The sequence below is a fragment of the Equus asinus genome, chromosome X, assembly GCF_041296235.1.
Source record: "Equus asinus isolate D_3611 breed Donkey chromosome X, EquAss-T2T_v2, whole genome shotgun sequence".
In the NCBI taxonomy this organism is placed as follows: Eukaryota; Metazoa; Chordata; class Mammalia; order Perissodactyla; family Equidae; genus Equus; species Equus asinus.
Genome location: NC_091820.1, coordinates 39,485,146 through 39,629,324, shown reverse-complemented (window position 1 = coordinate 39,629,324; position 144,179 = coordinate 39,485,146). Strand labels below are relative to the sequence as shown.

The 144,179-nt window shown below is 43.2% G+C and overlaps 3 protein-coding genes, 1 long non-coding RNA gene and 1 pseudogene across 11 annotated transcripts; 2 read left to right on the top strand and 3 right to left on the bottom strand.

Moving 5' to 3' along the window:
* The first annotated feature begins 27,828 nt into the window (after positions 1 to 27,828).
* LOC106832760 (uncharacterized) lies at positions 27,829 to 30,635 on the top strand. Its single transcript, XR_006522700.2, has 3 exons — positions 27,829 to 27,963; positions 29,036 to 29,109; positions 30,500 to 30,635. It is a non-coding gene; the product is annotated as an uncharacterized lncRNA (long non-coding RNA).
* A 37,141-nt stretch (positions 30,636 to 67,776) lies between these two features.
* ZNF182 (zinc finger protein 182) lies at positions 67,777 to 89,724 on the bottom strand. Of its 8 annotated transcripts, none has more exons than XM_070502742.1 (6): positions 89,596 to 89,724; positions 89,185 to 89,371; positions 88,006 to 88,063; positions 75,794 to 75,936; positions 75,388 to 75,483; positions 67,777 to 70,456 (listed from the first exon to the last, which is right to left on the bottom strand). In XM_070502742.1, the coding sequence occupies exons 4-6, from the start codon at positions 75,825 to 75,827 to the stop codon at positions 68,823 to 68,825; spliced, it is 1,764 nt and encodes a 587-aa protein (XP_070358843.1). In that variant the 5' UTR covers positions 75,828 to 75,936; positions 88,006 to 88,063; positions 89,185 to 89,371; positions 89,596 to 89,724; the 3' UTR covers positions 67,777 to 68,822. The 8 variants fall into 8 exon arrangements, with proteins under 8 accessions (XP_070358843.1, XP_070358844.1, XP_014699076.1 ...); XM_070502743.1 differs by having other exon boundaries at positions 67,777 to 70,453; XM_014843590.3 differs by having other exon boundaries at positions 75,794 to 75,920.
* A 4,814-nt stretch (positions 89,725 to 94,538) lies between these two features.
* Positions 94,539 to 97,071, top strand: LOC106832752 (sperm acrosome-associated protein 5-like). Its single transcript, XM_014843626.3, has 4 exons — positions 94,539 to 94,683; positions 95,133 to 95,291; positions 96,748 to 96,826; positions 96,930 to 97,071. The coding sequence occupies exons 1-4, from the start codon at positions 94,539 to 94,541 to the stop codon at positions 97,039 to 97,041; spliced, it is 495 nt and encodes a 164-aa protein (XP_014699112.1). The 3' UTR covers positions 97,042 to 97,071.
* A 2,307-nt stretch (positions 97,072 to 99,378) lies between these two features.
* LOC139042601 (zinc finger protein 182-like) lies at positions 99,379 to 109,698 on the bottom strand (annotated as a pseudogene).
* A 220-nt stretch (positions 109,699 to 109,918) lies between these two features.
* Positions 109,919 to 110,074, bottom strand: LOC123282574 (large ribosomal subunit protein eL39-like). Its single transcript, XM_044763978.1, has one exon. The coding sequence runs from the start codon at positions 110,072 to 110,074 to the stop codon at positions 109,919 to 109,921; it is 156 nt and encodes a 51-aa protein (XP_044619913.1).
* Positions 110,075 to 144,179: the final 34,105 nt, after the last annotated feature.

Genomic DNA, 144,179 nt, shown 5'->3' with positions numbered 1-144,179 from the left:
TGCCACAGCATGGCGTGCCAAGTGGTGCCACGTCTGCACCCGGGATCCGAACTGGCGAACCCCGGACCGCCAAAGTGCAGCATGCAAACTTAACCGCTGCACCACTGGGCTGGCTGGCCCCTATTCTGGTAAAATTCTTGGCATAGCTGCTCCATTTTTTCTTTTGATCAGTTTTAGCAAGTGTATAATTTCTCATCACACACCACCAGAGGCTGAGCTGATACTGCATGGCTCAAAGCCCCTATCATAAATCATATTGTTAGTATAGACTGTCCAGCATGGCTCCAGGCCCCCAGGTAAAAAGACACTGTTATTGGGCAGGACACTCCAAGGGCTTAGAGTTACCTCCTAAGAGCCAGGGCAAAGGGCCAAACCTTTCTTTGGGCAAAGTTAATCCTTTACTGCAAGCTGACCTTTTTCTGCTCCAGGATCCAATCCAGGATATCACATTACTTTTAGTTATCATGTTTCCTTAGTCTCCAATCTGTGACAGTTTTTTGGTCTTTCTTTGTCTTTCATGACCTTGATACTTTTGAAGAGTAGGCATGTATCTTGTAGAATATCCCTCAATTTGTGTCTGATGTTTTATCATGAACAGATTGAGGTTATGGATTTTGGGGATGGATATCACAAAGATTATGTGCTCTTCTCATCACATTGTTTCAGGGGACTAATGATATCAACATGACTTATTTTTAGTGGTATTAACCTTGGTCACTTTGTTGTGATGGTGTCTCCCGAGTTTCTCTGTTTTAAAGTTACTATTTTCCCTCTTTCCACACTCTTCATTAGAAATGAGTCAAAGTCCTCACACTAAAGGAGGGGGGGCTTAATCTTCACTTTGTGGATGGAGGGGTATCAAAGAGTTTGTGGTCATATGTTAAAACTACCACAAGGGAATTACTTTGAGGTTATGCAAATATCCTCTTTCTCCTGAAAGTTTCACCCAGTAATTTTAGCATTCATCAATACATCTTGCCTTCAGCAACTACTGCTGTTTTTTTCTAATAGTGATTTTCTATTTTCCTCATTGCTTCTACATTTATTAATTGGGATTCTTCTGTAAGGAAGACTTGTCCTCCCCCACTCCTTTATTTATTTATTCAATCATTTGTTTATATCAATATGGATGAATGGACATTTTATTCTTTGTGTTACAATCCAGTACTATATTATTTATTATGTGGCGCAAATTGTTACAAGTTTAGCCATTGTTGTGTCTTTCAGGTTGGCTCATGAGTCCCTTTGACATGCCCCCATACTTTTATTGTGGAGGAGGGCACTTCCTTACTTACTGAAACTATAAGATGGTCCAGGCTTATCCTGTATTTTTCTTGCTAGAAAATTCTAGACCTAGAATCAGCTGTTAATTTCTCCAAGGAGACTTGGTTCCTTTTTCTGGAAAGTGGCATTTAGAAACCAAGCTCTTGGAATTAAGTGTATTCATTGCTACTGGTATGTCACTGCTAGCAGTCTCAAAGAACTAGGAAATACATGTATCTATTATAACCCATATAGTCACACATTTTTGTTTTTGTTTCTTTAGCCATCTATCTGTATATATTTTAAAATAAACACGAGTTCATACTGATATTTCTGACTTGAACCAAGTACCACAGGGTTCCATTAGCCTTCTCTCTGCCCTTGCTTATTTGTATTTTTTTCTCTGACAGGAAAGAAAAACAATTGGCTCCATTCATGTGGGCCAATTTTGGGTTCTCCGTTCTCTAGTCTTTTTCCTTGGTCTGTGTTTCTGGCATTTTGTCAATACCACACTGCCTTGATGACTATAGCTCTACAGTGAGTCTTGAAATTGGGTAGCACAAGTCCTCCCACTTGTTTTCTTTTTCAGAATTGTTTTGGATATTCTTGCTCCTTTATTTTACCATATTAATTTTAGAATTAACTTATCAGTAGCTAAAAAAGTCTTGTTGATAATTTGATTGGAATTACAGTGTATCTATAGATCAAACTGGGGAGAATTGTCATCTTAACTATATTGAGTCTTAGAATCCATGAGCATGGCCTATCTTTCCATTTATTTAGATGATGTTTGATTTCTTTCATTGATGTCTTTTACTTTCAGTATACAGATCCTGTACATATTTTGTTATATACCTAAGTAATTCATTTTTGTGGTGATACTATGTTATATTTTTAAATTTCAAATTCAAATTGTTCATAGGTGGCATATAGTATATAATTGACTTGTGTATGTTGACACTGTTTCCTGAAACCTTGCTAAACTCACTAATTCTAGGAGCTTTTTTATAGATTTAAAAAATTTTTTTACATAGACAATAATGTTGTCTGGAAATAGAGTTTTATTTCTTCCTTTCCAGTCTGAATGCCTTTTACTTCTTTTTCTTATCTAACAGCACTATTTAGGACTTCCAGCAGAATTTTGAATAAAGTGGTCCAAGAGGAAATCCTTGCCTTGTTTCTGATCTTAGGAAGAAAGCATGCAATTTCTCACTATTCAGTATGATGTGTCTTACAGGTTTTTTGTAGATGCCATTCATTAGGTTAAGGAATTTCCATTCTATTCCTAGTTTGCTTTGAGTTTTTATCATAAATGGATATTTAATTTCATCAAATGCTTTCTCTGCATCTGCTGAGATGATTACCTGGCTTGTCTTATTTAGTCTGTTAATGTGGTCAATTAAAATGATTGGTTTTCAAGTGTTGAAACAGCCTTGCACTCCTGGCATGAACCCCTCATTGTTGTGATGTGTGAGATACATACATATGTGTGTTCATGTGTGATATCTTTTATAAATCTCTTGTATATTTTCTATATCTTTTTATAAATATAAATATATTTACATATTTATATATAACTAATATTTTAATGAGGATTTCTCTGTCACATTCATGAGGACATTGGTCTTCAGTTTTCTTTTTCTGTCATGTCTTTTTCTGGTTTTAGTATTTGGGTAATACTGGCCTAATAAAATGTTGGGAAATATTCTCTCCCCTTTTTTCTGAAAGAAGTCATGTATTCTGAAATGTTGGCGAGGATATGGAGAAATTGGAACTTTCATACATTGCTTATGGGGATGTAAAAAGTACTGTCTCTGTGGAAAATAGTTTGGCATTTCCTCAATAAGTTAAACATAGTATGATCCATCAATTCTACTTCTAGGTATATACCCCAAATACAGTCATGTGCTGCATAATGACATTTCAGTCAATGATGGACCATAAATACAACAGTGGTCCCATAAGATTAGTACCATATAGCCTAGGTGTGTAGCAGGTTATACCATCTAGGTTTTTATAAGTACACTCTATAATGTTCACACAATGACATAATCACCTAACGACACATTTCTCAGAAAGTATCCCCATCGTTGAGTGACATGACTGTAGTTGAATACAGGTGTTCAAACAAAAGCTTGTATACACAGAATGTTTGTACACAAATGTTCATAGAAGCACTAGTCACAACAGCCAAAAAATGGAAACAACCTGTGTCCATCAGCTGATGAATGGATAAACAAAACATGGTATATCCATACAATGGAATATTTTTCAGTCATAAAAAGGAATAAAACATGGATGCATGCCACAACATGGATAAATTTGAAAATATTCTAAGTGAAATAAGCCAGACACAAAAGGCCACATATGGTATGATTCCATTTAAAGGAAATATCCAGAACAAGCAAATCTGTAGAGACAGAAAGCAGTAGTGGTTGCCAGGTGCTGGTGGGAAAGTGAGATGGGTGACTGGTTAATGGGTAGGAAGTTTCCTTTTGGGGTGATTAAGATATTCCAGAAGTTCTCAAAACTCTATAATAAGAAAACAACCCATCAAAATGGGCAGAAGACTTGAGCAGACACTTCACCAAAAAAAGGCAAATAAGTACATGAAAATACACTCAACATTATCTGTCATTAGGGAAATGCAAATTAAAACCACAATGAAATACCCCTACATATCTATTAAAATGGTTAAAATAAAAAAAGGCTGACAGCAAGTGCTTCAAAGGATGTGGACCAACTGGAACTCTCATACATTATACAGTTTCATATAAAATTAAACATACAACCCAGCAATCTCACTCTTAGGTATTCACCTGGGATAAATAAAAACTTATGTTTACACTAAAACCTATACATGAGTGTTTAAGCAGCTTTATTCATAATTACCAAAAACTGCAAACAACTCATATGTCCTTCAACTGGTATATCATGGCTGTGGGGGTGGATACATGACTCTGCATTTGTCAAAACTCATAGAAATGTACACCACAAGAAGTGAATTTTACTATATGTAAATTTTTTAAAACGGATGTGGGCGGGAGCCCAAAATGGAATACGAACTTTTAGAAATGAACATAACTATCTTACAAATTGATAACACTACACTGAAGGGGGTGGGGAAGAAAAGACATAACCTAGATAACTTGAAAAACAGTATTTTTCTAAGGATATAGATGAAAAGAACTGAACATAAATACTATAGTTAGTAAATTTGTTTCTCCCTGGGGTTTTGGTTAGCAATTCTGAAACTTCTTTATGTGAATACTATAGTTGAACAAATAAGTAAATATATTTCAGTTAATGAGAGCCAGATTTCTCACTGCCTGTGAAGTTATCATTAAGGAAGAGAGGAAGGCTAGAATGAACCCTGTGGAGTTGGGTTGGAATTAGAGGCTTTTAGTTAGTTAGTTATTTAGTTTAGTTAGCTAGTTGGATGGAAGGAAGGAAGAGAGAGGGAGAAAGAGAAAGAAAAAAAGAAAGAAAAGAAAGAAAGAAAGAAAATGTGTGTAGCATGGGTTAATATACATTCATATGTTTCCAAGACTCTAAGTTAGCTGAGGGCCTCGAAGTAATAATAACCCAATGAGTACCAGTGAGCATACATGGTAACAAGATCTAGGTTTCTAAATATTATTTTCTAGTAAAAGGAAGCAGAGTTCCTTGAAGAAGTAGTTGAACTGGGGTAGAGAAAATACAAGATGAGCTGGAGCATCCTGTAGTCCCAGAAAGTAAGGAAGTGCTCAAAGAAAAGATGTGGGCATATCAAAAGGGCACCACAGAGCTTGTAATGGCAAAAGGTGGACTAATTTGAGACAGAAAATAAATAATGATACTATTAGATTATAACCCATAGAATAGAATACATGTGAGTCCAAATTGATATAAATAAATAATTGAATAAATAAGTAAATGAGAGAAAAGGACAACTCTTACTTACAGAACAATTCTGAGTAGAAAAACACTATTAGAACACCACACATAGTTGCAGACAAGATCCATCCATAGGTGCTAAAATAAGTGGTGAAAATTTGATGAGAAACAATGTGCTTGCATAGTCTCAACGTATCTTCCCCAAGATATTTGTTAATTACAAAGGGAAAAATAGTAAATTTATGGTGGAGAAACCTGGAAGACACCACTGCGTTAACTAAATGATCAAGGTGAACATCACCAGTAAAATGACATGGATGTTCTGTGTCCCCTGATGTGCAGCACTAAGAAGGGCACATCACTTCTGTAGTATTTGTGTCAAAAATGTGTAGCCTCAATCTAATAATAAGAAAACATAAAACAAACTCAAATTGAGGAACATTCTGCAAAATAACTGACCAGTACTCTTTAAAAGTGTCAAGGTCATGAAAGACAAGGAAAGACTAAAGGACCCCTCCAGATTGGAGGAGATGAAAAAGACGAAAACTAAATACCATGTGATATTTTGGATTGGATCCTGGAACTGAAAAAGGACATTAGTGGAAGGACTAGTGAGATATGAATAAAGTCTGTAGGTCGGTTAATGGTATTAATTTCTAGTTTTGGTAATTATATCACAGTTATGCAACATGCTAACATGAGAAGAAACTGGGCAAAGGGAATATAAGAACTCTTTGTACTATTTTTTCAACTTTTATGTATCTAAAAGTATGTCAAAATAAATGGTTAAGTAAAAGTTTATGAATGATCATGATCAAAAATGTCTAGATGTGGAATTCTTGGTCACATGGTAAGTATATACTTAACTTTATAAGAAACTGTTGAACTGTTTTCCAAGGTGGTTACTCCATTTCACACTCCCATCAGTAACTTACGGAAGTTCCAGTTGCTCCACATCTTCACCAACACTAGGTAGATCAATGTGTATTGTGGTAGTCAGCTTCTAAGATGGCCCCAATGGTACCCACATTCTGATATTCACTCCCCTGTGTAATCCTCTCCCCCTAAGTGAGGCTAGACTTATTGATTCACTTCTAATGAAGAGAATACAGCAAAAGTGATGGGGTGTCACTTTTGAGATTAAGTTATAAAAAGACTGTGGTGGACATCAGCAACATGGTGGAGTGAGCTGTTCCCTTTGTCTCTCCCCCATCTAACTGCAACTAAATGGACATTCATTGATCAGTGGAGGGTACCCACACAGCACATCAGGATGCTTGAGAGACCCATGCAGCTATAAATCTGAAGGTGGATGGACTACCCCCGGGGAGGTGGTGGAGATAGGTGAGCACTCTCCAGCCCCTAGGCAGCCCAGTACATGTGTGCAACTGCTCTCCTGGCTGGAGCACTCATAGCACTGCCGTGGCCCTGAGGGTCAGAGTGCATCTCAGAGTGATTGCAGAAACAGGTGACGGCAGCCATGAGACCCTGCATGATCACTTCCCCATCAGGTGGGAGAGTCCACAGGGCCACGTGGTCCACAGGGAGCAGCTCAGGCTCGGATCCAGTGGGGAGGCCCCGCCCACCAAGCACAAAGGCTGGTGTGACCTAGGAGCAGACAGCAGCATATCTGGGGTCCCAGCAAACGAGCTCCCACCTGTTGCAAATGCCCAAAGTACTGCTGTAGCCCCAAACATGGGAATGTGATTCAGCAGGACTGTGGGAGCAGACTGCAGCAGCCCTGAGCCCCCTTGTGATCACTCTCTTGCCTGGTGGTAGAGTGCACAGTCCCACCACGGTCCCAGGGAGTGTCTCTGGCTCAGATGCAGTGGGGAGGCCCTGCCCACCAAGCACAACAGCTGGTGCCACCTAGGAGGAGATGGCAGCAGAGCTGTGAGTCCAGGTGAACAAGCTCCTGGCTGCCATGAACACCCATAGTACTGCTGCAGCCCTGAAGAGGGGAGCGCATCTCAGGATGTCTGTGGGAGCAGGTGGCAGCAGCCATGAGCCCCTGCATGATTTCTTTCCCATTCAGTGGGAGACCCCACAGGGCCACTGAAATCCCAGGCTTGGACAGGAACAGCTGACAGGAATTGTAGTGGGCTCAGTTTACACAGCTCCTGCCCCTGACCCAGTGGCGGCAGGTGGAACCTGCGACCAGATACTATCACTATGCAATGGCACAAATCCACTCCATCAAATTGTATGAAGAAATATATTAATACTCCAGACCAGAAGGAAAAGGACAAACACCCAGAAATGAATCCTGAAGGCACAGAAATCTAAATGACAGAGAAATCAAAACAGCCATCATAAAAAAATTCGGTAAGTTACAAGAGAATTCAGACAGACAGTTCAATGATATCGGGAACAAAATTAATGAACAGAGGGAATTCTTCACAAAAGAGATTGAAACTTTAAAGAAAACCCAATCAGAATTTTTGGAGATAAAAAGCACAATAGATGCGATAAAGAAAAATCTGGAGTACCTAAATAACAGAGCTGATATTATGGAGGATAGAATTAGCAACCTACAGGATAGGAACACAGAAATGCTTCAGATGGAGGAGGAGAGAGAACTAAGTCTAAAAAGAAACAAAGAAATTCTCTGAGAAATATCTGACTCAATTAGGAAATGCAAGATAAAGATTATAGGTATTCCAGAGGGAGAAGAGAGGAAGAAAGGAGCAGAGAGCTTGTTCAAAGAGATAATAGCTAAGAATTTCCCAAACCTGGAGAAGGAGCTGGAATTACATGTAAATGAAGCTAATAGAACTCCTAATTACATCAATGTAAAAAGACCTTCTCCAAGGCATATGTTAGTAAAGTTGGCAAAAGTCAATGACAAAGAAAAATTATTAAGGGCATCAAGGAAGAAGAAAATAACCTACAAAGGAACTCCTATCAGGCTTTCAGCAGATTTCTCAGCAGAAACCTTATAGGTTAGGAGAGAGTGGAATGATATATTCAAAATTCTGAAAGACAAAAACTTTCAGCCAAGAATAGTCTATCTAGCAGAAATATCCTTCAGATATGGCAGAGAAATAAAAGCTTTCCCAGATGAACAAGAGCTGAGGGAGTCCATTGCCACAAGACACCCCCACACATACAATTTGATCAAGAAGGCCCTCATACCTGGAAAAAAAAAGAAAAAAAGGTTTACAAAATCTTGAGCAAGGAGATAAATAGGCAGACAAAATCAGAAAATTGCAACTGTCTATCCACAGATTAGCAAACAATTATAACTCTAAAGATAAAGGGAAGGAAAACATCAAAAATAAATATAATTGCATTTTAACCACAAATTCACAACACATAATGGAATAAGTTGTGACAACAACTTAGAAGGGGAAGAGGAAAGGGCTGGAACCTGCTTATACTAAGGAAATAAGGGACTATCAGAGAATGGACTATCTCATCTATGAGATCTTTTATACAAACAGTACAGTAACCACTAAACAAAAAATCAGAACAGAGATGTAAATGGTAAATAAAGAGAAAACTGAGAAAACCATCATAGAGAGCCACCAAACTGAATTGGCAGCCCAAAATACACAGGATGAGAAACAAGGGAAATGTGAAACAACTGGAAAACAAGCAATAAAATGGCAGCATTAAGCCCTCATATATCATTAATCACTCTAAATGTAAATGGATTGAATTCCTCAATAAAAAGAAACAGAGGGGGCCAGCCTGGTGGTGCAGCGATTGAGCTCACATGTTCCGCTTCTCAGTGGCCTGGGGTTCGCTGGTTTGGATCCCAGGTGTGGACATGGCACTGTTTGGCAAAAGCCATGCTGTGGTAGGCGTCACACGTATAAGGTAGAGGAAGATGAGCATGGGATGTTAGCTCAGAGCCAGTCTTCCTCAGCAAAAACAGGAGGATTGGCAGTAGTTAGCTCAGCGCTAATCTTCCTGAAAAAAAAAAAAATTAAACTTAAAATAAACAGAGTGGCTAGACGGATTAAAAAACAAGATCCAAGGGCTGGCCCAGTGGCATAGTGGTTGGATTCGTGTGCTCTGCTTTGGCTGCCAGAGGTTCACAGGTTCAGATCCTGGGGGCAGACCTACGCATTGCTTATCAAGCCATGCTGTGGCAGGTGTCTCACATATAAAATAGAGGAAGATGGGCACAGATGTTAGCACAGATGTGGCTCACAGATGTTAGAGCCAATCTTCTTCAGCAAAAATAGGAGGATTGGAGGCAGATGATAGCTCAAGGCTAACCTTTCTCACCAAAAAAAAAGACCCAAGAAACCAAGACGCAACAATTTGCTGCCTCTAGGAAACACTTCTCAGCTCTAAAGACAAATACAAGCTTGGAGTGAAGGCATGGAAGATGATACTCCAAGCTAAAGGCAAACAAAAGAAAGCAGGTGTTGCCATACTTACATCAGACAAAGTAGACTTCAAGATAAAAAAGGCAATGAGAGGGGCTGGCCTGGTGGCATAGTGCTTAAGTTCTCATACTCCAGTGGCCTGGGGTTCACAGGTTCAGATCCCAGGTGCGGACCTACACACTGTTCATCAAGCCCTGTTGTGGTGGCATCCCACATACAAAATAGAGGAAGATTGGCACAGATGTTACCTCAGGGCCAATCTTCCTCAAGCAACAAGAGGAAGATTGGCAACAGACGTTAGCTCAGGGCTAATCTTCTACACACACAAAAAAAGGCAATGAGAGACAAAGAAGGGCAGTATATAATGATAAAAGGGACACTCCACCAAGAGGACATAACCCTTATATATACACCTAAAACAGGAGCACCAACGTATATAAAGCAACTATTAATTGACCTAAAAGAAGATATTAACAGCAACACAATAATAGTAGAGGACCTTAACACCCCACTATCATCAATGGATAGATCAACCAGGCAGAAAGTCAACAAGGAAATAGTTGAACTAAATGAAAAATTAGACCACATGAACTTAATAGATATATATAAAACACTCCATCCAAAATCAGCAGAATACACATTCTTCTCAAGTGCACATGGAACAGTCTCAAAAATAGATCATATGTTGGGAAACAAGGCAAGCCTCAATAAATTTAAGAAGATTGAAATCAAATAAAGCATCTTTCCTGACCATAATGCTATGAAACTAGAAATCAACTACAAGAAAAAATCTGAGAAAGTGACAAACGTGGAGACTAAACAACATGCTACTGAACAACCAATGGATCACTGAAGAAATTAAAGGAGAAATCAAACAATATCTGGAGACAAATGAAAATGAAAATACACCATACCAACTCATATGGGCTGCAACAAAGTGGTTGTAAGAGGGAAATTCATAGCAATACAGGCCCACCTTAACAAACAAGAAAAATCTCAAGCAATCTTAAACTACACCTAAAAGAACTAGAAAACGAAAAACAAACAAGGCCCAAAGTCAGCAGAAAGAGGGAAATAATAAAAATTAGAGCAGAAATAAATGAAATTGAAACCAAAAAACAGTAGAAAGGATCAATGAAATTAAGAGCTGTTTCTTTGAGAAGATAAACAAAATTGACAAACCCTTAGCCAGACTCACTAAGAAAAAAAGAGAGAAGGCTAAAATAAATAAAATTAGAAATGAAAGAGGAGAAATTACAACAGATACCACAGAAATACAAAAGATTATAAGAGAATATTATGAAAAACTATAGCCAATAAATTGGACAATCTAGAAGAAATGGATAAATTCTTAGATTCATACAACCTCCCAAAACTGAACCAAGAAGAAATAGAGAATCTGAATAGACGAATCACAAGTAAAGAGATTGAAACAGTAATCAAAAACCTCCCCAAAAATAAACATCCAGGACCAGATGGCTCCTCTTAAGAATTCTACCAAACATTCAAAGAAGATTGAGTTCCTATCCTCCTCAAACTACTCCAAAAAATTGAAGAAGATGGAACTCTTCCTAACACACTTTATGAGGCCAACATCACCCTGATCCCAAAGCCAGACAAGGACAACACAAAGAAGGAAAACTACAGGCCAATATTGCTGATGAACATAGATGCAAAAATCCTCAACAAAATATTGGCAAACCAAATACAGCAATACATCAAAAGGATCATACACCATGATCAAGTGGGATTTATACCATGGACACAGGGATGGTTCAACATCTGCAAATCAATCAATGTAATACACCACATTAACTAAATGAGGAATAAAAACCACATGATCATCTCAATAGATGCTGAGAAAGCATTTGACAAGATCCAACATCCATTTATGATAAAAACTCTCAATAAAATAGGTATAGAAGGAAAGTACGTCAACATAATAAAGGCCATATATGACAAATCCACAGCCATCATCATACTCAACAGGAAAAAACTGAAACCCATCCCTCTGAGGACAGGAACAAGACAAGGGTGCCCACTCTCACCACTCTTATTCAACATAGTACTGGATGTTTGGCTAGAGGAATTAGGCAAGAAAAAGAAAAGGTATCCAAATTGGCAAGGAGGAAGTGAAACTCTTGCTGTTTGCAGACAATATGATTTTATATATAGAAAACCCTAAAGAATCCATCAGAAAACTATTAGAAGTAATCAACAACTACAGCAAAGTTGCAGGGTACAAAATCAGCTTACAAAAATCAGTTGCATTTCTATACACAAATAATGAACTAACAGAAAGAGAACTTATGAATACAGTCCCATTTACAAGTGCAACAATAAGAAAAAAATATCTAGCAGTAAATTTAACCAGGGAGGTGAAAGACCTATACAATGAAAACTATAAGACATTATTGAAAGAAATCGAAGATGACATAAAGAAATGGAAAGTTATTCCATGCACATGGATTGGAAGAATAAACATAGTTAAAATGTCCATACTACCTAAGGCAATCTACAGATTTAATGCAATCCCAATCAGAATCCCAATGACATTCTTCACGTAAATACAATAAAGAATCCTAAAATTCGTATGGGGCAACAAAAGACCCCGAATAGCTAAAGCAATCCTGAAAAAAAGAACAAATCTGGAGGCATCACCATACCTGAATTCAAAATATGCTACAAAGCTATAATAATCAAAACAGCATGGCACTAGTACAAAAACAGACACACAGATCAATGGAACAGAATTGAAAGCCCAGAAATAAAACCACACATCTACAGACAGCTAATTTTTGACAAAGGAGCCAAGAACATACAATGGAGAAAGGAAACTCTCTTCAATAAATGGTGCTGGGAAAACTGGACAGCCACATGCAAAAGAATGAAGGTAAAACATTATCTTTTGCCATACACAAAAATTAACTCAAAATGGATTAAAGACTTGAAGGTAAGACACGAAACCATAAAACTCCTAGAAGAAAATACAGGCATCACACTCTTTTGACACTGGTCTTAGAAGCATCTTTTCAAATACCATATCTACTCAGGCAAGGGAAACAAAAGAAAAAATAAACAAATGGGACTTAGACTATAGAGCTTCTGCAAAGCAAAGGAAACCAGGAACAAAACAAAAAGACAACCCTCCAAATGGGAGAAAATATTTGCAAATCATATATCTGACAAAGGGTTAATCTCCAAAATATATAAAGAACTCATACAACTCAACAACAAAAAACAACCCAATCAAAAAATGGGTTGAGGATCTGAACAGACATTTTTCCAAAGAAGATATACAGATGGCCAATAGGGACATGAAAAGATGTTCAACATCACTAATCATTAGGGAAATGCAAATCAAAACTACAGTGAGATATCACCTTATACCTGTTAGAATGGCTATCATTACCAAGACAAAAACAACAAATGTTGGAGAGGATGTGGAGAAAAGGGAACCCTCATACACTGCTGGTGGGAATGCAAACTGGTACAGCCACTATGGAAAACAGTATGGAGGTTCCTCAAAAAACTAAAAATTGAAATCCTATATGACCCAGCTATCCCACTACTGGGTATTTATCCAAAGAACTTGAAATCAACAATTTAAAGAGATTTATGCACCCCTATGTTCATCGCAGCGTTATTCACAATAGCCAAGATGTGGAAGCAACCCAAGTGCTCATTGACTGATGAATGAATAAAGAAGAAGTGGTATGTATATATATATACAGTGGAATTCTACCTAGCCATAAAAAAGTTGTCCCATTTGCAACAACATGGATCGAACCTGACGGTATTGTGTTAAGTGAGATAAGCCAGACAGAAAAAGACAAACACCATATGATTTCACTCATATGTGAAAAATAAACTAATACACAGACAAAGAGAACAGTTTAGTGGTTACCCAAGGGGAAGGAGGTTGAGGGATGGGCACAAGGGGTTAAAGGGCACTTTTATATGGTGACTGACAAATAATAATGTACAGCTGAAATTTCACAATCTTATAAACTACTATGACCTCAATAAAATAAAATAAAAAAGACTGTGGCTTCCGTGTTGGGCACTCTATCTTGGATCACTTACACTAGCAAAAGAACATGTTGACAACACCATGGGGATGTAATCAGCAAAAGCCAGACTATAGGAAACTGTGCAGGACAAATGGCCTGGGTTTCGTAACAACAACAAATAAAATGTAAGAAAAACCATTATAGAAAAGAATCTATAGATTAAATACACATAAAAAATTATCAGCCATTTACAATGTATACAATTTGTGGGATATAAACCCTATGGTGACCTCATGATTCCTGCCACTTTGTATTCATACCCGTTATAATTATCTCTCCTTGAGTATGGGCAGGACCTGTGACTTGCTTCCAGCCAATAGAATAAGGCAAAGGTGAAGGGATTTTGCACGAGTAGTTAAAGTCTCAGATCAAATGATTTTGAGTTAATCAAAAGGTATATTACCCTTGGTGTGCCTGCTTAATCAAGTTAGAAACTCTTAAAAGAGGGACTGGGCCCTCCCTGAGGTCAGAGACCCTTAACTGTTGCTGGCTTTGAAGAAATAAGCTGCCATAAAGTAAGTGACCATAATGGAGAAACCCCCATGGGAAAGAAATGTGGGCAGCCACTAGGAGCTGAGGTAAAGGGAGAAATACACAATTCAACAATAATAATTGGAGATTTCAATACCTCACTTTCAATAATGGACAGAACACCTAGGCAGAAGATCAACAAGGAAACAGAAGACATGAACAACACTAAAAACCAACTAGATCAAAAGATATCTATAAAATACCCCACCCAATAGCAGCAGAATACATGTTATTCTCAAGTACACATGGAACATTCTCCAGGAGAGACCATATGCTAGGCTATAAAATATTATCAATGAAGTTAAAAGGATTAAAATCATACAAAGTATTTACTCCAACCACGATGGAATGAAGCTGAAAATCAATAACAGAAGGAACACTGGAAAATTCACAAATACGTGGAAATTATACAACACACTCTTAAACAACCAATGGGTCAAATAAAAAAATTACAAGTGAAATTAGAAAGTACTTTTGGGCAAATGAAAACAACAACAAAATTTATGGGATGCAACTAAAGCAGCGTTTAGAAGGAAATGTACAAGCTGTAAATGCCTATAGTAAAAAAGAAGACCTCAAATCAATAAGCTAAGCTTCCATCCTAACAAACTAGAAAAAGAAGAGCAATTTAGATAAGACTAATTCCTAGGAAGACACAAGCTACCAAAATTGGTTCAATAAGAAATAGATAATCTGGATCAACCTGTAACAAGCAAAATGATGGAATTAGCAATTTTAAAACTTCCAACAAAGAAAACCCCAGGCCCAGATGGCCTCACTGGTGAATTCTACCAAAGCTTTAAAGAAATATCACCAAACTTCATAAACTCATCCAAAAATAGAAGAAGAGGAACACTTCCCAACTCATTCTGTAAGACTAGCATTACCCTAATATCAAAACTAGATAAAGATATCACAAGAAAACTACATACCAATAACCCTTATAAATATGTGAAAAATCCTCAACACGATACTAGCAAACCAAATCCAGAAACATACAAAAAGGATTATATACCATGACCAAGTGGGATTTATCCCAGAAATGCAAGGTTGGTTTAACATGTGAAAATCAATCAATGCAATAAATACACCATATTAATAGAATAAAGGATAAAAACCACATGATCATCTCAATAGGCACAGAAAAATCACTTGACAAAATCCAACGCCATTTCAGGCTAAAAATACTCAACAAACTAGGAATACAAGGGAACTTCCTCAGCCTGATAAAATTATCTACAAAAAAACCCACAGTTAACATCACACTTAATGGTGAGAGACTGTTCTCTCCCTAAGATCAGGAACAAGACAAAGATGTCTGTTCTCATCACTTCTATTCAACATTATACTGGATGTTATCAGCCAGGGAACTTAGGCAAAAAAAAAAAAAAAAAAAAGAAAGAAAGGCATTCAGATTGGAAAGGAATAAGTAAAACTCTCTTTACTTTCATATGACATGGTTTTGTATGTAAAATCCTAAAGAACCCACCAAAAAAACCTATTAGAACTAATAAAGTTTTTTAGCAATGTGGCAGGATACAACCTTATCTTATTGTTGCTGGCACCCTGTAGTCTCCCTCTACTGCTTAAGTAAAAACAAAACTCTCTTGTATGCTTTTCCTTGACCATAGCTATTGCCCTACATTTAATCAATTGCTGGGTCATCTCCCACTCAACTCTATTGACAAAACTCAATAGCTGTTCTTTTGAAAACTTCAGAAGATCAAATTCCTCCTACAAATCTTTTCTGGTACTTAAAGTTCAATTATTAATCTCAGCCTTCAGCCTTCTAAGAATTGTACCCTAACCCCAAGTCTACAAAATGCTTCTGCTTAGGCCACTACAAACCTATTGGCAGATCCTTAGTTCACTCAGAGTGGGCCATGGCATTGGGATTAGGCCAGATATGATAGCCAAATTGTTCTTACCAAAGGTACTCTAGCTTGCTTTGCAGGAACTGTTTAATTTGACTGAGTTTGTCTACCATAAGGGACACAAAATTGATTTATTACTAATGTAATAAATTATTCCACTCATGCTACAGTTTATGCCCCAATAGGGTACCACTTCTAACATGGACATCAGGCCTATCCTTGCCTGTAACACACAAACCAGTCTAAACTCTCTAGCTTGACTGGGGATGGACAATCCCATTGCCCTGGATTTCCTGCTGGCCACTAAGGCAGGGCGTGTGCAGTTGCCAACCTGGATTCATCACATATTTAGCTGGCTTGGCTCCAGACCAGGAGCCTGGCTGTGGTCTGTCCTCCAGGTGGGTCTGATCATTCTACTGGGAGTCATAGCCATGGTCATTCCCATCCAATGTCACCTAAGACAGAGAAAAGATTTCATCCAAGCGCCTATCAGTACAACTAATTGGGGCATCTGATGGGGTGGCTTTTGCTTCTAAAAAGGATTCTTAGCTGGGTACATGAAAGGTCAGGCCATGCCGTTGTCAGGAAACAGCTCTGCCATGGCACCATGGTGTCTTTGCACATCTCCACATAGGCCACATAGGCGAAGGCTTGGTTGAAGTCTGACAAATGTCCTGAGATTTCTCCTGGGACATGGCAAGATAAGCAGGCTGTTAAGGATTCTGTGAGGCAGTTTCCAATCTGCCTCCCTACCTTGTGGGAGACTACCACAAGATCATTTCTCATCTCTCTCTCTAGTTTCAGTTGAGCACAGGACTTTGCTGCAGGCTTCTGTGTAAGCCTATGAAACTGCTTGGCTGTAGTTCAGAGTTGAGACTTAAATGTAAGAGTGTTTTAAGTGTACCCAGGATTTGTTTTTAATCGGGTATGGTAAGACACACAGACATGGAGATGACTGTTATGAAGGAAAAAGCTTTTTATACTTACCCTAGAAACTAGAGGCAGGGAACACCACGCAGGGCCACATGGAGAGACAGCAGGGTCGGTAAGAAGGCAGAGGTAGGGAGAAGAAAATGCGGGCAAGAGCCTTTTTTGTGGTTTTTGAGGGAAGAAATGGGCGATGCAGGGTAAACAGGCTTAATATTGGCTAGTTTGAATAATTTCAATGGGCCCTGGGGCATAAAGGCTGTCCCTAGTTGTCTGGTACCTGGCCCTGGAGAGATGAGGGCAGGTGGATAGTAGTCTAGAGTGCAAGAGCCCAATAAAAGAGGTGGTTGGAGGTGTAAGTTCTGGGTTGGTTGGTTTGCACATGAAAGGTGTACTTGCAGGTGAATTTTTTTCTATCCCTGGGAATTAGCTAACCCTGGGAAGGGCAGTCTCTCCAGGGTCAGCAAAGCATCAAATACAGAAACTAGAAAACATGGTTATTATACAGAGCAACCAATTCTGCCTGTCATCTGGCTCCTACCATTTGGTGTCATTCTGTGGGACAAGGGATGTGGAAAGCTGACACCAAGCTGATTTTGCTTTTGCTGTATCTTTATGTAATAAACTGTCTGAATGTATTTGGGCTCATTGTCTCCTTACTGGCTTAATATGGAACTGTGAGGAACCAACCTAACACGTTTAGTAGTGATCCTTGTGGTCCTGTTAGCTGCTGCACTGCTGTTAGGGGATTAACTACTTCCCAGAAGATCCCCCAACAAATAAACCCACTCATCACCTGATGGTACTTACTGATTGACAAGCCTCATCCATGCCACAGAGTCTCCAATCAGCTTCATATTGCATCGATCTTAACATAAACAGACATGCAAAGACCGCCAGACATTTGAGAAAGACCTCCCATATGAATGAGGGAAGCAAAATGAACAGACATTTTAGAAAGGAACTCACAGGAAATAGAGATGATATAGGGAGCAGAAGGAAACATCAAGCCAACTATAATTTTTTATCATCAAAAAGACAAGGGAAGGTGTTGCTTTCATGAAGCAAGAATGACACTATAAACAAAAAATAAAGAACAAAAAAGAATTTGGGGAATTAAATATATGCAAGAGCAAATATAAAATTATTCAATAGAATGATTGAAAAATCAAGGAACTCTCTGAGAACTCAGAGAAAAAATTCTAAGAAATATTCAATGAAAAACAAAAGAAAATTAGAGGACCTATCCATAAGTTCAACATCTGAAGTTCTAGCAAAAAGAAACAAAAAATGCATGGGGGGATCATAAAACAAAAACAGTTTTTAAAAAATTGCACACAAGTGAAGAAAAGCGTTTCCAGGCAATGCATGAAAAATAAGACCATATAGAGTGAAATTTCAGAATGAAGCCAAATCCCAAGCCCAGGCTGCTGCTTTGGCTGATACTTGAGGTCTTGAAAGTTATTTCCTAGGACTTATATTCTTTGATCTCTCTTGTAGACAGGTCTTCTCAATAGCAAGAGTCTAATGCCAGTCTTATGTGCAACATAATGGTTTGAAGAGTTATGAGATACCAGCTATGTACTGGCAGATACTTATAGGTACTAAAGATAGTTTAAAAGTCTGAGAACATGTTAAAATATAAAACAGACTTAGTTCATGGGTCCCTTTGTCTGTTCATTGGTAGGGCCACCATGTACAGCTTTGCAGGTTGCATACTGTAGGGCTCCAGGGAGTGCCAATCACCTAGACTAGAATGTGAATGGTACACCTGGAATTGTACAATGAGGTGGCCCTTCTCACTGGAGTTGCACCCCTTGACCAACTCAGGTTCTTTTTTATCTACTCAGGCTTCAAGAGTTTCTTTATCTGCAAGAAGTAGGGGTTGGGCTAGATGATGTAACTGCCCTATTCTGGCTCTAGCCCTCATTATGTATAAACAGCTTTACTTTCTTTGCCAGGCAGAGGGAGCAAAGCAATGGCTAGTGCCTTAAGAATTGCTAGCTCCCCGTTAAAAAGCTGGTAGGGTTTTTTAAAGGTTGAGGAATTTGACTGCTTGTAGGGAGCGGGGGCCTGTGGCCTTGCTGGTCAGCACTTTCCCACTGGCCTGCATCTGGGGCTGCTTGCAGGGGAGGAGGAGAAAATAAGGGATTCCGCAGATGGGTGTCCTTGGCTGTCCATCTCCATGGTGGATGGTAGACTCTGGCACCAGGAAGCTGAGGAGTTGGGGCCTGGGAAGCTTTAGTTTCTTGATATTCTCTGGACATCAGTTTCCCTGTAATAAACTTCAAGGACCCACAATTAGCCAAAACTGTTGTGTGAGCATGAGGCCACTTGGGCTTTAACAATTTGTAACTTCTATTTGGTTGTAACCTCAGGGAGTCAAAGATTAAAGAAAGAGATATTTACATATGAGTGTAACTAAAGAAGCAGGGAATGGGGATGAGTGCTTTGGGTTTTAACCCCATATATGCTGGGTTCAATGTAGGGGAACCTATATCAGGACTGATATTAATTAAGAGCCTGTGACACTACTTGGGACCCATTACCTCCATCTCCTTTCCTATTTCTCCCTTTTGGGATGGGAATGTCTATCGTATTCTGGTACAACCATTGTATTTTGGAAGCACATAACTTGTTTGGTTTCACAGGTTCACGGCTAGAGAGGAATTTGCCTCAGGATAAATCATACTTTAAGTCTCACCCATATCTGATTTAGATGAGACTTTAGGCTTTAGACTTTAAAGTTAGTGCTGGAATTAGTTAAGACTTTTGGGGTTGTTGAGATGGAGTGAATGTATTTTGCATGTGAGAAGGACATGAATTTTAGAGGAGCAGGGGCAGAATGCTATAGACTGAATATCTGTCTTTTCAAGATTCCTATGTTGAAACCTAATCCCCCGTGTGATGGTATCTGGAGGTGGGGGATTTGGGAGGTGATTTATTCATGAGGATGGAGCCCTCATGAATGGGATAAGTGCCCTCACAAAAGCGACCACAGAGAGCTTCCTGGCCCCTTCTGCCATGTGAGGACACAGCAAGAAGATGGCTGTCTGTTTATGAATGAGGAAGTGGGCTCTCACCTGACACAGAATCTGCCAGCACCTTGGTCTTAGACTTCCCAGCCTCCAGAATTGTGAGAAATATATTTCTGTTTATAAGCCACTCAGCCTATGGTATTCTGTTATAGCAGCCTAAACTGACTAAAACACCAATCAAGGACAAACTTGGAAGGAGTTCAGACCCTGCTAGAGAAAGTGTGTTTCTACCACTAGATTGCAGAGAAGTTTAATAGTTTAGCCAGACTAGAGCTGGTCTGAAGTTCCTGGACAAATAGGCACCCCTCTGGAGTATAGGTGGGGGAACAAGTGATCAGCAACTTGTGGTGTGGGCATGCAGTGGTAGTCTGAGTACTAGCAGGGGCAGGTCGTCTTCAGAGCACATGGGCTGTGTGGGGAGACGGAACTTGCATAGGTATGGGCTACTCTTTGTAGACCCTTGCAGCACAGCCCATAGCCCATACCTATGCATAGGTAAGCTGTGCAGGGCCAAGAGGCGGGGTTTGCAAAGGAGTAACAGATCTGTGTCGAGAGGGCTATGGACAGGTTTTTGCCAGGCTGAGGCTGCAAGGTCACAGAGAGATGGTGTTATGGGCCTATGCCTCAGGCAAGCTCCACTGGATGTCCTCAATACCCACAGGGAAGAATCCTTCCTTCCCCTATGCCAGAAATTACAGGAAGCATCTTCCTCCTGTCATGTCCCTCCAGTGAGTGCCCTCTACTGAGAAATCTTAACATTATGTTCACTTTAAAGGAGAAATTCTTGGAGGAATTCTGTTGTTTATCATAAAGCATATACTGAAGAGCACATTCAGAGCTGAGACAATAAATTGATAACTGATGCATAGATGTAAACATATAGCAACAGTAATATTAAGGAGAAAGTTTTCTGCATTCCATGTGAAGTGTTTTTTTTTTTTTTTTTTCTGAGGAAGATCAGCCCTGAGCTAACTACCGCCAATCCTCCTCTTTTTGCTGAGGAAAACCAGCCCTGAGCTAACATCCGTGCCCATCTTCCTCTACTTTATATGTGGGATGCCTACCACAGCATGGCATGCCAAGTGGTGCCATGTCCACACCCAGGATCTGAACTGGTGAGCCCCAGGCCACCAAGAAGTGGAACATGTGAACTTAACTGCTGCGCCAATGGGCCAGCCCCCCATGTGAAGTTTTAAAATATGAATTCTATGTAGTCTGTGAAAAGTTAAGAAATATATATTTTAATCCAAACAGCAACAACCAAAAAATACCTATTAAAAGAGATATGGTAAAAAATCCAATAGATAAATTAAATCAGAATACTGAAAATACTAAAACAATTGAAAAGAAGGCAGGAAAAAGGAAAGAGAGAAACAGAAATACAGAGGAAACAATCAGAAAAGTATTAATAAAATGGAAGACATAAATCCAAACATATTAATAATTACATTAAATGTAAATGGTCTAAACACACTAATTAAAGGACAAAAGTTATCAGAATAGAATGAACAAAGAAATTTAACCCAACTATATGCTGTCCACAAAAATTCACTTCAAATATGATACACATATGTTGAATATAAAAGGATGGAAAAAATCTACCATACAAACACTAATAAAAAGAAAGTTGGAATGACTATTTTAATATCAGACAAAGTAGACTTCAGAGAAAAGAAAATTGCCAGGGAGAAATTGAGGCATTACTTAAAGATAAAGAGATCAATTCACCAAAAAGACATAACAATCCTAAAAGTGTATGCACCTAACAACAGAGCTTCAAAGTACAAGAAGCAAAAGTTGATAGAACTGAAAAGAGAAATAGACAAGTCCATAACTATAATTATAGTTGGAGACTTCGATACCCCTCTCTCAGTAATGGATAGAACTATTAGATAGAAAATCAGCAAGGATATAAAATAGCTGAACAGCACCATTAACAAACTTGATCTAAGTGACATTTATAGAACACTCTACCCAACAACAGCAGAAGACACATTTTTTTTTCATGTGCACATGAAACATTCACAAAGACAGACCATATCTTGGGGCATAAGACAAGCCTTAAAAAATTGGGAAGAATTGAAATAATACAAACTATGTTTTTAGACTAAAGTAGAAATCAACAAAATAATAATAAAAAATCTTCACCTGGCCAACTCCTACTCACCCTTCATTCTCAGTCTAAACCAACTCTACTCAGGGAGGTCTTTCCTGACCCCTCTTAACGTATAACCTCTTGTTATATGTTCTCACCATATCCTACAATTCCCATGTCCTAATAGTTATCATACTTAAAATTAATTGTTAATGCTGTCTTATCTGAAAGACAATGAAATCCAAGAGGACAGGTACCTAGTACTGAGTCAAGGAAAACTAGACACTCAATGCATTGTTGTTTATTGAGTTGAGCCATCTGGTCTACCTCCTTCATTTTACAGAGGAAACTGAGTCAAGTCTAAAGAAGTGAAGTAATTCACCCAAGGCCACCAAAAACTGTTGCTTGCAAACAAGAATTAGAGTCCAGTTCTTCAACCTCCAGTCCAAGGTCCTTTCCACATCATTGTCTTCTTCCTAACACTGCTGCTGCTCCCATTTCCTATACAAGAGGCACTTACCCAAGATTACTTCTTGAGAAGGAGCATAATTTGGTTTAGACTGTAAGGTAATCCCCTGACTCATACCTTCCCCAACTTGCATGAAAATGAAGCAGGAATACTGCTTTCTCTCTTTCCCCTGTGGTCAAGCTGAGATTCCTATTTGGATCTCATGTAGCAAGCACATGGTTCAGATAAGAGTACAAATTATCCTCATGGCCTTGTCCAGTGCCTTGTCAAAGCAACGACCACATAACAACATCTATTTGGTGCACTTCTCCAATTGCCTCCTCCTCAGTGAGGAAACATCTCTCTGGGTGTGTCCTTGTCCATGAAGTGTGCCTATGTCCATGCACACAGTGGAAATCACTAGAGAAACTCAAAGCCACGAACTAGCCAAGAGTTGAATGCACTATATTAATTCTAATCTAATGATGGCAGGCAGCTGCTAAAAAAAAAGAACGTCAGAGAGAATAAGACAGTGCCGATCTCATAACAACACACCCACGTGTTAACTTGAATAACCGAAGTGCTGTGTATTTGCCATAGTTGTAGCAATAACTACCTCTTTCAGATGACTATAAACACCTTTGAAATCCTTCATAAAGTGAAAGAGTCTGAAAATAGCACTCAAGAACCCATATTCTTGCATTGTAAGTTGCACATAGTGAAACCCACCATTGTTTTTCTTTTATTTGGATGTGGGTACGGGGCTCATTATCCTCGGGATGACTTTCAAGATCATTTCTTAGTGGGGCAGATTTGTATATGAGGCACAGAGAATGAATATGGCTAGAGATTTATAAATTTTACTGATTTAGTCAAGGAACCAGCTTTTGGTTTCATTAATTTTTTTTTAAAGATTGGCACCTGAGCTAACATCTGTTGCCAATGTTCTTCTTTTTTTTCTTCTTCTTCTTCTCCCCAAAGCCCCCAGTACAGTTATATTCTAGTTGTGAGTGCCTCTGCTTGTGCCATTGATTTTTATTTTTTTTTCTATGTTATTGGTTTCTGCCCTGATCTGTATTATTTTCTTACTTCTACTTATTTTGGGTTAAATTTGTTCTTCTTTTTCTAATTTCTTAAGGTGGAAGCTGAGGTAATTGATTTGAGACCTTTCTTCTTTTCTAACATGGGTGTTTAGTGCTGTGAATTTTCTTCTAAATAGTTCTTATAGCAGCACCTCACAAATTTTGATACATTGTTTTCATTTTTATTCTATTCAAAATGCCACCATAGGGATTTTTTTCCTCGTCCTCCACCCTCTCCCAAGCTCCTATTCTCAAACTCAGCTGGAGGCCCCCTTTCTGTGCCCAGACACACACCTAGGTACTCACTAGTACGCAAGGGCCTTTCCTGTATGGAAATACACCCTCCACAATAAGCAATGCTGAGTGTACATTGTGACCATTCCTCCTTCAGTGCACACACATGTGCTGTTAGCTCTAAGATATTTTTCCCCTATGATTTCTTTACAATTTGATATGTATGGATCTGTTGGCATCAAAGTGAATACTTCCACCCAAGACCAACAGACACATAGCTTCTGTCCAAGACTTATGAAGCAAGACACTTGGAGTCACATATTGTCACACTTCTATCTACAGAACTTTGTTTCTTGTTTTTCTGGTTTTCTTTTCCTTTTGATGTTTTAAGCTTCTGGATTGTTAACAGACACTTTTTACCTCCTAACTATGGCATATATAAGGCTCCTATCCTTAATATTTCTCTTTACATCCTTAGCTACTCCTTGGTGTGACTCCAACACATAATTTTTTCATGATTTGACTACAGTATATATTCAAACTGTTGTGTTTTTCTCAACTTTCTTTTGGTGACACTCAACTTCTGTTTAAACCAATTCCTTGTAATAGATCAGTTGGGTTTCAGAGTAATTGGACTCAACTAAGGAGAGACTTTTTAGATGTCAAACACCACAATAGGCCAGACAAACAAAACTCAAAAACTCTTTATCCTACCAAAAAAGGAGTTCCTATCTCCACTGAAACAATACTTGGGAATATATCATAGACTCTAACTTTTGTAACTGAACTTTCACCAAAATAGAATTGGGAAAGAATTGAGGGAAAGATGGTGTATATTCAGAGACTGACCAAAAAGACATATTATATAGGCACAGCCCCAAGTTCTTTTGGTTTAGATCTACCTGATGGTCTCTTATTACTAAAATTGTCAATGTTTGGCATCAGAACACTCTTGCTAAATGATGCAAAACATTACAATACGATTTGACAACCCCATAGGAGTTATTTTGACCAAAGAAAGATCACCTGGTGGCCCCTGATGAATCTGTATTGCATTCATGACATAAACACCTATTGACTATTAACCACAAATTGCACAGGATCTGTTATCTTGGTAAACTAATCCCTGCCTTCAGAATAGTCCCTGATACCACCTAGGGTCTCATTAAGTTTCCTTTTAGAGAAAGAAGTCTTTAGATAATTTGACTCAAGGAGAGAAACTGGACCTTGACTTGAGCCAAAAACTTTTAACTACTCAAGAGGAATTTTGGACTGCCTTCTTCTGCCACCTAGACTCTTCATTCCACACTTTATAAGAGTGGGGGAAATCCCACATGCTGTTGTTCAGAGAATAGCAGAAGAACTAGACAATGTCACTAAGACCACAGAACTCCTTGCCCAAGAGGTTCATGAAATCAGGTAAGCAGTGGTTGAGCATACAGCTACTCTAGATATAATATTGGCCTTTCAGGTGGAAGAATATTGTACCTACTTTCCAGTAGACTCTCTGGAATCTTTAACATTATTAAAAATACCAAAGAAACAAGCAAGCAAATTAATATATTTGGTATTTTTCCCAGTCTCCCAATATCTGGTTCTACATGCTCTTCAGAATAGGAATGAGATTTGCTCTTTTTGCTTAACTTGGGTAAACCTGGCTTTTCACTTTGAAGTGGACGTCACATTCTGATTATAATCACTCTCCTAATATTTATCTGTGTTACAGTGTTCCATTGTGGGACCTCCAGTGCCAGCCCTAATGGCCTAGTGGTTAAAGTTCTGTGCACTCTGCTTGGAGGCGCAGTTCAGTTCCTGGGTACAGAACCACACCACTGGTCTGTCAGTAGCCATGCTGTGGCAGTGGCTCACATAGAAGGACTTACAACCAGAATATACAACTTATACTGGGGCTTTGTGGAGAAAAAAAGAGAGGAAGATTGGCAACAGATGTTAGCTCAGAGCAAATCTTTCCCAGCAAAAATTAGTGGGACCTGAAGAGTCCTAAATGCTACTGTGCAGCCACTGTCCTGTCTGATGATCCAACACTAAGCTGCTATTGAAGGAATGTGAAGAATGGACATTTGTCCAACTACAGACTTGTCCTCCAAACCACCTTTAGATCAATGGAACTCTAACAATGGTGAAGATCTGAATTTCACAGAATAATGTTCTGTGGTTGACCTCTCCTGCCCTTGGCCAAAAGGGGGAGTGAAAGAGTAAAAACTTCTTTGGGATAGAAAGAGTGAAAATCAGCTCAGAGTGAGAAAGAAAAATGTAGCCCTGCTAATAATTGGGCTGGGATGACAGGCACAGATAAAGACAATTTCAAAGTTAACAGGAAATATTATTTCTCCCAAAGTCATACAGCAGCTGTAAAATGCCATAAAGACACCCTCTTTCAGTAACTACTGCTTTCTTATCAATGATAACCCCAGACTCACTTTACTATTCCCATCTATTACTGGGAATTTCCAACTGCTGAGCTGCCCTCGCCATTACATTCATAGGGCTGTATCCACGTCCCCAACCTGCACACACTGTATGCTTCACTCCTGCCTTAGATTCCACCTGTGCGTCCTGCCTCTCCACTCTCATTCAGAATCCACTGAGCCCCGCCCCTCTTCAAGGCACGCTACCCATAGGCTCCACATAGTCCTCACAGTCCCCACTGGTCCATTTCTTTTCCTCCTGTTCCTACTCCCACGCTAATGTAAGGTCCTCCACAATCCCGTCTAACTAACTGTGTAAAGCACGGCCCCTCCCACCTCTCCATCGGTCAGCCAGGTTCCACTCAGGTTCGCCCAGTCCCTGGAGGGGTGTAAGGGCGGTGCTCAGGGATACCGGGGCGGCGGGAGTTTCGGGCGCGAGGCGATTCTCAGGACTAGGAAGGCTAGACTTGGGCCCCCTGCTCAGGTCGGCCTTACTCGAAACACGGTATATTTGCCCACATCCAAGAGTGATTTACTTCCAAGCCTTCTACAGCGCGGGCGGGGCGTATGGGGCGCTCTGTGCAGTGGGTGGGGCAGTGGGGTGGTCTGCGTGATGGGCGGGGCGTGCGAGGCTCTCTACGTGGGGGGCGGGGCATGTGAGGCTGTCTACGTGGTGGGAGGGGCATTTGAGGAGTTCTACACAGTGGGCGGGGCGTGTGGGGCGGTCTGCATGGTGGGCAGAGTGTGAGAGGCCGTTTACGTGTTGGGAGGGGCGTTTGAGGAGTTCTACACAGAGGGCAGGGCGTGTGGGGTTGTCTACGTGGTGGGCGGGGCGTGTGGGGCGTTCTGCGTGGAAGGAGGGGCGTTCTAAGCGTTCTACGTGGAAGGCGGAGTATTCACGTGGGGGCAGGACATTCAGGCGTGTTTTACGTGGAGGGCGGGGCATTTATGTAGGGGGCAGGTCATCCAGGGACGTTCTACGTGGAGGGTGGGGCATTTGTAGAGCGCCGCCACACGCCCCGCCCAGTACGGTTTCTCCCGTCCAGTTAGGCTGGAGGGGAGCGTCCGGAGCGCGGTCTGAACTTGGGTGTCCTTGCGGGCGTGTCTTTCCGGGCAGGTGGTGCGCGCAGGTGCTGGCTAGCGGCAGCGTTACGTAGCCTTTAGGAGCTCAAGCTGTGGGCAGACTTTTGTGGTTTGTGTAAACTTGGGCATCTTGTCCTTTTCCTCTCCGTGCCTCAGTTTCTTCATTTAAGACATGGAAGTGAAGATGGCAGCTACCTCATGACTGGTGCAGAGTGTTCCGAACTAGGCAGTGAGCATACTAAAAAGGAGTGATGGGTTTTCTAGGGTGAGAAAGGGGCATCCTGGTTAGGGGGAGATGGGCAGGTGCTAACAGAAATAATAACAACAGTAACATTCAGCCCTGATGTGCTAGCACTGTGCTAAGTGCTTTACTTTCTTCAGCTCATTTTATTGTCCTAACAAAGTACCAGGTGAGCACTATCGTCATTCCCATTTTATCAGTCCAAGGAGGGCGGTGCGTGAAACACTTCCAGGTGCTGGGCATCTCTACTGACCTCTGCCCCCTCCTGTGTCACAGCCTCTTGCTTATGAGTCGTCCACTCTCCGGGTACTCCTGGGATGGCAGGAGCAGCCATGGACCCATCTTGACATGGCAGTTCCTGCTGCAGCTGTGAAGGGGGTGGCCTGGCTCGGGGGACTGCACAAGAACGAGACCCACGTGAATTACAAGGTTAGCCAGACCTGGGGGTACTACCGTGATACAGTAAGGCCACAATACATAGGCCCCTCCCAGGCCCGACTCAGACCCACCAGAGAGCAGTGAGTGGATCCCCAGCCTTTATTTGGGTTATTTCATGTTGTGACCTGTCCTAGACCCAGAAAATGGGAGTACTGAACACTCCCCCTAACATTATATCAATTATTCCATTTTCTTGTCTTTTTCCTATTCCTAAACCTTCTATCACAATATTAATAGTGATTTCTCCCCACTCAATTACCTGGGAATGCTCAGAGCAGCACTAGACTTCCCCCAAATTTATATCAGTTACTTCGTTTTCTTAACTTATTTCTTTAGTTAAAACCTCCAAAACGCTATTAATAATGTCTTCTAGATGCCTAAACCAGTCCTTTGACCCCAGATTTGTATTTTCACCACCAGCTCATCATGAGGCACCTCAGGTCCACACTGAGGCCCCATTATCCAGAACTGGGAACTCCCAATATTTACACCAATTATTGTTTTCTGAAATCCATAGACTCACCCTGTGGCATTCCTGACCAGCCTTGAGACTCCCCTCCACACCTGGGCTTTGATCCCTCAGCCCACCCTTTCCCCCCAGAAGATCGACCCTGAGATCCTTAGACCTGTGCTCATACTCTTTAGGGCTGATACTAATATATCATTTTCTTATTTAATTTTTAGCTCAAACCTTCAAAGCAATATTAATAATGAGACTGTCGCACCCATCCTTTGGGACTGCCTGAGCATCCCTAAGGCCCTCCAGCTTTGTCCTGAGGACCGCCAAATCAGCTCCACAACCCTCCCCCCGTATTTATACCAGTAGTTTAATTTTCTCGCCTTAATACCTTAGCTAAAACCACCAAAACCATATTAATAAGACTCCTCTTCACCCCATCCCCTAGGCCCTCTAGACTACCCTGGGAAGCCCAGATTGGCCCTATAATTTCCTAAGGCAGTGCTGGACCACAAACATTTTTACCAATTATTTCACCTCTTCTTTCTTTCGATAAAAACCTTAAAAACAGCAGTTTTAACTTTGACCCCTTATCGTCCCTTCCAGCTCCCCTCAGGTAAGTCCTAAAGCACCCCTGGACAAGGCCTGAGACCACCAACCTGCTGTGTAACAGCGAGAAGGTGAGTGTGCATGAGATGCTGCGAGTGAGGGGCGAGTGGGAGGGAGATGAGTCTGCTCAGTGCTGAAGGGAAGAGACACAGTGGGAGAGGATTACACCGGAGAGAAGACATGAGTTGGAAGTGGGGAGACCTGGCAGAGGAAGGCCCACTGCATGTGGCTGTCCCCTCTGCAGTAGTGTGAGCCCCAGCCTGGGCACCCTGCTGGCGGAGAAGGCTGGGCTGCTCCTGCAGGTAAGAGGTGTCAACTTAAAAAGCAAATTCTCCAGTTATTTTACCCTCAAAATGAGTTCATTCGGGAATAGCCAAAAGAATTGCAATTTGGGACGTGCATGCTAGAGCAAACCATAGGCAAATCCGGAAAAGAAAGGAGGGGAGCTGCCTTTATAGAGAAAAAGGGGGAATAGGGAGGGGCTGTTCTAAAGGGAGGTCCGCTGGGGGAAAGTAGCAGTTCAGGGCAGCAACGGTTTGTCATTGGCTAGCCTGTTGCTGGGTGGGGAGAGAAGGCTTCCTTCCGCAGTAAAGTAGCTTTACGACTCTACTGTTTAGGATGCAAGCCTCCTCTCCTCCACGTTGGTGTAACTGACCATGTGTGCTAGGGTGCGAGAGCTCCCGTACAGGCCTTCCCGACTCCAATTTAGTTAAGGTTTCTTTTATTTCCGCAGAGGGGTGTGGAGGGAGTGATTGTACAAGTCCTGTGGGAAGAAGTGGGCGGCAAGAGAAAGGAGTGGTGGAGTGCTCATAGGGGACCGTCTGGCCTGCCTCCCTCTTGTGGAAGGAGGGGAGGGAGAGGACATGGAAGTCCTGTGAGAGGAGTGGGTGGGAGAAGGAGGATGAGAGGGTCCTGGATGAGGAGGGAATGGAAGGAATGTTGTGAGGGGGGAACAGAGAAGTCCTGGGTGAGGAGAGGGTGGGAAGAGGAGTGAGGAGGAGGCATACAGAAGTCCTTTATGAGAAGAGGGGGAGAGGAACGAGGAAGGGAAGGACCTGGAAATCTTACAAGAAAAGGGATGAGAGGAGGGAAATAGACATCCTATAGAGGAAGCGGGGAGATAAATTGTACAGCACATAGTAGGCACCCAGCTCATGGTAGGTGCTCAACACATTGGTTTCCATTGTAGTTTTCTATTGAAGTATAACTTACATGCAGTACAGTGCACAGTTGGAAGCATACAGTTCATGGAACCCCCACCCATCTCAGGATAGAGAACATTTCCAGCACCCTCGTGCTGCCTCCCAGGCAGTACTACCCAAAGGCAACACTGTCCTGTCACCGTAACTTTGTTTTGCTTGATTTTGGACTTGCCCCCACCCTTGCTAGCACACTTGGGGTGGAATCTGGGGTCCAGTCAGTCCCCCGTTGCCAACCCATGCCCCATCCTTGCCTTCCTAGGAACCTGGTGTCTCCATGTCCTGCGCACCTCAGGGATTCTGCTGGGCAGAGGGGCCAGATTTTCACTGGTCTCCTCAGCTGGGTCTGTGCCCACTCTGGCTGCTTTCCAGAAATCTGTTGCACTCGCATGACATCTCTCCCATTCCCTTTGTCCCCTTGGTGAGTTTATACATTAAAAAGAACATTTGTTTACAGTTGTTATTTTTGTGTCTTAGAAAAAAGCTGACTTAAATGCCTGTGGTCAATCTACCACATTTAATTGGAAGATTCACATTGTGTTCTCATACTTTAGAAATCTCTGGATATTTTAATTATGTTCCCTTTCACATTCCTGATTCTGTTTATTTTAATCTTAATTTTATCTTAATCAGACTTGAGTGGTCTATAGACTTTTCTCTTTTAGTGGTGTTTTGGTTTCATTTGTCAAATATACTTTTAGAAGATAGCTCTTACATTCCTTCACCTGTTTCATATTATTTGAAATCATTTTGCTGTTCTTTCTATAGCTTCCTGAGGACTCTTAGTAAGTTTTTAGCATTCATTCCCAATAAATTTAAGATTGTAAATTTTCCTCTGTATGTTCCTTTCAGCTGCATCCCACAAGTTTTTTCTATAAACTTTTTGATTGAAATATAACATTTATCCAGGAAGGCATACACATTGTAAGGGTACAGCTCAATGGATGCTTAGAAAGTGAGCACAGCCTTGTAGCCAGCACTGAGATGAAGAAATGAAAGGTTCCCAGCGAGCCCGCACTGCCTGCTTTGGCTCCCCATGCTGTGGACCTGTCTGCTTTGCAAGTGTGAAGAGGCATTTTCCATAGTCACAGGACTGGGCAGGACTGAAGTCACTCATCAGGTGGAGGCGTGGAGATGTAACATCCTTCCGGGGTGGGATAGATCTGCCCAGCACAGAACTGTCCACCCAAAATGCCAGCAGCTCTCCTGCTGGCAAACACGGGGCAGAAAAACTCGTCCTTGCTCCCTGTTCTGTGGTGGCCCATCCGTGGCCTGTTAGCTCACTCACACCCTCTATCCGAGTTGCCTCTCACTCCCAGATGTTCGCGGTTACCTGCCACGTTTATCCGGCTCCTGTGCCCTGTTCCTCGCGATGTGTCCACCTGGAAATGCCTTTTCCAGATCAGCCTGAGGGACATAATGCAGCTTTCAAAACAGCTCTTTCACAGTTTTGCAGGTGTCCACGCTCCCTGGTTATAAATTCGTTTAGGACAGGAAATGCGTATTCTGCATTTCTGTGTTCCCAAACACCCAAGAAAACCCCAGGGATGTAACAGGACTTCAAAAAAGTTTTGTTATATGAATACTCAGTGGTACAGCATTCGTCACATGATTTTTTTAAATTGGGAGGCTTTTATTTAATACAGTGAGTAACTTGCCATGAGCATCTGTTGTACTGTTGATCCTGCAGGTAGGTATAGCGCTCATATATACGAGGGCATAAATCATAAGTGCATAGCACAATGAATTTCACCAAGGGAAAACATCTGTGTAACCACCATTCATTTCGAGGAACAGAATATTACCTGTGTCAAAGCCCTCCAGCCACAGACCACCGGGGACACACCTGTGGTTGAGCAAGTTGAATTTCTTTTCTTTCTTTCTTTTTTTTGGAGGACGATTAGCCCCGAGCTAACATCTGCCGCCAATCCACCTCTCCTTGCTGAGGAAGACTGGCCCTGAGCTAACATCCATGCCCATCTTCCTCTACTTTATATGTGGGACGCCTACCACAGCATGGCGTGCCAAGCGGTGCCATGTCCGCACCCGGGATCCAAACTGGTGAACCCCAGGCCACCAAAGCGGAACGTGTGCACTTAACCGCTGCTCCACCGGGCTGGCCCCTGCAAGTTGAATTTCTTACTCATTGCAGTAATAAGTGCGTTGTGCGCTGTCTCAGGGGGTGTTAGAAAAGACTTATAGGATGAAAAGTCTAGAATGGAGGGTGTGAGTAAGCTCACAGGCCATAGACTGGGGCAAAGTCAGAACAGGGAGCAAGGATCACCTCTGTTAGGTGACTTGGGGGAGGATTAAAGAAGCAAGACTTTGCTCTGGATTGGATGCTGTCAGGAAGCAGGGCTATCTGAAATCTTATTTATGTGGTGGGAAGAATGAAGAGATTAAAACTATAATTGGTACAGAGGCAGGAATCATTTATATTATCCGAGAAAGAGGGATGTTTGATCACTTTCGTGGTTTGGACAATGTTCGTCTTTTCTTTGTAGTCAGATATGATTCCAGATTTTGTCTTGATCCATCACAGTCACATGGTGACTTTGTCTAATGTTTTTCTTCTGTGAAATTTTCCTGTTCAACAGGGGAGCACCAAGGCTCACACTGTGTTAGGCCAGCTTCTGGTCTCTTTCTCACTAGCATCCCAGAATTCCCCTCCTGTCTCCTCCCAGTATCCTCCCCCATCAAAAAAAGGTAACCATTATCCTGACTTCGCTCAACCTAGATTAGTTGTGCCTGTGCTTGAACTTTATCTAAATGGGATCACATGGTCTGTGCTCTTTTAGTACTGCCTTCTAGCCATTGTTATCTTTATGAGATTCACACACATTGTTTTGTCTGCTTATAGTTCATTACTTTCTGGTATTCCATTCTATAGATCTACCACAGATCCTTTAGCCATTCTACTGCTGATTGACGTTTTGTTAAATTGAGGTATAATTGACATACATTATATTGGTTTCAGGTGTACAACATAATGATTCTGTATTTGCATACATTGTGAAATGATCACCACATTAACTCTAGTTAACATCCATCACCGTACATGGTTACAAAAAAATTTGTTTTTCTTGTGATAAGAACTGTTAAGATCTACTCTCTTAGCAACTTTCAAATATGCAATAAAGTATTATTGACTGTAGTCACCATGCTGTACATTACATCCCCAGGACTTATTGATTTTATAACTGGAAGTTTGTCCCTTTTGACTCCTTTCACCCATTTCGTACCCCTCTCCCCCCACCTCCAGCAACTACCAATCTGTTCTCTGTATCTATGAGCTTGTTTTTTTTTTAAGATTCCACATATAAGATCATATGGTATTTGTCTTTCTCTGTTTCACTTAGCATAATGTCCTCAAGGTCCATCCGTGTTGTTGCAAATGGCAAGATTTCATTCTTTTTTATGGCTGAATAATATTCCATTACTAGTCATCAGTCTGTTCAAGACTTTCCATCTCTTCACAGTTCAGTCTTGGTAGGTTGTATGTTTCTAGGAATTTATCCATTTCTTTTAAGTTGTCAAATTTGTTGGCATATGATTGTTCACAGTAGTCTCTTATGATCCTTTGTATTTCTGGGGTATCAGTTGTAACTTCTCTTTCATTTCTGATTTTATTTATTTGAGTCCTCTCTCTATCTTGGTGAGTCTAGCTCAGGGTTTGTCGATTTTATCTTTTGAAAGAACCCGCTCTTAGTTTAATTGATCTTTTCTATTGTCTTTTTAGACATTTATTTCTGCTCTTCTCTCTGTTATTTCCTTTCTTCTACTAACTTTGGGCTTGCTTTATTCTTTTTCTAGTTTCTTGAGGTGTAAGGTTAGGTTGTTTGAGATTTTTATCATTTCTTGACGTAGGCCTTTATCTCTATGAACTTCCCTCTTAGAACTGCTTTTGCTGCATCCCATAAGTTTTGGTATATTAAATTTTTATTTTCATTTATCTCAAGGTATTTTTTTATTTCTCTTTGATTTCTTCTTTGACCCGTTGGTTGTTCAGTATCATGTTGTTTAATCTCCACATATTTGTGAATTTTCCAGTTTTCTTCTTGTAATTGATTTCTAGTTTTATATCATTGTGGTCATTCTTCTTAAATTTATTAAGACTTGTTTTGTGGCCTAACATCTGGCCATTCCTGGAGACTGTTCCATGTGCATTTGAGAAGAATGTGTGTTCTGCTGCCTTTAGATGGCATGTTCTGTATATATCTGTTAAGGCCATCTTAAATGTGTCATTTTAGACCAATGTTTCCTTGTTGATTTTCTGTCTAGATGATCTATCCACTGGTGAAAGTGGGATATTAAAGTCCCCTACTATATTGTATTGTGGTCTGTTTGTCCCTTTAGGTCTTTTAATATTTGCTTTATATATTTAGGTGCTTCTATGTTGGGTGAATACATATTTGCAAATGTTATAGCCTCTCATTAGATTGACCCCTTTATCATTATGCCCTTCTTTGTCTCTTACTACAGTCTTTGTTTTAAAGTCTATTTTTTCTCATATAAGTATAGCTACCCCTGCTTTCTTTTGGTTTCCATTTTCATGGAATATCTTTTTCCATCCCTTCACTTTGAGTCTGTGTGTGTCCTTACATCTAAAGTAAGTCTTTTGTGGGCAGCCTATACATAGGTCTTTTTTTAATCCATTCAACCACTGTTTGTTTGTTTTTTTAATTGAGGTCACATTGATTTATAACATTATATAAATTTCAGGTATACATTATTAGGTTTTGACTTCTGTATAGACTGCATCATGTTCACCACCAAAAGTCTAGTTGCCATCCTACAGTCTGTTTTTTTTATTGGGGAATTTAGTCCATTTACATTTAAAGGAATCTGATAGAAATGTACTTATTGCCATATTGTTAATGTTTTATGTCTGTTTTGTAGTTCCTGTGTTCCTTTCTTCTTCTCTTGCTCTCTTCCTTTGTAGTTTGATGACTTTTTTAGTGGTATGCTTAGATTCTTTTCTCTTTATCTTTTATTGTATCTACTATAGGTTTTTGCTTTCTGGTTACCATGAGGCTTACATATAACAACTTATTTTAAGTTGTTAAGTCTATTTGAAGTTGATAACTACTTAAGTTTGATCCCATTGTAAAGCTCTACATTTTTACTCTCCCCCCATACTTTATGCTGTCACATTTTCACATCTTTTTATCCTGTGTATCCTTTATAGTTATAGTTATTTTTACTACTTTTGTCTTTTAACCTTCATACTAGCTTTATAAGTGATTAATCCATTACCTTTTCTATATATTTACCAGTGAGATTTATACTTTCATATGTTTTCTTGTTACTAACTACACCCTTTCTTTTCAGCTTAAAGAAGTCCCTTTAACATTTCTTATAAGACTGGTTTAGTGATTTTTTTAAATCAGTTTTGTTTTTTGTTTTACAGTTTTTGGCTATTATCCACAAAGCTGCTCTAAACATTCTAGTACATGCTATTTAGTGCACATATGTACACATTTCTGTTTGGTATATACATACAAGTCGAATGATGGGATCATATTGTGGGTGTATTGTTATCTTTAGAAGCAACTGTTTTCCAAACTGGCTCTACCATTTTACATCCCCTCTAGCAGGGAAGGAGAGTTCCAGCTGTTCCACATCCTCGCCAACACTGACAGCAAACTCCTCCCTTTCTGTGACTCCAGTTAGCCATCTGTGAGGCCTTTTCACCATGTGCCTTGGGTCTGTTTCTTTTCTTTGTTTTTCATTCTTTTTGCTCTCTTTAATTCAGTCATGAGATTTTCTATTGTCTTATCTTCTGGCTCACTAATCCATGTATCACCTGTTTCCAGTCTGCTACTACAATTATCTATTGATTTCTTCCACTTACTGAATTTTTTAACTACAGACTTTCCATGTGGTTCTTTTTAAAGATTCCAATTGCCTGGTGACATTCTCCATTTTATCATATTTTAACTTGGATATATTAATTTCCTGGTATTTTAAAGTTGGTGTCTGATAAGTCCAAAATCATGGTCAGTTGAGGGCTGGTATCTCTTCTGCCTTTTTCTCTTGGTCCAAGTTCTTGATATGCATGGTAATTTTTAATTTAATACTGGAAATTATATATGAGAAATTTTAGAGGCTTTGGAAATTGATATCCCTCTTCATGAAGGATTTACTCTATCTTCTGGAAGACAACTAAAATAGGGGCAGATTACCTCAACCAGTCAGGGGTTGATCTGTTCCAGGCTGGATTCCTGTGTTGATGAGGCTTGGTCAGCCTCTGGACTGGCTCCAGTCCCAGGATGAAGTCCTCCAGGGGTCCCAACTATAAATCTGTGGTGCTTAATCTGGTGGGTGTGTTTTCCATGGTGCATTCCTATTTAAGTGACCATATTTAGTTGAGTGCCCCACTGTCACAGTGACAGTACACAGTGTGTGGCTTTACTCAAAAGCATCAGGGAGTGGGATTTTCTGGTCAATGGAATATTCTGGTTAATAGAATTATTGGATGTTGTTGTGGCATAGAGAATTGTAAAATGCACCTCACACTGGGACTGCCTGGCATATGCAGTCATGCCATGGAAAAATGAGAATTGTAGATGACTGTGGAGATAAGTTCATCGTTCTTCAAAATAAAGTCAGTTTGGAATCTGTCACCATCTGATGGTCTTTGTTTTGAATAGTACTTATTGTGATCATGTAGATCCGCAGAAATGTTACTCGATGGCCTTGTGTTGTATTAACTTTTCCTATAAGTTTTCTCCATGTTCTCCTTTTCCGTCTACAGACACAAACATGCTGAAATGGATGTTGAAAGGAAATAGAACTTGTAGACCTAGTTTATAGCCTGGAACAGAGTGGGTGCTCGGCAAACATTGGTTCCCTCCCCTTCTGATTACTATTGCAGGTGATTGTTAATCCAGACCACTGTCGTGAAGGTCAGCAGAGCACTAGCTACACGTGAGGTGCTCTGAGGGAGTTCCAGGAAGATGAGGATAAATCAGACCATCTTTTGATTACTAGGCTGAGTTTGGATTGGGTTGTTTGCAGCAGGCCTTATGAGCTATGAAAGGTTTCTGACCAGTTGAAGGATGGGACCAAATCTCCCCCTTAGAGGCCTGGAGTTGTTCATGGGAGGTGGGAGGGCCAGGAGCCTGGAGCAGCATTGGGCAGAGGACACTCAGGGTGATGGAGGCAGAAGTCGTAGGTGTGAGGTTGGAGCGGAGGGCAGGGGTGCAGGGCAGAGCGAATGGGCCCTGGCCACTGATTGGCTGCTGGGGCAGGGTAGGGTGGGAAAGGGGAGGGGGCAGTTTGAGGTTGAGCTTAGGGGCCTGAGTAAATAATGGCACCAAAAATGATGAGCTCAAGCTTCAGTTATGTTGCATTTCATGTTCCCTTGAGTGCTTCGAGCTGGAGGGCTTGATTCAGAGTTGTCTGCAGAGAGGAGACAGGGATGAAGGGACAGGCGGACCAACACCAAGGTGCCTGGAGAAAAGAGCAGCGATCTTGCCACTTCGCTCCTGCCTCTGCGTCTCAGGAGCCTCACAGAACACACTTACGCATTATCAATGTGCCTATTGCAGCAGAACTGGATGTCCCGCAGCCCAGTCCACGCTGCCCTGTCAGCCAGAGTTAGGGGGTCTCAGTGGGCAGGCGGTGGCCGCTCTCCAAATTCTGTTTGCTTGTGAGCTGTGCATACCTGGGAGACACACTGACCTCCAGGAGATTTGGGGAATGGGGGCAATTTCAAAGTTAACTGGATTCTCTCCTCGTTTATTCTAAAATTCTTTTTTGTTTGTTTCACCTCATGATTGTGGCAGAGATGATTAAAGCGCGAGAACCCCAAGGAGAGAAGGTACATTTCAGGAGGCTGAGTCAGGGCCACCTGTTCAGCTGCGCCTCCTCACCAGGGAATTCTCCCTCCTGAGTTAACCCTGAAGGTCTGGGTTGTGATTTATTAGAGGAGGAAACTTCCTTCATGGATAGATTAGAAAAAGAAATCAACTACTCTTCACAAATGGTTATCTCAATTTTGTTCTGTTTGCTCTAGAGGGCAGTGGGTACTTGGTCTAATGTATGGAGAAGTTACTCATTTTATTTACAATGTTTATACTCCACTTAATGTTTCTGGTATAATATGGGCTTAAGAGAGACGGAAACCAAGGGCATGCCATCAGTACTGGATATGCAAAAGAGAGATGGCCTTGGTTTGTGAAACTTGATGTAGTCAAAAATTATCTCTTGAGTACTTGTTATATGGCAGAGACTATTCTAGGAGCCAGAGGTACAGCCATGAACAAAGCAGACAAAAACCCCTACTCTCACAGGCTTTGTGTTCTACTGGGAGTGGGAGGGAGTGGAAAGAGTCATACAATAAACAAATATATAGTATATTAGAAGGTAGTTATGACTATGGAGAAATACATAGCAGGGAGAGGGGAGAGACCATTGTGTGAGGGGGTGCCATTGCAAGTGGTGGAGGAAGGGCTCACCAGAAAGAGATATTTGAGCAAACACTTGAGGTAGGTGAGGGAATGAGCCATGCAGAAACCTGGAGGAAAAGCATTTCAAGCTGGAGGAACAGCAAGTGCAAAGGCCCTGAGGTAGGGAGTTTATCTGATGATTCCAGGGTAGCGTGGGTGGAGCAGAGGGACTAGGTGGCAGAGAAGTAGAGAGATGAAGTCAGGCTTTCTAGAAACCTATAAACGTGTGTGTTCTTTTTTTCACACACGTGTATACATACACTTGTACATACACAGACACACACACACACACACACACACACACACACACAGGGACCCTTGAAGAGATGAAAGGCACACCATAGGTGCTGGTTTACCAGAAGCGGGGCCTGAGATGGGAATTCCTGTTCAGGTGGTTTGATGAGGGAGAGCTCTTAAGAGAAATATGTAGAGGAGTCAGGCAAGCATGATAGGGCCAAGGAAGAAGCCTAGCAAGTGTGTGGTTTCAGTAGAAGTGTGGCCTCAGCCTGATCCCCCAGGGAGCTTTGGAGCATGGAGGATGCCACAGAGTTGATCTGACATAGGGCAGGGAGGCCGGGCCTTAGGTACCCACTGTTAGTCAGTAATTGGCCATGGATCCCCCCAACTCGGGATGGGGGTATGTGAGGGGAGGGCACTTTGAGCCAGGTGACTCCTGTTGACCAAGTCAATTCTCTGGAGGATGGACAGTATGAGCCTTTAACAGCTAACAGTAGCAGTAGGTGGGGCCGGTGCACTGGCCTATAAAGGGGTCCCAATAGTGTCTACCCTACTCATACAAAGAAATATGAAAGAGAAAAAGAGCAAGGTTTTTTTTAACTACACATCAGAACTGTTCCAAGCACACAACTACGATCCTTCATCCATCCAGTGCCTGTTTTGTCTCCTGCTGCACGCAGACCTATGTCCAGAACGCTGAGCTCCGCGGTCCCTTTGACTGGGTCAGATTCTTGCATTGCCTGCTCTCCCTCACGTGCCCCTGGTGTCCTGACGTGGGAGAGGCCATGGCCCCAGCATCTCTGCCGTGTTCTGCTCTTCTTCACACACGCCAGTCTGCTTCTCACCTGGAGCCTGTATGAGGCTCCTCTACCAAGCGAGGGTCATGGAAGCTTCCACCTAGAAGAGCCCGCCATTCTTGGTGCCAGTGTGGTTAACATGGCCAGAGGGACCCAGAAGAGCCTCTGCCCACAGTTAGGTCCTTTCTGTGCTGGGCATGGTCGCTGCAGCAGAGGTTCTTGGTCCGTTGGGTGTAGGATAGTGATTAAAGTCAAGGAGACAGGTTGCCTGGGGGTGGATCCCGGCTCCCTCACCATCCAGCTGCAGAGCTCTTTCCCAGACCCCGTGGCCCTCCCTGATTTCATCTGTAAGTCAGGCCTGCTGCCAACCTCACAGAGGAGCTGTGAGGATTAAATGACAGGAGGCATGTGACTTCTGGGGCACTACGTCTGCACCTGGTGATTGATTGTTAGACATGGCAGTTCTTGTTCCAAGTTGTTTGAGAATAATAGGGAAGCCATTGGTCAGTGCTCTGAGAAAGATGCATGCAACGTGGTCTCAATCCTCAGGTCCCACAGAGGAGGCAAGGTGAAAAATACCAATGATTTAAAGCAGAATATGGTCGGCGTATGACATAGATAGAGGTGAGCCTAGTGTTAGGGAGTTCAGGTCATGTTATTTTGAGCTGGTTCTTAAAGAATGGAAAGATTAAGTAGACTGACCTCGGAGACGAGGAAATTCCAGAAAGAAGGCTTGACATGGACCAGGGCGAGGAGATGTAAAAGTGTGCAATGTGCTTGCAGAAGGGAGCCCCATCTAAGATGATTTGTGAGACTTAAGACAGAAAACCCAAGGTGGAGCCCCTTCGCAGGAGTGGGAATTTTACCTGGAATATACCGGAGAGTCATTGAAGGGAGAATGTGCTTGTAGCTGTCCCAACTCGTTAGGAATCACAGAAGTCGTAAGATGAGGTCTGGAAAGCAGCCACAGAAATAGGTGGAGTGACTGGAAACATTTGAGGCCCAGGTAGGAAATTTCCTTCATCTTCCACACATTCAGAAACCCAAATCTGTGTGCCAGGATTATGCTAAATTCGGAGATAGAAACTAGTATAAAATGGAGAAGGAGCTTAAAAGTCTAATCTGAAGGACACGCCCATAAACAGGTGGGTTCGGTGCAATGAGGCACCAAGAAGACGAAAGTCTGCTCTGGTCAGAGGGCCATGTGGCCCGAGGCTGCTAGCACTGGAACAGGGGAGGGGTTAGAGTGGAGGCGGAGTGGCTATAACAGAGACCCCCACCCCACTCCGGGCTTTGGTCCAACTGAGATAGAGGTTCCTTTTCCCTCCCAAGAGTCTGGGGCAGGCAACAGGGCAGCACTGCCACCCCTGGGGGCATCGCCCTCAGCTGCTGCATGGGGAGACTAGGCCATGGCTCATCTGGGTCCCAGGCAGCCAGGGGAAAGAGCAGAGGTCCCACTGGCAGGGCAGTGACTGGAACCGGCTCCTGGTACACCAAGGAACTGTGTCACACAAGGTCCTCTACAGTGCAGCCTCTCAGCTCCCCAGGGGCAGAGGCAGACCCCTAGTCTCCAGCACAGGATCCAGCACTTTGCTGACTAATGAATGGCTCCAAGACCCAATGCACAACGGCTTCTCAGGGTGGGGTCCTGAGGAAGTGGGGGACTCGCTGCAGCTGAGAAGAGGGGTGCAGGGAGGGCCCAGGGAGTGGGAGTCTTGGCCACAATCTGGAGAAGCGAATTACACTGCAGATGGCTAGCAGTGGCGGTGGGGTGTGCAGAAGGGCTGAGGCGGGGCTGGCTGGGGGTCACTCTTCTAAGAGGGTTTGGACAGAGGAGGTTTCCTGGACTGTGCGGGGAGAGCAGCATGGCTGGTGAGCGCTCAGGGAATGGGTTCCAAGAGGCCCTCCAAGTTAAGGGAGCAGAAGAGAGCGCTCCTCCACCCTCAGCAGCGAAGAGAGGCTTGACAGTGACATGCAGGCCAGGAGCAAGCCTGCTGCTGGGGGCCCGCTGGGCTCTCCCAGAGGAGTCCTGAGCATGTCCCATCCCCCCAGCTGGCTATGCCAGGGGGCCAGAGCGTTGGAGACTTTGGGCTCCACCTCCCCACAGAAAGGAGACAGTGTGCTGGGTGCCGTGTGGGGTCAGGGCATGGGCCTTTTTGTTTGGCGTGATGGTGGGAGGAGGTCGTAGAGGAAGTGTCCTAGGTCATTGTCATGCTCTGGTAAGCATGGCTAGGGACTTGTGCTCTGTGTCACACAAAGAAAAGAGAGATGTCTCAGCCCTCTATGCCTTTGGGGAACAGGGACGTGCTTTCTAGTGCCCTGGATGAATTTTGGTGCAGTGGCCCTCCCAGCAGGCTGGGTAGTTGGTAAGGATGACCCAGGCCACCCACTCTCACCTGCGACAACCTCACCTTTCGAATGATGATAAGTTGCTTGTCCTGTAGACCCCGGACTCCAGAGAGAGTGAAGTAAGATAGGGTACCTCAAAATGTGGGAACAAGAGACCAATATTGTGCCCAGGTAAGGAGATAGTCTTTGCTAAAGCAAGCCTAAGCAGATTGGAAAGATTCCATAAATATTATTGGTCTGAAATACTGCTCTAATTCCTAATGATTCGATGCCCCAGAGGAACAAACAGGACCAGGTAATTTTTTAAATCTTTTATTTAGAAATAATTTCGATCTTAGAGATAATTTCCATGAATAATACAGAGAGGTCCTATATGCTCTTCAACCAGATTCAACAATTGTTAGTATTTTGCCACATTTGCTTTATGATTCTCCCTCTTTCCCTCCCTCTCTCTCTGTACACATTTATATACGATTATACATAGTCTTTCTCTTTTCTGAACCATTTAAGAGTAAGTTGCAGACATGATGCGTCCTTGCCCCTGAATGCTTCAGTGTGTGTTTCCTAAGGACGAGTACCTTCTCCTGCATAACTGCTGTCCTAGTCTGCTTGGGCTGCCATGACAGAAAACCGTAGACTCGGGGCTTAAGCAGCAGAAATTTATTTTCTCAGTTCTAGAGGCTAGAAGTGCAAGATCAAGGTTCCAGCTGATTCAGTTTCTGATGAGGGCTCTCTTCCCGTCTTATAGATGGACACCTTTTCGCTGTGTCCTCACATGACCTTTCCTCGGGGCAGGCACAGGGAGAGAGAGAATGAAGAGAGAGACAGCAACAGTGAAAGTGCAAGAGCTCTCTGGTGTCCTATAAGGGCACTAATTCTGTCCTGATCAGGGCCCCACCTTTATGAGCTCATTTAACCTTCATTACTTCCTCAGAGACCCCATCTTCAAATACGGCTGCACTGGGGGCTAGGGCTTCAACATATGAATTTGGGGAGGGACACAAACATTCAGTCCAGAACAATCGCCACTACAGTGCAGCAGGTATTAAAATGGGAATTTAACATCCATGCAACAGTATCATCTCACCCTTAGGTCTCATTTGTTTTTACCCATTCTGGTCCAGGATCCAATCTAGGACCACACATTGCATTAGTTGTCATGTCTCTTTGATTTCCTTTAATCTGGAAAGTTCCTTGAATCTTTCCTTGATGTTATGGGCTGATGAATTGTCCCTCAAAATTCATGTGTTGAAGTTCTAACCCCCCAGTCCCTCAGAATGTGACTGTATTTGGAAATAGTGTCTTTAAAGAGGTAATTAAGATTAAATGGGGTCACGTGGGTGGCTAGTATGACTGATGTCCTTATAAGAAGAGGAAATTTGAACACAGACATGCGCATACACACAGGAAAGACCACGTGAATACACAGGGAGAGGGCAGATGTCTACAAGCCCAGGAGAGAGGCCTCAGAATGAAACCAGACCTGCCGACACCTTAATCTTGGACTTCCAGCCTCCAGAGCTGTGAGAAAATCAATTTCTGTCATTTAAGCCACCCAGCCTGTGGCACTTTGTTACAGTAGCATGAGCAAACGAATACACCTGATTTTCATGACCTTGACACTTTTGAAGGTTACAAGCCTTTTAGAATATCCCTTAATTTGGGTCTGCCTGATGTTTTCTTGTGATTGGATTCAGTTTTGCACCTCTGGCAGGAATTCTACAGAAGGGAGGCTGTGTCCTTCTCGGTGCTTCGTCTCAGGCGGCGTCACGCCCTCTCATGTGATTTCTGTTTCTCCCCGAGGTGTAACACAGGCCTACATGGGAGACATAGGTCGGAATCCTGTGTAACTCAGAGCAGTGTGACTAGGAAAGGATCGAGGAGTCCCCACCTGTGTTTTCCACATCACCGAGTAGTGGTCACTTCAGAGTGAACAGGAATCTGCGGCTATGGGCCGTGCCATCTGGGATGTGGCGGTGGACGTCACCCTGGCTGGCGGAAGTTGGACCCTGCTCAGGCGTCTGATGCTGGACGTCTGTAGCCGCCTGGTCTCTGGGTGAGGAGGCCTCCCCGTGCACTGGAGGATTCCAGGTTGCTGTGTCCCATCCAGACCTTTTCCTTTCCAGGTCTCAAAGCTGGGAGATCTCTCCAGTGACTAAAACATTTGACCTGTAAAATGGGGATATTTACCTCACAGGGCTTTTGGGAGGATTACCTGAGCTTATTGGTAGCAAGCCTCTAGCACAGTGCTTGGAACACAGTAAAGGCTTTATGAGCGTTAGCTGTTGTTGGTAGTAGTATTTCTGTTACCAAATGCCTACCCCCATCTCCCCGGTCAGAATGCCCGATTCTCTCACTAGAAACCCCCTAGCCCCTCAGGATGCTCACAGCCTAGTTCTGAACACCCTGCTTATTACCGTATTACAGAAATAATAATCCTTGGTATTTATAATCCTTGCAACCACCCCACGTAGTGGGTATGCTCACCCTTCCCTTCTCACAAATTAGGAAATTGAGTCATGGAGAGGCCTAGGGAAAGGTGTTCAAGCTTTCACATATCACAAGCACCTGGGATGGGATTCATCTGGGGGACTCAAGCCCCAAAGCTAGACCTCCTCAGAGCTAGGCCACTGTGCAGCACCCTCGCTCCCGGTGACCCAACCCCACCCGTCGAACTTTCAGCCCCAGTGTTCTGGATGGAAGGTGGTGACAGAAGTGGCCAGATCCCTGAATACCCTACCCCCGACTCAGACAGCTCTGCCCCAAGCGCAGTGTCCCCCAGGACAGAAGTTGGGAGTGGGTCACTCAGGATGGTGTGACGTACAGCTTCTGCGTCTCCCAGCCCTGGGAATGGCCTGGCCGTGGAAACCCTCCTGGCCTGGGCCCAGCCAATCGTGGCAAGTCAGGAGAGCTAGCCGGCCAGACAGCCAGGGGAGGGCTGGATGGGCCTGAGCAGAACCAGTCTGAGCAACGGAGAGATGGGAGGCAGTGCTGGATGGAATTAGATGAGATCACAGGGGACTGCAGAGCAAAGCAGCAGGATGGGGGTGAGGAGGCTGATGGGGAATGCAAGGGCTGCGTGTGGGGCCCGCCGGGAACATGCCTTGCAGGGAGGCAGGCTGTAGTGGCATGTAGGGCGGGGATGTGGAGGCTGGACACAGAGGTGGAGTCAAGGGCAGGAGTGAAGTGTTTAGTTTATTCAGGGCAGGGCCATGGTATCTGGCCTTAAACATGTCATTGTGTCTCTGTCCTTTGGACCAGGGTTTCCAACCTCAGCACTATTGACGTCTGGGGCTGGATCATCCTTTGTTGTGGGGGCTGACCTGTGCATTATAGGTTTGTTACCACCCCTGGCCTCCCTCTAGATGGAGTAGCATCCCTTGCAGTTGTGACAACCAAAAATGTCCCCAGGCATTGCCAAAGGGCCCCTGGGGAACACAATTGTCCCCAACTGAGAACTACTGATCTAAAGAAACTATGCGTTTCATGTGGTCTAGGGTAGGAGTCTGCATGCTTTTCCTGTGAAGGGCTAACTAGTTAATATTTTAGGCTTTGTGGGCCACATATGGACTCCTACAACTACTCAGCTCTGCCGTAGTAGTGGGAGAGCAGCCATAGACAATTTGTAAACAAATGGGCATGGCTGTGTTTTAATAAAACTTTATGGACACTAAAATTTGAATTTCACATAATTTTCACATGTCATAAAATATTTTTTTTGATATTTTTTTCAATCACTTTAAAATGGAAGAGCATCCGTCGCTCCCAGGCCATACATAAACAGGAGGCAGGCTGCATTTGGCTCAGAGACCAGTTTGGTGGCCCTGGTCTAGCAGATGGCATTCCTGTTTTTCACCTACGCTGCACAGGTTCGATTCCCCATCTGGGTGTGTGCAGGAGCTTTTCTAGAATGTTTTATTCAAGTGGCTTTCTAAAATCCATCTTTGCCTGCTCTCTCTCTTCAGGTCCCAGTCAGTAGCACAGGGTGAGGCAGAGATTGTGAGCACAGACTGACGTCCTGAATTCCTGATTTCACAGATGGAGAAATTGTGGGTTACAAAGAGCTTCCATGCAAAATACACGATTTTTAATTAATTTCTTTAACTTCCTAAAATATTATTTCAAACTTATAGAAAAATGGCAAGAATAGTGCAGAAAGAATCCCATATAACCTTTATGCACATTCACCAATTTTTTTATTTTTTGCCCTATTTGCTTTATTTTTCTCTCTCAGTCTCCAGATTGATTTTTTTAACCATTTGAGATTAAATTGCAGACATTGCGACCCTTTACCCTTAAAAACTTCAGTGTGAATCTCTTTGGAATGAAGACATTCACTTGTATGGTGAGCACAGTGCAGTTTTGAAAATCAAAAACTTTTTTGAAGCTTTATTGAATGTTATAATTTATATACCATACCAGGGCGTGGACATGGCACCATTTGTCAGGCCATGTTGAGGCGGCGTCCCACATCCCACAACTAGAAGGACCTGCAACTAAGATATACAACTTTGTATCGGGGGGGTTGGGAAATAAAGCAGAAAAAAAAAAAAAAAGATTGGCATCAGTTGTTAGCCTAGGTGCCAATCTTTAAAAAAAAAAATTCAGTTTGGCACCAGCAACTTTTGAGCTCATGGTACCGACCTGCTGTAAAGAAGTAAACGACACAGGACCAGTATACAGGGGCCATCTTTGACTCGTCTATATAACAGTTCATCTTGCACCATGTTGTTTATGACCTAAGTTGTGTGTTATTTCTTAACACTTGAGTTTGGGGCCAGTATAAAGCATCCTCAAGACCCAGAATTTTATAAAGGCACAACCTAAAATTGCAAAGCCCCTTCACAGCCTGTCTGCCAATTTAGTGGAGAAAGCCAGGAGAATCAACCAGAAAAGGAGAAGATTTTGATTTGTTAAATCTGTTTAGTCAGTAGAGTGATATCATGGCCTCTATGGTGCATATCCCTGACTATTAGTAAATCTTGGTGTGTTATCTATCCACGTGCAGAAAGACGTGTTGGCAGGTATGCGGACACCACCCACCCCCCTCCCAAGCCCCGCTAAGCAACCAACAGGTAATTCAGGGCTATGCAGTTCTCTAACACCAGGGCCCCTAAACTATGGTAAGATTCAGCCAAGAGTTCCAGTCCTTGGGACGTTTGTTTAGTTTGTGTGGACATAGCTATCTGTGTTTCTTTTCACTGTTATGTGGTGTCCCAAATGTATACTGTTTCTGCTGCCCCCTAGTGATCCTAGAGTGGTTAGTACAAGAGGGACTATTTGAAAAGCTCATTTGCAGTGATGAGAGTGGTGGCTAGCATGATTTGTGGGGGCAAGTCCTTAGAGGCTCTGCCGCTGAGAAAAAATCTGCTCGAATTTTTAGCTAAACCCAAGTACATGAAATCTTGTCCCATGTTGGACAAGGGGAAGCTTATGACAGGGGAAAGCATTTGATTCCCTTACAGGCCCACGAGGTTCCCTCTGCTGCCTGTATTCTCTGTGTTTCCAGGAAGGCAAGTTTGTGTGGCTTAGTGCCGTTCCGGGGGGGTTAATAGGAGTTAATAATGGTGTGGTCGGGCAAGCTTGCAGGTCACCCACCTTGCATTCAGCACCTAGGTCAACTCAATTGGTTATGGGCTCAGCCCAGGGTTGGCCATATATTTGCCTGAGATTAAGCTCTAGATATTGTCTTTGGATGTCAGCGGTTATAGCAATAGGCTTATCTTTTTATTTTCTGTTTTATCTCCCCCAAATCCCCCCTCGTACATAGTTGTATATCTTAGTTGCAGGTCCCTCTAGTTCTGGCATGTGGGACGCTGCCTCAACGTGGACCTGACGAGCAGTGCCATGTCCGCGCCCAGGATCCGAAGCGGTGAAACCCTGGGCCATCGAAGCAGAGTGCGCGAACTTAACCACTTGGCCACAGGGTCGGCCCCAGGCTTATCTTGATAATTAAGGTTTATGGAGGAGCTTGGCCGGGTGGAGGTATTACCTTATGTATGCTAAAATCAGCTTGGCAGAAGCAAGCCCAACATCTGGTTACATGTGCCATCGTGTGGATGGCTGTGGCTAAGGCTATATGCAGGTTTGGTTTGGTGGGCAATTGTATGTTCCTCCTTTTCCTGATAAATGCGCATTGGTGATTGAGTTTCCTGCTGATCACCAATAGTTAATCGCATCGGTGTGATTCCATGGGTATGGGATAAGCTTCACAGGTGCTCTCAGCAGTTTGAAAAAACTTGTTAATTTAGCCACACACCAAATCAGATCCTGAACTATGGGACACTCACATATGGGATCGTCACAGGGGGACCAAATTATTTCCAAAACAGACATTAATCATATTATCCATTTAGCACCTCTCTTTCTCTGTTTATCGTGACTTTGTCATGTTTCACTGGGAGGCTACCTGCTTCATCACTTCTGTTCTAGTGGAAACTTTCCCTAGGCAGCTGCAGAGCTGGCCCCTTGGGAGCAGGTGATATGACTACATCAGCAAATTTCTCCCCACGTTAGCTTTGTCTCCAACCTGTTGATTATTGTTTCTATCTCCTCTAAGGTGAGGTTCCATATGTTTTGTAAGGATCTCCCCAGAAGAGTAACTTTGGGTAGCAATTTCCCGCAAACATTCCCTAAGCCTTATTAGTGGTGGTCTTGGTAGGCCCAGCAAATGTTATAGTAGGTGTAGGCAAGTAGTTGTCGATTTGCATGGAGAGACTCCCAGACAGAGAGTGGTTCGATTTCTCCATGGGATCATATACGGCGTTTGTGAGATTTGTCCTTGCCGTGGCACCCAGGAGCTGTGCTTGTTCCCTGTGGCAGCCAGTGGTGCGGCTGTTGCAGAGTCTGCTTCCACTGAGTGTGATGTCAGCTCACCCTGGGTAGGTCAGGGAGGAAATCCCAAGCTGATTATAGACCCTGATGTCTTGCTCATGCCCAGGCCCAGGGCAGACGTAGTGTACGTTGCTTTCCTTGTACGTATTGATTAGGAGCCAGGGAGGAGGTCCATGGTAAGGTGCCCTGGGCCACTTGGTTAGTGCAATTTCTTTCTGCCTCAATAAAAGGGACTTGTGCTGGAGGGGGAAAGAGATCATTATAATTAATAGGAAAAGAGGCCAGTAGTTTTAAGGACATACATTGTTGTTAGCGTTTACATTTACCGTCATCCTGCAGATTACTCAGAGCTATCATTTTGTCTCTGTAATCATGTAGGGTTTGTTGGTATTGCCTCTGGATTACAATGTTTTTAATTTGATTGCACCAACTACAAGCACCCTGTTGTAATATTGGGTGCATACCATCTCTGGGCATGCCTTAAATGGGACTGAGGTAGAGGCCCATTGCTCTGTTTGGTGGCACTAATTGATAATAGCTCCATCTGATTTGAAGTAAAAGTTGGCCCACAGGGTTACAAGGCCCCTGTGAGTCACAAGCCCTGTGCTGGAGTCTGGCTCAGCCAGAATGGGTGCTGCTGGTCGGAGTAGAGATGGGAGGAGAGGCGGAGGGCTAGCCTCTGTGTTGGTGTCTGTGGTCATGTTGGTAGGACTGACTGACCAGAAGAGCCAGCAGTGTGGTTCCCCTGGTCCCCATCCTGGCCCGCATTGTGTGTCTCCCTGTGGCATGCATGTGGCATGTTTTCTCTGGACAGACCTTGTCGGCAGCGGGTGTAGACTGCTAGGGCAGGTGATCCGATAATGGGTGTGTAGCTGGCCCTGGCGAAGGGAGGAACTTCCCCGGTAGGGAAGGGGCACAGCAGCGGAGTAGGGGGAAAGTTGGGGGTCGTCTGTGTGCAGCAGGAGGGGACCTGATTGTCCCTTGGGAACAGGCCCAATGGTGTTACGGGCCTGGGGGTAGTTAGGTCTGCCTCCTGGCTGTCAGGAGCAGGTCCGGGACTGTTCCGGGGAGCTCTTAGTGGAGTACATGGGCAGCAGATGCGGATACCTCTCTCCAGATGGTGGTGAGAGGTTTGCTCAGATCACACTGCATGGGGAGCAGTGGCGGGCTGAGGATCCTCCCAGAGTCAGGGGCCAATGGCAGGGGCCTGCCGGGATTGGGGGTGGGGAATGGCCGGGCTCTGGACTTTCTACGAGGGAGAAGGGAGAGGTGAAAGGATCAGGAGGGTGTTCCTTTGCTGTGGGCAGCAATGTCAGGGCTCCCCTGTCCGTGAAAAATGGTAATTGGTCTGTGTCCAGGGTGGGTGTGTACACCGGCCGAGGTCAGAGTGACCCTGTTGGTGGTCTCTACATTTGTCATGAATTTGGATACAACACAGTTACGCCATAGGACTGTGGATTTAATGTAGTCAGAACTGTGGGCAGTACTTTTGAACTTGGGGGGTCCGTTGTCCTCCAGGTGCCCAGGAACCCTTGCTTTAAAATACCAGGACGTCTTTTTATGAGACTTGCTGCTGTATGACCACAGGGCAGGTGGAAAACCAAGAGGTGTTATGTTGTCACGCCCATCGTTGCATTTCCTTACAGTGAAGTAGGAGCCTTGATCTGACGGTGTGACCCTTGGCGCTCAGAAGCTGGGAGGCCTGCATGTTAACCCTGCAGTGACATTAGCTAAGGTTGGCACCCTGGATGGCTAAGCCGATCGAAGGCCTGGGTCTGCATCTACCATTGTTGAAGCATATTGAATAGCTCCCACCGCTACAGGGAGCGCCCCGATAAAATCTGTTTGCCACTTCTGAGGTGGTTCTCCTCCTCTGTGAATTTTTCTGCCATGCAGCAGGCCCCGTGTCTAGGTTCCCGGCATCTGGTACATTCGCTAAGGGCTTTGTTTAAACATCTCTCTGCCACGTCAGCTCTTCTATTCACAATCCATTTTCATCACCTGTCATGCCCAAATGCCCTGACTGCTCGTGTGCCCACCAGCAGAGAGGGGAAGGTGGCTCCTCCCAAGACCTGGGCCCCCTCCTCCCAGAGGCTCACCTCCTTTGGCGGTTCGGTTAATCCATCGGGTTGGCGTGGGTTCCTGCCTCCTCCGTGTTTTCTTGGGGATGGGCCGAGGTGTGGTGCACCCAGAGGGCGGAGCGGGAGCCAGTGTGGTATTTCCTCAGCCCTCTGTATCCCGGATGCCTCAGCTTGTATTTTCCGGCCCTGATTTTGCCAAGGTCCTGACCAAGGCCTTAGCTCCTCAGCCGCCGACCAGGAGTCAGTAAGATGTGAACCGTGGGCACACGCTTGTCAAGGGCCCACGGCATTGCTGGGAGTTTGCGCCCAGCTCAGCCCACGGGGCCCTTTGCTCTGTGCCCCGTAGGGACTGTGGAGCGTTCGACTGGGGGTGACAGGCTGCGGTTGTCCGTTGTCCGGTCCCTTACACCCTGTGCTCACTCCTTCGGGAAAGGAGGACCGTTGCTTTCCTTGTTTTGAGAGTACTGACCCTCCTCCCTGGCATCCCCATTGCAAGGGGCAGGGGCATTTCCGGGGTTTAGGCAAGGTAGCCTCAGTGGCAGGGTGTGTGGCTGTTTCCTTGTGGACTCGGTGGCACTCTAGCAGGGCCAGGTTTAGGGCGATGCTGTAGATACCGTTTCCACTTTGAGGAGGAGGCCTCTGAGGCCGAGCCAGTTCCCCGGGGAGCTTCTCCACTATCAGGGCGAACTCGGAATCTGGGTCTGGGGGGTCGCTGGCTCTGCCCCAGAAAGGGCCTCAGTTTCCACAAGTGCCGTGTGCGCTGCCAGGAGGTGGGTCTCCAGTGGCAGGCATGTCTGGCCTGAGACTCGGAGGCCCTTACAGTAAAAGCCTGTGGGTGGGAGTTTGGTCCAGAGGCCCCAGGAAGTGAATTTGGAGGTGGCAGAAACTTCTAACTGTAAGTCCTGCCCTCGGGGCACGAGTAGGGCAGCCGACGTGCTGGCCTCCTTTATCTATCTGGCGGTGGCTCAGGTCCCCACTGAAAATGGAAGACTTACGGGTGACCCTCTAGACGGGCTCCCGCAAATATTAGCGGTGAGGAAAGTGCTGGGCGCAGAAGCCAAACTTTTCTGCCACATGCTGGGCCTGCTTTCCGACGCGGGGGCGGGGGCCCTGGGAGCTCTTCTTTCACCAGAACGGAAATAGCTCACCCTTCTCGGTTCCACACGCAGCCCCCAGCTTAACAGACTGGCAGGGCCCTGTGCCCTACGTGTGGGGGACAACCGCCCATCCTCTTTCAGGGACGGCTCGCCCAGGGTTGTGACGCACAGGACACGGAGCCCTGCCCGGGTCAGGGAAGGAGGAAGTCATGGATGGACGCCAAAGCCGTGTCTGGTGGGCGTGCAGGGCCGGCGTCTGGGTCCTGTCTGCAGAGCCCGCGTGCCGTGGCAGGACCACCGGAGTCCCCTGAGGCGTCCAGAAAGGGCGCACTGCTGAGCCCAAGGCGAAGGCGGACTGTGGTTGACTCTCCTGTGGTAGTTTCACTGCGGGAACGCGCTGGCCGAGTCTGGAAGCCCAGAGCGCTTACCGGGACTTTGAACGTTGTTCGTCAAGGCGCTGAGGCCTGGTGCAGCAGCGCCTGGTACAGGCTGTGGTTGGCCGCCACCCACTAGCGCTGGCGGTAGCAAGGCCACAGCAGGGAATCGAAAGGTGGCATGCTGGGTGCCCCTTCTTTAGCTACGTCGGCCATCACAGGTCATCATCCTTGAGTGCCTTGATGTCGCTGGTGCTGTGGCCTATTTACCACCCACCCGGGTCAGTAGGTAGGGGATGTTAACCGGTTCCCACGGGGTGGTGCCACCGACAGTGTACAAGGCTTAGGCTTGTTCCACGAGGTTACCTGCTCACTGGGGCGGTCCCTTCCAGTAATGGGGACAGGGATGGTCTCCAGGGGAACAACCAGGACAGAAGCATCTTTTAGCAAATCTGGGCCAATTTAATAGTTAAGTGCGTAATTGTCCCTTTAGTTAATTCTCCTCCCAAGCTGGTCATGTCCATTTCGGGGCGCCCCTTTAAAGCCTGCGTGCTCCCTGGGCCTAGGGAGGTCTGAGCACCCGTGTCCAGCAGGGCCAGCCAGTGTGTTTAGGTTTTGGAGCCCAAACTACAGGTAATGTGATAGAAAGAGCTTGCCTTCCACAAGGGGCCCCACTTCCGTGGCTGCCGGATCCCGGAGTGGGGACTGGCCTGGGCCACTGGCCGAGACCAGAGGCAGGTCCTGAAAGGGAGGCTGCCCCTGAAGGGGAAGCCTGTGGCAGCTCGTGATCCAGCCCTAGTGAGGACTGTAGTTGCTCCGCTGATTTATCAGAACATCTAATTTGGGGCCCTCTTGTCCCTTTCGGTTCAGTATAACCTGTGATGGTTAAGTTTATGTGTCAACGTGGCTGGACCACAGAGTGCCCAAACTTTGGTGAAACATTACTCTGGGTGTGTCTGTGAGGGTGTTTCTGGATGAGGTTAACACTTGAGTGGTAGACGGAGTAAAGCAGAGTGTCCTCCCCATTGTGGGTGGGCCTCATCCAATCAGTTGAAGGCCTCAATAGCACAAAAAGCTGACCCTCCCAGGAGTGAGAGTGGATTTCCTCCTGCCTGACCGCTTTGAGCTGGGACTTTGGTTTTTTTCCTGCCTTTGGTCTCAAACTGAGACAGTGGTGCTTCCTGGACCTGACGCCAGCAAGTCTCTGGACTGGAACTCTAGCTTTGGCTCTCGGGGGGCTCCAGCTTAAGGCCCATAGATCTCGGGACCTGCTAGCCCCCCAAACCATGGGAGCCAATTCCTCACGGTAAATCCCTCTCTCTCTCCATACATCCTGTTGGTTCTGTTTCTCTGGAGAATCCTGACTAATGCATAACCTATCTTGTTTTCTCAGGTTCACGCTTTTAAGCGGAGGCCTGGCTGCAGGTGGTTTGTTTGCCTTAGGAGGGGGGCGGCTGCGCTGCTGAGGCAATTTTGATTTAGGCCAGGTGGCCTGCATGCCTGGCTCTGAGTTTGCCTTTCCCGAGTTTGTATTAAATCCACGGCAGCCATGGCCTCTTGAACAGTTTTAACGTGCGCCATCCTTGTTAGTGGCGAGGACTTGTGTTTGTCAGGAGCCCTCCCCGCTGAGAAACAACTGCGTGGACTCTGGACTCAATTCCGCCTCCTCTGACTTACCAAGTCACCCTCCTGCACACCATCTGTTACCTGATAAGCCCACTCCAGCGTCCGCAGCTGATGGAGATCTTTGGCCTCAGCTGGTGTTTTCCACTGACAGCCCGCACAGGTGGTGGTGAGGCCTCCTGGAGGGTGGGGGGCCCTCTGAGCCATAAAAATCCACATCAACAAGGTATATGTGGCTCAGGGTCCAAAGCTGCCTCTCGGGGCCCTTCCCACCTTGCCCACTCACTGCAGGATCCTTTAGTAGGGGCTCAGTCTTCCATCCCATCCCGTGCAGCCCATTGTTTGATGCCAGTCCCTGTTAGGCGGAGCTCGCTCCCCACCAGACACACTGTGTGCAGCCTGGCACCCCCTCTTCATTTGGTTCCTGGGGCACGTCCTTAAGGAGGGACTGGGCCTCAGGGCGAGAGAGGATGCTCTCCTCCTCCAAATCAGAACCGGCCCCTCCTTCCTGACCCTCCCTCTTGTCTCTTCAGCCATTATCACGGGGGAGGGGGAGTCACTGGCTGCAGGTAGACTATCCTCTGCACTGTCTTGGTGGTGCTGTAGAGGGCGCCATTCCACCTCCCCCGGGTTTTCCCTTCTCTCTTGTCCTGCCCCCACCCTGGAGTTTGGGCTCCTACCTCCTCTCTGGGGCTGCATGCTGGTGAGAAGCTACTTGGGACCGAGGCCTCTCATGGTTGGGAGCCCCTGTCCAGCAAGACATCAGCCTCCTCCTGGGAGGGGCAGGAATGTCAACTTCCTTGCCTTAGTCACTTTAAGTAACGCTTTAGCCACCTCAGCCCAAAGGTTGGGAGCTCGATATCCCTCCAGGCAGGTGCTAGAATGATGACAGTCCCAACAGAATAATTGAATGTCACAACAGCTAGGACATGCTAGCTGCTTGCAAATGCATCCCCCCAACTGCGCTTTGGTGTCTGGCCTCAGCCTGATGTCTCCACCTTCTCAGCTTTGTTTACCTGTCCTAGTGGTCCCCAGGGACAAAGACATCCTCTTATTTCAGAGTACCCCAAATCACTGACCTGGCTGCAGGGAGCTCCTCCTTCTGTAGCCCACTATGGGGTCAGGGGTAGCCCTCACTCAGTCGGGGGGTGTGCATTCCTCCCCTTGTTCTATCAGGCCCACGGGCCTTATGGTGTCCAGCACCTGCCTAGTATCAGAGACCCAGGCAGGTGAGCTGATCTCCTTCCCTGGACAGCTCAGCATCTCTGAAGCCAAAGTCAGTTTGGTAATGATGTTGGTTCACTCAAATACTGGTGTTACTACTTGCCCAGGCTAACGAGGCACAGGGGGAGACCACAAAAAACAGACCAACTGCAAAGAGCAATGCCACACCAAACTGACATGGAGGCATTCCAGATTCGAGCCCCACCCACTGGAGGCCATTCAGGACCAATTTGCCGAGTGAATGTCCTACTGACTAGGTAGACATGCCAATTTATCAGTCATCACCAAAGTCCCATCCTTATCACCCCATGCAGTAAGTTTGAAGATTTGGAGCACTGATCAAAGAAGAGACATGGTCATGAGATGTCAGTATTACTCAACAAGCTTTTTTTTTGGCAGTGCTGGGACAATTTGCATGACACCGAAGTCCCTCACAGCAGCAGACCTCCAGAGACAGTGGCATGGGGCTACCACCCGGAGAAGGAAGAAGGCAGTGGAACTCCCCGTGGAGAGGGAACCTGGAGAAGGGGTAAGGCGTCTAGGTGATGTTGCTCAGCAGCAAGATGGGGAGTCTGTGTCAGGGAGCTCTGAGGGCAGCGGCTGCTTTTCTGACCCCAGGATTTATCTTATCTGTGGTACCAGATGTTGGATATAGTTTTGCAGAATGTGCAAAGCAGGCAGGCTCTAAATGGCTAGAAATGCTATTTGAGCTATATTTAAAGCAATTGGATGTGTGAAAATTTAAGTTTGGCACCAGCAGGCTTTGAGCTAATAGTCCTGGCTTGCTGTGAAGAAATAAATAACAGAGGGCCAATATATAGGGGCCATCTTTGGCTCATTTATATAACAATCTTTAATTTTTATATTGTGAGATAATGATCAAGATCATCTTTTTCCAAATGAATATTCAGTTGCTTCAGCACCATTTGTTCCAAAAGGCTATCATTTCCCCCACCGACTTTCATTCTGGCCTTTGTCGTAGTTCAACTGAATACACCTGTAGATCTAGTTCCAGATTATTTATTCTGCTCTATTTATTTACTTGTCTATCCTTAGTGACGGTACTTCACTGTCTTAATTATTGTAGCTGTATAGTAAGTCTTGAAATCAGGTTGTACGCGTCCTCCAATTTGGTTCTTCACAATTATCTTGGATATTGTAGGTCCTTTGCATTTCTATATATATTTTAGAATCTGTCAGTTTCTCCAGAAAGCGTGCTGAGAGTACATTGAATCTAAATATTACTTGAGAGAAAATTGATATCTTTAATATATTTAGTATTCCAGTAAATGCTATATACTATTGATTTAGGTCTTTACATTCTTTCAATAATGTTTTATAATTTTTTCTACAGAGGTCTCATACATATTTTATTAAATTTATTCCTAGTTGCTTTTTTTTACATTTCTTGATGCAATTGTAAGTTGCATCATTTTAAACTTTCATTTTCTAATTGTTGTTTCTGATATGTAGAAATACAATTGTATGTATACGATTTTATATATTGACATTTTATTCAGTAATTTCACCTATAAATTCTAATCTGAAGATACTTTTAAACCTTTTTACACTCAAAAAATGTCATCTGCAAATTGACAGTTTTATTTCTTCTCTCCTATCCTTACATTTTTAATTTCTCTTTCTTAATTTATTGCATTGGCTAGCACATTCAATTCAATACTGAATAGAAATGGTATAGTGATAACAGATATTCTTTTCTTCCTCTTAATCTAAAGAGAAACTTGTACTCATTCACCATTGACTAGAATGTTTGCTATAGGTTTTAAAGAGAGACTCTTTATCAGATTAAGGGAGTTCTTGTCTATTTCTAGTTTGCTAGATTTTTAACATGAATGGAAATGCCTCTTCCATTACTTTCATTCTAGTGGGTTTATAAATTTTTTTTTTTTTTTAGATTTTTTTTTCCTTTCTCCCCAAAGCCCCCCAGTACATAGTTGTATATTCTTAGTTGTGGGTTATAAATTTTTAAAAATATTATTTTAAAGGTAGTCTATTTGTGTCTCAGGAGAGAAGAAGGGGTAAGTACATGTGGCCAATTTACCTTTTTAACTGGAAACCTTAGATCGGGTTCTTATTTATTTAAAATCTCTCTTGTGTGTCTAATGTTCCCTTTCTCACTCCTAATGTTCCTTTTATCTTTTTTCTTAATCAGATGTCTTTGATCTTTGACTTTTTATCTATTCTAGTGATTTTGTTAATGAAACCTAATAGTGTGTCCTATTAATACCTCATTTTATCCTTATTAATTCCTACTTTTTACATTGTTTGGACTTATTTTGCGGTTTTTACATTAAATGTTTGGTTCATTTCCTTCTAGATTCCACTCATAATTTATGCATTAAATATGAGCATTTTCTTTTTCCGTGTACTCACTGTTCTTCATTTCTAAACTGTTCATAATTTCATTTTCGATTTTTTTCTTTAATACAAGAATAATTTTATTGCATCGTGTTTGCACAAAGTGTCCCTATGATTTGTTGGGATTTTCTTTGTGATTGTCTACTCAGTAATCAATATTTGTAAATATTTCCTGTTTATTCACTGTTGGATTTAAATATGTATATGTGCACCCATATCCACGCGTCATACATAGAGCAGACTTAATAATTGTGCTCTTCAAGCAAGTTGTCTCATTGTTGTCTGTTTGATCTAAGAGAAGTGTATAAATTTCTGTCTCTGTAATTGAAAAGTCACCCCCTTATTCTTCAACAGCTTTATAGATGTTAAATCTTTGTTAAGTACATAAACATGCATTACCATTATGTCTTTTAATGAACTTTTTCTTTTATTAACATAAAATATCCTTCTTTGTCCTGCTTAATGTTTTTGCCTTTAAATTTATATCCACTTCTCATTATTTTGTTAGCATTTGTCTAATTTTTAGTCTATTTTTAAATTATTTTTTGAAATTATGAAATATTTCAAACCAAAAGGTATAGAGAAAAACACTTGAGTACTCTACCCAGTTTTACTAGATCTTTATATTTTGCCATATTTGCTTCAGACATTTCTTACTTTTATAAATAAACCATTACAGATAGATGCAGTCGAAGCTTCCTTGTACATCTCCCTTCTCTCTTTCACCTTGCTCTCTCCATAGTGTCCATGAATATCCTGAATTTGGAGGTTCACATCCCTATGCCTGATATTGGTATAGACACACCGACTTTCTTGGGTTAGTCTTTGCATGGTATATCTTTCTCCATCCTTTTACTCTCCACATTTTTTCATAGTAAGGCACCCCACTGTTCTTGGATGCTGAAGACAGAGGTGGCACTACAGTCAGAACGCTGACAGACAAGCTGATACCTGGGCTCACACATGTAGGTCAAGCCCAAGGGTTGGTGGTGGACCCTTCTAGCCCAGAGCCCAGAACATGTCCTATGTTCAATGTGAGCATCATCCAAAATCAGCATGTCGGCACCTTTCTGGTGGCCTAATCTCAAGAGAGCCCGCGAAGGAAATGTGGTGCCATGCAGCAAGAGCGATCTACTTGCAGTACTAGAACCAGGCCTAGTGACCTGCCCAGAGGGCGCTGGCCCCAGCTGGTTTCAGGCACTGGAGAGAGGCTTATAAAATTTAGAGGCAGGCACGCACACAGGGCCCAGAGTCTCCACTTGCAGGGTCTAAGGGCAGGACTGAAGAAAGCTATGTCTCCTATGGGAGCATATGCTATAGTTGGGCTTGGTCCTCATCTGGTCTGATGACCTTGGTTTTTTAATTCTCTGGCATCTTGGCCTCTCAAATCTCAAGTGCCTCAGCAGCTTTCTGATGCCTCCAAATAAATATTTTTTGTCTTTTATTGAATTTTTTAGTTGTTCTCAGCAGGAACATTGGTCTGCTAAAAGCTTCTCTGTCATCACCCAAAGCAGAAGTTTCTCTAAATAGATTATTGTTTCTCCTCCAACGTGTAACAAAAACCAATTTGAATGCAGGCATCGTTTTTGTGAACAGAGAAGAGTTCCCTCATATCTTTTCCTCATCATGCAGGATGACCACTTCAGATAGAGTCATCATATGTCATCGCAGGATCAGTGGCACTTGAGGTTCAGGAAGAAAGATAGCTTTCAAAAACCTAAAAATAAAAGGTACTATGTAGGACACAATAACTGTAAACACCAAATTACCTGGGGGAGCCTTCCTTGCCCATGGACCAGGTAACTGTAATTCTCCAATATCACATCTCCACACAGAGTCCTCTGAGCAGGGCCCAGGTGCTGTCACTCTTGCCAGGTGAAGTCCTCAGCCTCATCCTCAAATGTCACTGATCCTGCAGTGACACATGATGGCTCCATCTGAAGTGGTCATCTGTTGGAGGGGGTAATCGAGAGGACATGACCACCAGTTGGCCCAAAGCTGGACCAACAGCTTTGGCAACAGCTCCTAGCGGTGTGCACAGCACTTCTCCAGGCAGAGCCTCTCACGAAGGAGCAGCATAGCATGGTGAGAACTTCCCTTCCTGCCAAGGGGTGGGTTGAGCATATGTTCCATCGACCCACCTCTGCCATGGCTCAAACTCCCACTTTGACTAAGTGGCATGCCCATTTGCAGCAGAGGAGCACCCTGTCTGCCAGGCTACTGTCTCTAGAAATGCAGGCACTACTAGGCCCTGTGGAGTATGAGATCCTCCAAATGCCCCCACCCCTATTCCTGTGGCAGCCCCTGCACCCTATAGAGAGCAAATGGGGGAAATTCCCAGATGCTTGGTATACAGATGGGTCTAGTCAGGGCAACCCACCCGCATGAACTGCAGCTGCTATTCTGCCCAACACTGACCCCATCTGGATGGAAGCAAGAAGCCAGTGGGCTCAACTCAGACCAGTCTGGCTGGTGATCACTCATGAGCCCTGGCCATCATCCCTTTGCACTGACAGTTGGGCTTTTCTAAAGGGATTAACCCTTTGGCTCGGAAAAAGAGAAGCTAAGGTGTGGATGGATGACCATGAAAAAGACCTTGTGGGGTCAAGATATGTGGAAAGACCTTTGGTTCACCTACAAGAGCCTGAGGCAATCCTCACTGCCTTCCACATCCCAGCTTATAAGGAGCTGACACTCCCTGGCAATCACGAAGCTGATGCCTTAGCCCAGGGATGAGCCTTAGCAACTAACCCTTCAGTAAATACAGCAGATTTGGTGCATAAGAAAGAACGGCCACTGTAACGCCTGGGTAGGATGGCATATTGCCAAGGATGCCGGATTGTCCTTGAAATACAGTGACTTGGTTAATGCAGTAACAGAACGTCCTAAATAATGCCCAAGGCAGCTGCCAAACTCTGGGGCCATCCACCAGAGTTCCCAACCAGTGAAGGATTGGCAAATTGATTATATTAGCCCCCTCCCTCCGAGGGAGAGTTTTAAATATGCCTTGGTTTGTGTGGACACTGTGTCTGGCCTAACCCAAGCTTTCCCCTGTCACGATACAAACCAGACTACCACCACTAGGGGATTTGAGAAGCTGAGTACTATGGACGAATATCCTTGTTGAACAGACAGTGATCAGGGGTCACATTTCAAAGGTCATGATGTGCAAGACTGGGCAAAAGAACATGCCACTGAATGGAGGTTCCATCTCCCCTATAACCCGCAAGCAGCAGGGCTGGGAAAAAGGAAGATCGGAACATTAAACCAGCAGATTAAAGTACTAACAGGCAAAACCACCTTGGCCAGGTGGACTAAAGTACTGTCCCAGGCTTTAATACACTTGAATGATCAACCAGTAGGGCCTATTGTCCCATATGCCAGACTGGGGACCCTTGCCGAGACACTCAACACTGTCAAGGTATGGAAGTCGCAGGACATAGCCACTGCCCCGACCCTCACTGTGGATCATCATGCTATGCTGCTGAGAACACCAAGCCCCATCACGCCTGGGAAAGGCATTAACTACTGGAATTTGCAATAGGACATCCCACCGGGATGGGTGAGTTATTTCACACCCCTGGGTGAGGGGAACTACTCAATCCCCACTGGGATCCTGTTGTCTTGGTGTGAGCCAGACCTGTTGAAACGCACTCTGCCTGGAATGGAACGTGCACCATAGAAAGAGGGGAGAAGGCAGGAGTCCTAGGCCATCTCCTCACACCTGACAGTGCTGCCTCCCCTGGCATGTATGGTGTGCAGAACTGGTCAAGTTCCTAATGCCCCCAACCTCCCTCTCCTCAAGGCCATATGGGCATGTTCTGTTTTCCACTGATACAATCATTTGGCTGTCATCTTTATCCCCTCCATTGGCCTGGAGGATGTCACAGCACACATAGAAGCCCTAACTGAATCCGTCCAATAAGCCTTAAATGATAGCCAGCAAACTCTGTCCTTACTGAACACTGAAATGTCTCTAAAAGCTGTCCTCCAAAGTTGGATGGCCTTGGACATTATTACTGCCCCACAAGTAGGCACCTGTGCCATTATCCAAACAATGTTGTGTGTTCATACCTGATGAGTCTGCTAATGTATCATCTTTACTAAATCACATGAGGCCACAAGTGAATGCCCTGGGGGATCCAACCCCCAGCCTAGGGGGAATTAACAAATCAGTGGTTTGGATCATGGGGCTCTTGGTGGAAAAAATTGTTACTTGTTTTGAGAATTATGTTAATCTGTGTTTCTCTTACATGTGCCTATACTGTTGCTGGGGCATCTGCCTCCGATACAGCCACATAACCTCCAAATGAGCCACCTATGCTCCATGAAACCCCTTGCTGACTGCTCAAGGCACATGGCAGAAGAGGGGAGCGTGTAAGATTGTAAGAGCTGGTCATGAGGGGTGGAGTATTGGAGGTCATAAAGAGGATGTTACCACTGGTTGACCCATGAGCTGGACCTGGACAATGAAAGGCTCCTTACCCCCTCCCCTGTCCTTGGAACGTACATTCTGCCCACTGTTCCCAAGGATGCAGCCTTGAGAGAGCAATGTGTTGCTGAGACCATCTGGATGGTGTATGTGATTGAACCAGTTATGGCCTCTATATGAACTTTTAAGATTCTGGCAGGCGGGGGGCAGAGATCTACTCACCTTGTGGCCGCCCAGGACAAACCTTATAAGTAAGCTCCTTTGCTTATTAAACCTGCCATCCAGGGGCCGGCCCCGTGGCTGAGTGGTTAAGTTCGCGCGCTCCGCTTTGGCGGCCCAGGGTTTCACCAATTCCAGTCCTGGGCGCAGACATGGCATCACTCATCAGGCCACGCTGAGGTGGCGTCCCACTTGCCATAACTAGAAGGACCTACAACTAGAATATACAACTATGTACTGGGGGGCTTTGGGGGGGAAAGGAAAAATAAAATCTTAAAAAAAACCTCTGCCATCTACCAATCTGGAGTGGTCTGCCTCTTTCTTTGGTCTCTCCTTCCCCTCCGTATATGGGGGCAAGCTTGCAAACCAACATCATCCCTGGGTGATGAGGAAAAGATGTATGGGATCTTCTTACCTCTGAAGAGCTGAAAATGTTCAGAGGTGAAAGATTCCTCATCCCTTTTGGATGCTGAAGGAAGTATTTGTTCTCTCACCTTCCAAAGGAAATGGCCAGACTTCACCAGGATATAATTGGGCAGCTTCGTCGTGTAGTCCCTGAAGCTGCCCCTTCCTCTGTCTTCAGAGGCCCTTAGCCCAAGCAGGTGCCTTAAATCCTGATTCATGTCCTCTTACAGGGTGTCAAGTTACCAAACCAGACGTGATCTTCACGTTGGAGAAAGAAGAGACTCGGATGGCAGAGAGAAAAATCTCAAGTTGCATAGGCGAGTGAGAACTAGAAAGATTGGGGATGGTGGATTGGAAGATCCCAGCTGGTGAGGGGGAAGTTCCTTTGACATGCCATTGGTATTCCTTAACGGAGAGGAGGTAGGCCTCTGGTGGTTATAGGACATGGATGTGAGCTCCTCAGAGTAAATGACCTCTCCATGTATCTCCTCCCATTCTTTGCTTAGCTTTGAGGAACAATTATGCCTGCCTCCTTTGTCCTCAGGATCTGATCCCTGCCTCCTTCAGCTGGAATGAGCCCTTCTAGGTCATTCTCCCTTTCCCTGGCCTTTTCATTTTCCCTTCGTCCAGTTGTCTTCAGTTCCTTTCCTTATGTATTCAGACATTTATAGATCTGTCCTTAGCTTTGTGACTTGTTTCTTTTATTCCCTTCTCTCATCCTTGTGAGAAGCCTCAGGGTGTTTTCTCCCTGTGTTTTACAATTGGATTCCAGCCACATTTGAACTCCTTCTTTCAAGGATCTCTGTTGTATGGCCCCATCAGTTGTTTCTCTCTGTTCCCCCAGATTGAAGCTATGGTGTCTTTGTTTTCTAGTTGTTTGTTACGTGTACAAAGAAAAACTTCTGTATTTGAGCTTATATTTAACAATCTTGCTAAATTCACTTATTCTAACAATTTATCTATAGATTCCTTTGGATTTTCTGTGTACACATATCATCTGCAGAGATTGAGAGATTTATTTATTCCTTTCCAGTCATTACTCCTCTTCTTTTCCTTGCTTTGTTTCACTAAACCCTCCAGTACAGTGTTGAATAGAAGTGGGCATAGCAGCTATCCTTGTCTCATTCCTAATCTCAGGAGGAAAGCTTTTACCATGTCGCCATGAAGTTTCACTATGTCTTTTTTTAATACACCCTTTATCAGACTAAGGAAATTGTCTCGTATTCCTAGTTTACTAAGAATTTATATTATGAATGGGTGTTGAATTTTATGAGATCCCTTTTTTCTGCATCTGTAGATTATGTAATTTTTCTCCTTTATTAATTACGTTGACTAAATTGTCAACTTTATTGGCGTAAAGTTTTTTCATAATTCCCTTATTATGCTTTTAATGTTTATAGAATCTGTGGTAAAGTCCACTATGTCATTCCTGATTTGAAATTTTGTATTTTTTCTTCTTGATCAGTCTAGGGTTACTCACTTTTATTAATCTTTTCAAAGAACTTCCTTTGATTCTTCTCTATTGCTTGTGCTCTAGAGGACAGGAAAACAAATGTGTTGGAGGAAACCCATCAGAAGCATTAAGCATAGATAGTGAGTAAGCTAGGAGCTTAAGATATGAGCAAAACTCAAGATGTGTGAAGTAGAGATAATGAATAAGCAAGCAGCTTTTGAGACACAGGCAGAATTCATAAGGTGTGTTAAATATAGTCAACAAGGTAGCAGCTTGTAGGATACATTAAAAATAAATAGAATAAATGGAGTATATGAAGGAACAAACAAGAGTGTTACTTAAACATAGAAAGGAATGCAAAGATCAAGTCATAAGGTATCTTACCACCTGAGCCATCAGCTACATTTTATTCAAATCAGCCACCAATTGGTGACACTCAGTATTGTTCTATTGACCACAGATAAAACCCGTGACTGTGCAGGAGGCTAATTGGTGAGCTATAGCTGAGGCAAGTGGGGTGTGTCATTGTCCTGGGCACCTTCAGTCTGATTGGATCCCTTGTTCAAACCTCAAGTCTGGTCCTCGTAACCAATGAGGCTGATGCAACAGAGAGAGAGAGAGAGACAGAGGGAGAGAGACGGAGACAGGATGTTCGAACATTACATAACAAAGGATTCAAGAAATGGGGCCCTTCGGCCTGTTTGCACCCTATCCTAAGTGTGTTAACTTACCTCATCTCTTTCCCTTTGCATCTTGGTGGTTTTTTTAAAAATATATTTTGTGTTTTTAAATTGATTTAATAAGCCACATGACTTGAGCATTTTATTTTGGTCTGTGAGCCTTTCTATTCTGAGACCTCTGGAATAGCTTGCCTGGTAGTATATTGCAGTCCATCAATATATCAAGGGAATTTTTCATATCAGATTCATAGTTTGAAGATTTTTCCTAAAGAAATAAGACAATAATACAACATAATTGGTTAAAATATTGATGTCTCAGTACTGATCTGGATGGTTATAGGACCAGTCAAGGGTCACAGGTCTGAACTTAGGGATCCCAGGCTAGTCTTGAGGGTCCTAGAGAACAGGTCGAAGAGGGATCATAATGAGTATCACTTTAGAGGTTTTAGCTAAAGCAGTAAGACTCATAATTGGCAGAAATAATGGGGGGCAGGACTTGGGGCCAGCCTACAGGCACAACAGAGCTGATTTGGGGGAGGTATCAGGGACGTACTTGTGGTGGGACCTCTCCCTGAGTGTATATAAATAACGACAACAGGAACATGGAACACAGAGGGGATGTTCATTGAGCGCTGTGTCCCAAGCACAAGCTGTCCCATCCTGTATACCTGTGGTCACCGTGGGGTCCTTGGGGCAGCTCCTCTTTGTGCAGAAACCCAGTGACTACCTCCTGCCTCCTCCACTCACTCAGTCCTCACCAACTCATCGCCACCACCACGAGATCCTGCATCGCTGACACCCCAAGACCCTACAGCCCGATCCCTGTTCCACACAGAGCGTTCGTCACTCTCCAGTGCCAGCGGTCTGCCCCACATTGATGGCCCTTACTCTTCCTCTCTGCACTCGCTAATGCTCTGCCTCATTTTGCCACTTGCCTGACTGCTCTTTACTCTGCCCCATTCACCATTATTCCCACTGTGCCTCATATCACTCCCAGTTTACTCCATTCTGTCCGCATTTCCAACACCCACTCTCTTAAACTCTCCTCACTCCCACTCTCCCCAGCATTACTCATATTTTCTGACGTTCAACTGTTTCTTCCCCAGTAACTCGCTCCACTGGATACTTCCCCCATTTCTCCCTACTCTTCCCCTATCCACCTCTACTCTGCCCCTTATTACCCCGTTCCCCCACACTTGGCCCTTCATTACCCTCACCTCTTCCCCTAGTTCACTCCAGTTCATTTATCTACATCCTGCCGTACACCCCCACTATTCCCCTCTAGGTCCATGTCCCACTCACCCACATGTGGCCCATCAGATTGGCATCTGTGTCCAGGAAGCAGGAGTCCAAGATTAACCTGAAATGGCAAGATCTGACCCCCATCCTCACCCCACTTCAGGATGACCTTTGATGGGCCTGAAACCCCAGGAATATTCCTTATCAGCAGGAAGATGAAATGCTTCACTTCTAGCCCTTGGGCATCCTCTCAGCAGACTGCACCAGGAGCAAGGAAGTCAGCCCCACATTTCTTCCCCGAGCTTCCTTCTCCCTGGAAAGACACTAAATGTGACATGTCTGGCTTACATAGCTCATAAAAAAGTAAGCCCACAGCTTATTATCTTGCAGGGTAATTTAGGGGAAAAAATAAGGCCTAGAAGGGCACAGGCAGGGTCTCAGGTCTCACTCACCCACCTGTTTTGTTCAGTCCAAACACTGACCATGCCCAGGTTTTACACAGCTTGAGCTGCCCAGTTCCACCACAGAGATGGCCCAGTGAAAAACCACAGAGGCACGAGGGCCACAAACACAGTCATTCACACAGTTGGACCTCTTGCTCTGGAGCAGACGTGTTATGTGGTCTTTGGCTGTGTCCATTCAGACCATGGCTCTCAATCTCTCACTTTGGAAAATGTTGTCACCAACAGTAGTGTGACCTGGGGGGTAAGTTACTCAACTTCTCCCTGGATTCATGCTTTATCTCTCTTGTAAAAAGAATACACACACACATATGAATGAAGTAATTTAAATTATTTTGTTAAGATATGGAAAGACCTTGGTGGCCTTTAGTACAGGATATTTTCATAGCTCTCACTGTGCATACTAAAGAAGAAATGTGTTCCAGTTTCAATTATTTTAGGTTTGCATAATGTGGTCCCATCTGACCGGAGAATCACTTTATTTTTTTATTTCTTTATTTTTTTGTGAGGAAGACTGGCCCTAAGCTAACATATGTTGCTAATCTTCCTCTTTTTGCTTGAGGAAGACTGTTGCTGAGCTGACATCTGTGCCAATCTTCCTCTATTTTATGTGGGACGCCGCCACAGCGTGGCTTGACGAGCAGTGCTAGGTCTGCACCCGGGATCCGAACCAGCAAACTCTGGGCTGTCGAAGCAGAGCACGTGAACTTAACCACTACGCCACCAGGACAAGAATCAGTTTCTCTGGCACCCTCAGGAAAGTAATGCCTGTGTGCCTTTGGAACTGATTGGTTATCTACCATTCTCTATGACTGATTATGCAATTTATTCACTCCAAAAACTTAAACTCCACATTTAGCATATCTGTATTAAATATTATGAAATCCTGTATCTAGAATCTGACTTCATTATAACAGTGATAGAAATATGCCTTTTAAAAAGTTTTATTTATTGAAAAGGTAGTACATCCACATACTATAATTTTCAAAAGTTATCAAAGGGTATACAATTGTCTCCCTCCCAATTCCATCCTCCCAGCCACCCACTTCCCCTTCCCTTTCCCAGAGGTATTCAGGGTTCCCAGCTTCTCGTGTATCCTTCCCCAGATAGTTTGTGCATATACACTCAACTATGTACTTACTATTGGTTCTCCTTTTTAGATACAAATGGTAGCATATTATATTCATTATCCTGCACCTTGCTTTTCTCGCCTAATAATGTATGCTGGAGACCATCCCACATCACTACACAAATGGTGTCCAAGTTCTCTTTATATATTTATGCATTTTTGTCTACCTAGGAGTTTGCTGTATGAATGTACCAGGATTTCAGGAACCAGATCCCTGGTGGTGTCATTTGGACAGCTTTCCACCTTTTGTTTTTATAAACAGTGGATCAGTGAATCCCTCTGTGTTCGTCATTCTGTACATGCATGAGTATATACATTCCTAGAAGGGGGACTGCTGGCTCACAAGCCATGTGCATTCATGGTTTTGATTACTTTGGAATCATTCCACTTTGAATAGTTTTTTCTGGACTTGATGTTTTCTGGAGGTTCATGTGGTAGAAGAAACAGGGGCCGCATTCTGGGCAGATCAGAGTTTTTCTTACAACTGGGATTTTTTTTTTCCATTTGGTAGTCGTTTCAACTTGACATCTCCCACGTCAGCAAACAGGGGCAGCTGTAGGGTCCTTCACAAGGAGCACTCCCTTCTCTTGCCCTAGCCCCCGCCAACTGCTCCTCCTGTGAGCACAAGCTACTTTCTGCAAGTACGGCTTGTCCGAGTGATTCCTTGTCGAAGCCCCTGCCTGTCTCTTCTCAGACCCCAAATGGGTCCAGGAGACCTCCTACCTCCCAGCAGCCCATGCCCTCTGGTACTGCTGTTGTGTATGTGTATAGTCTTGCCCTCAGGGTATAGCCTGAACCCCAGCTAAGACTCCTTCCCAGTCCCGTCTCACATCTGCAGCCATGAGAGTTCTCTCTGTTGTGAGTCTCCTGTGCTGGTACTTGAGTTCCTCTGCCTCTGGCAGCCCTCTCATCAGGGTTTCAGCTCTCTTCTAATTTTGTCAGAGATTACACTTCTGCTGCTTTTTCCCCCTGTAGCTTTTGGGTGAAGCCTGAGATGAAAAGAAAAGGCTGATTTTACTCCCCATATTTAAACCAGAAGTCAGAACATACTTTTAAAATGTTAATTAAATCAACAAAGCTTTCCTTCAGTGTATGTAACAGGCACTGTCGATTTACTCTCTAGTGTGCAATGAGCTTTGACTTTCGGGTGTGGCCTTTCCCATGGGCCTTCTTTCCTGTATGTGTTCTCTGATGTACAATAAGGTTTGATTTTTGGGTAAAGGCTTTCCCACATTCTGCACACTTATAGGGTTTCTCTCCGGTATGAGTTCTCTGGTGTACTGTGAATGTTGATTTTTCTCTGAAAGCTTTGCCACACTCAGTGCATGCATAGGGTTTCTCTCCTGTGTGTGTTCTCTGATGTATTATGAGCTGTGACTTCTGGCTAAAAGCTTTCCAACATACAGGACATTCATAGGGTTTCTCTCCTGTATGAATTCGCTGGTGTATAATGAGCTTTGACTTTTCTCTGAAGGCTTTGCCACATTCATTACATTTATAGGGTTTTTCTTCTGTATGAGTTCTTTGATGTATAATGAGATATGATTTCTGGGAAAATGCTTTTTCACATTCATTGCACTCATAGGGCTTCTCCCCTGTATGACCTCTCTGGTGTAGCATGAGATAGGATTTCTGAGAGAACGCTTTCTCACATTCATTACATTCAAAAGGTTTCTCTCCTGAATGAGTTCTCTGATGTACACCGAGGTTTGACTTTTGGGTGAAAGTTTTTCCACACACATCACATTCATAGGGTTTCTCTCCTGTATGAGTTCTCTGATGCACAATGAGGGTTGACTTCTCATTGAAAGACTTCCCACATTCAGCACATTTATGAGGTTTCTCTCCCGTATGAGTTCTTTGATGTATAATGAGAGTTGACTTATCACTGAAAGTTTTCTTACACTCATTACATTCATGGGGTTTCTTCCCTGTATGAGTACTATGATGTATAATTAGATCAAGCTTCTGTATGAAAGATTCCCCACATTTAGTGCATTCGTAAGTCTTCTCTCCTGTGTGCGTTTTCTGATGGACAATGAGGTTTGACTTCTGAGTGAAGGCTTTTCCGCATTCATTACATTCATAAGGTTTCTCTCCTGTGTGAGTCCTGTAATGAATGATGACAGTTGACTTTTCTCTGAAGGCTTTTCCACATTCCGGACACTCAAAGGGTCGCTCTCCTGTATGAGTTCTCAGGTGTATGATGAGCTGAGATTTTTGGCTAAAGGCTTTTCCACATTCAGTACATCCAAAGGGTTTCTCTCCCGTATGAGTTCTCCAATGTACAATGAGGTGTGACTTCTTGCTAAAGGTTTTCCTACATGCAGTACATTCAAAGGGCTTCTCTCCATTTTTAATCCTCTGATGTAGACTAAGACCTTTCTTTCGCCTGAGGGCCTTTCCACACTCTTTATATCCATAGGGTTTCACTCCAGGAGTTGTTTTCTCGTACTCAGTATGGAAGAATAATTTTGCACATCCATTATCATGTTTCTTTCCTACAGAGCTTCTACTAAATAAGTCTAAATTATCTACCATATTATTTCCAAATGACTCATATTTATGGGGTCTTTGTATTGAAACGACAAGGTTTGTACTCAGGTGAAGTGTGCTTCCAAATTCATTATAGTCATGGTCACTCTTGGTGGTAACTGTTTTCTCATCAGGGAATCCAACTTGCATCAAGATACATTTATCTTCATCATCCTGGTGCTGTCTCTCAATCTGTTCATCAACTTGGCAGGCTTCTTCTAGAAAGAAGTACAGTAAACCATTTTTATACTTTAACATTATAGAATGGACCTTCTTTAGAAATGCCATGCCATATGAAAGCTGTTACTATTATCTCATTTTATCAGAGTTCCTAGAGAGAGAATCTTGACCATCGAATCCTGTTCTTTTACTAAACTCCCACGTGCTAGCCTTTGTGTTACCAAGAACAATCTCACCCTGACGCCTCAGTCTTTCTTACCTCCACTTCTGCATTATCTCTGATTTCCATCAACTCTGAGGACCTTATCACCCCTTACCTTCATTTATCATATGAACTCTTAACTGTACCTGACTTATACTATTTCCACCTAGGTAGAAATGCAACTGTGTGAATTGTGGACTCAAATCTTACAAGAATCCTGAATCCACATTCTCAGTAAATGAGAGAAAGATGTAGAATAATTAGTCTTACAAAACAAAGAAAAACCTAAAGATCTTTGCCCAATCTGGATTCACTTTTCTATCCATCTAAGCTTGCATTCACAGTTCTTCGACACCACCTTCTGCACCTGTCTACACTATTTCCACTGAAAACTATGTCTCTTATTAACTCCAAACCCTTCCGCATGTTCCACCACCGACATACCCCAGTCCTCCACATTTTGCTCTATTCAGAATATAGAAAACTTTCAAGAGGCAGTTCAGTCTTTTCAAAAAAGTTTACCCTGCTCTTGCTCTATAACTAATTTTTATTAACTTCTAAAGTAGTTGGTCATCTGTACCACTCATTTAGAAAATTAAAATTGCAAAGTGTTGCCTTTAATATACCACATTTCATCAATTGCAAGATGTATATTAGTCCACATTTTAACATATCTGAATCCAGATGCACCTTACAATCAATGACATGTCAAAAATTAACTGGTGGCAATTTTTCTTTCTTAGTGGTGTGTCTTAAATCCACGGTATCTTCAAGTTCATAAAATATGGTAAATACTTTTTGCACATATACTGAATTTTTATCCTTTTTTGTAGTTTACTCTTCTTCTCACTTCTCCCTAAAGTTTTATATGAAAATATTCAACCATACAGAAAAGTTGAAAAAAGAGTACAATAACTACTCATATTACCACTTAGATTTAATAAGGATAACATTTACAATAGTAATACTGAATTTTAAAATGGATCATGCATCTGTGGTTTCTCTTCTTATTACTTCCTTTCTTTGGATAGTAAAGCACTAGTTCTAAACTAGGAGTGAAAATCAGAGTCACAGGAAAAGCTTTTACAAAATGCATTTGATGGGACCCAAGCTCCACCAAGGACCTACTGAATCTGGACTTCGTTGGGTAGTAAGAAGCAGCGTAGCAGGCGTGCTAGGCTCATGGGCTCTCTAGCCCAGGATCAAATCCTGCCTCAGCCTTTCACTTGCTCTGCGACCTTAGGCAGGTAATCTAACCTTTTTGTATCTTACTCGCCCACCTGGAAAACATGAATTCTAACAGTGCCCACCCAAATGTTTATTAATGGGATCCACTTACTTATAACAGGGTATACATGACACATAGCAAGTACTTTCAAACGTTTACTAGAACAATTACTACATTACTACTACTACAACAATGACAACAACTACTACTACTATTATGATTATTAGGAGCCACTACTATAAAAAGAAATAAGGAATATCTCAATATGTTTACCATGTCCTTGAATATTAAGTGAAAAAAAGAAGATGAATAAAACTATGCATAGTAGGCTAACATTTTTCTAAGGAAGGAAACAAATATAGAGATATATATTTATATAGGCTCATAGTGTAAAAAACAATGGAAAGATAAACCTTTAAATTTTCATAAGTGGTTACCTTTGGGGGGAGGAAGGGAGTGGGATGGACAGGGGATGAAGCTGGACTTCTTGAATATACGTTGTTTTCGAGATTTGACTTTGGAACAAAGTAAATATTTTATAAATATTTCATATAATCATAAAGTAAAATTCAATATAAAAGGATCCCCTAATAATATTAAATACCCCTTCATCTGTATGTCCTAACAACCATGCTGAAAAGTCTTGATTCTCAACGGCACCAACATGATTACTGCAATTGATTCCACCCACTATACACATTCAGCAGTCTCAGAACAATACTAACAGTACTACCATCAGATATAAGATTAGGAAATTAACAATCTTTAGGTCTAGAATTTGATTTGGAAATATCAATTTGAATACATGATGTATTTTCTCTTAAAAATCTTTTTTTATATAGTTCCTAGCTCGGTCAATGGAAAGGCCTAGAAACAATTCCCTAATATCGAAATTGTGGTCTCAAAACATTATTTACCACTACAAAGAACCAGGGCTCCTCAGAGAAATGGCTGATTCCAGGTCAGAGACAGGAAATATATAAAATGAGCCTGGAACTCTTGTAACACCAGAAAGTAAAGAAGCTACCAAAGACTCAGGAAGCACTTTGAAGAGGTTTCCACTGGCCAGAGATGGGGCAGTGTGATTCATAATAAGGGTAAGCCAATGGATTAAAACAGAAAAATGTTTAAAGTCATAAGTCCATAAGTGATACTCAAAAAAAGACATACTGGTCACCTTTGAATGATGCTACAAAACCAACTCATTATTTTGAAAACTGGTAAATAAATGGAAAAACATATATAACTCATATGTTTACTATGTACCTATTCTGTACAATATGTAACTCATATGTAACTAACATCTAACCAAATAATAGATGGAGGGCAATCCCTCTTTATAGAAATATTCCAGCTAATAACAAAGAAGGAATGACAGAATTAGAATATCACCACTTTGCAACCATTAATTAATTAATGGATCTAAGTAATCATCACCAATGACTCATAACATAGAAAAAAGAGACAACCACGCATTACAATGCCTCCTGATGGAAGTATGTTACACCAGCTAGGAAATGATCTTGCTAAAAGAAAAAAATAAAACCCTGAATGTGATGAAGCTTTGAGATCTAACTACCAATTTACAAGAAAAAGAGGGGACAGAGGAATATGTCAGATACCACCATGGGGTACTTATGAGCTAAATCCAGAATGCAGAAAACTAATGACATGATTCAGTTTCTTAAAAAAATACAAGGGAGGGGCCGGCCCCGTGGCTCAGTGGTTAAGTTTGCGTGCTCTGCTTCAGTGGCCCAGGGTTTCTCGGGTTCGGATCCTGGGCACGGACATGGCACTGCTAATCAAGCCACGCTGAGGCGGCATCCCACATGCCACAACTAGAAGGACCCACAACTAAAACTATACAACTATGTACCAGGGGGCTTTGGGGAGAAAAAGGAAAAATAAAATCTTTAAAAAAAAATACAAGGGGAAAAAGACAGATGGAGGGGAATCATCTGTCGATTCTAAGAAACAAGGACCCAAGTAGCTACGAGCACACCCAGCACCGAGTCCTCATTTCCCAGCACCATTCCTCACTAAAGGGACTGGGGATCCTGGGAGAAGCTGCTGATTCCAGCTCTGAAATGCAGAAAGTACACTGTGAACCCGCCAGAAAGTGCTCAAAGAATGATGGGGACATGTCAAAAGACAGAGGAGTCAGCTGAAGGGACTCCTACTAGCAAACTGAAGACAATTTGAACATCAAAATGAATAACAACAGTAGACAGGAACGGATTATAACACACTGAAAAATAAAAACCTATGTGCCTATGCTGATACTAAAATTAATTAATTAATGCAGATAGGACGAGGGAGAGTTCTTTACAGAAGAGCGCCAACTTACAAATGTAGAAGGAATGATAGAAAATTTACCATTTTTACCAACTATCTTAGTAATAATTAATTCAGGCAAGAATCATCAGTGAATGTTAAAAGCTACTGGGTAAAAATTTTGGAGGAACAGGATATTCACACAGTTTAGCAGTTCCACAAAATGTTAAACACACAGTTATAACGTGGTCCAACAATTCCACTCCTATGTATGTACTCAAAAGAAATGAAAACATACATCACCACAAAAACTTCTACATGAATGTTCATAGCAGTATTATCTGTAATAGCCAAAAAGTGGAAAGAAACTAAATGTCTATCAACAGATGAACAGATAAAGAAAATGTGTTAACAAAATGGATAAACAAAATTATATCCATGCTACAAAATTATATACATGCTAAAATTATGTATATTCCAAAATTATATACATGCTACAATATGGATGAACCTTGAAAACATGCCAAGTGAAAGAAACCAGACATAGAAGGCCACATTTTGTATGGTTCATTTATATGAAATGTCCAGAATGGGCAAATCCACAGACACAGAAAGTAGACTAGTGGCTGCCAGGGGCTGGAGGAAGGAGGGAATGGAGAGTGACTGATAAGGCATAGGGGTCTCTTTTTAGGGGTAATGATAACGTTCTAGAATTAGATAGTGGTGATGGTTGCACAACTCTGTGAATATACTAAAAATCACTGAATTTGTATACTTCAAAAGAATGAATTGTATGGTATGTGAATTATATCTCAATAAAGCTATTTTTAAAAAGAGATAAGATGTTTTAGGAGAGCAAATCTGATGGGACTATCTAAGCTAAATGGAAGCAGGTAGTCTAATCTGGACTTAGAACATTAGCGTCTAGGCCTGTGACTAATGCAGCCTGGCTTCAGATACGGCAGTGAGAAATGGGGCAGGGCTGGGGGACAAGGGGATTGGCATTTACACGACACTTATATACCGCGAAAAGGAGCTGTGCAGAAACTTGTGGGTGAGCACCACTTAAGGAGAATGGTCTGGAAGATGTGGGACAGGGGGAGAGGGTGTCAGCCTTATGTCTGAGGTGTTCATGTCCCTGTCCTCCAACAGCATCAAAGGGCCATGACCTTTCCAAGATACTCCTGAAAGCCCTTTCAGAGACCCTCAGCCTTGACTGACAAGCTGGGACCTCATGTCCCCATAGCTTGGGTCAATCCACTTACCTGGAAAGCTCCAAACTGGGATTTTTCTTTCTGCTGGGCACGGCTCTTCCACCTCCAATTTGAGGATGAGGTCTGGTTTGGTAACCTGCTGCCCTGCTAATGAGAAATGACAGCGATACCTCCTTGGTCTTCAGAGCCTCCGAGAAAGAGGAAGGGGGAGTTTGGGACAGCACAAGGGACCTATCACTTGACACAGTAGCAAGTCAAACCATTTCACCTGGGTTTTGAGCTCACAAACACCCTGACAGGAAAGCAAAGGGGGAAAAGGAACTTTAACCTCTGGAATTCAGTGTCAAACTCTTTAAGCAGTTCAGAAACTTGTGAGTTCCGAAATTGAGAAAGGAAAGGCCCTCTATCAGACACAATAATAATAAACAGCGCAATTACCTGAGGGAGCCATTCTTACCCACGGAGACCACGTTGCTATAGGTCTCCAGCATCACATCTCTGTATAAGGTCCTCTGTGGAGGGTTCAGGTACTGCCACTCCTCCTGGGTGAAATCCACAGCGACGTCCTCAAATGTTAGAAGTCCCTGTAATTGCACATGCCTTTTATTCTAAAATGCTGACCACTGGGTGATGAGGATTTCTGATTGAGTTCCCAGTTCACGATGATGACTTAACACAGGATGCCTACTTTGTGGGAAAATCACGAATCATAACAGAAAAACTATTCCATTAAGTAATAGAATATGTAAGACAATGTGGTATTAGCACAAGGATAGACAAATAGTCCAGTAGAACTAAAAAGAGAATCCAAATATGTATGGACACCTGAGTTATGACAAAGTTGGCATTGCAAAGCATGGGGAGAGGATGAGGATGGGTTCAAATAAATGTGGATGGGTTACTGGATATCTATATGGGAAAAATGATATTTAACCCCTAACTCTCACCATACACAAAACTCAGCTACAGGTAAATTATAAATCTAATGTGAAAGGTAACACACACATACACACACATTAAAAAAAGACTTACAACTAGGATATACAACTATGTAGTGGAGCTTTGGGGAGAAAAAAAGAAAGGTAACACAATAAAGTGTCTAGAATATAATATAGGAAAATGTTTCCATAGTCTTGGGGTACGGAAAGAATTCTAAAACAAGACGTGAAAAGCACTACTCAAAAAGAAAAGACTTATAAATGTTACAAGATTAAAAGTACAAGAGAGGCCAGCCCCATGGCCAAGTGGTTAAGTTCATGCACTCTGCTTCAGTGGCCTCGGGTTTCACCGGTTCAGATCCTGGGCACGGACCTAGCACAGCTCATCAAGCCATGCTGAGGCGGCATTCCACACAGCAGAACCAGAAGGACCTACAACTAGAATATACAACTATGTACTGGGGGGCGCTTTGGGGAGAAGAAGACGACAAAAAGAAAAAGATTGGCAACAGATGCTAGCTCAGGGCCAATCTTGAAAAAAAAAAGTACAACAGTAAAAAGGCAAGCTATAGATGAGGAGATTATCTGCAACATTCACAAGTAGTAAAGGGATCTGATCTGGAACCTATAAAATAACCCGTACAAATCAATAAGAAATATACAGACAACAGAGAAAAATAGACAAGAGATGTGAAGAGGTACTTCACTACAAAGAAAATCCAAATGACCAATGAACATAAGAGAATGCACTCAACCTCATTAGCATTCAGGTAACCACTGAAATGTACTCAACCCCCTTACTCAACCCACTCAGGTAAGTGAAAATTTAAGCCACACGGGGACACCACTATGCGTCTACCAGAAAAGTTATAATTAAGCAGATCAAAATACCATAAGATTGTGCTGAAATGGGAACTCTCACACACTGCTAGTAGGAATATAAACTGGTATAACTGCTTGAGGAAACAGTTTGGGCATTATTTACTGAAGTTAATGATTTGCATACACTATGACCCAGCAATTCTACTCTTAGGTACACACCTTAGAGAAAATCATGCACATGTGCTCTAGAAAACAATTTCTAATAGTAAATGGTGGAAAAAATCCAAATGCCCCTCAACAACACAATGGGTAAATTGTGGCACAGTCATTCAATGGAATACTGTGCGGTGATGAAGATGAATGAACTACAACTGCATATCCAACAGAGATGATTCTCACAGATGTACTGATGAGTAAAAGAATCCAGATCAAAAGAGTCCATACTGCGTGATTCTATCTATACATAGTAAGGGAACCAGCAAGGCCAATCGTTGCAATGACGTTAGAAGTCAGGAGAGTGATTACCTTCAGGGGTGGTATTGACTGGGAGAGGGCATCAGTGGGCATTTGGAGGTCTTAATTATGTTCTGATGTTGACCTGGGGTGGCTACAGGGTGTATTCACTTTGTGGTAATTCATCAAGCTGTACACTTATAAACTGCACTTCATGTATGTTATAATTAAATGTACTTTATATCTTTCTACTTAAAAATTATTTTCAACAGAAGTGCAAAGGCAATTCAATGGAAAATGGGAGTTCTGAATTTCAACAAACGGTGCTGGAACAATTGGATAGCCATATGCAGGAAAAAAAAAGAACTTCAACGCATACCACCAAAATATATAAAAATTAACTCAAGTTGGATCACAGACCTAAATGTAAAATCTAAACCTATAGGGGTTGGCCCCGTGGCCGAGTGGTTGGGTTCGCGCGCTCCGCTGCAGGCGGCCCAGTGTTTCGTTGGTTCGAATCCTGGGTGCGGACATGGCACTGCTCATCAGACCACGCTGAGGCAGCATCCCACATGCCACAACTAGAAGGACCCACAACAAAGAATATACAACTATGTACCGGGGGGCTTTGGGGAGGAAAAGGAAAAAATAAAATCTTTAAAAAAAAAATCTAAACCTATAAAATTCCTAAGAGAAAATCTTTTTAACCTTAGGTTAGCCAAATATTTCTTAGATGTGACACCAAAATTCAAAAGACACTGTTAAGAGAACAAAAAGCCACGAATGGAAGAAAATATTTACAAATCACATATCCAGCAAAGAAGTTGTATTGAGAATATATAAAGAACTCTGAAAACTAAAAAACAAAAAAAGGTAAAAGAGAGATACTTCACCAAAGGAAATATACAAATGGCAAATAAGCACATACAAAGATGCCCAACATCATTAGCCATGAGGAAACTGCAAATTAAAACCACAATGAGATACCACAACACACCTATTAGAATGGGAAAAAAACCTGCTGGTGAGGGTGTGGGACAACCGCAACTCTCGTGTATCACAGGCAGCAACGCAAAATGGCACAGCCACTTTGGAAAACAGTTTTCCAGTTTCTTATGAAATTAAGCATCTACTCCCATACAACCCTGCAATCCCACTCACAGGTGTATTTACTCAAGTGGAATGAAAACTTATATAAACCCCCAAATCTGTACACGAACACTTATATAGCAGCTATATTTGTAATCACCCAAATCTGGAAACAACCCAAATGGTGTCCAACCACTGAAGAGAGAAACAAACTGGAATCCATACAGTGTGATGCTACTCAGCAATAAAAATAAAAGGACGAATGATACAGGCAACAGCATGATGCACCTCAGATGCATTACGCTAAGTCAAAGAAGCTAGATTCAAAAAGCTACATACTGTATGATTCCATTTATACGACATTATGGGAAAGGCAAAACTATAGAAACCAAAAGTATATCAGTGACCACCAGGGCCCAGGGTGCAGCAAGGGACTGACTACAAAGGGGAAGTATTGGGAGGCGACAGAACTGTTCTCTATCTTCATTGTGGTCGTGGTCACCTACTGTACGAGTTTGTCAGAACTTGCAGAACTGTACGCTAAAGAGGGTCTGTTTTACTGTATACAAATTATATCTTGTTTTTATTAAAAAAATTTTTTAAATAAAAGTTTTTTTATTTAAAAAAAATTAAGGAGTTTCTAGTTAATCTAGAATAACTGCATCTGTGTAAATCCAAATCTCGCCACATATCCTCCAAGACTATACAGATCAACATGAAGAACAAATAAAACCACACGTAACCTACACCTGCACTATAACTTGTAATAGAATATGGAGACTACTACAAATTTCTAATTACCTACGAGTAAAACACAAATACCAATTTCCAGCTCAGCTTGCCTTCAAACTACTGCTGTAAACCTTTCTGGAGTGTGAGAAGGGTCTGAAAAAACAATCAAGCGAACAGAAGAGGGGAGCAGAGAGCCTAAGGATAAGCTCAAATCATGCTTAGAAAGAGAAAATCTGCCGTAAGTATGAAAATACTGACAAACTGGCCAGATCTAACAGAGCACCAGCTATAGGAAAGATGTGTAGGACCCAAGGTGGCAGTCACAAAAAAGCATTGCCTCTGAGGGAGCAGAGGATAAAAAGCAGCGAGGAAAAACCATTTGGAGATTGGGTAGTGAAGGGAAAAAACTAGAGGGAAGTTCAGGGTCACGTAAGACAAAGAATGACCAAAACAAATGAAAACAAGTGGGAGCATGCACAGTGGCGCTCCATAGTGCCCAGAGCGTCAGCCATTAAGGAAATTGCACTTTGCCTCACTGAGAAAAGAGGGTGCTCTTGAACTGAGAATCATGCAAGCCACCCCAACCTCCAACACTGTCCTCAAAACAAACAGATGCAAACGGTCTGGATCCAGTCAAAGCTTTGTCAGGAATAACAGAAAATGAGAAAATATTTCAGGTGATGAGAAATTCACCCCCCACAATGACGTCAGCAAAATGACAGAGTAGGCAGCTCCAAGCCCTCATCCTCCCCCCAGAAACATCAAAAAACAAGCAGAAACTGTCAGAACCAACTTAGTCAGAACTCTGGAAAATAGTCAAAGGTTTGCAGCAATAAAGCGAACATGCAAACAAGAAAAAGGCAACCTAAAGATGGTGGGTCAGCCAGCCCTGACGGCCTAGTGGTCAAAGTTCAGTGCTCTGACCCTTTCAGTGGCCCGGGTTTGGTGCCCGGGTGTGCAACCACACCACTCGGCTGTCGGTAGCCATGCTGTGGTGGCATCCCACATAGAAGAACTAGAAGGACTTACAACTAGGATATACATCCGTGTACTGGGGCTTTGGGGAGGGAAAAAAAGAGAGGAAGACTGGCAACAGATGTTAGCTCTGGGTGAATCCTTCCCTACAAAAAAAAAAAAAAAAGACGGGCCGGCTCCGTGGCTGAGTGGTTAAGTTTGCGCGCTCCGCTGCAGCGGCCCCGGGTTTGGATCCTGGGTGCGGACATGGCACCGCTCGTCAGGCCACGTTGAGGTGGCGTCCCACATCCCACAACTAGAAGGACATGCAACTAAGATATACAACTGTGTACAGGAGGGGTTTGGGGAGATAAAGCAGAAAAAAAAAAAAAGATTGGCAACAGTTGTTAGCCCAGGTGCCAATCCTTAAAAAAAAAAAGGAAGATTGGTAACAGTTGTTAGCCCAGGTGCCAATCTTTAAAAAAAAAAAAAAAAAAAAGACGGTGGAAAAACCTCACAGCATTTTTACTTGCCCTTGCCCTACCCCTTTCCATGAGGGGCGGCAGTTTTACAGCAGCAGCAGTCCATGTTCCCAGGGTGGGACCCTGTTCCCTGGTCTGGAGGGAACAGAACAGACCTTCCTCACAAATTCGTGTGTCTGTTCTTACCTGTCTGGGGGCTGCCAGAGGGACTGATGAGGGTACCCGTCTCTGTTTTGCCTAACTCACAACTCCGGCCAGAAAAGCAGCAGCCTGCTCTAAGAGGCTGCAAGGCAAACTAACAACCCACAGATGCCTGGGGCAAAAGATTGCAGTCCAGACACACAATAGACTGCCTAAGGCCTGAGAGGGAAAGCTAAGAAAGATTCTTCAGGAAACTAGCACATTCAAACACATCCATGCACAGAGGACTCAGAAAGGCTTGTATGCCCAGGACAAGACTCATGCTCACAAAAGACCTGAGAAGACTCTAAGTGCTCTAATTCTTCCCAAGCATAGGAAATGAAAGCTTCCAAATTCTCACATGAATTGAGTATAAATTTGATACATAAACTCATTTAAGATTGTACAAAATAGGAAAACTACAGACCAATCTCACTTATGAACATCAGTGCAAAAGTCCTAAATAAAATATAAGCAAACAAAATCAATCAACACTAAGACAATAATACATCATGACCAAGTAAGATTTATTCCAGGTATATACTGATATTTCAATATTGAAAATTCATTAACGTAATTCACCATTTAAATAGACCTAAGGAGAGAATTTATATGATTAATATAATTAATATAAGAAATGCTGATATAAAAATATTGAAACAGAATTCAATACCCAATCCTGATAAAAAACTAAAGAAGATTGGAATTGATGATAATTTCTTTAAAATAGCCAAAGATAGATAGATAGGGAAGGAAGGAGGGAGGGAAAGAAGGAAGGAAGGACTAAAATGGAAGGAAGGAAGGAAAGAATAGAAGAAAGGATGGACTGGAGTGGAAGGAAGACAAGAAGAATGGAAGGATGGACTGGAGTGGAAGGAAGGAAGGACGGAAGGACATTTTTCATAGGGGCCTTGGGTCACCATGGATAGTGTAGTAACGTGATTTGTAGGGGTCTTTGGGTCACTCCAAGAGGGGCTGGAGACAGAGAGCCCCCAGGTGGACAATCATGCCTATAAAATGAAGCCCTAATAAAAACTCTGAATGGTGAGGGTCACGTGAGCTTCCCTGGTTGACAGAACTCCATGCATACTATCACATATCAATGCCGAAAAAGTCACACATCCTGACTCCATGGGGAGAGAAAAACAGAAGCTTTGTGTTTGGTACTTTCTTGGACCCTACCCTATGCACTTCTTCCCTTGGCAGATTCCAATCTGTCTTCTCCCTCTAACAAGCCATAACCAGGAGTATAATAGACTTCAGTGAGTTCTGTGAGTCCTTCCAGCGAATTACCAGACCTAAGGTGATCTTGGGGACCCCTGAACTTGCAACTGGTATCGGAAGTGAGGGTGGTCTCTTATGGGAACTGTTCCTTCTAACTTCATAGTTGTCAAACTCTTCACAGATAGAATGGCACAAAGTCACAAAGATGCAGTTATCCCTAAGTTAACGATAAATTTAATGTGATTTCAATTAAAAAACAAGCTTTTTAATGGCACTAAATAAGGAAATACTAAAGATCATATCAAAAAAATAAATGTGCAAGAAGAGCTAGAAAAACACTATAAAAGAAAAACTATGAGGGAGGAAGCAGTCCTACCAGACACCAGAACACACTTTGATACAGGCATTCTCTCAAAGCGCAAGGTGAAGGGCACACTTCTTAATACATGGTACTGGGACAACTGGAGAGCCATCTGGAAAAGGCTAAGCTGGATCCATACCTCATGCCATACACAAGAATAAATGTCAAATGCATCAGGGGTCTAAATGTAAAAAACTGAAATCACACAAAGTACTAGAAGAAAGCATGGGTGAATGCCTGTATAGCCTGGGTGTGAGGAAAGACTTTCTAACTGAATAAAAACCCAAATGTAATAAAAGATTGATAAATACAACTACAAAATATAAAAACACTTTTGCAAGTCCAAAGACATAAGTCCAAAGACAAATGACAAACTAGGGGGAAAAATCTGTTGCAACACATCTCAAAGATAAAGATTAATATCCTTAATATATTAACAAAAACTCTTAAAACTCAAGGGGAAAAAAGACCAAATACCTGACAGAAAATAAGGCAAAAAAAAAAAATAAGACAATTCACAAAAAGATAAAATGTCTCTTAAATTTATGAAATTATATTCAATTTCACTTGTAGTAAGAGAATTGAAACTGCACAGGGATGCCATTTCTTACCTAGCAGATTGGAAAATGTTTAAAGTCTGACAACATACTCTGTTGGTGCAGCCACAGAGAAACAGGTACCATCATACACTGTTGGTGGGAATGGAAAACAGTGCAACCCCTATAGAAGGGAATTTGGAAATATCTAACAAAACTCCAATTTTATTTACCCTTTGACCTAGCAATGCCACTTGTAGGAATTTATATAGAAGATATATCTGTACAAAAAGGAAACAATATATGCACAATATATTTCATTGCAGCCTTATTCTTAATTGCAAAATACTGGAAACAACCAAAGTTCCCACGTACATAGGAGAATGGTTGAACACACTAACGGAATACTATGCAGCTATAAAAATGAACGAGTCACAGAAATAGAATAAACAATCCTAAAACTCATATGGAACCACAAAAGACTGAAAAGCCAAAGAATTTTAAGAAAGAACAAATCTGGAGGCATCATACTCCCTGATTTCAAACTGTATCATAAAGCTATAGTAATCAAAACAGTATGGTATTGGCATAAAAAAAGACACATAGATCAATGGAACAGAACAGAGAGCCCAGAAATAAACCCAGCATACATGGTCAATTAATTAACAACAAAGGAGCCAAAAATATACCATGGGGAAAGGACATCTCTTCAATAAACTGTGTTGGGAAAACTGGACAGTCACATGCAAAAGAATGAAACTGGACTACTATCTTACACCATACACAAAAATTAACTCAAAATGGATTAAAGACTTGAATATAAGACCTGAAACTGTAAAACTCTTAGCACAACCAGAGGCACTCACAACTCACAAGTAGAATATACAACTATATACTGGGGGGCTTCTGGGAGAAGAAGAAGAAAAAAAAAGAAGATTGGCAACAGATGTTAGCTCAGGGCCAATCTTTAAAAAAAAAAAACAAAAAACCTCCCACAAGAAAATAAAGACAGTGAGCTCCTTGACATCAGTCTTGGTGATGAGTTGTTGGATTTGACACCAAAACCAAAAACAAACAAATGGGACTACTACATCAAAGTCAAAAGCTTCTGCACAGCAAAGGAAATCATCAACAAAATGAAAAGACAACCTACTGAACTGGAGAAAATATTTTCAAATCATATATCTGATAAGAGGTTAATATCCAAAATATATAAAGAACTCATCCAACTCAATAGCATAAAAACAAACAATCTGATTAAAAAATGAGCAGATGACCTAAATAGAAATTTTTCCAAAGAAGATATACAGATGGCCCACAGGCATATGAAAAGGTGCTCAACATCACTAATCATCAGGGAAATGCAAATCAAAACCACAACGAGCTATCACCTCACACCTGTTAGAATGGCTATCATCAAAAAGACAAGAAATAAGTGTTGGTGAGGATGTGGAGAAAAGGGAACCCTTGTGCACTGTTGGTGGGAAGGTAAATGGTGCAGCCACTATGGAAAACAGTATGGTGGTTTCTCAAAAAATTAGATAGAACTATCATATGACCCAGCAATTCTACTTCTGGGTATTTATCCAAAAGAAACAAAAACACTAACTGGAAAAGATATCTGCACCCCCATGTTCACTGCAGCATTATTTACAATAGCCAAGACATGGAAGCAACCCAAGTGTCCATTGATGGATGAATGGATAAAGAAAACGTGATAGATAGATATACACAATGGAATACTATTCAGCCATAAAAAAGAAGGGAATCTTGCCATTTACAGCAACATGGATGGACCTTGAGGGCATTATGCTAAGTGAAATAAGTCAGACAGAGAAAGACAGATACATATGATGTCATTTATATGTGGAATCTAAAACAAAACAAAACAAAATGATCTTACAGATACAGAGAACAGACTGGTGGTTGCCAGGTGGAGGCAGGGGTTGGGGAGTGGACAAAATAGGTGAAGGTAGTGAAAAGGAACAAACTTCCAGTTATAAAATAAGTCAGTCCTGGGGATGTAATGTACAGTGTGGTGACTATAGTTAATAATACTGTAGTGTATATTTGAAAGTTGCTAAGAGTTGCTAAAAGTTCTCATCACAAGAAAAAAAATTTGTAACTAAGTGTGGTGATGGATGTTAACTAGACTTACTATGGTGATCATTTTGCAATATATACAAATATCAAATCATTATTTTGTACACCTGAAACTAATATAATGTTATATGTCAATTATATCTCAATTTTAAAACTGTATGAGGATGATATTTGTAAATATACATGGAGCAATTTCCAAGATATATTGTTAAGGGAAAAAAGCACAGTGCAAAAGAGTCTATAAATCAAGTATAATACCTTTTGAGCAGTAAGGGGAAATTTTTAAAGTATACATTTATCTGCTTATTTTAAAAAGAAACATCATAAGCATAAATCAGAAACTAACAAGACTGGTTGCCTCCAAAATGGGGTAGAAGGTACAGAGGAGAGATGACAATTCTGTGTATATATATTGTATAGTTTTGTCTCTTCAAATCATATTAACATTTTACATATAAAGGTAAGAATAAAATTAAATCAACAAAAATAGAAAGAAATAAAATCTAAAATGGAATACAAACAAAAAATGAACCTAACTATTGACCAAATAAATAACATAAGCACACTGGATAGGAAAAAAAGAAGAGAAAAATGAAAAATCAATCCAAGTGACTTCTAAACAGAGTACTCTGATTATATATCCTCAGTATAAAAGGCATGCAAACAAACCATGTACTGTACTCAGTAGGTTGGTTTTTCACGGGTGTGGGTGCAGGAATTCTGATTCTACTTTCTGTATATTGTCAGGCTGAGCAAAAGAGTCAACATATTAATGCTAGGATCTGTGCACTCACTGTTGGAGAAGGGAGATGCAAATATGGAATAAGGGAAGACTGGGAAGATTCCTGAGATATTGTAAGAATTCAAAGTCTGTCTGTCTGTGTATGTATATGTCTGTGTGTGCATGTGTCTAGTTATATATATATACACACACACAAACACAGACATATAAATAGACACACATATAAATACAAAGCTCTGTCCACTGAAAGAACTTAGAAGTAATGACACTCCGGTGGCAATGAGCACACCTAGCACCCAGATTTTGGTTTCTATATATCATTAGCCACTAATAGGAACCAGTGCTCCTTGGAGAAATGGCCGATTCCAGGCCTGGGTCAGGGAAAGTAAAAGATGAGGGCTGGAACATCTTGTTGCATCAGAAAGTAAGGAAGTGCTCCAAAAATTAGAGGAATGTGTCAGAAGAACAAAAAAGCCAGCTTAAAGGGGCTCCCACTGGCCAACTTGGGGACTATTGAGCATCAAAATAAACAATGACAATAACGGATTGTATTCCATTGAATAAAATAAAAACAAAAATTTTGTATTACTGACATAAACAAGTAAATAAATAAAGGAGAAGAGGAAGCCCCACCTCCTAACACCATCACCTCGGGCATTAGGATTCCAATATGTGAATTTTAGGGGAACACAAACATTCAGACTATAGCAAAGTTTAACAAACAAAAATCAATCATATTTCTATATACTGGCAATGAATATTGGAAACTGAAATTTAAAAAACAAAGCCATTTACAATAGCTTGAAAAATGAAACATGTATAAGTCTAACAAAACATGTTGTTATAGACTGAATTGTGTCCCCCCAAAATTCCTATGTTGAACCTCTAACCCCCAAGGTGAATTTATTTGGAGATGGGGCCTTTAAGCAGGGAATTAAGGTTAAATGAGGTCATAAGAATGAGGCTCTAATCCAGTAGGACTGGTGTCCTTATAAGAAAAGGAAGAAACACCAGAGATCTCTCTTTCTCTCTGCACAAGCACAGAGGAAAGGCCATGTAAGGACACAGTGAGAAGGCCACTGTCTACAAGCCAGGAAGAGAACTCTCACCAGAAACCAACCCTGATGGCACCTTGATCTGGGACTTCCAGCCTCCAGAGTGGTGAGAAAATAAACTTCTGTTGTTTAAACTACTCAGTCTGTAGCATTTTGTTATGGCAGCCCGAGAAGACTAATACACATGTGTAGGATCTGTATGTTGAAAATTACAAAATATTGATGAAATAAACCCAGAAGATCTAAATAAATGGAGAGACATACTACGTTCATGGATTGGAAGACACAACATAATAAAGTTATCAGTGCTCCCCATACTTATCTACAGATTTAACTCAATTCCTATCAAAATCCTAGCAAGATAAATTTTTTTTAAAAAAAAGGTTACATACCATACGATTCCACTTATATGACATTCTTGAAAAGATCAAACTACAGATAAGATAAAACTCTGCCTCTTGGCCAAATGAGAATCAAAAGTCCAAGTGAGAAAATTACTTCGAGAAAATCATTTGAAAGACAAGCAAGTTCCCTACGATATTTCAGTGCCAAATTACACTTCGACATCATGTCTCCAGCTCACTGAGGAAGGCTATAGGAAAGAGCTGCAGGAAACCAGGGACTGCGTTTCTCAGCAGGCTGTGGTGGAAGACAATTCCACCATCCACATGAAGACCCAGCAAAGAAATGCCTTGCAAGCAAGGGTAGGAAACCTTTACTTCCCTGAGGACTTGGTGTGCTCTCTCCTGACAAGTAAGCTGAGTCAGGTTACTGGTTACATTTTCTTCTGGCTGCCAGAGGCTCACAGAGAAATGTGCAGCTCAACATTAGTATCTGTCACACCTAAGTCTTCTACATTCTACCTTGGCCTCGAACTGCTCTCATTTCCCCTGTTCCTACTGCTTATCTACAATTTCCTATTTTATGTCACAGATTCCTACATAGCTCATCACATCCATGATAAAATAGAGGAAAGAACAGATAAACAACATACTTACCTGGGATGCAGCCATTTCCTGCTCTTCTGGGGAAAGGCAGAGATGTGTGAAGGCAGAGCTGGAAAAGTGGAGAACAGTAGAGCATATGAGAGACCCCATCAGGCTTCCAGTGCCCAGAATTATCTGCCTAGAAATCCCCTGACACGAGCTGTGCATGAGGCCGCTCTGCAGAGGTGTGGGCAACCACGTAGTTGTAACAACTACCTGTGTATTCTTGACTCTTTTCCTCATGTAAATATCTAACACAAAAAGGTTTTTTTTTGAGGAAGATTAGCCCTGAGCTAACTGCTGCTATTCCTTCTCTTTTTGCTGAGGAAGACTGGCCCTGAGCTAACATCGATGCCCATCTTCCTCTACTTTATATGTGGGACACCTACCACAGTGTGGCTTGCCAAGCGGTGCCATGTCCGCACCTGGGGTCTGAACCAGCGAACCCTGGGCTGCCAAAGCGGAATGTGTGCACTTAACCGCTGTGCCACCGGGCCAGCCCCCAAAAGGTTTTATGTATGTATGTATATATACACGCTTGTATACTGATGCAGAAATTGTATTTCTAGATATTTTCCTTAATGAAATATTGTATCATAATTTCTCTGTAAGTACCTTCATCTCAGCACTGATTTTAACAATACCAAACTTAAATGATCGTAAATGACCCATAATACGGGATTAATAAGAAAATACACGGAATGAAATGCTATGTAGCTATTAAAAATAATGTATGGAACTGTACACTTATCTGTATACTTTTCTGTACATATATCTAAATTAAAAGTTTTTAAATGTTATAAATTTTTAATCTGAATCAGAGTAAACTTCTAAGCAAAAAAAGGCAGGTTATAAAACTGCAGGAGCCCATTAGAAAACTATATGTTAAATGTTTACAAATACCCCTTATACACACTAAAAAATGTCTAAGAATGGACATTTAAATGTAGGGGCATAAAACTAGTTCCTTTTGATTCTTTTCCTCTATTTTCTAATTAATCCATAATTAAAATGTTTTACTTACTTATTAAACGCCAAAAAACCTGAACTTTAAAACTATTATCCCCTTGACGTTTTAAGCCCATCCCTCCAGATCGCGCAGCACCAGGCCCCGCCCACTCCCCCAGCCCCAGCTCTGCGCGAGGCCCCCGGGCAGGTGAGTCGTCTCAGGTGCCTCTTGCTTCTCCTCACCTCACTGGGGCCGTCTTGCCCAGGAGCCGGAAGGAAGCCTTCGGATGCAGATTCACTTCAGCTGGAGCATCCACGCCAGGCCCCTACCTAGGGGCTGGGGCAAGGGGAGAGGAGCAGAGGGAGAGGCGGGGCGCTCCGAAGGAGGGGCCTGAGGGATGCGTAAGAACCCTCAGCGCAGGTCACTGTGCTGGAAAATGTGTAAAAGTCAAAGTTGAATAAGCCCCATTCAACCCTGACTAGCCCCATAACTTTGTCCACCACTGAGCCCACATACCCTCATTGACTGACCTCTCGGTCCCCCATCACTCACCCCACAAGCCCCCACGTCAATGACCCCCACAAATCCCCCTTCACTCGTCCCCTAGAACTCCCCATCACTCAGCCATCACCCCTAGCTCTCGCCCCCTCAACCTCTCTCTCGACAACAGATTTTCTGCTCGCTGCAGAGGAGACCGTTACAACACTGGCCCGGAGGAGCACTTCCGCTTCAGGACCGACTCGGGCTCGGCAGCCTGCAGGGCTGCAGCGGCCGGGTGTGCGCATGCTCAGTGAGGGCTTTGAGCCCGCGTTTGCCAATAGTTAACATGGGGCCCCCTCCCGCCAGTCCGACGCGAACGCTATGGGGCTGCGGCGCAGGCGCAGAGGGAAGATGCCCGTGCTGGTGACGTCACTGCTCTGAGGAGCTGGCCGAGCCCACCGAGTCGCTTCTCCTCCAGGGCGGCAGCGTTTAGCAGGTGTTTACTTTGTTCTCTGGTGGCCGTCCTTCCTCAGACTTCAAAGACCAATTTCCTTATGGCGGGGCGGGCATGTGTCCAATTAAGGAAAATTCTAGCAGGCGGGAATTTGGTGTCTTGAAATTGGAGGGCAGCATCCGGTTTGCAGGTGTAATTGAACGGGAAGACGGGATGCGTGGCAGAATTGCATTGCATACACAAAGTGGGGAAAGGTCACTGGCTGTGTCCAGTGGCGAGGGCTGGGAGTTTACAGTCTAGCGTATGCAAACAAGAAGCTGAAGAATAAATAAATGGCGGCGTAGAACCCCCCACACACACTCTGGGGTGAAGGAGATGTGAGCAGTGGCTGACAGGTTGCTTTCTCTGGATGAGCAGGGATGATCTCTTTTCGTCGGAGGTGACAGTTACGCTGACTAAAAGAAGCCAGCCACATGACTATTTGAAGCAAAGAGCTTTCTGGTGGAGGGCTCTGCTGTTGCAAAGGCTCTGAAGGAGGACCTAGTTTGGTATGTCGGAGGAACAGAAACAGTGGCAGCGTGTTGGGAGTGTAGGAGGTGCGGGCAAGGGAGAGGTGAGTGGGGGCCAGATGCTGTAGAGCCTCCTCTGCCAGGGCCAGAGCTCATGTTTCATTCTGGACTTAATAGACACGATGAGAAGCCCTAAAGGGATCAGATTTCTAAAAGACCAGTCTGCAGCCATCTAGCATTATATACTAACGTTACAAATACACATATATTCAACTCTTGTTTATGGCCTGTCTTGCACCACTAGAACAGGAGCTCCACTGGAATTTGCTTAAGCATTTCCTGCATGCCAGGTAGGGTTCTAGACATTGGGACTATAACAGGGAAGAAAACAGAATCAAAAAAACAAAGTAACACAATGGAGACAGCCTGGTTTCAAACCCTCACCTACTAGCTGTGAAACCTCGGGCAAGACTCTTAACTTCTCTGTCCTAAGCTTCCTCATCTATAAAACGGGCATAATGACGGTGCCTACCTCATTAGGGTTGTGGTGACAAATGAATTGATCATTGTAAAGGCTTTAGAACAATGCCTGGCACAAAGCAAGTACTAAATAAGTGATTGTTATTATTATTATTATTATTTAAATAAAATTAGACGTGTATGTGTAAAACTTTTTTTTTAGTAAGAAGGAAAAAAATTAAAGGATGACCTGCAGGCTGCTTTGTGGAGAACAGACTGCAGAGGAAAAGGACGAAAACAGGAATACCAGGGAGGAGGCTTGGCCAACAAGCCAAGCAAGTGATATGGGGGCTCAGACCGAGCTCAGTGTCTCCTATGTGCCAGGTACTGTGTGAAGCACATGACATGACCTGCCTCAGATAGTCTCCACTATCTGTAAACAGTCCCATGCACCCCCACTTGTCAGATGAGGAAACTGAGTCCCAGAGAGATTGAGTAACTTGCCCAAGGTCACACAAGTTCCCAAGGTAGGATCCTTAACTTCCACCCAGTCATACTCTGCTTATTCAATATCCCACAGAACGTCCAGAAAGTATCTGAGGGTCCTCATTCCAGAACGATTAAAACTAGCCAAGGAATGTTTTTCCCAGAAATATAGTTGGAGCTTCCTAGCAGACAAAGCAAAGAGAGAAAGCAGGGGAGTAATACAGATCTCTTGCTCCCTGACGGATCAGTACCTCCTGGGTACAAAACTTTTCAGCTCTCCGAATGCACTAGGAGGTCAAAATAGGAGGGGCTGGACTTGTAGTCCTCGTCCAGCTTGCAAACATCATTTCCCCACCACTTTGCACACACACACTCCTATATGGGGGAAAATCCTTCAGGGTTGGTGGGTGTTGGGGTACAGTGATTACCAGATCCAGAAACGTTCCTGAGCCAGTGATACAGACCCTCAGAAACTGTCGCAGAGTTCACAGTGCACATCCACGAGCTCTGTGAGGCCAGCTTTTCTGCTGCACAGCTAGGACCCTGCCTCTCTCTCCTGGGCATCCTCTACCATCAGTCCCTACAGGTGTGACCTCCTCATACAGTGGCCTAAGCAGCAGCTAGCTAGGTGAAGGGGTGTGGAAGCTGACAGGTAGCTGGTCCCACCACAGAGTCTGCACGACATGACACTCCCACCCAAAGGCCCTCCCACCTCACCTGGTGTGTCATCATTACAATTGCTCTTAAGAGAAATTTTAGCAAAACTATGAAAGTGTTGCCAATTGTGAGCAGTCATTTTGGGCTCTGAGGTAGCAGGTGAGTTTGGCAGAGCAACAGCACAGAAGAAGTCAGTTCTCTGGTGCCCGTGGAGCTGCCATGCTAGCCCTGAACTACCTGCCTCCAAGAGAGGAGACCTCTTCCATCCTCTGAAGCCACTGGTATTTGTGATGGTGTTGGTATGTACAGCCAAACCAAATCCTGATTGATACATCAGACTGTTCTGTCCTGGCTGATGTGAGTGTCAGTAAACAGGAAACACATGAGACTGGTGGTGGTGGGGATAATGGTGAATAAATGACAAAGTGGGAATGAATGGGGGCAAGGAGAGACAAGGGCGATGGAATGGAGGTGAATGAGCAGTACCGTGGAGTGAATGTGGGTAACACAGGGCAGAGGGAGGGAATGACTATGCATCGATTTTTAATTAATTTGAAATTATGGAGGAGACTGAGTAAATGATAGGAAAAGGATACATAGTCTAAGTGACAAAAAGTGAAAGTAGGAGCAAACTGAGTGAATGGGGCAATGAAAGGTGGTGAATGTGAATGGAGTTGATAAAGCATTAGAATTGATGTGAGCACTAAGGATTAGAGTGTGAATGAATGTTTATGAGACACAGTGTGAGTAAAGAGAGGTGAATTTAGGGGGAAGGTAGTGAATGGAGGAAATGTGGGGCACAGAGGGAAGAATGGGGTACACAAGGGACAGAATAAGAGGGAATGGAGATGAATACATATGTGATAGAATGTGAATATGTGAGTCAGGTCAAGTTTCTCTGAGTGGGGATACTATGCGGGAGAAGGAGAGTGCCGAGGTGAATGAGGGGCAGACTGAGATTAGATAGGGTCACGCAGGGCAGTGTTCCAGGGACATACAGGGATCCCACTGTGGATTGGCCTGGGTGAATGAGCTGAAGCATGTGTATGAATGGAGGTCACATTGGGCAGAGTGAGAGAGAATGGAAGTAAAGAGCAGAAGAAGGTGAGTAACTGGGTTTTGTGAGGAAAGGGAGAGGGGATTGAAGGTCACATGGCCCAAGGTGAGTAAAGTGGGTAAAATGGGGCCCAATGTGAGCAAAAAGTGGTGAATTTGAGGTAGAGTGTGATTGACTGTGGGTAATGTGGGACAGAGTGGGAGCAACTAGACATGAATCAGGAGCAGAACAGGAGTGATAAGTGGAAATAGGGGTTACATTAGGAGTGAATTTAAATGAATGGGATAATGAAAGGCAGAGTGAGAGTAAATGGAGACAATGAGAAGCAAATTGAGAAGGACTGGAGGTGACCAAGTGTAGAGTGAGTATATGTGAGTAACTTGAGCTAGTGTTTGGGAGTAACACGGGGCAATGTTCCAGGAAATGGGGGTAATATGGGAGCAGCATTTGAGAGAATAGAAGTGAAGAAGGGGCAGAAAGAGAGTGAATTAGAGAGAGGATGAGGCCAAGAGTCAATGAACAAAGCTGAAGCATGGGCCACGTGAGAGTGAACAGGAGTCATTTGATGCAGTGACAGGAAATGGAGGTGAAAGTAGCAAATGAGAGTCTGAATAAGAGTGAATGGAGGTGAAGAAGGAACATGATATGAGAGAATGTGTATAATGGTAAGTAGAGGGCTAGGGAATTGTGGTAATATGGAGCCCAGTGTGAATGAATGGAAGTGGATAAGAGGCAGTGTAAGTGAATGGGGGAGAAAAGAGTAGAATGAGAATGGAGGTGAAAAAGCAGTACGGTGTGTATATATATGTAATATATCATGTGTAATATGTAATGTGGGGCAGAGTGTGACTGAATGGGGGTAACGTGGGTCAGATTCCGGTAAATTATGGTGGAATGGGGCGCAATAAGTGAAGACAAGTGCTGAGAAAGAGTACATGGAGGTAATGAGAGGCAGAGGGCAAGGGCATGGTGGTCATATTTTGCAGAGCATGAGGAATCCGAGGTGAGAGTAGGCACAGTGTAGTGAACAGAGCTGACTACTCAGCAGAGTTGGGGGAATGGAGGCGATGAGGGGCAAAGTGAATGGACATGAAGGTAACCAAGTGGTAGAACATGATTAGCAGGAGTAGAGTGGGGCACTGTTGAGGAATGTGGTCTGAGTTGTGAGGTATAGTCCTCGAGTCCTGTCTGTCCTTTGTATGTCCTCAGCCCCTCTCTCCTTGCATCTCTTTCTGACATCTCTGTGTTTCTCCCTGCTTTTGTCTCCTTCCACCTCTGTGTATACGTCAGTATATTTCTTTTTCCTTGTGTGTGTCTAACAGAGCTGACACTGGGGAAGATGGTGAGATGCCCAGCCCTCTGGCTTTTGTGTTCCAGAATCTATCACTTAGATCTTTGCTCACAGAGCCCAGAGTTCCAGAATGCCCCTAGTTCTGAATACTTCAGAGTGAGTCTGAAGCAAGGAGTCAGCTAGGAGGGCTTGTGGGTATCATAATGCAAGCCTGGGGCATGGCGGTGGTGACCCTGGCCATGTTGATGGTTGCCACTGTGGATGCCAAGATCTATGAACGCTGCGACCTGGCAATGAAGCTGGAGAAGGCGGGCCTCAACGGCTTCAGGGGCTACAGCATTGGAGACTGTGAGACTCCAGTTGCCCCAAGTCCCACCCACACCCTGAGCTGCCCACCACACTCAGACCCAGGCCTCCCTTGTAATTTATCACCTCCCCAGGCCAGGCATGATCCTCTCAGTCACCCCCTGACTGACCGTGATGACTGGTTTAACTAACTCTAGTGTCATCACCATCACTGCCTTCACAACTATTACCCTCATCTCTACCATTACTGTTACTACCCTCATCACTACCATCAATGTCACCACTGCTATTATCACCATGAATACCATCACCACTACCATCACTGATATCTCACCAGAATCACCAACATCAACACCACCACCAAACCAAGATCATCACCCCTACAACTGAGATGACAACCATCCCTGTCCCCACCCCCCCCACACATTTTACCCTCCCCCCCAGTCCAAAGCACCCATGCCTACCTGCTACCTCCCCTCTTCCTGCCCCAGGGCTGTGCATGGCACACTATGAGAGTGGCTTTGATACCTCCTTCGTGGACCACAATCCTGATGGCAGCAGTGAATATGGTATTTTCCAGCTGAACTCTGCCTGGTGGTGTGACAATGGTGTTACACCCACCCAGAACCTCTGTCACATGGAGTGTCATGGTAAGGTAGCACTGGGGATATCCTGAAGCTCTTCCTAGTCCCACTCCACAATACACAGGGGACAAGGTTGTCTTAGTCATAATCTCTAGTGATGATCAGAAAAATGATAGGGAAAAAGCAGTTTCCTGGGCTGTTAGAGACACCATCCTGCATCCTTACCCGGACTACACTGAGATGTTATCTAGGTCAGGGGAACTCAGAGCTCCCAAACCTCACCCAGAATGGAGACTGCAGTCTTCTGGGACTCAGGAAACAGGAAAGTTAGCTCCATATGGAATGGAGGAGGAGACTGCCCTGATTTTGAGTTGAGATTGTTCCGGCCCTGAGGGAAGAAGCAGGTATCTGGCAGTAGGAACAGAAACAAGGTACCTCCATGCAAAAAGGAGAGAACTTTCTAGACAAGAGTGTGGTGCTGTTGAGGACAAAATTGAACAGCAGCAGAAATTGTTCAGAGTTGGCCAAAATGGTGTTTGAGGTGGTACAAGACAGGCCAAAATGGAGACTGAGGTTATTTGGGGCCAGCCCAAATGAAGGTTGAGGTTGTCTAAGTCCTGACACAGTGACAGAAGTCACCCAGAATTGGCCAGCTTGAAGGTTAAGGTTGTCCAAGATTGGCCACCATAGAGATAGAGGTTGTATAGGACAGGGTAACATGGGTATTAAGGTTTTTCAAGACTAGCTAAAATGAAGGTTAAGGTTGTTCATTTTGAACCAACATGGAAGTTGAGGTAGTCCAGTATTAGCTAAAATGGAAGTTGAGGTCCTAGACCAGTCAACATGGAGGTTGAAATTATTATAATCAGTCAAAATGGCAACTGAGGTTGTCCAGGACTGGTCAATATGCTGGTTGAGATCATCAACTAGTCACCATGACAGCTGAGATCATGTAAGACCAGGCACCATGGTGGCTGAGGTTGAACAGGACTAGCTAGCATGGAGATTGAGGTCATTTGTAACCGATCAAAATGTGAGTTGAAATTATCCAGGACCTGACCACATAGTGTTTGAAGTCACCAGGACTAACCAACCTTGCAGTTGAATAGCATCCCTACCAGTCGACATGGTGACTGAGGTGATATCGGACCAGTCACCACTGCAGTTAAGATCATTCATAACCACACAAAATGACAGTTGAAGTCATCTAGAACTGGCCAACGTGGAGTTTGAGGTTTTCCAGGACCAGCCTGGTGGTGGTTGACATTATTTATAACCAGCTAACATGACAGTCAAGGTCATCCAGGATCAGTCAACATGAGTTAAGGTTGTACAGAACCAGCCAACATGGCAGTTGAGGTAACTCATAACCAGCTGACAAGTGAATCAAGGTCATCCAAAATCAGCCAATGTGGTGGTTGAGGTTATTCAGGCTCCAAGAAACCCAGAACCCCTGGATCCTCCATACACTGTCATCCTGTCCCCAGTGCACCAGATCACTATGTCTCTCTCTTCCCCCTAGACTTGCTCAACCGCCATATTCTGGATGATGTCTTGTGTGCCAAGCAGGTGGTATCCTCACAGAATGGTATGAATGCCTGGTAGGTTCGTGGGGATGGCTTGGACTTTGGGCAGCTAGGATAGTGGCACTGCCACCTCATTGGTCTGTCCACTTCATCCTCCCTCTCTCCTTTCATTTCCCAGGGATTCTTGGACCCGTCACTGTGCTGGCCACGATTTATCTGAATGGCTCAAGGGGTGTAATCTGTATGTAAAACCTAATGCAAAGAAAGTTAATTCGGGTTCCCAGAGATAGAGATTTTATTTTCCTTTCTTCTGTGGATTTAATAAAGGATGGTATCTATAACAATGCAAGAGACCTCTGATGCCTGACTCTATTTTTCCAATGCCTGGAAGTACCCCCATTCAATCACTTCCTCCATATATTCAAAGCTCTAATCAGAGGACACGGGATCACTTGGCCAGGGGGGCATGGCGGGGTGGGGGCGGGGGATTGGAGGATAGTGTAGTGATTAAGAGCATAGGTTCTCCTGGGTTCAAATACCTTCTCTACTACTTACTAGCCGTGTTGCCTTGGGCGAGGCACTTAATTTCTCTGTGCCTGTTTCCTCATCTATAAAATGAGGATGATAATGATAGTATCTGTCTCATGGGGTTGTTGGGAGAATTAAATGAATGAATGTTTATAAAGCACATAAAGTGGTTGGTACACAAGGCGGTTATAGGTCTGGAGATAGAAGGGTGGGGGTGGGGGAGTATGAAATTTGGCTTCCCTTAAAAAGTATCACTCTCAGTTGAGGTCACTACAGGGTCTTTAATTAAGGCAGATACAGTCTCTTCAGAGGAAAATGGAATTGCTTTCAGCTTACCCAGGAAACTCAGTGGGAATTAGGAGTTTAAAGTATTCACATTCTCGCACATCCTCCTACATATTACCATGCTAACTGTCAGCCCCCCACTCCCTCTTTCATGATCAGTATCCTAAGTTTCAAATGACAGACTGGGAATTTAGGCCAGGAATTCAATGGATGCACCAGGTAACAATTTCCTTCTATAGAATGCCTGGGTTTCAGTCTATGCCTTGAGCAGGGAACGTAAGAATCTGAACTCGCCATTCTTTCTCTTTGTGCCAGCCAGCCCCATAGGAAGCAGCCACTGCCATGAGGTAGCAGTCTCTCATGTCCTTTGTACTCTTTCATTAGGAGTGGATACTCAACTACCCAAAGCCTTATGTTCAGTGTTTTACTTCATCCAGGTTAAGCACAGGTGACCATTAAAGCAGCTATCTGCTACTGCATGCCAAGGAATTCCTGAGCCCCCTTCGTCAATGCCAGCTGGATTTCCCCTGCCTTCAGCCCCAACCAGCCTAGAGACCCAAATCTCGCATTTCCCCAAGGCTCCATAAAGTATGCCATCACTCTAGGTACCAGTTTCTGAATGTGATAGTTACTCATCCAAAGCAGCAGAAATAGGGGCTGGCCTCGTGGTGTAGTGGTTAAGTTTGCACTCGCTTTGGCAGCCCAGAGTTTGCCGGTTCAAAGCCTGGGCACAGACCTATGCACCGCTCATTAAGCCATGCTGTGGCAGCATCCTACGTGGAGAATGACTTGCAACTAGGATATACAACTATATCCTGGGGCTTTGGGGAGAGAAAAAAAAAGAGGAATATTGGCAACAGATGTCAGCTCAGGGCCAATCTTCCTCATCAAAAAAGTATTACCTTAAAAAAATAGCAGCAGAAATAAACTCTGGCAAATTTAAGTAAAAAGCAGATCTCCTAAAAGCCTATCAGATGGCTCATAGTATTTCTGGGAAGACTGCAGACCAAGCTCAGACAGGGGGAGGTCCACATGTAGAAACACAGCGGAAATCTTGACCATGGAACAGGTTGGGGCAGAAATACTGGCATTATCAACTGTTGCTACTTCTGGAAACTGGATTTGATGCCCTAATGTTGTTTCCTCTACATTGTTCTGTTTATGCATCTTTTCCAACAATTTATAACATTTATAGTATATTTATAACCATTGTTCCTTTAGTGGTTATCTTTAAATCTATAACTTTGTATCATTTAGTATACTCTTTTTTTCTTTATTCCCCATTATGAGAGATGTCAAAACAGCTATTCCTAATAATAGATTTTATTAATTTTTTTCTATGAGAGTTTTGTTAAATCTGGATTATTTCTCTTATATCATTTCCATGGGACTGTTTATTGAAATTCATTAAATTGGGTTTCTCTTAATACCTGTGCCCAGGTTTACAGTGAGGTCTGGCTTTCAGCTGAAGGCTCTCATACATTCAAGGCTTCAAAAGATTGCAGTTTTGAACAACCTCTCTGATGTAAAATAGTCAGTCAATATACACCCATGATAACAAATACACAAGCCAAGTTTTTTTGCATCAGGACCTTGGCTCTTGCTATTCCTTCTGCCTGGAATGTTCTTACCCCCATTATTGCTGACGTCTCATTTTCGGGTCTAAGCTCAAACGCCATGCCCTCAGAAAGCCCTTCTTGTTAACTAAAGCATGACTCCCTGCTTAACCTTTTTCTTTTTCTTTGACTTTTCTATGAAGGATTTTCTATTTTCCATTTTCAGTTCTTTCACAGTTTCTCTTCTCTCTGAGCTCTTTAATTCATGACAAGCTTTAACTTCTGGAAGAAGGTCTTCCTCGTATTCAGGACAGTCATAGGGTTTCTCTCCTACATGAGTTCTCTGATGTACAATGAGTTTTGACTTCTCTCTGAGGGCTCTACACACATATCATGTTTATAGGGCCTCTCTCCTGTATGAGTTCTTTGATGTATAATGAGATATGATTTCTGGGAGAAAGCTTTATCACGTTCATTACACTCACAGGGTTTCTCCCATGTGTGAACTCTCTGATGAATAATGAGATATGATTTCTGGAAGAAAGCTTTATCACATTCATTGCATTCATAGGATTTCTCAAATTTTCGTCCTGTATGAGCTCTCTGATGTAACATGAGATATGACTTCTGGGAGAAGACTTTTCCACACACAGTACATCCATCAGTTTTTTCTCCTGTATGAATTCTTTGATGCACACTGAGACTCAGCTTAAGGGTGAAGGCTCTTCCACAGTCTGAACACACATAAGGTTTCTCTCCTGTATGAGTTCTTTGATGTCTATGCAGTGTTGATTTCTCTCTGAAGGACTTGCCACATTCATTACATTCATATGGTTTCTCTCCTGTGTGTGTTCTCTGAGGTACACTGAGGTGTGCCTTTTTTTTTTTTTTTGAGGAAGATTAGCCCTGAGCTAAAATCTGCTGCCAATCCTCCTCTTTTTGCTGAGGAGGACTAGCCCTGAGCTAACATCGATGCCCATCTTCCTCTACTTTATATGTGGGACGCCTACCACAGCATGGCTTGCCAAGCGGTGTCATGTCCGCACCCGGGATCCGAACCAGTGAGGCCCGGGCCGCTGAAGCAGAACGTGCGCACTTAACTGCTGAGCCACCCGGCCAGCCCCTGAGGTGTGCCTTTTGATGGAAGGTTTTTCCACATTCAGAACATTCATAGGGTTTCTCTCCTGTGGGAGTTCACTGATATATGATGAGCTTTGTCTTCTCTCAGAAAGTTTTGCCACACTCATTGCATACATATGGTTTTTCACCTGTATGAGTTCTTTGATGGATATGCAGTGTTGATTTCTCTCTGAAGGATTTGCCACCTGCATTACATTCAAAGTGTGCATTCTCTGATCTACTGAGGTGTGCCTTCTTGTTGCAGGCTTTTCTGCATCTGTACATTCATAGGGTTTCTCTCCTGCATGAGTGATCTGATGAGCAACAAGGAATGAATTCTTGCTCAGAGTTTTTCTACACTCAGGAAATTCACAGGTTTTTCTCTCCAGCTTGACTTATAGTATGCTGAACAAAGGATGAGTTATGACTACAACTTTTCCCACCTGCATTATAGTCATGCTGTTTCATTCCATTATTTCTCTCATGCCTGCCATGAATTAATAATTTCCAATATCTATTACATCCATAACATTTCTGAGCTTCAAAGCCTCTATTATGACTGAGTAAGCCTAAATTATCTTTAAAACTCTTCCCATATGAGTCATATAGGGGTACGTGTAATGAAGAGATCACCCACGTGCTCCGAGGAAGTGGGTTTACAAATCCACTACATTCATGACCTCTCTCTTCTCATTCATGCATATGTCTTGCCTCAGGTGTCTGTTTTGGTTTTCCTGGTGACTCTCCAGCTGGTCAACTTGCCAGACTTCTAGGAAGAAGAAGAAGAAACCATATCCTGTGAATACTCCTTTTGTCAGAAGCAGCCCTCTGATGGGGTTGACTTTTATTTTTTTTCAAATCTAGAGACCAGTCAGAAAGAAATTTGAAGTACATGTCTCTCCTACACTCTGAGCTTGAGGGGGAAGAAAGCAAATTTCTCTATGAGACATTGGAACAGGAAAGTAACAATAAATATAAATGACTTTGATTGTTTAAGAAAAATACCTTAGAATCGAGGAGAGAAGGTGAAAATAGGTTTAGGGATTCATGAGTAGGAAAAAAGGATTTTGAAAAGGCAGCAGCTCCAGGATTCAGAGGGAGGGGACTCCAACAGAATGGAAAGAGCCTCTCAGGAAGGCTGGAAACAACCGAGGTGACCAAGAAAAGCAGCAGAAGGACAAGGCCAGATTGTAGTCTAGTTCCTCCCCATCTCGTTCCAAGATTACCAGGAGACAGTAACTCATAAAATTAAAAATTCGGAGTTAGCAAAAAAAGTTTATATCCTTTAGGAAGATATTTCTGAGCTTTCAGAGATGTCCAGCCCTCACTGACCCGCGGGGCTCCTATTCTCATCATCTCCCATCTGTTCATTTCTTATTTACCTGTACAGCTTGAACTTGAGATTTCTCTCTCTATGATCCAAAGTCTTCTCTTCTCCAAAGAGGCAATCGCATCTGGTTTGGAACAGGATACCCTGTAATGGGAAAGGATACAAGACCTGGGGACATGTGTGTGGCCTTCAGGGCCTCAAAGTAATTAGGAAGGTACACTTTAATAAGCATAAATTTCACATGGGAGATGGAAATGCAAACACCTTGTTAGTCTAAGAAGAATTAAGAATCTTTAGTCCCTGGAACTTGAGGCCAAAGTATTGAAATACTTCAGAGATGGCAAGTTATTCTGTTAGGTACACTGTAAATTACTCAGGGAAGCCAGCCTCACCCAGAGACCAAGTAGCTACAGTTCTCTAGCACTACACCTCTGTACAGGGTCCTCTGAGTACGGTCCAGATGATTCCACTCCTCCTGGGTGAAGTCTACAGCCACATCCTCGAATGACACCAATCCCTGTAATTGCATACTTCTATTCAATCGGTTTGATAGAAATTAAAGTAATAATATTTTTTTATTTTTATTTTTTTAACTTTTTTTTTTATTAAGGTTATGATAGATTACAACCTTGTGAGATTTCAGTTGCACATTATTGTTAGTCATGTTGTGGGAACACCACTTCACCCTTTGTGCCCTCCCCCCACCCCCCCTTTCCCCTGGTAACCACCGATCAGTTCTCCTTGTCTATATGTTAACTTCCACCTATGAGTGGAGTCATATAGAGTTCGTCTTTCTCTGTCTGGCTTATTTTGCTTAACATAATACCCTCAAGGTCCATCCATGTTGATGCAAATGGGACGATTTTGTCCTTTTTTATGGCTGAGTAGTATTCCATTGTGTATATATACCATATCTTCTTTATCCAATCATCAGTTGCTGGGCACTTAGGTTGCTTCCACGTCTTGGCTATTGTAAATAATGCTGCGATGAACATAGGGGTGCATGGGACTCTTGGAATTGCTGATTTCAGGTTCTTAGGATAGATACCCAGTAGTGGGATGGCTGGGTCATATGGTATTTCTATTTTTAACTTTTTGAGAAATCTCCATACTGTTTTCCATAAAAGTAATAATATTTTTTAAGATAAAGGGAATATTCTTCAGAGAGAAGCTACTGTTTAATAATTTCAAAAAAGCCTTCTCTGAGACATTTGCAATACCTCTATCTAGCAAATGACTTTTATACTATAGAAACTATAAAGGGGGCCGGCCCCGTGGCTGAGTGGTTAAGTTTGCGCTCTCTGCTTTGGGGGCCCTGGGGTTTGACCATTCAGATCCTGGGTGCGGACCTATGCACCGCTCATCAAGCCATGCTGTGGCAGCATCCCACATAGAGGAACTAGAATCACTTACAACTAGGATATACAACTATGTGCTGGGGCTTTGGGGAGAGAAAGAAAGAAAAAAAAGAGGAAGATTGGCAACAGACATTAGCTCAGGGCCAATCTTCCTCACAAAAAAATAAATAAATACGTAACATTTAGGAATGTATTTTTTTTATAAAGAACTCCTACAAATCAATAAGATAAATATAGACAATCCAACAGAAAAACTAGAAAAAGATTTGAACAGACACTTCATAAAAGATGCTATCCAAATGGCCAATAAACATAGGAAAAGGTGCTCAACATCATCAATCATCAGGGAAATACAAATTGAAACCACAATGAGATACCACTATTTACCAACAGAATGGCTAAAATTAAAACCAAAAACCCAAATGTTGGCGAGGATGTGGAGCGACCATAACGCTCATATATTACTGGTGAGAGTAAAATGGTCCAGCCACTTTGGAAAGCATTTTAGCTGAATCCACTAATGCTGAGCACACCCCTAACCTGGGACCCAGCAACCCCACTCCTAGGTACATATCCAAAGGAGATGCACACATATGTTCACCAAGACATGTACAAGAATATTCATAGAAGTATTATTTGGAATAGCCCAAATAGAAACAGCCATCGGCAGAATGGCTCAACAATTGTGATATATTTATACAATAGAATAGTACACAGTAATGGAAAGAGAACAACATACCGATACATAAAATAACAAGGATGAATCTCAAAAATATTATGATGCATGAAAGAAGCCAGATCCAAAAGAATAATAATATATGATTCCATTTTTTTTTTTTTGAGGAAGATTAGCCCTGAGCTAACATCTGCTGCCAATCCTCCTCTTTTTGCTGAGGAAGACTGGCCCTGAGCTAACATCTGTGCCCATCTTCCTCTATTTTATACATGGGACGCCTACCACAGCATGGCTTGACAAGTGGTGCCATGTCCACACCCAGGATACGAACTAGTGAACCCCAGGCCGCCGAAGCAGAATGTGTGCACTTAACCGCTGCGCCACTGGGCCGCCCTTGTATGATTCCATTTATATTACATTCGAGAATAAGCAAAAATGATCTATGATGATAGAAATCAGACAGTGGTTACCCACGAGTCGGGGGATAGTGATTGGAAGTGGCATGAAGGAGGCTTCAGGGGGCTTAGCATTTCCTGTTTCTTGATTCAGGTACTGGTTACACAGGTGTTTCCAACTTGTAGACATTCATGAAACTGTCTATACATTATATACTTTTCTCTATATGCCATGTTTCAATAAAATTTCTACTCCAAAAGATTTTTATCTAAGTTATAGTTCCATGAGAGGTTTAAAAAATAGGAAGACAGATAAACAATAACGTACACTCGAAATTACACAATATTATAAACCATAAAAAAAATAGGAAGACAGGGGCTGGCCCCGTGGCCGAGTGGTTAAGTTCGCGCGCTCCGCAGCAGGCGGCCCAGTGTTTCGTTGGTTCGAATCCTGGGCGCGGACACGGCACTGCTCATCAAGCCACGCTGAGGCAGCGTCCCACATGCCACAACTAGAAGGACCCACAACGAACAATATACAACTATGTACCGGGGGGCTTTGGGGAGAAAAAGGCAAAAGTAAAATAAAATCTTTAAAAAAAAAAATAGGAAGACAAAGATGTAAGAACCCACAGGAAAAAAGAGCAATGTATGTAAAAGAACAGTTCACAAAAGAAATTCAAAAAGGAAAAAAAATACGAAAAGATACTCAACCTCATTGATAATAAACACAAACAAATAAGAAATGAGGTATTTTCAACTATCAAATGGCAGGAATTAAAAACATGACAAAAGGATTAGAAAGGATATTTTCATTCATTATTAATGGGAGTATAAACTTGCACTAACTTTTCAAAAGGCAATTTGGCAATGTCTACAAAAGTTCAAAATGTGCCCACCTTTGGAACCAGAAATTCTAGAAATGCACACCACAGTATGCAATGATAGATGACAAGAAAGATCACGGCCATGCTGGGACAGAAATTACACAGAAGTCCTTGCATATGGGGCTGATTAACAAATTGTGGCCCATGCATACAAGAGAAAAATATCCAGCTGTTAAAAATATCTCTGATATTTCCTGATAGTGAAATATCTTCTATCAACAGGTATTCATTGAGTAGAGACTATCCCAGCTATGCCAATCACCAGCTGTGCAAGCCCTTGGCACTTGCTTATCCACTCTGGGACTCAGTTTCCTCATCTGTAAGATGTGGACATTAATGGTTCCCACTTCTTAGGTGGTTGTAAAGAGTAAAGTGGTCATGTGTATAAAGTGCTTGGTGGAGTGCCAGGTGCAGTGTGAGCTCATTACGTGTTAGTTCCTGTCAATGCCACTAATATTATCATTCTCATCATCATCTGTATTATCATTACTACTACTACCATTATCAATATTTTTATGTAAAGGGGAAACAGGGAGTTGCAAGACAGTTTGTATATTATGAGCACATTTTAGCAAAAGGGAGACTTACATTAACCATATGTTTATATGTGTATGTAACTTTAAAGAACAAGAGAGAGAAAGAGGTGTATCGATGGAAATTAATCAAATCCACCATAGAATCAGTCATCAGGAATGAGTGGTGATATGAGATCATGAGATATTTTCTCTCTTTAGGTTGTACATTCCTAAAAGAGTTTGAATTTTTGGTGCCACTTTGATATCACTTTTGTAGTGAGAGAAAAAATAAAACAATATAGACTTTTTCCAAAAGGGCAGAAGGGAAAGAACAGAATATAGTCAGAGACATCATTAATTATCAGCCTGAAAATGAAAAGGGCAGACCTATGGATAGCTCAGGCTGTTCTGAAGTCCCAGATGAGAAAAAAATGTATTGGAAAATAATTTGAAGGGCATAAGGTTTACTGATTCTTCCTGACCACCCAGGTTTTATCCCTGTATTGAGCCAGAACATAAGAGAGCCACTTGTGGTTTTCCTGAAGAGTCACATCCCTTTAGCTGTGCCCCAGCAGCACACCTTTGGCTGACATGAAGACATATTTTAGGTCACACACAGAGCAATCCTATCCTTGCATTTATCACAAGATTGCTGATGAAGACGTGGCTGACCCATCAGTGAAATGTCTTGAAACCTCGACATCAGGAAATCTAAGTTTCTGAGGAAGTGGCTACTTTGTCTATGATATAAGAAAATTTTTATATACTGAGGTGTATGGAGAAGTCATTCTGCTTTAAACTTGAAATTTTATTTGAACCAAAAGGCCTGACTTGCGCCTTGTGAAACATAGATTGTACATCAGCTTTAATCATTATCCTAAGTAAAGAACGTACTCTTTGAAGACAAGAATTGATGCCTCCCTTCCTATGGCGCCAGCATTCTTTGAAGATAAGACTCCAGCGTCATGCTGGCCCGCTGTGTACATGCTAATCGGTAACAAAATATCTCTTGGAGCTCCTGAAAGAATGGACCCCTGTCATGCTTAGTGTATGCCTCTTGTTTGGAAGTGGTATACAACTGTGCTGAAAATCACTCTTCCCTGGAGCACTTTCTTCCTTGTGAAGACTGCCCCTCCTGGGTTACAGTCCTCAGTTTGGCTTGAATAAAACTCTCTCTCCCTTTTCTTTTACAATAGAATGATTACTGATTATTTGCATTGACATCTATATGGATGAGATAAATAAAACAAGTGAGTGTTTCCTTCCGTTTATGTCATAGCTTCCAGGAAGCTCAGAAAAATAACTGTAGCTCAACTTAATTATGTAGGATCCTATTATCTACATATATACATTTCAGCCTTGCTTTGGTCTTGCTCTACTTCCCTAATCCTAACTTTTTATGCATTTTATGGTATAAATAATATCTTAATAACATATAATAATAATATCAAGCCCATATATAAGGATTATTATATGTGTGCCAGGCATTGTTCTAAACACTGAATATTAACTGGTCTTCACAACAACTATAAAGGTGTAGGTATTATTATCATCATCATCATCGCCATTTTAGAGATGGGGAGGGCCGGCAAGTTCACGTGCTCCACTTCGGTGGCCCAGGGTTTTGCCACTTCGGATCCTGGACGCCGACATGGCACCACTCCCTAGGCCACGCTGAGGCAGCGTCCCACATGCCACAACTAGAAGGACCCACAACTAAAATATACAACTATGTGCTGGGGGGATTTGGGGAGAAAAAGCAGGAAAAAAAAAAAGAAGATTGACAACAGTTGTTAGCTCAGGTACCAATCTTTAAAAAAATAAAATAAAATAATAGAGATGGGGAAACTAAGACACAGAGAGGTTGAGACTTGCCTAAGCTCACAAAGCTATTAAGGGCACTTTGGCCCCAGAGTCTGCGCTCTTAACCACCACACACTGGTTTCTTGCTCCTAAGTGTCCTAACATAGGTTAGGGGGAGGGGAGAAAATAAGAACTAACCTGGAACTTAGTCATGTCTGACTTGTGGAGAGAGGGCAGTGGCCTAAAAAGGCAGAGCTGTTGAGATAGGGGAGAAGAAAAGAGAAGAGTTGGAGATGGCATGGAAAACTCAGATCAAAAGTTCACCAAATCAGACTAGAAATCCATAAACGCCAGCTGGTAAAATGGCCACGCTGCAGCCAAGAAAAATGGGACAGAACATTGCTTTCCCCACAGATCCCCATCATTCAGCAACACTGCCCTACTGCGGACATCTCAGAGCTCCTAACACTCACCCTCATCCATCACTGACTCCAGAGACCCTCCTCTCACACACCCCACAGACACCCCTCTCACCCCAAATACCCCTATCATTCACCCCAGGGACCCCATCACTCACACCACAAATGCCCCATCACTGGCCCCAGAGACCTCCCATCACACACACAACCATCATTTACCCTACAGGCTGCATCATTCATTCCACAGCCCCGGTCACTGACTCCACAGACCCCATCAATCGGCTTAAGGCCCCCAGTCACGTCGACACTCTCATTAATCATCTCAGAGCCCCCCTCCAAGTACTCACTCTGTACATTCGCGTCTTTACAAAGCCCACACTCTCCCGGGTCATTCCGCCCGCAGACCACCAGCCCTGTCTCACTGCCGCTCTGAGTGAACCCTCTCCCCTTCACCCCCTGCTCTGATGTTAAGTCCTGAATTCCTATACTGGCGAGGTCTGCCTGGTGTTTCCAAAATCAGTCACAACTTCCTCCGACAACCACTTTCTTGGTCCTTTACCACACCATCTGTACAGTCCGTGACTATTCCTGCTCATGCGCAGTTGCCCTTTCTGAAGTCAAGGGAGCTTGTAGCCAGTAGCATCGGTAACTTCAACGACCGTAATTGGCCGGCCAGAAAAATGGCCGCACCAATAAACCGGATTGTCAAGGGAACAGACATCTTTACCGAGGTCACCATTCCATACAGCAGAGAAACGTGCCTCTTAAAGTTTAGAAGAGACGGATTTCAGGAGGAATTTGAAAACTTGCAATAAGAGTGGGGCCCTTTGTGCAAAGGCTAGTGATGGGCGAGTTATGCGCGTGTTTGGGGGGTTTGATAGGAACTGATATCTACAAATTTAGAGCTGAGGACCACGGTGCGGGGCGGGGCAGATGCCACTGCGGAGATGCCGGAGGGAGGACAAGAATAATACAGTTCTGCTTGGGAACCATTAACGGGAAGAAGAGAGGTAAATCCAGGAATGATGCATTCCTCTACAGATCAGTACCACCGGGGATATGGGGAGAAGGTGTGGGGGTGGCAGTCCTCTCAAGGAGATAAGATTAGGGAGATGGGGGGAAGTGGAGGGTAGCAGAGTCCTTTTGATAACTGCTATTGGGCTAGCAGTGTTGATGGCCCGGGTTGGTACAGTGCTCTGTGGGAGATGCCACTGGTGCAGATAGGGGAAGGCCAGGGGTGGTACAATTATGTCCTCAGAGAAAGAGATGTGTGAAGAAAGTGACACCGGAGGGCCAGTCCGTGGCCAAGTGCTTAAGTTCGCATGCTTTGCTTTGTCAGCCGAGTTCTCGGGTTGGAATTCTGGGTGCAGACCTACACACTACTCATCAAGCCATGCTGTGGTGGCATCCCACATAAAACTAGAAGGACTTAGAACTAGGATGTGCAACTGTGTACTGGGGCTTTGGGAAGAAAAAGAGGAAGATTGGTAACAGATGTTAGCTCAGGGCCAATCTTCCTCACCAAAAAAGCATTAAAAAATTTTAAAAAGAAAGTGACACCAGTAAATATAAGTGCAGGGAAAGTCGGAGACAGAAGCCCAGGACAGATTTGGGAGAAGTGGGGGGTCCTAGTTGAAGACGCAATGAGAAGGCAGCTCTCTGCACGCCAGGAAGAGAGCTCTCCCCAGGAACCAAACCAGCTGGCACCTTGGTCTTGGACTTCACAGCCTCCAGAACTGTGAGAAGTAAAGTTCTGTCCTTGAAGCCACCTTCAGTGGTATTTTGTGGTGGCAGCCCACGCTGATTAACATAGGGGCCTTTGCAGTCATCCCTTTCCTGGAACACAAAAGAGGGGGCAGATTTCTTCACCATCACTGCTTTCCAGAAGCACAGGACTCACTCAGATATAAAGTGCAACACTGCCAGTCACCTCTGTTCCAGTTCACTCTGCCCTTCGTGGCTCCCATTCCTTCCTACTCTATCAACATTCAAATCTATTCCCTCCCACTGTGCTCCAGATTTCCCCCATCTGATCACACTGTTTACTCGCTTCCATTCACTCTGCTTCATGGTCATGGTACCCCATATTAACACATTTTTTTCAAACCAAAGCTCTCACATATGTATTACTGACCCAACCTGCTAGTGCAGAAGCATAGAAACAAAGATAAAAGTCATTTCCCCAATAAAGCATGTCCAACTGTCCAGATAACGGTGATGTTTTCAGCCTGATATGCTAAGATGCTAGTGACCTTGATAAAGCTTGAATATGTGTGCCATCTCATGTGCGATTTTTTTATAGAACCAGCATGGTTCTTCTCCCATGTCTCCTCTTGGAGTTGTACCTGATTTTCTTGCCAGTTTTCATCCGAATCCATTGGTGAATGGGACGAGTCAGCTTTGGTTCCTTGGCCAGGAATCGCTTAATCCTGAAAGTCGTGTGAGAAGACATGGAGAGGAACAGAGTCAATCAGACACATCACTATGGCAGAGACACGGAGAGCGAGTTAACACCTTTTTATTGTCATAAAATACACATAACATGAAATTTACTATTTTAACCATTTTAAAGTGTATAATTCAGTGTCGTTTAGTCCACTCACAATGCCGTGCAACCATTACCACTATCTAGTCCCAGACCATCTTCATTACCCCAAAAGAAAACCCCTTACCCATTAAGGAGTTATTCTCCAGTCCCCCCTGCCCCCAGCCCCTGGCTGCCACTAATCTGCTTTCTGTCTCTATGGATTTGCCTATTCTGGATATTTCATATAAATAGAATCATACACTATGTGGCCTTTTGTGTCTTTCCTTCACTTAGCATAATGTCCTCAAGATTCATCCATGTGATAGCATGTATCAGTATTCATTCGTTTTTCTGGCTCTGTTGTGGGGATATACCACATTTGGTCTATCCATTCATCAGTTGACAGACATTTGGGTTGTTTCCACCTTTTGACTATTGTGAACAGTGCTGCTATGAATATTTGTGTACAAATTTTTGTTTGAACACCTGTTTTCAATTTTATTGGGTATATACCTAGGAGCGGAATTGCTGGGCCATATGGTATTTCTGTGTTTAACTTTTTGAGGAACCTCCAGACTGTTTTCCACTGTGGCTGCACTGTTTTACATTCCCACCAGCAATGTAGAAGGGTTCCAATTTCTCCACATCCTCCCCAACACTTGTTTTTATTCTAGTCATCCTAGTAGGTGTGAAGTGGTATCTCACCGTGGTTTCGATTTGCATTTCCCTGATGAGTAATGATGGTGAGACTCTTTTCATGTGCTTATTGGCCATGTGGGCTATCTTCTTTGGAGAAATGTCCTTTGCCCATTTTTTAAAATGAATTTTTGTCTTTTTGTTAAGTTGTAAGAGTTCTTTATATATTCTGGATACCAAACCCTTATCAGATATATATTAGCAAATAGTTTCTCCCATTCTCTAGGTTGTCTTCACTCTCTTGATAATGTCCTTTGATGCACAAAAGTTTTCAATTTTGATAAAGCCCAATTTATCTATTTTTTCTGTGGTTGCTTATGATTTTGGTATCATATCTCAGAAACCATTGCCAAATGCAAGGTCATGAAGATTTACCCGTATGTTTTCTTCTAAGAATTTTATAGTTTTAGTTCTTATATTTAGGTTGATACATTTTGAGTTAATTTTTATATGTGGTCTGATGTCAAGATCCAACTTCCTTTTTTTGTATGTGGATATCCAGCTGTCCCAGCACATTGTTGAAGAGACTGTTCTCTCTTCCATTGGATTGTCTTGGCACCCTTGTTGAAAACCAATTGACCATACATGTATGAGTTTATTTCTGGACTTTTTATTCTATTCCATTTATCTATTAGTCTGTCCTTGTGCCAGTCTCACACCGTTTTGACTACTGTGGCTTTGTATTAAGATTTGAAATCAGGAAGTGTAAGTCCTCCAATTTTTCTTCTTTTTCAATATTCTTTTGGCTTTTTGGGGCCCCTTGAAATTTCATATAAATTTTAGGACCTGCTTTTCTTTTTTAAAGTCAATTCATTTTTTTTTCTTTCTTTCTCTCTCTCTCTCTCTCTCTTTTTTTTTTTTTTTGGTGAGGAAGATTGGCCCTGAGATAACATCTGTTGCCAATCATCCTCTTTTTTTTTTCCTCTCCAAAGCCCCAGTACATAGTTGTATATCCTAGTTGTAAGTCCTTCCAGTTCTTCTATGTGAGATGCCACCACAGCATAGCTTAATGAGCAGTGTGTAGGTCTGCACCCAGGATCCAAACCAGTGAACCCTGGGCTGCTGAAGTGGAGCATGCGAAATTAACCACTATGCCACTGGGCCAACCCCCAGGATCTGCTTCTCCATTTCTGCAGATAGAGTCTGGTGAAATCACACTGATCCTGCCAAGACTCGATTTTAGGCTTTGTTGAGGCTGGTCTATTCCAGTTAAACCCTCACTCATAGGACATAACCCTTACTCCTGAATTGTAGCCCTTACTCCTAGGGCATGGCTCTTCTGGGTCTCATCCAAAAGCCTAGAGTGCTTGCCAGGGTCTCTAACTTAGTAAGGTTTGAACTCCATCCTTTGCCTCTCCAGCACCAAACAGCTGCCAAAATCTCCACTCATCTGTTTATTCTCCTAGCTGCAGTTTTCTGTTAGGTTTCCTGGAGTGTGTCCTGCACACATTAAGCTTAAGAGTCAGACAAAGGGGTATTTGTACACAGATATTTTGGCTCCTTCTCTGCAGTGCCTTCCTCTCGGGGATTTTTTGCCCCTTAACCCCAGCTACTTTGGCAAGCTAGTCACATTTTGATTGGTCTATTCCCTCTTATTGTCCTGCACTGCCATTTGGAAAAGGCCTTCAGGGAAAATGCCAGGGTAAAAGTAGAACTCCATGGGCTTCCCTTCTCTCAAGAATTGTGGCTCCTCAAGTCCTGCATGTATTGGTTAGTTTCCAGTGCCTTCAAACAAGTTTTATATATATTTATCCAGCCTTTATAGTTGTTTTAGCAAGAGAGTCCAGTACAAACTACTCCATTATGGCCAAAAGTAAAAGATCCCTCACACTTTAACCTCTACTTTTAGATCTTGGTTTTCTTTTCATTTATTTATTTATGTAATATTGGTTTATAACATTATATGAATTTCAGGTGTTCATCATTATATTTCCACTTCTGTATAGACTACATCATGTTCACGACCAAGTCTGTTTGCCATCTGTCACCGTACAATTGTCCCCCTTTACCCCTTTTTCCCTCCCCTCATCTGCTTTCCTTTCTGATAACCACCAATCTGTTCTCTGTATCCATGTGTTTGTTTGTTGTTATTATTGTTTTATCTTCCACATATGGATGAAATGATACAGTATTTTTTCTTTCTCCCTCTGACTTATTTCACTTAGTATAAAAAACCCTCAAGGTCCATCCATGTTGTCACAAATGGCAAGATTTCATGCTTTTTTATGGCTGAGTAGAATTCCATTATATATACCATATCTTCTTTATCCCATCATCCATCGATGGACACTTGGGTTGTTTCCAAGTCTTGGCTATTATGAATAATGCTGCAATGAACATAGGGGTGCAAATATCTTTTCAAATTAGTGTTTTCATGTTCTTTGGATAAATACCCAGCAGTGGAATAGCTGGATCATATGGTAGGTCTATTTTTAATTTTTTGAGGAATCTCCATAATGTTTTCCCTAGTGGCTGCACTAGATCTTGATTTTCTTATCTCTGAATTCTATTGAATGTGAAAAGTTTTACAGTGATCAGCCTGACACACAAAGCTTTACATAGTCAAGATTCACTCATGCCTCTAAGCTGGCATTACACAAGTCCCCAACAAATGTCAGGTTTCACCTATTCAAGGACACACATTTTTATTCACACTTTAGCATCTGTGAAATCAGGTTGTCTTACTATTGATGGCAAGAAATGATTCCTTTAGCAGAGGAGATTTTTTTTTTCCTTAGAGGTACATAAAATAACATTGCATCTTACAATTTATGGTAGCTTAAATTAAATGAAATAAAGTAGCTTCTGTTACGATGTGGCCGGAATATCAGTTCTCCCCTACCAATAATGCCTGTTCATTACTAATTACAGCCCTTTGTTTATATACATTTGCTCCCTCGGTTTGTTCTTCATCTTTTGCTCTGTTAATAACTTCCTGACATCATTTAGGCAGTAGCTACTTATCAAAACTTTCAAAAAAGGCCTTCTCCAATCTCTCCATGACACCTTAACCTCCATTTTTCAGGAACTTCTACAGCAAATACTGTATTTATTTTGAGTTGGTGCATTACACTGCAATAGAAAAGTTACATAGGCAAGTGTTGACTTTTTAAATTATTTCACACAGTTTTCACACTGTGTAAATCAGGAGTCTGAACTAAAATCTAAAATAAAATCCCTCTGGAATGACCTTAAAACTGGGTTTCTGTTAACTCTTCCACCATCAAGCTCCTTCTGATTTCACCTTGAACCAGGGGTACTGTCCACATCAATATCTCACTGGTAGAGATCTTGAATCCTGGAACTTTCCTAACTGTTCCATCAGCACTCCTCTGGTCTGAACTACAACTTGAGCCTGTTTCAATTATTCTACTGTCAGTGCTCATCTAGTTGAAATTCAGCCTGGGTGTATGTTAACTCATCCACAATCATTGCTCCTACGGTCTTAAAATCAAACCTGAACTTTATTAATTATTGCATCATTGGTGCCTTTCTGGACCATCAATGAACCCTGGCTTGTCCTTGTCCTCTGTTCACTATTCCACCGCTAAAACTCCTCCAATGTGAGATTTCGGTTGTCTATTACTATTGTAACAAATGACCACAAAACTTAATGCCTTAAAGCAACAACCATTTATTATTTTTAAGGATTCTTAGTGTTGACTGGGCGATTCCTCTGCTGTTCTCACCTGGGCTCACAACATGCAGTCGCACTCAGCTGAAAGGGCCAAGATGGCCTCTCTCACATGTCTGGGCCTCAACTGGGATGACTGTAATGACTAGGATGGCTAGGCCTCTCCTCTCCTCTTAGATTTCCAGCCTGAATTTCTTTACATGATAGAGGAAGAGCTCCACAAGGGTGAAGGCAGAAGCTGCAAAGCTCAAGCTCTTGATATTTGGGCCATAACTGGCATGTAACATCACCTCTGCCACATTCTACTCGTCAAAGTAAGTCACAAGGCCAGCCCAATGTAAGAATGAGAAGAACTGAAAAGGATTGTGGTCATTTTTTACTTTGCAATGTGACAAAGAAACAAGACCCCTGCCAACTTTTCCAATGTCAATGCCCATCTGATCTAGATCTCAAATCGAATTAGCTGTCAACTCTTCCACCATCAGTGCTTCTCTGTTTCTCAGATTCGTGAATCTGTTAACTATTCCACCATCAATATCCCTCAGGTCTAAACTGTATCTTTGGTATTGTTTTTTTTTGGCGGGGGGGACAGTTTTTTTTTGTTTTTAGAAGATTTTATTTTTCCTTCTTCTTCCCAAAGCCCCCTGGTACATAGTTGTATATTTTTAGTTGTGGATCCTTCTAGTTGTGGCACATGGGACGCCACCTCAGCATGGCCTGATGAGTGATGCTTGGTCCGCGCCCAGGATCTGAATCGGCGAAACCCTGGGCTGCCGAAGCAGAGCCCGCAAACTTAACCACTTGGCCACGGGGCCGGCCCCTTTGGTATTGTTAATATTCCCCCCATACTACCCCTCTAAACTATGCAGAGAACCCAAGCCTCTCTTAACACTTCTACCATCAATGCTCCTCTTGCCTGAACATCAAACATAGGTCTCATATAACCATTTCACAATCAATAACTCTCTGCTACGGATCGCAAAACTGTGACTTTGTTAATTCTTTCATAATCAAAGTGTAGATCTCAGATAATGAGTCTACTTCTCCATCATCAATACTGATCAAGTGTGTTCTTGAATCTATTCTGGCTTCTGTTAATTCTGTCAGAGACTTTGGATTACAAGACAGGAAGATTGTAGGTGACAGGCAAAGACTGGCCTTGGCAGAGCTCAGAGGAGCCAATGAGGCTGGAAGGATACTAACACAGGGTACTATGAGTGACAGGCTGGAGTGAACTATACCCATTTGAGGGGCCAACAGGAGGCCTGGGCAGTGACAACACTAGGCTGAAAGTGACAGGCAGGGGCAGACACTGGGCAGACATGGAAGGCCTGAGGGACAATGATCCTGGGGCTATAAGTGACAAGTAGGAGTTGACTTTGCCCCATTGAAGGGCCAGTGGGAGGCCCAGAAGGCAATGAGAATGGTGACACTAAAGCTGTGAATGACAGGCTGGGGTGGGCCCTGTCACAATGAAAAGCCAATGGGAGGCCTGGAAAGTGGTAATGCTGATGCTGCGAGTGACAGGCGAGGGCTGGCTCTACCAGCATTGAAGAGTCAATGGTAGGTCTGGAGGGTGGCAGTGCCTGGGGTTTGAGGGTCAGGTGAGGTGGGCCCTGCTAGCACTGAAGGACCAATGGAATCCACAATCAACACCTTTCTTGTCTAACCTTGAACCTAGGTTTTTGTTACATATTATGCCATTAAGAGCTTTCTGGTCTGATGTCAATTGCAGTCCTTTACGAACTATCACAAAACCTCTTTTGGTATAAATCTTGAATCCAGACTGCTATTAAAATACCACCATCAATACACCTCTGCTCTAACGTTGTATCTTGCCCTGTGTTAACCATTTCAATATCATTCTCACTTTATTCTGGATGCCAAATCCCAAGCATCAAACAACTCTTCCATCATTAGTGTCCCCCTACCTTGACTTCCAATTCAGGCCTCTGTTAACTCATCTACCATCAATTTCCTTCTTTTTCAGATCTTGTCCTTGGTTCTATTACCTCATCCCTGATCAATTCCCCTCTGTTATATAATGAGAATAATGCCTCCACTAAATCTTCTAATATCTCTGATACTCTAGACTGACCTCAAAGTTAGCCTCTCTAAACTACTCCACCTAGACCTTGAAACTATCTCCATTAACTCTTCAACAACTAGTGCAATACAAAACAATCAATACCCTTGGGTCTAGACTTCAAATCCTGGGCCTCTGTCAATTCTTCCTTCATCAACGCCTCTCTGCTCTGAAATCGAGAATAGCTTCTGTCAATTTCTACACTGTGAGTATCCATCTGCTGTGACCTTGAAGCCAGGCCGCTTTAAACTATCACCATTAATGCCTCTTGAGTCTGACTTTGAACGTGAACTTCTGTTAATTATTCCTCCATCAGTGTCACTCAGCTGTAACTGCAAACCCAGAACCTTGTTACCTCTTCCAACATGAATGTCCCTCTGAACTGACATGAAACTCAAGTATTTGTTAACTATTGCACCATCAATGTCTCTGTGGTCTGACCTTAATCCCACGCCTCTGTTAATTCCTCCACCACAAATTACCTTCTGGTCTAGATCTCAAATTTCAGGCCTCTGATTTATCTTCCTCTATCAGTTTTCTTCCAGTTCAACTGTAAACTTTGGTCTGTAAATTTTTTCAACATCAGTGCCCATTTGCTCTAGATCTAAAGTCATGAGCCTCTGTTACCAATTCTATTATCAATGCTCTTCTCAAACCAGGGCCTAAATTAATGCTTTTACCTTCGAATTCTCTCTGGACTCATATTGAACTTGGACACCTGTTACCTGTTCCACATCAATGCTCCTCTATCCTGTAACCCATGTGTCTAACTATTCTTCCATTAATGCCCTCCTAGTCTAACCTTGAATCTGAGTTATTGTTAAATATTCTAATATCCACCTTTTGAGGTCTGAACTTGAACCCAAGCTTCTGAGTTTTTTTCCCAGCTTCCTTGTGGCATAACTGACAAATAAAAATTGTATATATTTAAGGTATACATGTGATGGTTTGATATACATATAAATCGTGAATGACCCCCACAATTAAGTTAATTAACACATCCATCACCTCATATACTTACCTTTTTTTTGGGGGGGGGGTTGTTGAGAACACTTAAGATCTTGTCTCCTAACAAATTTCAGGTATACCACACAGTATTATTAACTATGGTCACTATGCTGTAAATTAGATCCCCAGAACTTATTCATCTTATAAAAAGTTTAAACCCTTTGACCAACATCTCCCCATTTCCCCCATCTCCCAGAGCCTTGCAACCACCATTCTACTCTCCGTTTCCATGAATTCAACTTTTTTAGATTCTATTTATAAGTGATACCATACAGTGTTTGTCTTTCTCCGTCTGGTTTATTTAACTTAGCATAATGTCTTCCAGGTTCATCTATGTTGTTGCAAGTGGCAAGATTTCCTTCATTTTACGGCTATATAATATTCCATGGTATATATATGGAAGATGCCTGACTTACAATGATTCAACTTATGATTTTTTTTACTTTATGATGGTACAAAAGTGATACATATTCGGTAGAAACCATATTTTAAATTTTGATCTTTTCCTGGGCTAACGATATGTGATACAATTCTCTCTTGTGATTCTGGGCAGTGGCAACGAGCCGCAGCTCCCAGTCAGCCATGCAATCACGAGGGTGAGCAATCAATACACTTACAACCATTTTGTACCCATACAACCATTCTATGTTTCACTTTCAGTACATGAGATATTCATAAATTACATGAGATAGTCAACATTTTATTATAAAATAGGCTTTGTATTGGATGATTTTGCCCAACAGGCTAATGTCAGTGTTCTGAGCACGTTTAAGGTAGGCTAGGCTAAGCTATGATGTTTGGCAGGCTAGGCGTACTAGAAGCATTTTTGACTTACAACAGTTTCCATTTACGATGGGTTTATTGGGACATAACCCCATCATAAGTCAGAGGAAGATCTGTTACCACATTTTCTTTATCCATTCATCCATCAACAGGCACTTAGGTTGTTTCCATACCTTGGCTACTGTGAGTAATGCTGCGCTGCACATGGGAGTGTAGACATCTCTTCAAGACTCAGATTTCATTGCCTTTGAATGTATACCCAGAAATGGTAGTACTGGATCAATTTTCAATTTTTTGAGGAATCTCCATATTCTTTCTCATAGTGGCTATACCAATTCACATTCCCACAAACAATGTATAAGTGTTCCCTTTTCTGCACACTCTTGCCAACACTTATTATCTCTTGTCACTTTGATAATATCAAGCCTTTTTTTAATATTGCACCATCAATGCTGCTCTGGGATGACCTTTATCTTGGGCTTCTTAAAATTATTCCACCATCAATACCCGCTATTCTACACGTTGAACTTGTGCCTTCATTCACTCTTATACGACGAGTGCCCTTTGATTCTGAACTGGAGCTTATGTCTCTGTTAACTATGCCAACACCAAATCAACAGCCTCTCTGGTCTAACTTTGGGCCGCTGTTTCTTCCTCTATCAATGTCTTAGTGATGGTTAATTTTATATATCAACTTAACTGGGCCATGGGGCACCCACATATTTGGTTAAACATTATTCTGGGTGTGTCTGTGTGGGTGTTTCTGGATGAGATTAACATTTGAACTGGTAGACAGAGTGAAGCAGATTGCCTTCCCTAATGTGAATGGGCCCCATTCAATCCATTGAAGGCCTGAATAGAACAAAAGGCTTAGTAAAGGGGGATTCACCCTCTCTGCCTGATTATCTTTGAGCTGGGACATCAGTCTTCTGCATTCAGACTGGAACTTACACCATTGGCTCTCTTGGGTCTCCAGCTTGCTGACTGCGGATTGTGGGACTTGTCAGCCTCCATAACCGTGTGATCCAGTTACTTTATAATAAATCTCTTTATACATACACGCACTATTGGTTCTGTTTCTCTGGAGAACCCAGACTAATACAGCCCGCTTGTTCTGATTTGGGACCTGGGCCCCTGTTAACTATTCAATCATTAAACACCTCCCTGGTTTGACCTAAAATCCAGGCCGCTGTTAAGTATCCCATCATTACCAGCCCTCTGCTATAACCTCAACTTGGGCCTCTGTTAACTCTTCCACCATCAATGTCCCTCTGGTCTGGCTTCAATCTCAGGCTTCTTCAACTTTTCCACCATCGTTGCTACTCTGATCCAGGCCTCTGTTATTTATTCCATCAGAAGTTCTCTTTTGTGAACCCAAACCCTTGTCTCTGTTCACTCTTCCACCATCAATCACTCTCCTTTGTCAACTTAACCTTGGGCCTCTTTTTCCTCTTCCACCACCATTACCCCTTTGCTCTGACTTCCTATGCTGGGCTTTATTAACTCTTTTGCTACCAATGCTCCTCTAGTCCGCATTTTGAACCCTTCTGCTAACAGTTCCATTATCAATGATTCTCTAACCTAGATGTCAAATCCTAGGCTCCTGTTTATACTTCCCCCATTGTGCCCCTCTACTCTGATTGCAAATCTAGGCTGCTCTTAACTCTTCTACTATCAATGGCTCTTTGGTCTAAATCTCAAAGTCTGGGTCTCTGAGATCTTGTAACATCAATGTCTCTCTGCCTTTATTGTGAATTCCCCTTGTATGCTCCTTAGATAAGACCCCTCTGGAGCTCACCAAGACCCTGCTCTTTTTGGTTTGAATTGACCAATCCAGCCTTGGCTGGGGAACCCCAAAGCACTCCACCCACAGACCGTAATAAAGGCATGTGCCCCAGGTCCTGCCTCTCTCTTTGCCTGCAACCTGCCTTGACCTCCCCATGTGGCCCTTCAAGGTGTGCCTCCTTCAGAACCTGTGAGTAAGAAACCTCCGTATTTCGATTTCTCTGGTGGTCTTTTGTTGAACCTTGGCTCACCGTCTGGCTCCCTGGGGCTCTACTTAACAAATGTTAATTTAACAAAGTCATAACAAGGAGGTATCTTATTTCGTGGGTCGATATAACCAGCTTTCACTTATGGATATTGCAGATGCTATGAAAATTAGAGTGATTCACAAAATAATGGAGAACTACAAAAGGGAGAGTTAAGGACTTGTCCAAGCAGGGTGGAAATCTTTAAACGGTTATTAAGAAATGGGATTAATACAGTGGACATTGATGACACCAAAACCAAGGTGTTAATGCAGCTCTACTGGAGGTTGGGTGGGCCGCCAGGACCCTCTGCTAGCCCCCCAACACTGAAGTGCTCCAAACAAATCCACTCTATTCTCCCTAGTTTGGGGGAATTTTAAAAGTCAGAAAGCAAAGATAACGATGGGAAAACTGACCTCAAGTTGCTGGGGGTGATGGTTTGGCAAATTAATCAGGATGAGGATTGATAAAGGAGCCACAAAATCTCTTGACCTAATCCTTGGCCTGGGGACCCAAGGCCATATGCACGTGTGTGAGTAAAATGACCAGGAAGGAGAAGAAAATTTCTGGGACTCCTTGACATGGAAGCCCAATGCACAGTTATTCGAAAACCTATTGATGAAGTCCTAACAGGGGCTACAGTTAGATTGGGAGGATATAGGGATGCGATAGTTGAGATTAAGATAAAAGTTTGGATGAAAATTGAAATGTGTGACTGAACTTTGTGTGAAGTGGTTGCAGCTCCCTTACCTGAATGTGCTATTGGGATGATGTCTGACTGGGGAACACTTCTCCTACCTAGTACTGTAAAACATAAGGCATGTAAGTTCACTCTTCAGCCAGTACTAATTGACCATGCTAAATGGGAACTTACAGAATTGCTGGAGACCACACAGGCTGTGGATGTGAAATAGTGTAGGATACCTGGCAGACAAAAAGAGATAGACTGGGGTTTATGGCAAAAGTCCATGAGTGCCACCCCATGGCAACCACTGGGATTTTGGACCAGAAAATTTCCAGACACAGCAAGTACAGTAGATATCGGTTGAGAGACAATTATTAGCTAGCTATTAGGCGTTAATTAAAACTGTTCCTACGACTGAAGGACGTAAAATAGTCTTGAAATATGAAATACCCATAATGTCTTGGGTAATGTCAGAGAAACACTCCAAGAAGGAAGGCAGTACCCAGAAGTTCCGTAATAAAATGGAAATGGTTTATATAGGAACATGCTACCAGAGGAATGCAAGAAATCATATTCACAAGCAAGTAGACTCTTCTCCTTAGGGCTGACTATGGAATAACCTGAGGAGCTGCCAAATCCTATTGCCACTGGACAAGAAACAGCTGCTTAATTGTAGATGGCAGTTCCGAGGTGGACCAATAACATCGTGTTTGGAAGGCCACCACACTACAACTGACTGATGAAAAAAACTCCTATTGAAGAAGGTGAGAACAAATCAATTCAGTGGGCTGAACTGCATGCTGTTTTCCTTGCAGTGATGGAAGAATTGAGCAAGGAGAATAGCTTCTATGTCTGAGATTTTACCGGCTAATGGGTAGTTGCCAACAGCCTGACCATACGGTCAAGCAGATGGGCAATAGAAAACTGGACTATTAAAAGGATCCCCACATGGGACACAGCCCTGTGGAAATCACCAGGGAAATTTAAATGGTGTAAAAAGTAGAACATGCCGATCCTATCAGAAGAACCCCTTTCAGGATTCCGAGGAGCTGGCAAGTGGATATCCTGGTGTGCTTGCTTGGGGTGGCCACCTGGGTCCATGAAATGAGTGGACGTGGGAGAGATCCAGCAATGCGGAGGTGAGCCGATCATTGACATGTTCCTCTAGCACCCACTGAGATACAAAATGTCAGTAAGAACTGGCTTACAACGAGAGAGACAGAGACTTCAGACGATTGTGGGGCAGATTCCCTGGGGCACGGTCCTACACATAGCTGGTAAGTAGACTATGTCAGACCACTGCTGGTAGTTCCGGAAGGCTATAAATGCGTCTTTATTTTTTTAAATTGAGATATAATTGACATATAACGTTATGTAAGTTTAAGGTGTACAATGGTGTTGATTTGATGCATTTATGTACAGTCATGCGCCACATAATGACGTTTTGGTCAACGATGCACTACATATAAGACCATGGTCCCATAAGATTAGTAGCAGGAGGCCTAGCTGTGTAGAAGGTATACCATCTAGGTTTGTGTAAGTACACTCAATGCTGTTTGCACAAAGATGAATCGCCTAACGATGCTTTTCTCAGAACAGATCCCCGTCGTTAAGCAACGCATGACTGTGTATTGCAATATGATCACCACTGTAGTGTTAGCTAACACTTCTATCACATCATATAATTATAATTTCTTTTATAAATGGGTCTTGACAGGAATAGACACTCTGTACTGGGCTTTGCATACTCAGTGGTAGAGGCAAATATTCAGAATACTATAAAAGGACTGGAATAGAAGATACTGTAGTCATTGGGACTACTCACTTACTTTTTTTTAGACCAAAGAACACACTTTACAGTTCATAGTGTCCAACAATGGGCAAAGAGATAGCACGTCAAATGGATACATCATGTTGCATATCATCCTCAGAGTACTGGTTTGATAGAGAATTGAAACAGGCAATTGTCTAAAACAGAGGAGATAAAGGCATGAAGAGCTGGCTTACACCCCTTCATGAATGTATGCTCACATTTAATATGATAAGGACCGAGGGAGAGTCCCCACTAGATAGATTCCTCCATTTTTCTGAGAGGTCTGAGGCAGAGAGGGGAGGGAAGATGCTGGTACTACCATACAATTCTTTCCCCACATCACCTCAACTTTCTTCTTTCCTACTGATGCAGTGGTCCTGGGCCCAGGGCTGCAAATGCAGGTGTCAGAAGCACGGATAATCCCTAACTGAGAAACTGCAACTATACCTTTTAACCTTTGTGCCAGAATCCTAAGAACCTAACGGGATGGATTGTGCCTTCACATGTTATATAAATGGGTCAAAGATGGCCTCTGGGGATTGGCCCCTAGGTTGCTTATTTCTTTACTGCAGGTTGAGACCCAATAGCTCAAAAGCCCACTGTCCCAAACTTAAATTTGTACACATCCAATTATTTTACAAATAGCCCAAACAAGCAGATTTTTCACCATTCAGAGCCTACCTGCTTTGCATACACCATGAGACCTCACCCTACATCTGCTGGCAATAGATAAGGTGAGCCCCAGGCTACAGAAGACCCAAGCCGCTGCTGCCCTTCAGAGCTCCCACCCAGAGACTCCCCACTTTGCTGCTGAGTGACGTCACCTAGACATATAAGCTCCCTCTCTGGTCCCCCTATCTCCTAGCAGTTCCCTTGCTCCCCTCTCCTTCTGCGTAGTGACCCTTGGCCACAGCCCCTGTACAGACTCCTGCTGTGATGCACTTCCTCTGCCTGAAAACCCTGTCGTGTCATCCAACAAACCTTGTGTGTGCTACTGCCACCCCTTGGTCATATATTTTTCCTTGATCAGCCCCCTAATACCTCAAACCCCTACAAGGCAATGAGCAGAAGGAGAGGATTTCCGGAGATGATTAGCAAAGAGATATGGGACCACCCAGTTAGTAGGACAATCAACTGGCAAAAATCCTCGATGGCCTCAAATGGCTGGCATCCCAAATTTAGACAGCCACTGCGCCAGTTTGACGGGTCATTGCTCTGTGCTGTATTATACTCTATATGTTTTTGTGGTCTCACACCTGTTCTTCAATAGCCTGGCCAAGCGATACCATCAGTATTTGAGTGAAGTCACACCACTGGAACTGATTTCGGGGGTCAAAGGTGCCAAGTGGCATGGGGTAGGAAGTCAGCCCAACCCCCTGAGTACCCATTAGGCAGGTGGTGGACATCGTAAGACCTGTGAGCCTCAACAGAAAAGGGGGAGGAGTGCCCACGCCCGGACTGAGGGTGGGCTAGCCCTACCCCATAATGGGCTATAGTTGGAGGAGCTCCCTAACACTGGCCAGTGATTCGGGGGTACTCTGAGATGAGAGGACATCCTGGTCCCTGGTACCACTATGGCAGCTAAACAAGCCTATGAGGCAGAGACATGAGGCCAAGGCTGGTCTCCTAAGTGCAGTTGGAGGAGGCACCTCTGCAAACAGCGTGCCTGACTCTGATGCTGTTGCACTCGGACCTGCTGTTACAGGGGCCATCATCCTAGCCCCTCCCCGGAGGGTCAGACCCCAACCCCTGGGCTGAAGAGGCTAAAGTGTTACTTAAAGTGACTAAACACGAGGAAGTTTGCATTCCTGACCCTCCCAGGACTCCTAAACAGGGGGCTGTCCTGCTGAACAGGGGCTCCCAACCATGAGAGGTGCACTAGGCCTTCCTTCCTCTTGGAGGCTTCTCACCAAGATGCAGCCAGGAGAGGAGGTAGGAGCATGACTCCTGGGGAAGAGAAGATGGAGGGGAGGGCCGTGGAGAAGGGGATTGGTCCCTCAAGAGCACAGACAGCATGGTACCACCGTGACAGTGGTGAGGATAATCTACCCTCTGCTGGGGGGACTACCTGCAAGGGAAAGAGGGAGGGTCAGGAAGGAGGGGCCAGTTCTGATTTGGAGGAGAGCATCCTCTCTCGCCCTGAGGCCCGGTCCCTCCTTAAGGACCTGCCCCAGGAACCAAATGAAGAGGGGTGCCAGGCTGCACACAGTGTGTCTGGTGGGGAGCGAGCTCCGCCTAACAGGGACTGGCATCAAACAATGGGCTGCACGGGATGGGATGGAAGACTGAGCCCCTACTAAAGGATCCTGCAGTGAGTGGGCAAGGTGGGAAGGGCCCCGAGAGGCAGCTTTGGACCCCGAGCCACATATACCTTGTTGATGTGGATTTTTATGGCTCGGAGGGCCCCCCACCCTCCAGGAGGCCTCACCACCACCTGTGCGGGCTGTCAGTGGAAAACACCAGCTGAGGCCAAAGATCTCCATCAGCTGCGGACGCTGGAGTGGGCTTATCAGGTAACAGATGGTGTGCAGGAGGGTGACTTGGTAAGTCAGAGGAGGCGGAATTGAGTCCAGAGTCCACGCAGTTGTTTCTCAGCGGGGAGGGCTCCTGACAAACACAAGTCCTCGCCACTAACAAGGATGGCGCACGTTAAAACTGTTCAAGAGGCCATGGCTGCCGTGGATTTAATACAAACTCGGGAAAGGCAAACTCAGAGCCAGGCATGCAGGCCACCTGGCCTAAATCGAAATTGCCATCAGCAGCGCAGCCGCCCCCCTCCTAAGGCAAACAAACCACCTGCAGCCAGGCCTCCGCTTAAAAGCGTGAACCTGAAAAAACAAGATAGGTTATGCATTAGTCAGGATTCTCCAGAGAAACAGAACCAACAGGATGTATGGAGAGAGAGAGGGATTTACCGTGAGGAATTGGCTCCCGTGGTTTGGGGGGCCAGCAGGTCCCGAGATCTACGGGCCTCAAGCTGGAGCCCCCCGAGAGCCAATGCTGGAGTTCCAGTCCAGAGACTTGCTGGCTCTAGGCCCAGGAAGCGCCACTGTCTCAGTTTGAGACCAAAGGCAGGAAAAAACCAAAGTCCCAGCTAAAAGCGGTCAGGCAGGAGGAAATCCACTCTCACTCCTGGGAGGTTCAGATTTTTGTGCAATTCAGGCCTTCAACTGATTGGATGAGGCCCACCCACAATGGGGAGGACACTCTGCTTTACTCCATCTACCACTCAAGTGTTAACCTCATCCAGAAACACCCTCACAGACACACCCAGAGTAATGTTTCACCAAAGTTTGGGCACTCTGTGGTCCAGCCACGTTGACACATAAACTTAACCATCACAGATTATACTGAACCGAAAGGGAGAAGAGGGTCCCAAATTAGATGTTCTGATAAATCAGCGGAGCAACTACAGTCCTCACTAGGGCTGGATCACGAGCTGCCACAGGCTTCCCCTTCAGGGGCAGCCTCCCTTTCAGGACCTGCCTCTGGTCTCAGCCAGTGGCCCGGGCCAGTCCCCACTCCGGGATCCGGCAGCCACGGAAGTGGGGCCCCTTGTGGAAGGCAAGCTCTTTCTATCACATTACCTGTAGTTTGGGCTCCAAAACCTAAACACACTGGCTGGCCCTGCTGGACACGGGTGCTCAGACCTCCCTAGGCCCAGGGAGCACGCAGGCTTTAAAGGGGCACCCCGAAATGGAGATGACCAGCTTGGGAGGAGAATTAACTAAAGGGACAATTACGCACTTAACTATTAAATTGGCCCAGATTTGCTAAAAGATGCTTCTGTCCTGGTTGTTCCCCTGGAGACCATCCCTGTCCCCATTACTGGAAGGGACCGCCCCAGTGAGCAGGTAACCTCGTGGAACAAGCCTAAGCCTTGTACACTGTCGGTGGCACCACCCCGTGGGAACCGGTTAACATCCCCTACCTACTGACCCGGGTGGGTGGTAAATAGGCCACAGCACCAGCGACATCAAGGCACTCAAGGATGATGACCTGTGATGGCCGACGTAGCTAAAGAAGGGGCACCCAGCATGCCACCTTTCGATTCCCTGCTGTGGCCTTGCTACCGCCAGCGCTAGTGGGTGGCGGCCAACCACAGCCTGTACCAGGCGCTGCTGCACCAGGCCTCAGCGCCTTGACGAACAACGTTCAAAGTCCCGGTAAGCGCTCTGGGCTTCCAGACTCGGCCAGCGCGTTCCCGCAGTGAAACTACCACAGGAGAGTCAACCACAGTCCGCCTTCGCCTTGGGCTCAGCAGTGCGCCCTTTCTGGACGCCTCAGGGGACTCCGGTGGTCCTGCCACGGCACGCGGGCTCTGCAGACAGGACCCAGACGCCGGCCCTGCACGCCCACCAGACACGGCTTTGGCGTCCATCCATGACTTCCTCCTTCCCTGACCCGGGCAGGGCTCCGTGTCCTGTGCGTCACAACCCTGGGCGAGCCGTCCCTGAAAGAGGATGGGCGGTTGTCCCCCACACGTAGGGCACAGGGCCCTGCCAGTCTGTTAAGCTGGGGGCTGCGTGTGGAACCGAGAAGGGTGAGCTATTTCCGTTCTGGTGAAAGAAGAGCTCCCAGGGCCCCCGCCCCCGCGTCGGAAAGCAGGCCCAGCATGTGGCAGAAAAGTTTGGCTTCTGCGCCCAGCACTTTCCTCATCGCTAATATTTGCGGGAGCCCGTCTGGGGGGTCACCCGTAAGTCTTCCATTTTCAGTGGGGACCTGAGCCACCACCAGATAGATAAAGGAGGCCAGCACGTCGGCTGCCCTACTCGTGCCCCGAGGGCAGGACTTACAGTTAGAAGTTTCTGCCACCTCCAAATTCACTTCCTGGGGCCTCTGGACCAAACTCCCACCCACAGGCTTTTACTGTAAGGGCCTCCGAGTCTCAGGCCAGACATGCCTGCCACTGGAGACCCACCTCCTGGCAGCGCACATGGCACTTGTGGAAACTGAGGCCCTTTCTGGGGCAGAGCCAGCGACCCCCCAGACCCAGATTCCGAGTTCGCCCCGATAGTGGAGAAGCTCCCCGGGGAACTGGCTCGGCCTCAGAGGCCTCCTCCTCAAAGTGGAAACGGTATCTACAGCGTCGCCCTAAACCTGGCCCTGCTAGAGTGCCACCGAGTCCACAAGGAAACAGCCACACACCCTGCCACTGAGGCTACCTTGCCTAAACCCCGGAAATGCCCCTGCCCCTTGCAATGGGGATGCCAGGGAGGAGGGTCAGTACTCTCAAAACAAGGAAAGCAACGGTCCTCCTTTCCCGAAGGAGTGAGCACAGGGTGTAAGGGACCGGACAACGGACAACCGCAGCCTGTCACCCCCAGTCGAACGCTCCACAGTCCCTACGGGGCACAGAGCAAAGGGCCCCGTGGGCTGAGCTGGGCGCAAACTCCCAGCAATGCCGTGGGCCCTTGACAAGCGTGTGCCCACGGTTCACATCTTACTGACTCCTGGTCGGCGGCTGAGGAGCTAAGGCCTTGGTCAGGACCTTGGCAAAATCAGGGCCGGAAAATACAAGCTGAGGCATCCGGGATACAGAGGGCTGAGGAAATACCACACTGGCTCCCGCTCCGCCCTCTGGGTGCACCACACCTCGGCCCATCCCCAAGAAAACACGGAGGAGGCAGGAACCCACGCCAACCCGATGGATTAACCGAACCGCCAAAGGAGGTGAGCCTCAGGGAGGAGGGGGCCCAGGTCTTGGGATGAGCCACCTTCCCCTCTCTGCTGGTGGGCACACGAGCAGTCAGGGCATTTGGGCATGACAGGTGATGAAAATGGATTGTGAATAGAAGAGCTGACGTGGCAGAGAGATGTTTAAACAAAGCCGTTAGCGAATGTACCAGATGCCGGGAATCTAGACACGGGGCCTGCTGCTTAGGAGGAAAATTTACAGAGGAGGAGAACCACCTCAGAAGTGGCAAACAGATTTTATCGGGGCGCTCCCTGTAGCGGTGGGAGCTATTCAATATGCTTCAACAACGGTAGATGCAGACACAGGCTTTCCATCGGCTTAGCCATCCAGGGCGCCAACCTCAGCTAATGTCACTGCAGGGTTAACATGCAGGCCTCCCAGCTTCTGAGCGCCAAGGGTCACACCATCAGATCAAGGCTCCTACTTCACTGCAAGGAAATGCAACAATGGGCGTGACAACATAACACCTCTTGGTTTTCCACCTACCCTGTGGTCGTGCAGCAGCAAGTCTCATAAAAAGACGTCCCGGTATTTTAAAGCAAGGGCTCCTGGGCACCTGGAGGACAATGGACCCCCAAGTTCAAAAGTACTGCCCACAGTTCTGACTACGTTAAATCCATAGTCCTATGGCGTAACTGCATTGTATCCAAATTCACGACAAATGTAGAGACCACCAACAGGGTCACTCTGACCTCGGCCGGTGTACACACCCGCCCTGGACACAACCCAATTACCATTTTTCACGGACAGGGGAGCCCTGACATTGCTGCCCACAGCAAAGGAACACCCCCCTGATCCTTTCACCTCTCCCTTCTCCCTCGTAGAAAATCCAGAGCCCGGCCGTTCCCCACCCTCAATCCCGGCAGGCCCCTGCCTTGGGCCCCTGACTCTGGGAGGATCCTCTGCCTGCCGCTGCTCCCCATGCAGTGTTAGCTGAGCAAACCTCTCACCACCATCTGGAGAGAGAGGCATCCGCATCTGCTGCCCACGTACTCCACTAAGAGCCCCCGGAACAATCCCAGACCTGCTCCTGACAGCCAGGAGGCAGACCTAACTACCCCCAGGCCCGTAACACCATTGGGCCTGTTCCCAAGGGACAATCAGGTCCCCTCCTGCTGCACACAGACGACCCCCAACTTTCCCCCTACTCCGCTGCTGTGCCCCTTCCCTACCGGGGAAGTTCCTCCCTTCGCCAGGGCCAGCTACACACCCATTATCGGATCACCTGCCCTGGCAGTCTACACCCGCTGCCAACAAGGTCTGTCCAAAGAAAACATGCCACATGCACGCCACAGGGAGACACACAATGCAGGCCAGGATGGTGACCACAGGAACCATGCTGCTGGCTCTTCAGGTCAGTCAGTCCTACCAACACGACCACAGACACCAACAGAGAGGCTAGCCCTCCTGCTCCTCCTCCCTTCTCTACTCTGACCAGCAGCACCCATTCTGGCTGAGCCAGACTCCAGCACAGGGCTTGTGACTCATAGGTGCCTTCTAACCCTGTGGGCCAACTTTTACTTTGAATATGTGGCCAAATCACAAGCTGAGCCTATAGCCAATTCAGTTGACCCAGATGCTGAATATAAAGCGGATAGCATGCACGTTTATTTAGCTCTAATGTTATAAGGTCCTATTAATACTACCTGGAGTTGCACTAAGCCACACAATTTGCCTTCACAAGAACACAGAATACAGGGAACAGAGGGAGCCTGGTGGGCCTGTAAGGGAACCCCTTGTAAAGGGCTTCCCCTATTACAAGCTTCCCCTCATCTGACACTGGACACTGAGTTTGACTCAAAATTCCAGTGGACTTTAACTCCGCAGTAGAACCCCCAAGGACTTGCCCACACCAACCACACTAGCCACAACTCCCCAGTGCCACAAAGAGCTTTCAAAATAGTCCCCTGATACTAACCACTCTAGGATCACAAATTTGGGAGGGAGCAGTAGGAACAGCATATGTGCAGGACACCAAACAGCAGTGAAAAGAAAAACAGATAGCCATGTACTAGGAATTAGCCACACAAATTAAATAAATTGCCCAAGGACCGGAATTCTGGGCTGAATGTCACCCTACTTCAGGGGCCATTGTGTTAGTTAAACGCATAGCCCTAAATTACCTATTTGTTGATGAAAGAGAGGTCCGGGCCCTTATTAACACATCTTGTTTCGTGTTTGCTGTCAAAGAAAAACAAATCGGGACTTAGTAAGAGAAACTTTTTTCAAAAGGATATTGCAAGGGAGGGAAAGGTACTATTGCAATGAGGGAGGGGGATGGCTCCAATAGGGAGAATGCTGTGACCATGAGGTCTGCAAGGGTCTCAAAATCAAGCAGAAAAAGGCTTTTCTTTTATAGCGTAAGAAGAAGGCAAGCAGAGATAAGCAGAATCTTTGGAGGGGAAGTCGGACAAGCAAGGGGAAATGACTAGTGGTGTCTGACAGGAAAGTGTCCTGCTGTTCTCGGCTGATTCTCAGGAGAAGCTGAGAAGGGGGGCACATTCCACTTTTTTTGTGTTTTCTCAGGCTTGGGAGCAAGCTGAATTCAGGAACCTGTAGGAAGAGAGAAGCCTGACTAAAGTTTGGTCAAGACAAAGCAGAGGGTAAGCAATGGGTAATTGTGAACACTTAGTCAGTACCCCCGTCATTTAAGGACAGACTTTGTCTGTCCTTAACTTCTATTAGGGATAGTAAAGTTAAGTCTTTCCTTGAACACTATTAGGGATGGAATAAGAGTCATTGGGAAGTTGAGTTTGGTCCAAATAGTTTTCAAGGGGGTGCTGGCCTTCACGTTCTTGTTACTCCTGAAGGACTGACTACTGTATCATCTGTTGATTGTGCTGTCAGGCTGACAGCTGTTAGAGGGTCTTAGAGATCAGGCATTTAACAGGGGATCCACGTAGGAATAAAATAAAATAGTAGTTATTCAAGGTTGAATAAGGGAGTAAAACCAAGATTTAAGGTTTAGAGAGAGCCAATCAAAAAGAGTCCTAGACTTTGGGCCCGAAGCGTATTCAGATAGTGGAGTGAGGATGACAGTGGCAATCCGAAGAATTTCCTGGAATGTCTGAATGTTTTTGGTGACAGCATAGACAACAGAGCGGTTTCAGGGAACACATGCACAGCAGTGGCTTCCGACCGTTGCACAAGCGCCCCCTTGAGAAGCCAGGATCACATCCAATGCCAGACGATTACGAAGGACCACTCGCCAGAGTTCCTGTAGTTCTCTGGCAATGATATTGCTGGTTTGGTCAGATTGTCCACAGTCATGGTTATTTACCGTAGCTGAGCATGGAAGATGCAAGACTTCCAGTGAACTTCTGAGTGGCCCACACACAGCAGCTCTAGGCATACAGTTTGCCAATACATGATTTGCTGCAAGAAATTTTTTAGATTAACTCCCAGTCTCTCAGTCTCTTGTTCTAAGGCTTCTTGAGAACCTGATGAGAAAAGAAGGCCACAGACTCCTCCTGGGGCTTGGATTCTGCCTAAGCTTGTAGTTGTAACATGTATCTGTAGAACTTTTGGCTCATCTCCAGTCTAGAAAACTTAAATCAGAGGTAATAAAGTAGTTAAGGTGAGGAAAGAAGGCAGTCTGGTTAAGCATAGATTGCCCTTTTGGAAAAGCAGTGAGCTTGAAGCAAATTCCTTTTGAATTCTAAGGAGAAAATCTAAAAGGCCCCTGAATGACAGCACAAAGGATGCCCTTAAATCTGAGATGGCATAGGAATTTAAGGGAAGCTGGAGACTTCCAAAGAAAAGGCAGCACATAACTAGCAATCAAAAATAGGGTCGTGAGACTGTGCTATGAGTTGAATGAAGACATGCCATAGATTCTGGGGTCCTTGCAGGGATGGAGGAATCATTAAAGAGGAGAACAGCTTGGATGAAGGGGAAGAGGAGATAATACGAATGAAGTCTCATTATGGAAAGCTGCAGTTGCCATGGGGGCAGTTATGTGGATAGCAAAGATGATGCTGGAGGAGATAGAGAAACAGGAGGATACTACAAAGAAGGACAGTAAAAATGATGAGAGATGAGACTAGGAAGTGCACGAGAGACTCCTACAGGGTCTTGTTCTGGCATCTTGGGCAGAAGCTGACCACCTCGTGATGTCATCTACTTGGTCTGAAGTTCTTGAGAAAGGAGTCTACTTTGTGGCAACATCTTCTTCTGTGGGCTTTCAAGAGACCCTCAGCTTAAAGTCTCCAGCTGGGATGGACTTCCATTTAGAGTAGCTTTTAACATCTTTTCAGCTGAGAAATATCAATCCAGGGTTTGACTCCCTGGAGTTTGGCAACAGTGTTCGTGATGTAAAGAGGACAATGCAAGGGCCCTTTTAGCAGGGCTCAAGATTAGTTTTCTGGTGCTGTTGCCTTTAGAGAACTATGTCTCCAGTTTCTAGGTTGTACAGTGGTTTGCTTGGGAGAACTGGAGGAAAAGCAGCCTCAACTTGTTGAAGATAAGTTAGGGTATAATTAGTAAATCCCTTGCAGTATTTTAGAATGTCTGAATTGACCAGGTTAGAATCTTCAGAAGCCCAGACAGAATAGAGAATTCTATGGGCCAGTCAGTTATTTTATATGGGGACAGTTGGTGTGGCCCAGCAGGATAGGATCCGAGGGCAATCAAGGATGAGGGTAAAACCTTAGACCGTGAGAGATTGAATCCTTTCATCAGTTTAGCAAGCTTTAACTTAATAGTTCATTAGCTCTATCATTTCAGATGAGTGGGGATGATAAGGACAATGTGATATTCATGATAAAGGAAGAACTCATTAGATTTCTTGGATGATTTTACTGGTGAAATGGGTCCCTCAGTAACTTGAAAGAACCAGTGGAATTCTCCACGTATAGCACACTTGTCCTGATAAAAGTTAGCAACTATAGTGGCAGCAACTTTTTTACAGGGAAAGTATCAAGCCAGAGAGAGAACATACATATGATAGTAAGAACATATTTATAACCATAAGATTTAGGAGCTGAAGAAATACAACTCTATAGGTAAGTGATGTAAATCCCCAATTGGAAACCACTGGCCTAATATGTACTGGATTTTAAAGAGTAAAATTGTGACCAAGTTAACATTTTAAGAATAATCTAAATTATGACTGACAAAATTGTACTGTTACTGCCTAATATAAGGCAAAGCAACACGAGAACTTGAATAATAGAAACATATCATGGACAGGGAGGGCAATGAAAAACCTCTAGGAATTTTATATAATTTTTGAAATATTTATATTAATAAAATTTTACCCAAACAACTTTAATCTAGAGAAGTTTAAGTATTTGTTGACAACACTTCCCATACAATTTATATAATAATTTATACAATATTAAATAAACCTAATTATTTTTAGCACCTATTTTTACAAGGTGAAAGAACAAGTCTTTTGTGATTTTCCAGTAGCCTTCTGGGAAATCCCAAAGTCAGTTTTAGGTGTAAAAGATATTACTTAGGATTAGATTTGGGAAAGGCAAGATGTCAAAAGTTGTCAAGATATTTGAATAATTTGGTAATACCATCTGAAGTTTGGAATATATCACACATACATAACATACTTACATAAACACACAGATGCAAATAAAGCTTTATTCTAAAGTTTTAGCCATGATTCAGGCATAAACACAGAAAAAACTCCCTGGTTTATAAAACAGAGTTGGCCCCTGTCTTTGCCCCACTTTATATTTTTATCAGGATTGTGTTTCTGGCAGATGTGACTAGTTATCTGTTCAATATGAGGGTTAAAGTTTCCCATCATATTCTCTGACATCTTACAAAGGCTGTGGAATAAATTTGGGATGAGGGACCAAAGAGACCCCAAGCAGCAATCTGGGTGTCTCCAAAGAGATCGGAGTAGATAAAATCTCCAGGCTGTTTCCAGTTAGCTTTTTCAACCTCAGGGGGTTGATTTTGGGGTCCCTGAGCCCCTCAAGAGTCCCCCAGTGGAGGAAGGAGGCGTAAAGCTCTAGTGACTATAGGAAGTTGAGAAGCTAGAGTGGGAAGGGAAAGGTCTGGCAGGGATGTTGCAGGGAGAAAGATCAAAGGATTTAAGGGAGCTGAAGGGAAGATTGAAGGTAGTCAAAGGATGAAGGAGTCAAAGAGATGAGAAGGGACAGGTCCTAGATGAGCCACTTTGGGAAGACCTCAAGTTTCCAAAGAGGTCATTAAGGTTCCTAATTGCCTTTGGTAAACTTTTACTATTTATGAAGATATTAAACTAAGTAAGTGCAGCGGTGGCAAAGCATGTAGTAAGCAGGGAAGGAGAGGAGCAAAGTCACCTGAAAGAATGAGTTGCCCAGGGAATTAACAGATAGTTAAACTGAGATTGGAGAGCTGAGGGAACCCTTGACACAGTCTCCAGGGCAGAGAGCCAAGGGAACCTTCGTGCACAATTTCTGGAGTGAAGAGTCAAGTGAACCCCCACATGTAGTCTCCAGGGATTGGGGAGCTAAGGAAATTCCCACACCAAATCCACGGGTTTGGGGAGCTGAGGAAATTCCCATGCACAATCCCCAGTCGGGGGGACCCAAGGGAAAACAGAAGAGACCTCACAGAGAAACAAAGAAACATCTCTTTGCCAGAAAGAAAAGTAACTCCTTACTGTCGTGCTGCAACAGACAAATGTCCAGAGCACCGGACTAAATGAGGAGGTGTGACTCACCACCATGGAACCCTATTTTCCAGAAAGAAAAGGACACGAAGGGTCCAAGAAACCAGCGTGAACACCTGAATGAAGACAGCAGGATCTGACAGTAAATACAGCCATATTACTAGTGGTCAAAATAGCCCACTAGTTCGGTATCCATGTAACCCTACCCCATATGAATGGGAATAGACTGAGGGGGGAGGCGTTGCTAGACTGGTATTGCTGTTGGAATCTGGACCAGCACAGTGGCTGACCTTAATATTCCTTCCAAAGGTGGAAAAGTTTGGGCTAAAATAAATGACAAATGGGGAGAAAGAGAAATAGTAGCTGAGGGAAAAGGAATGGATAAATGCTTTTTACAATGAGGGAAATTCAATATTACATTATTGCCTTAAGGGAGGCTCAGAGCAAAAGAATGATATTGTCTCTTAGTACAATTATACCAAATGCCTGAAAAGGTGAAGCCATATATTTGTGGAGACCACCCCCGATTCTGGAAGCTGACAAGGTCAAATAGAAGCCTGCAAGCTGAGTGGCATCACTCTGGGATACATTTTGATCAAACTATCTGATGATGAGCTGGACCAATTGTTGATGCAGTCAATTCTATGTGCCAGTCTCTTTTGACTCTTGTTTTTAAGGATACGTCTACTACAAAATATATCATTTGAGAAGGAATTTCAGGGAACTACTCCCTACCAGGCCATCAAATTGTGTGCTGTACAGCTCCTGGCAGACTGATTTCTGTGTCATTATAAACCTTGATGATAGAATGCTTAGAAAAATCCCTGATCATAATGGACAAAATATAGCAGTGGCCTGCCTGACATGCTACAGTGTGTTGTGCACAAATATACATCACCCTTGTTTCTGTGGAGGAAAGCTATTAAATGGAATAGAAAAAGCAATGGGTTTCAGATGAGATTAAAGCAGTAGGCACTACATGGTAGGTTCAAATTCCCTGGAGGATAGCCCCATCCTGAGATGAGGAACACTATGGGAGGCCTAATGGCATACTTAGACTAAATTACATCTAGGTGTGCCTACCACTCATCTAACACTGGAGTAAGTCCCAACATTTTTGTGTACAAAACATGTATGCACTCAGGCCATTAGTACACAATGGCAACAATATGCATGGTGGATTAAACAACATTGGCCCACAAGACAGAAAAAAGCTTTAGGGGAGAAAAGTGCTAGTCTAGGTATCATGGAACAAGTTGAACTCGCTTTTAGCGAGGAGCAGCATTCAGAGGAAAAGAATTTGTTAACTAGAATAAGCAGAGTACAGGGATTCTCTTCCAAGAGGAAGACAAAGGATGGGAATCAGCCCTTTAGTGAAGTAGATCAGGCCGACTCAACAAATAATGCTGGATGATGCTAGGTTCAGTATGGGAAAAGTGCTCATACTTTAACCTGACAGGACCTCGTGACTGTTTTAATACAAATGGAGGCTAAAATAGCCATGGGGCAATAGCCCTTCATCCAGCTGCTGAGGCTCAAGGAGCACACCTATGTGAATCTTATGGACCTTCAAACCTATAAAAGGTCTCTGGGGACCCTTGTAACATATATCAATTTACCATGACTGCCAATGCCACAGGAAGAGATCAGAATGAGATATTTCCTGTAGTACAGTTAGCAGAGATAGGAACCTATCCTTGAATACTACCTGTGTCCTCCCCATAGAAGGGAGGTGGGCCCTGCTATGTAACAGCATACAAAGCAGCATATAACAGCATACAAAGGAAACCAGTCCCAGTCCCATGAAATAAGATGACTAGTTTTGTCCCTGAATAACTTGAAACTCAGAAATAACCGAATAATGACAAATTGTAATGATGCCTGTCAAGAATAATATCTGGTATATGGACAAGAGCCGATTCTGTTTAGAAAGCCTAGCAAATACCTCTGTAATTCTTCCTGACTTGAAATGAATTGTACCCTGACCATACCGTGATATGGTGTAACACTGGCACTATTGGTAAGATTCAACTGCCTTATGTAAATAACTCATGTACCAATATTGATGATCAAATGTATTGGGAGATCGAGTTAAAGCCTCTTCAGGATGTAAGACTGATAGAGAATGACTAACCTGAGGAAAAACTGAATTTAGCTAACCATCAGCTAATTTCTATGCCAGATAGTTCTGTACAAGTTTATCATAAGGTACAAATAGCAGTAGATTGAGAGGATAAATAAGGAACCAAATTAATTTTTAAAATGTAATAGCTTTATAGAATGAATGAGTTGTTTCTTTAAATCTACCCCTACCCCATACTGTCTCCTCCAAATGTTAGGAATATTCATACTGATGCTACTGCTGTGCCTGGTATATGCTCTGTTAAATACTACACTAATTGTAGATGCTCGGACAAATATGATCATTTTGCTGTGAGAGAGCCTAGGCCAAGGTCCAGGAGGATGGACTATGCAGTAAATAGTTAACTCAGCAGGCCTGGGCTGACCAAACCCTGCGTATTCCAAATGTCTTCAGGGCTGGCTCTTGACCAGTTCCTGGGAGACAACCTCTGAGCTCTTGGAATATCTTGCCTGAGAAGAGCGTCGTTGTATACCTGAGATCTTAGGTCGTGCCAGATAGTTTATGCTAATGATGTGATTTATGTGAAAGCCTGTTTTTGTATGCTTGGGGCTTTGAGCTACACTGTATCAGCTAGGCCTCTGGGGAGCTGGAGACTGAGTAGCTAAGGTCAGTCACACAGACACTCCATGCCTACGTGACTGACCCCCAATAAAAACCCTGGACATCAAGTCTCAGGTGAGCTTCTCTGGTTAGCTACACTTCTTACATGATGTCACACATCATTGCTGGGAGAATTACACGCAATCTATGTAACTCTGCTCAGAGAAGGTAACTGGAAGCTTGCTTCTGGTTTTTCCTGGACTCTGCCCTATACATCGTTTTCCTTTGCTGATTTTAATCTGTATCTTTTGCTATGATAAACCATAACCATAAGTATAACAGCTTTTCTGAGTTCTCTGAGTCCTTCTAGTGAATTATCAAACCTGAGAGTGGTCTTGGGGACCCCCAACACAGTATCCCCCACTTATTTTTCCACACAACAAAATTGGAAAAGGGAAAACAACTGAAAAACGAGATGAGAGAAATTTGGAGAGAATAAAGAGATGATATGTAAACTGCACACTTGTCTGTGAACTTCCTGTCAACCACAGGGAAAAGGGAAAACATGATCAGCTACATGATTTGCATTCTCCTTTTAGAGAAAACAAATCAGCTCCTAAGGAAGTAAAGATTTCCAGGCACTTAGCCCTGTGAAATTTTATTGTTGGTTCTTTCTAAAGGTCAGTGATTTTCAGCTCAGAATTCTCCCAACGAGGTCATTTTTAGTAAAAACTGTCTAGCACATGCTTGCAGGGTAGATGGTGGGCTTTCTTAATTTTCCATGGCTTCTTTGCTGCCATCTCTGTTTGTGAGTTCATGACCTAACTCAAGGCAAGTTCCTTCTCCTATGCTCTTCCACTTGAGAAGTATTGTTTTTTCCTCCCCACAAATATAATCTATAAATGGAGCAAAAAATGTTAACAATATAAATAGATGAACGTTAAGAAAGGAAAAGTCTCTGTAAAAGGAAAAGGAGGGGCTGGCCCAGTGGCGCAGTGGTTAAGTTCGCGCATTCTGTTTCTTGGCAGCCTGCAGTTCACCGGTTCGGATCCCAGGTGCGGACATGGCACTGCTTGGCAAGCCATGCTGTGGTAGGCGTCCCACATATAAAGTAGAGGAAGATGGGCATGGATGTTAGCTCAGGGTCAGTATTCCTCAGCAAAAAGAGGAGGATTGGCAGTAGTTAGCTCAGAGCTAATCTTCCTCAAAAAAAAAAAAAGGGGAAAAGGAAAATCCTCCATAATACATTCCCTGACCCCCAACCCAACATAACCACAATTATCTGAAGAAAATCTGACCAGATTTTGTTTAATACACATATAAATCCACCTATCTGTGTGTAGCTTTGCATAAAGTGAACGTGTTGCTTATTGTATTCTGTATTGTCCTTGACAAAAGGTCTACTCTATGTTCTGTCCTGCTATTTTCTTTATGGTAGATTTTGGCATAATTTTAAAAAACTGTTAATAGAGAAAAACTCACAAATCTTGTCCTTCATGTTATGTAGGTTTTATGTTTTTGTTTTCGTTTTGTTTTTTTGGTGAGAAAGATTGACCCTGAGCTAACATCCATGCCAATCTTCCTCTGTTTTGCATATGGAGCACCACCACAGCATGGCTTGATGAGTGATATACATGTAGGTCTGTGCCAGGATCCAAACCTGTGAACCCAAGGCCACAGAAGCAGAGCACACGAACTTAACCACTATGCCACCAGGCTGGCCACTATGTAATGTTTTAAAAGGACTTCTCCACTAAGAATTTATAAACAAAAATTCTCTTGATTCTCCTGTATTTATTATTGTTTTTCTCTGTGTTTTATGGTTTCGATATTTTATATTTAAATTTTTGTCACATGTGGAATTATTGTTATGTAAGGTGTGAGGTAAGGGTCTGACTAGATATTTTTTCTCATGGCTACTTGGTTTTAAATAATCTACCTTTCCTCCATGTATGTGGAATGCCATTATATCATATTATTAAATTCCCATTTGTATTTGGGTCTCTTTCTGGACTCCATTCTGTTTCAATTACTAGTCTGATGATGGCAGGATTTTACACTGTTTCTCTTATAAAGTACAACCAAAATCCATGTGCATAGTACACATTCTACACACTTTAATGTGGCAATAATGATGAGAATGACCAATTCAGTCTGAACAGGTATGTGCTGTACAGGGATCAGTGACATTCAAGAACAGGACTGTGAACTTCTCCCAAAATGAGTGGCAGAAACTGGGCCTTGCTCAGAGGGCCCTGAATGAGGAAGTGAATTGTAGATTGACAACCACCTGGTCTCTGTGGGTAAGGATGGCCACCCTCTGTAATTTAATAGACCTTATCCTTTTCTCTGTCCTTCAGAGCTGTCAATGCCAAGATCTTTATGTTTTTCCCATGAAAGAGTGTTTCTTCTTTTATTAATTTTATGGGGTTTTTTTAATGTTTACCTTTTTGTTACATCTGGAATTTACCTTTGTGTATGGTGTGAGTTAGGGATCCATTTCTGATGAGAGGCTAGTGGGCAGCTTCCTTGTGGGGTCCCTGAGACTGTTCCTTCTCTTCATAAATTTTTGAACTGTCAAGGCAAAGACCTTTATGATTTTCTTTTAACAGGGTTTCTTGTTTATTAATAGAAACATTTTGGGCTATTGAATTTCATTTAAGTACTACTTTAACTATTTGTGATCCAATCTGATGGTATTCTGGTTTTTAATAGGTAAATTTGGTTGTATTATATTTATAGATCTATCTAGTCTTATACATGTTAGACATACCTTATTACTTATATTATTTAATTCTTCTCTGTTTTTGTTTCTGCAGTCAATCTGTTATAGATCAATAGATGAAGTCTCCTATTTTTAACATGTTTTGAGTATTTCTCTTATTTCTTGTATTTTTTGTTTTGTTTTCTTATAAACATTGATGCTATGTTATTTGGGGCACATACATTTACTGCTACTTAGATCTTCATTCTGAATTTCATACTTTATAATTGAAAACTGCCTGTTTTCTCGTTTGTTGCTTATTGCCCTAAACTCAACATTTTCAGATGTTAAAATCCTCTTTCCACTTCCTTTTGTTTGCAATTGTCAGGTATGATTTTATACTTGTATTTCCATTTCTAATCTTTTAAAATTGTCTCTTATGTATTGGGATTTTCTTTGTAGTTCAAACTGAGCAAACATGATCTTTCACTAGACAAGTTTACCCTGATTTTGTTGGTACATATGACAGATCTATTTGGTCTTAGATGTCCCAGCATATTTTCTGTTGTGCACCCTATTTTCATGTTTTTATGTCTTTTAATCTTTTGTCACGTGGTCCTGGTTTCCTTTATATTATTGTGGGCATGTTTCTTCTCTTCCAGGGCATAACAAAGGGAGGGACACCTCCAAAGGGTTTTTCAGGGAGCTAGGATAATTCTAACACACAAATCTGAACAATATGGACAAAAAAGCAAACTACAAATCAATTTTATTTGTGAATATCAATGCAAAAGTACTAATTAAAATATCAGCCAAGTGTCATCTGCTGCACTCTGGTTCACACCATAAACAAACAGAGTTTGCTTCACTAATGCAAGAATGGTTCAATATAAGGACGTTTATTAATATAATTCATCGTGTTAATGGATCAAAATGAACAGTCATATGATCATCTCCACAGATGCTGAGAAGGTAATTTGATAAAATTCAACATACATTCTTGATTCAAAAAAAGAACTCCAATAAAATAGCAGCAAATGGATACTTCTTTAACAAGATATGTTATCTCTCAACTAAAAACCTACATAATGTTTTGTGGGGAAACAATATATGCTGACTCTGAACAATATGAGGAGCCAAGGGAGAAAAAGCACTATTGTTTAATGCTGTTCTGAAAATACTTGGCAATGTCTTTACACTTTAAGCGTGTCTTTTGAAACAGCATGTAGCTGGATTTTATGTTATATAGTCTGACAATTTTGTCGTATAACTGGTGGGTACAGTCATTCATATTTATATGATTGGTGATATATTTTTATTTATTTCTACAGTCTTATTTTGTGCCTTTCATTTGTAACATTTTTCCATATTTATTTTTGTCTCCCTTCTTGTCTTCTTTTGGGTTGATTGGCTTTTTATAATCTACCTGTGACAGGCAGAATAATGGCCACCAAAGATTTTCATGCCCTAATCCTCAGAACCTGTGAATATGTTACCTTACATGGAAAAGGGATCTTTGCAGATATGGTTAAGGTTACAGACCTTGAGATGGGGAGATTATCCTGGATTAGCAAAGCAGGCCTAATCTATTACATGAGTCCTTAAAGGGGGAAAAACTCTCCCAGCTATAGTCAGAGAGCATGTGACAACATAAGAAGGGTAAGAGAGATGCAACATCGCTGGCTTTGAAGATGGAGGAAGGAGACCACAAGCCAAAGAATTCAGATGGCCCCTAGAAGCTGGAAAAGGCAAGGAAATGGATTCTCCCTGAAAGCCTCAAGAAATGTAGCCCTGTCAACACTTTTATTTAGCCCAGTGAAACTTGTGCTAGACTTCTGATCTACTGTAAGGTAAACTGGAGTTGTATTAAGCCACAAAGTTTGTCAACTTGTTACAGCAAGAATAGAAAACTAATATACCACCTATTTCTTAACTGTATTAATTTGGAAGTTGTACACTTTTAAAATTATTTTAGGGGCCGGCTCCGTGGCCGAGTGGTTAAGTTCGCACGCTCCGCTGCAGCGGCCCAGGGTTCAGATCCTGGGCGCGGACATGGCACCGCTCGTCAGGCCATGTTGAGACGGCGTCACACATCCCACAACTAGAAGGACATGCAACTAAGATATACAACTGTGTACGGGGGGGGGGGGGGGGGGTTGGGGAGATAAAGCAGGAAAAAGAAAAAAAAATTTGCAACAGTTGTTAGCCCAGGTGCCAATCCTTAAAAAAAAAGGGGGGGGGAGGATTGACAACAGTTGTTAGCCCAGGTGCCAATCTTTAAAGAAAAAAAAATTATTTTAGTGGTTACTCTAGAAATTTTGGAATTCACTTTAACTTACTAAAGCCTAAACTTAGCCAATATATTCCTTATTAAGTGTCAACTCCCCCTTTCATTCCTATCTTGCTCTTATCCCCATGATTTATCATTACTGGCTTTTTGTCCTTAGTGTTCATTTAGATTTACCCACATATTTATCACTTTCTTTTCTCATCGTTCTTGCATCTCAGACTGTTCATTTAGGATCAGTTTCTTTCTGTTTGAGATACATCTTTTAGAATTCCCCTTAGTGAGGATATGCTGGCAGCAAGCTTCCTAAATGTTGATATATCTGAAAATGTCTTTATTTTCACCTTGCTCTTGAAAGATATTTTTGCTGGGTATGTAATTCCAAGTTGACAGTTCTTTTCTCTCAGCATATTGAAGGCATGAATCCACTGTCTTCTGGCTTTCATTGCTGATTGTTGGGAAGTCACTTGAGAGTCTAATTGTCACTGTGGATTGGTGTCTTATCAATTTTGGAAAACTCTTAGCTATTATCTTTTTTAATATTGCCACTGCCCCATTTTATCTCTCATCTTCTACTAAGATTCTGATTAAGACATATGCTAGACCTGCTTATTCTATCACTCTATCTCTTAACTTCTTTAGAATTTCCATGGCCTTGGCTCTTGGTCTTGCATTCTCAGTTATCTCTTCAGAGCAGTCTTCTAATTCATGAATTCTATCTTCAGCCAACTCTCATCTGCTGTTAAACTCACCTCTTAAGTATTTATTTCCAATTACTATATTTTTAATTTCTAGAAGTTCTTTTTTTTTTAAAGATTGGCGCCTGAGCTAAAATCTGTTGCTTATTTAATAAATTGTTGTTTATTTATTTATTTTTGTTTTCTTTTTCTGCTCACCAAAGCCCCCTAGTACATAGTTGTATATTCTAGTTGTGAGTGCCTCTGGTTGTGCTATGTGAGATGCCGCCTCAGCATGGCTTGATGAATGGTGCCATGTCCGCACCCAGGATCTGAACTGGTGAAACCCCCAGCCACTGAAGCAGAGTGCATGAACTTAACCACTTGGCCACGGGGCTGGCCCCTCTAGAAGTTCTATTAGAGTCTTTTTAAAATCTGCTTGGTCATTTTGGATTTTCTTGCTCTTTACTTATATTATATTAAAATTTTTATATATTTATATAATATATAATGATCTATATTATATATATATATATATCTTAATATAATATATATAACCCTTTTGTCATCCATCTCTCCATGAAGGCAGGGACATTTTTGTCTGCTTTGTTAAATGCAGAATCTTCAGAA

Excerpts from the sequence above, each read along its gene's own strand:
- ZNF182 (XM_070502740.1), bottom strand. Across the intron at positions 75,484-75,793 it reads TAGCAACGTGGTCTCCGTGG|CAGGGCAGCAGGTTACCAAA; the intron begins GTAAGAATGGCT and ends ATTTCTCATTAG. Across the intron at positions 70,457-72,285 it reads CTCCCTTCCTCCCCCCAAAG|AAGAAGCCTGCCAAGTTGAT; the intron begins GTAACCACTTAT and ends ACTTCTTTCTAG.
- LOC106832752 (XM_014843626.3), top strand. The coding sequence starts at position 94,539 with ATGCAAGCCTGGGGCATGGCGGTGGTGACCCTGGCCATGTTGATGGTT. Across the intron at positions 94,684-95,132 it reads GGGCTACAGCATTGGAGACT|GGCTGTGCATGGCACACTAT; the intron begins GTGAGACTCCAG and ends TTCCTGCCCCAG. Across the intron at positions 95,292-96,747 it reads CTGTCACATGGAGTGTCATG|ACTTGCTCAACCGCCATATT; the intron begins GTAAGGTAGCAC and ends TCTTCCCCCTAG.
- LOC123282574 (XM_044763978.1), bottom strand. The coding sequence starts at position 110,074 with ATGTCTTCTCACACGACTTTCAGGATTAAGCGATTCCTGGCCAAGGAA.